The 141,571-nt window shown below is 44.0% G+C and overlaps 3 protein-coding genes and 2 non-coding genes across 12 annotated transcripts in view; 2 read left to right on the top strand and 3 right to left on the bottom strand.

Moving 5' to 3' along the window:
• ST5 (suppression of tumorigenicity 5) overlaps positions 1-15,378 on the top strand; it is a 109,510-nt gene extending 94,132 nt beyond the window's left edge. For 4 of the 5 annotated variants that reach the window (XM_029209600.1, XM_029209599.1, XM_029209602.1 and 1 more), the window contains 9 exons: positions 1,676-1,753; positions 2,300-2,440; positions 6,229-6,377; positions 10,476-10,653; positions 10,948-10,989; positions 11,970-12,081; positions 12,839-13,078; positions 13,971-14,057; positions 14,592-15,378. In XM_029209600.1, the coding sequence (XP_029065433.1) occupies positions 1,676-1,753; positions 2,300-2,440; positions 6,229-6,377; positions 10,476-10,653; positions 10,948-10,989; positions 11,970-12,081; positions 12,839-13,078; positions 13,971-14,057; positions 14,592-14,626 (1,062 nt within the window). In that variant the 3' untranslated portion in view covers positions 14,627-15,378. The remainder of the gene's footprint in view (positions 1-1,675; positions 1,754-2,299; positions 2,441-6,228; positions 6,378-10,475; positions 10,654-10,947; positions 10,990-11,969; positions 12,082-12,838; positions 13,079-13,970; positions 14,058-14,591) is intronic. The other variant, XM_029209601.1, reaches the window with a different exon arrangement.
• A 6,555-nt stretch (positions 15,379-21,933) lies between these two features.
• Positions 21,934-24,905, bottom strand: RPL27A (ribosomal protein L27a). Its single transcript, XM_029209596.1, has 5 exons — positions 24,856-24,905; positions 24,378-24,441; positions 23,867-23,942; positions 23,027-23,201; positions 21,934-22,105 (listed from the first exon to the last, which is right to left on the bottom strand). The coding sequence occupies exons 1-5, from the start codon at positions 24,856-24,858 to the stop codon at positions 21,977-21,979; spliced, it is 447 nt and encodes a 148-aa protein (XP_029065429.1). The 5' UTR covers positions 24,859-24,905; the 3' UTR covers positions 21,934-21,976.
• On the bottom strand, positions 22,214-22,342 carry LOC114887825. The gene has a single exon (XR_003791590.1). It is a non-coding gene; the product is annotated as a small nucleolar RNA SNORA3/SNORA45 family (small nucleolar RNA).
• On the bottom strand, positions 23,570-23,699 carry LOC114887826. Its single transcript, XR_003791591.1, has one exon. It is a non-coding gene; the product is annotated as a small nucleolar RNA SNORA3/SNORA45 family (small nucleolar RNA).
• Positions 24,906-25,086: 181 nt separating the features above from the next.
• TRIM66 (tripartite motif containing 66) lies at positions 25,087-81,190 on the top strand. 4 transcript variants are annotated; one of them, XM_029209711.1, is made up of 21 exons: positions 25,087-25,177; positions 27,534-27,675; positions 49,532-49,636; positions 51,094-51,241; positions 52,149-52,281; positions 52,586-52,702; positions 54,289-54,403; positions 54,943-55,089; positions 57,208-57,325; positions 58,720-59,594; positions 60,938-61,099; positions 74,043-74,546; positions 74,707-74,899; positions 76,352-76,412; positions 76,864-77,038; positions 77,364-77,653; positions 78,070-78,196; positions 78,480-78,554; positions 78,949-79,101; positions 79,515-79,733; positions 80,469-81,190. In XM_029209711.1, the coding sequence occupies exons 3-21, from the start codon at positions 49,628-49,630 to the stop codon at positions 80,526-80,528; spliced, it is 3,681 nt and encodes a 1,226-aa protein (XP_029065544.1). In that variant the 5' UTR covers positions 25,087-25,177; positions 27,534-27,675; positions 49,532-49,627; the 3' UTR covers positions 80,529-81,190. The 4 variants fall into 4 exon arrangements, with proteins under 4 accessions (XP_029065544.1, XP_029065548.1, XP_029065547.1 ...); XM_029209714.1 differs by lacking the exon at positions 25,087-25,177 and adding an exon at positions 25,304-25,362 and having other exon boundaries at positions 27,537-27,675; XM_029209713.1 differs by lacking the exon at positions 25,087-25,177 and adding an exon at positions 25,609-25,721 and having other exon boundaries at positions 27,537-27,675.
• The last annotated feature ends 60,381 nt before the right edge of the window (positions 81,191-141,571 follow it).

Below are 141,571 nucleotides of genomic sequence, written 5' to 3'. Positions count from 1 at the left end.
ACCAACTTTTTGGCCAACCCAGTATTATTATATACGTTCTTTAGATTAAGAAACCGAGACTCAGAGGTAGAATGACTTGCCTAGGGTCATACAGCCAATCAGGGCCAGAGCCAGGTTGACTCCAAGTCCTTTAACACCAAGTCTGGTATCCTGGATCACCCCAAAGGGTAGTCTGGGGAGAAGGAGTACTTGGAGATAGAATGCCTGGTGAGTGGGGCTAAGGGAAGCTAGAGCAGTACAGATGCCAGCTGGGGAGCCAGGCAGCTTCACCTGGGCCTGGGGGGGTAGCGTTCCAAAGGCTGCCTTTGCAGGAGCAGAGATGGAGCAGAGCTGCTCCTTTGCAGTGGGCCTGCTGCCCCCAGGGAAGAGCATGTTTGTCCTGGCGTGCTCAGAGAGGGCCTGGGCTGGGTCCCTGCCAAGGGGGCTGGCACTAGCTCGGCATTCCTGCAGATTGGACACAATGATTCTAACCCAAATCCCACATACTTGTTTTAATCACTTGGGGCTTTAGGGGAGGCGGGGGAGAGGGAAGAAGAGAGGAGTGAGTTTCAGGCCTAATATGGACAAAAACAGATTCTGCCTTCTCTTTAGATCTGTGACGTGTGGCCAGCAGGTTTGGAGACTGAAATAGCCCATCTGCATTTGCTTAGCAGCCTGCATGAGGGGCCAGCACCTGCTGCTCTGCTCCCTCCCTGCTCGGCCTTGCTGGGCACTCCAGGCCTCTGAGCCAGAGGCAGCCACAGAGCCCTGCCAGCCCCTGGCTGGAGAAGTCAACTCCTGTGGACTCACTCCAGCCTGCATTTGGGGGCTCCAGGCCTGGGGAGCTCTCAGTGCACATCTCCTTCAGCTGCCTACCTTTTAAATCCCCCTTTTACTTTGTTCTCCTCTGCTCTGTACATGCCTCTGCCCAGTCTCTTTGTGTTTCTTTCCCTTCCTTTCTGTCAGAAGGCAGCATACTTTAGAGGTAATACAGCAAATCAGAGGCAGAAACAGACTCCTGGTTCCATGACTTCTATACATGACCTTGGACAATGGCTTAATAATTTTGAACTCAGTTTCCTCATCAATAAAAGGGGGATAATAATGCCTATGTAACAAGTTTTTGGAAAGTTCCAAGCCCAGGACTCAGATACGGTAAATATTCAATAAATAGTAGTTTGCTTCTCTTATCTGGTGTCAGTTTGCTTTCCTAGAATGGGGATGGATCAAGGAAGGGAGAAAAGAGCAACTGAGAAAAGGAATGTTTTGCAGAATGTCCCCTCTGGGAGGCAGAAGACCGCCTGGCTTGCTCCTAAGGATGTACACAAGTCCCTCCCTTACCACTAGGGGCCTGGGGATTTAGGGATATAAATCCACACATCACCCTATAGCCCCTGCCCAACCGCTTTGTCCTTTGCCAGCCCCCATCAGTGTCTTCCTGGGGGGGAAGGGCGGAGCCTGTGTAGAGCTTGGCAGGAGTCTGGTACCTTGGGCTGGAAGGCCCAGCAGAGGCTGAAGCCTGCCCCCAAAGAGTGACAGCCCTTTCCTTGGGGGCCTGGTTGAGTAGAGGTTTAGAAGAGGCCCAGAGTCTTCACCAGAAGACTGGTGCTTAGCCCTCAGTTCCCAAGGAAAAGGAGTCAGACATAGTAACCATGCGTTCTCTGTGTCTGTCTCTCTCCTCCTTGTCCTGGCCCAGCCAAGTGGGAAAGGGCCTCGGTTGCCAGAGGTATACTGTGTCATCAGCCGTCTTGGCTGCTTCGGCTTGTTTTCCAAGGTAAGAGGGCTCTGGCTTACTCCCTCCCCCTTCCCCCAGCTGACAGATCCCAAGGAGCATCTGCGTGTGGCTTAGATGAGAAAACCACCTGTGTGTGTGTGTGCGTGTGAGAGGGTGAGAGAAGGCAAGAACGCAAGGGCAAGTGCAAGCGAGCTCTCCGACTCCCTCCCTGTATACCAGCTCCTGCACCGGCAGTGTCTGCTAATGTCACAGCTCACCCTGGGCCATGGGCAGAGCTGAGTCCTTGGGGACAGAGACCCTGCGGGAAGCCAAGTGCCCAGGAACCCAACCTCAAGTGGTTTTTCCTTTGCCCAGCTACTCAGATCTTGGAGTCTGAGGCAAGGACTAGTTAGGGAGCAGAGCCGACACCGAGTGGCCAGGGAGACGGGAAGGGTAGGGTATGAAGCTCCTGGCGAGATAGTCCATCATCTCCCAGCTTTCGGCCCGGGCTGGTCAGATGCCAGGCTGCCCTCTTCTCTGCCCAGGAGGTAGGGGAGGGTGGCACCCTGACACCCTTCCTCTTTGGGCTGCTGGCGGTGGGCACAGGTCCTAGATGAGGTGGAGCGCCGGCGTGGGATCTCCGCCGCTTTGGTCTATCCCTTCATGAGAAGTCTCATGGAATCACCCTTCCCTGCCCCAGGGAAGACCATCAAAGTGAAGACATTCCTGCCGGGGGCTGGCAATGAGGTAGGGATTTCTGCTGCCTCTTCTCTCAGACCATGGACTGGGGCTGGCGTGGGACCTGCTGGGCCAAGGCTCAGTCTCTGGGGGTGCCGAGCACGGCCTCTTCCTTGCTCAGCACATTTGTACACCTCACCAACAGGGGCTAAAAAGAGTGAATGGCAGAACTGTAATTGTTGCTCAGCTCTCTGCAGCTTCTAGGGGCCCTCCCTGACCTGTCTGGACTAAACTGCAGGCCGCCTTTGACTCATTCATCAAATGCTGACAGAGTATGTGCTCTCTCCCAGTCAGGGTTCCTGCAGACCTTGAGGCAGACTCATATAGTTAAAGAGGGGCACAGCTCGGTCCTTGTGGAGTTCATAGTCTAGTGGGAGAGACGGACACTAAATAAATACTTGTACATAGAAACAGATAACCCCTAAAAGTGTTAGGTGCCAAGTGAAAGCAGAGTGAGAGTGTGTAACAGGATGTGCTTTAGATTAGGGGCCAGGAAAGCCCTCCTCTGAGGAAGTGACATTTTACTGGGGACCCAAGGTGAGGAGAGTCAACCAGATGAAGTGGGAGGAGGGAGACTGAAAGAGAAGGGTATGGGCGGGAGAGGATTATTCCAGGTAGAGGGACAGCATGTAAAAGCAAAAGTTGGGAAAGTGTGGACGCTTGCCAAGGAACGGAAAAAAAGGCCAGGATGGTTGAAAAAGGGAGTGAGCAGGGTGGATAGACAGCAGGGCCAAATCACAAGGTACCTGTAGGCCAAGTTCAGGGTTTTGGAATGTCTCTAAAGCAGGGTTATAAGATCCGAGATATGATTTTAAAAGCTCACTCTGGCTGCTTGTAGATTATGGACTGGAGTGAAAACAGGGAGACCAGCTTGGATATGTTGCAGTAGTACAGGCAAGAGACGATCGGAGTTTGGATTAAGGTGTGGACGAAAAGATGAAGAGAATAGATGGACTGGAGATGTGCTTTAGAATTAGGGTCAATAGCACATTGTGTTTGATTGGAAATAGGGAATAGTGTTGGGGAGGTTTGAAGGCGAATTCCCAGTTTTCTGGCTTGAGCAACAGGTCAGCGGATGGAGCACCTGAGGGAGGAGGAGGCTTGTGAGGAGGAAGAGCTTGACTCCGTGCACGTTACGTTCACGATGCCTGCAAGACACCCCAGAGAAGATGTTTAGTAGCAAACAGTGTAGACAGGGAAGAGAAGGTAGTCCCGAGGGCCTCCAGCATTTAAAGGGCCTGCAGCAGAGGAGCAGCAGACCTGAAAACTAAGACAGGAGGAGTCCCAGGAAGCCAAGGAAGGGGAGGGCTCAGGCGAGGTCAGGATGAGGTGTGGCGGGACACCTTGAGTTTCAGAAACGGGGGCGGTCAGGGGGCCGAGAAGCTTGAGTAGAGAGAGTTGAAAAGTGAACGGGGTTGAGAAGGGGGAAGAGCCTGTAGAGACAGCTTTTAAGAGGCTTGGCTGTGGGGAGAAATGGGGAAGGGGCAGTGGTTGAAGGGTCACGTGGAGCCAGGGGAGAGTCTGTTGAAGGTGGCTGTGGGGGGAAATGGGGAAGGGGCAGTGGTTGAAGGGTCACGTGGAGCCAGGGGGGAGTCTGTTGAAGGTGGTTGTCTGGGTGCTGGTGGGAGTGGCCCATCGGAGGAAGAGGTTAAAGCAGCAGCAGAGGGAAGGGACAGTCAGACTGTCAGTGAGAAGGCAGGGCGGTGGGATCCAGGGAGAGACTGGCTTTTCAGGAGAGAAGGGTACTTCCTTGTGTAACAGCAAGGAAGGGCCATGGCTTGTAGATTCTGGATTCTCATCTGATGGCTTCAGTTTTCTCAAAATGGAAAAGAAGGTCATCCTCCAAGAGTGAGAGGTGGATGTTGGGTTTGAGGAGAGGGAAGAAGAAATAACTTAGTTGTTGCAGGGAGTGGAGAGGGTCTGACTAAAGAAACATTGGGTTTGCTGGGAGTGGCGAATGCCATTTAAGGCCTTTCTTGTAGCATCTTTTCTCCCACGCTCTTTTGGAGGGACTTTCTGCTTCATGCATGACCTGGGGGCAGGACCACCGACCCTACCCTGAGAGCCCAGTAGCATGCCTGGGAGTCAGTCCTTCAGGATGGGGCCCAGCCCGCGCACCAGCCTCGTCTCAACGCTCTGACTTGACTCGCTTACTGTCCCTGAACCCTGCTTCCTTTTGCCTAGTAGACACTTCCCTTCTTCTCTCCTTGGACAACCAAGTTAAGCATCTTGTGCTCTGAGCTTCTGCCCTGACCTCTCAGCCCTCTCAGCGCCCTGTGCAGATGTTAATGACGCCTTTCCCCTATCCTGACACGTAGCTGGTGGGCTGTGATGGTTTAGGCTCATTCAGCCTCACTGGACTGTCATCTCCTTGAGGGCAGGTGAATGAAGAGAGGCCCAGGTCCTGTGAGCTTCCTGTGTGAACTCTCACTCCCTGGAGGAGCCCAGACCCTCGGGGTAGTAGGAGTGGGGCGCTGACCGCATGCAGGCTCTCAGGAGGGAGGCTTGGGGGAGCTTCACGGTGACTTCTTCCAGGTGGGGCAAGGGCAGGAGGGGTGCAGAGGCCTCTGGCGTGATTGTGGTAAGGGATCCCTTCAGCACACATTCACTGAGCACTTTGGGTGTACCCCACATCCTGCTAATCACTGGGCCTTCTGGGGCTTCGCCATCCGGTGGGAGAGACAGTGTAAACAGAACCCTATAAAAGAGACACATCCTTAGGGCAACTTGTGCCCATGTTGCTGCTTTCCTTGGGCCCAGAGGGATGACTACTGAACTAGGAGTTAGAGCTTCACTTGTTTAGACTCTGAGGAACAAATGAGATAAGGCAGGGTAAAGCCTCTTGAGGAGGGCTCTGATACCATAGGGCTAAAAGAGGGCGTGCGTCTTCCCTCCTGGCTTTCAGGAGACCTACACATCTGTGCTGCCCACATACGCTGAGGAAGCAAGGGGAAGCCTAGGCAGGCCCGGGTGAGAGCTGCTTTGGCCTGGCCTGAGCGTCAGCACTTCCTGTTGCTCTCATTGCCAGGGTCAGTTGCCATCCTCCACCCTCATGACGGCCCCCAGGGAAGTGGTCCCTGCGCCACAGCACCAGCCTTCGGAGTGGCCTTGCAACCTCTCCGGAGGGAAGATTGCTAGGTCTGGCCCTGATAAAGAGAGTCCTGCTTCCTGGCAAGGTTGTGGAATAGCCAGCTTGTGTTTCCCTGTGTTTCCCTTGTCCCTGGCACAGGGATTAGACAAGCCAATAGAGATAGAGGCCAGGACAGAGCCTCTGGAAGGAAACTCTTCCTAGCAGGAAAGGGAGGGGGCATGGCAACAAGGACACTGGCACTGTCTGTCCAGAGATGGGTGAGCAGAGCCGCGCGGAGGGGCAGCGATCAGCTGTGGGGCTGGGCAGCGCGGAGCCAAGGCCTTTCCTTGGGGAGACGGGCAGGAGGGCAGGGAGGGCAGTGCAGATGAAGCTGTGTGGCTCCCTGCCTCCCTCATCTGTAAGAGCAGCCAGCTCTCCTCCCCCCTTTCCTGAGAGCCTGGCACATGGCTCTCCAGCTCCTTCCTTCCAGAGCCTCCCCCATGTTCAGTTAGCCCTGTTGCCCACAGGCTGGGCATCCGAGTACTGTGGGGGCAGAGCTGTGGTCTGAGTGGAGGAGGAGACTGGGTCATACTACACAGTGGGGTGGGTTAGAGGCCTTGGGAAAGCAGGTGGGAAGGGGAGCCAGCTTCCGGTTGCTTTGTGTACGACCCAGGAGTGGCACCCACCTGATCTGGCTTGCCCCACTTGCCCCACTGTTCTCCTGCAGGTGTTAGAGCTGCGGCGGCCCATGGATTCCCGGCTGGAGCATGTGGACTTCGAGTGCCTTTTTACCTGCCTCAGTGTGCGCCAGCTTATCCGAATCTTTGCCTCACTGCTGCTGGAGCGCCGCGTCATTTTTGTAGCAGATAAGCTCAGGTAGGGCCCAGCAGGTGAGGTGAAGAAGGGGGGGAGGCACATCCACTAATTGATCCAATGTGATTTACGAGCCCTAGTATATGCCAGCCAGTAGTATTTGTGCATGGAGTGTGTGTGTATGTGTATGTGTGCGTCTGTGTGTGGTGAGAGAAAGATCAAATGGAGAGGAAAGGTTAGCAAACCCGGGCAAAGAGGATGACTGAGGGAGCAGGGCTTGCGAGCACACAAGATGGCCGGGTTGAGAACCCAATGGAGGACTTGGCTGGAGGGAAAAAGACAGATGCTGCTGCTTTTGCAACGGCCAAGATTGTAGAGGTACAAATCTATTTATGTGGAGGAAGTAAGTAAGAAAGTAAGATTTCTAGCTGATGGCCACATTTCCTCTGGAGGGGGAGGCAAGGCCACCTCTGTGGGATGCTGAATTTTAAGAGAGTGATGAACTTTAGGAAGAGCCACAGTGAGGAAGGGGCAAGGGCACTGACTAGGGATAGTATGAGGAGTGCTGAGCCATCCAGTGAGGGGGCCAGTGAGGGTGTCACCTGGAGAAGGCAACTGAATGGAGTGACCCAGGGCCAGGCATGTGGGGATTTGCAGAGAAGGACCAGGTGAGGGTCTTGAGCGTGCTGGGGAGGAGAGTGGTTGTAGGGAGGTTGGCCAAACTAGGAAAGGGAGAAAGAAGCCCAGGGACTGGAGATGTCATTGAGGCAGGGGAGCTGGATTAAGAAGAATAAGAAAAGAGCTGAACAGATCACAAGTCTTAGTCTGAAATGTTGGCATTTATGATTTTAGAGGCAGAGGAGGTCCAGATGGTTGTGGCCATGGGAGGGGGCGGCAGAAATGTCACTGGACATGAGGTGTTCTGGAAGAGGCCGAGCTCTTCTAGGCAGCCAAGGTTTTTTTTTCCTCTTTAAAAGAGCGTCTTAGGGCTTCCCTGGTGGCGCAGTGGTTGAGAGTCCACCTGCCGATGCAGGGGACACGGGTTCGTGCCCCGGTCCGGGAAGATCCCACATGCCGCAGAGCGGCTGGGCCCGTGAGCCGTGGCCGCTGAGCCTGCGCGTCCGGAGCCTGTGCTCCGCAACGGGAGAGGCCACAACAGTGAGAGGCCCGCGTACTGCAAAAAAAAAAAAAAGAGCGTCTTAGTCCATTCAGGCTGCTATAACAAAATACCACAGACTGGGTAGCTTATAAACAACAGAAATTTATTTCTCACAGTTCTGGAGGCTGGAAGTCCAAGATCAGGGTGCCAGCCTGGTCACGTTCTGGTCAGGGCCTTCTTCCTAGTTCATAGCTGTCGGCGTCTCTCTGTGTCCTCACATGCTGGAAGGGGGGTTCTTTTTTTATAAGAACACTGATCCCATTCATGAGGTCTCTCATGACCTAAGCACCTCCCAAAGGCCCTATGTCCTAGTATCATCATATTTGGGGGTTAGGATTTCAACAAAGAATTTGAGGGGACACAAACATTCAGACCATAGCAAAGGGTGTATGTAGGGGATGGGACAGGCAGGGAAAGGATGAGATCTCGGCAACACATTGTATAATTTTTCGTCAAAGAACCCATCACGGGGGGCAATAGTTTCTTTAGAGTGGTGGAATTAATTTAGCCATTTAGACATTTATTAAGCTATGTGCCATAACGTACACTAGGCACTGATATGAGAGGCAGAAAAGAAGAATCCTCGTCCTGGTTTGTCCCCCAATAAGCCCAGGATCCCTGGGGTCTTTCTTTTGTGTGCATGAGAGGGTCATGAGGAAATGGACTCCCAAATGCCCTCACAGGGCATTGGCACAGGAGCTCAGGGCCACCCTCAGCCCAGAAGAAGTAAAGAGGAGGAAAACCCAGAGCTTCTGGCTTTTCCAGAGAGAGCCAGGTTTAGAAAAGAAGATTGCCCTCCACTTCCCGTCACAGCCTCAGTGCTTCTGTACACCACAGCACACCACAGTTCTGTGTGTGTCATGGGCCCATCAGGCCTTGTGAAGGGACCGAGCCGGCAACCGGAACTAGCCAGCCATGGCAGCTCCCCGGGGCCCCGTCTGTGCCTTTCTGCCATCCGTGTTCACTGTCTGCCAGCAAAGCCCCCGCTACCCAGCTGTGAGGCTCTGGTCTGGTCAGACCTTGATGCCCCTAGCAGAGCCTGGACCCCGAGGTTTCTTTTCTTGAAAGTTCCACTCCCTTACCCAGGACAGAGCCTCCTCTTGGCCACCCCCGTGGCCCTCAGCCTGGCTCCAACAGGGCTGTGAATACAGTGATTGTTTCCTGTGGCTTCAGCTGCCTCTGAACACACTCCTGGACCATCTGGGGAGGAAAATACCCCAGGGCCCTGGTCTGGCCTGGCTCAGCATTCAAGTCCTGCCAATCTTGGGTCTTAGAAAAGATGTCTTCCCTGCTTGGGGTCTGCCTCTGACTGAAAAGGGGCAGAATAGGCAGCCCAGTGAGGGCACACAGGCCTGGACTGGGGTCAAGGCTCAGTAAGTCCAGCCAGCTCTTGTTCCGTTGCTCACCTTTTAGGTTTTCCACAAGTCCTTGGTCCCTCTGGCCTAGGGAGGGAGGGAGGGAGGGAGGGAGGGTGTGTGTGTGTGTGTGTGTGTGTAGGTGCGTGCGCGTCCACGTGTGTGTGTGTGTGTAGGTGCGTGCGCGTCCACGTACGCATACACAGGCTCTGCAGTGATCAGCCCTAAGGGTTGTACAAGCCTTCTGCCTCCCAAGTCCCAGGCCCACTGTAAGGCATTGTGGAGCTGTGTTTCCTTTGACCCTGGACAGCCCCTTTCCAGATCTTTTTCAGATGGCTCTCCTTGGGGTGTGGGGAGCTGCTGTCCTTAGGGGAAGGGCTCTCAGGGCCAGGATACCTATGTCTCTGCCTCAAGGCCCAGCAGTATTTTAGTTGTCCATGGGGTGGTAGGACAGCCAAGCAAGGCACTGGCTGCCAAAACGCTTGTGAACGTCCCCCGAGGTCCTTCTGGAAAGGAGGGGTTGTTTCTGTCATGGATTGGAACCATGTTCTCTGACTGGTGGGCATTAGTCATGAAAGGGTGAGAATCCCTGTTGGAGCTGATCAAGTGGAGCCCAGGGCTTTCATAGCTAATAGGTGGGGCCGATAGATGCGGAGAGACAGGGCGGGAAAGGCAGGCTTGAGAATGAACTTGACTCTGGGCCTCTGTCTCCTCATATGTAATATGGCCCTTAGGGGAGTGCTTTCGACTCCTCTCCTGACGGGTGGATGGTTAAAGCCAGGTGTGTCTCCTGTGTTGACTGGTGACCCATACTATCCCTCAGCACTCACTTCTGTGCCTTCTAGTTAGCATCGGGGAGATTCTCCTTCCAGTCTCCCACTGGTCGTTCTGCTTGGCCACCCAGCCCTGTGGTGCTGGAGGCCTGGAGCCCCCCTCTAGGCCAAGAGAAGGATGACCCCACTGAGGCCTCTGGCTATGTTTTGGAGCATGAGAGGACAGATGGGAGTGGTTAAGAATGGTGCCAGCCTCACCTCAGTCAGTGGTCCTCAGTCAGACCACTTTTTCCAATTAGGAGAAGGAGGAATGGATAGAGAAGAAGAATGGTAGAAGTAACACTGGGCTGGGAGACAGGAGAACTGGTTGTGTCCCAGGTGTGCCACTTATGACCAGACTGACCCTGGGTATCAATGGCCTCAGCTGTAAAATGTGGACCTGATAAGATGACCTTCCAGCTGTAGGACCTTCCAGCTCTTACTATGAATTTGTGATCAACCCTTGCTCAGGTTACCTTTGTACTCCCTGGCCTGAGCTGATACTCCCACAGTAAGTCAGGCCCACCTGTGCATTTGGGTGGCTCTTGGGGGTGTGTATGTGTGTTCAAGTGTTGCTGTGTACCTTTTTGACTGTTCCTAGGTAGAGCCACCAAAGGGGGTAGCGCCATTGTCCCTGAGGTCCCGAGCAGTGGCAATGTGGGAGCTTTACCAGTCTGCAAGATCAGACCCAGGCCCAAGACTCCTTAGCATTTTTGTGGCACTGGGAGGTTTAACATGAAAGGATGTCCTGAGCCTGGCCCAGCAGGCTGTAACGCCCCTTCCCCGAAGGTGCTGGGCCTGGGCTCAGTGCTTTGTCTGTCTGTCTGTCTGCCAGTACCCTATCCAGCTGCTCCCATGCGGTGGTGGCCTTGCTCTACCCCTTCTCCTGGCAGCACACCTTCATTCCTGTCCTCCCGGCCTCCATGATTGACATCGTCTGCTGTCCCACCCCCTTCCTGGTTGGCCTGCTCTCCAGCTCCCTCCCCAAACTGAAGGAGCTGCCTGTGGAGGAGGTGGGCCACCTGGGGAGCGGGGGGGGGGGGGGGGGGCGGGGGGGGGGGGGTGGGTGTGGAGGAAGGAAGGGACAGAAACCCCCAGGAGGGGTGGGGGTGGGGGCCCGAGGCTGCTGGGATCTTCTCCTTTGTGTACCCAGCTCTTATCCTTTCTCCTTGGGAGGTCTTTCCCTGGCTGGAGTTATTCCTGTTATCTGACCCTGGGAATCCAGGAGGGCTGGAGGCCTGGAGGCCTGGGAAGGGCACTACAGGGATTCATATCGTGAATCACTGTCCCTCGTGACTCTTTCTCAGGCACTGATGGTGAATCTGGGGTCTGACCGATTCATCCGACAGGTAAGAGTGGGACGCTGCAGAGCATGGCCTGACCCAGGGTGGGTGCTTGTTTGATGCAGAGCACCCAACACTGTCACACACACGACTCCACCTTCACAGCCTGATTGTTGAGCCCTCTGGGTTCTACATTCACAGAACAGACAAGGGTAGAAAGAAGCTGGTCTGAGAAGTCTTGACCTCAGCAGGATCTGCTGTTCTGGTCGGCATCGTCAGCTTCTGGAAGGCAGTGTGAGTGTGTGAAGAACATGGCCTGGATCCAAAGGCTTGACCTCTGCCCCCTGCCCCCTCTGAGACACATGATCTTGAACAGGCCTCTGAACTTCTCTGAACCAGAATTCTCATCTCTAAAACACGCATGGTGATAACACCTGCCTTGAAATGTTGCTGGAGGATTATACATGACACACAGAATGCAGTGGAATGTAGAGGTTTGCAATCATTGTCAACTTCAAAAAGCCTCTGTTGGTGGTGGAAATCCTCCTGGCTCTCTATAAAGGAACACAACCCAATGCCGTAGCCTTTGGGAATGTAGTGTTACACACCACTGACAGAGCTACGACTCCTGGGTACGAACGTCACGATGCAGACACTGAACCAGAATACAGAGACAGGCACAACAGCCTCGCCTCACGCCTGAGACACAGGCTGGGCCAGAGTCTCCCCTCCCCCAGCCAACCGTGCTTTCCCCCTGGAGCCGAAGATGGAGGAACTGGGGAGACTTCATCGTGGTGCTGGGGTAGGAACCCCTGTTGGTCCTGGGCAGTGAATGCCACCTGCTCCACCACTTTTTATCTTTGTGACCCTGGCCAAGTTTCTTAACCTCTCTCTGAGCCTCAGCTTCTTATCTTAAAATGAGGTTGATAATAGTATCAGGGTTCTTGGGAGAATGAAATGAGATTATATATTCAGGCTCTTCAAACAGGGCTGGCACGAAGTTAAGTGCTCAGTCAGTGTCACTGTGCGGTTTCCTTCTCCTGCAGATGGATGACGAGGACACGTTGTTACCTAGGAAGTTGCAGGCGGCTCTGGAGCAGGCTCTAGAGAGGAAGAATGAACTGATCTCCCAGGACTCTGACAGCGACTCCGATGATGGTGAGTGAGGCTTGCCCCAGGCAGAATCAGTTCTGGTCCCAGACTCCCTCTGCTCTGGGCCTGGGCCTGGGCCTCATGGTGCTTGGACCCTGATTCTATGCACCAGACCCTTCTGGCTAGTGAAGCTCAGGTATAGGACCTTGGTCTCACTTTAGCCTAGAATTCTCTAGCCCCACTAGTGTGGCTCTAGGAGTTGTGGCTTGACTGGGTCTGAGGGGAGAGAAATAGTGTGGTATTTTATCAGAGGGAGTTCAGAAACTTAAACATTGGGGCTGCTTCTAGGGTGGCCCAGGCTACAGAGCTACCTCTTGCCTCTAATTCTCTACCTCAGGAAGTTTGGGGAGAAAAACCCTGAAGACAGTTGGCAACCGCAGAGACTCTTCTCGCTGACCGGACACTAGTTATTCCTCCCTCTCAGGCCCTGCTTCGAGCCACTGCAGGAGATGGAGGGAACTTCCTCTTCCTGTGAAGCCAGGGAAACCACCGAGGGTGAGGGTGTGTGGGGAGTGGCGCTCTGGTCCCTAATCTCCATCTTCATTCATCCAGCAAGTATTCCCCAGCTTCCGTGTTCAGAGCACAGTTTCCGACCTCCTGGCTCAGGAACAAGTTACAAGCCTGGGAGCACAAGAGCTAAGGTTTCAAGAACAGAGAAGTGGTTCTGGCTGGAGTTCCGTCGAGGAGAGGGAGACACCACCAGCTGGAGGCTGGGGATGCAGGCTCTTGACCTGAACCTCAAAGATTTTCTCTTCTCTTCCAGAATGTAATACCCTCAATGGGCTGGTGTCAGAGGTGTTTATCCGGTTCTTTGTGGAGACTGTTGGGCACTACTCCCTCTTCCTGACCCAGAGTGAGAAGGGGGAGCGGGCCTTTCAGCGAGAGGCCTTCCGCAAGTCTGTGGCCTCCAAAAGCATCCGCCGTTTTCTTGAAGTTTTTATGGAGTCTCAGATGTTTGCTGGCTTCATCCAAGACAGGGAGCTAAGAAAGTGTCGGGCAAAGGGTAAGGCCAGAAGAGCCTGGGATGGGGGGTTCTGGGGGGATGTCAGGAGTCCTCCAACTTTTCTGCTACCCGCAGGGCTGAGTAGCCAGGCACTGGTGAGCTTCCATCAGGAAGCTCTTGAGTTATTAGCCAGGGCAGGCCTCCTAACATCCCTTTTCTTCTGAGAGAGACTGCCAAGGGCACCTTCTCCTCCTGCCCCAGTACATGCATTCACAAGCCTGGGCACAGGCTGGAGCCACGCGGCAAGAGTGGGGCTTATGTCCACCTATCCCCGCAGCATTCACAGGTCCTTCCTTACTCAGAGAAAAAGACCAGACTGTGCAGTTTAGGGAGTCCTGAGAATCCAGGGTTGAGAAGGCCCTTGAAGAGAACTGAGCTAGCTCACTGTCTTAGGTTGGTGACAGTCTGCCCTCAGAGTACAAAGGTTATCTTATCTCTGTTATTTCATCAGCTCTGCTCACTCTAGGGCTTTTTCATCTCATCAAGACCTTTCTAACCTCAGGGTTATTATTTCTTCTGCCCACTAATACTGTCCATTTAGTGTAACAAACCTTTTGAAACAACATGGTAGTGTGGTCTAAAAGGAGCTGGAGAAGGTGTCCACTTGGGGGCAGCTCTGATACGAGGAGTGGCATCCTCACCATAATGCAGCTCAGGAACGTGCACTGGGAGGCAAGGGGCTCTTGCCATCAGCAGTGAACATGGGCCAGTCTGATGAGCCCAGTCTGAATGGATGAGCCAGTCTGAATTCTGGTAGGATGCTCTTATAATTGCAGACCTTTGGTTTCCCCCTTTTTGGGATCTGTGCCCTTTGGTCCCCCTCCAGGAGGCCTCCCCTTCCCTTCCTCCAATGACTGTTCTCTTCTCTGTTCCTGTTTCTCCTCTTCCCCAGGCCTCTTTGAGCAGCGAGTGGAGCAGTATTTAGAGGAACTGCCAGACACTGAGCAGAGTGGAATGAACAAGTTTCTCCGCGGTTTGGGTAAGTAGGTTTGTCACTAATGAGACATATTCAGCAAGAAGGGAGGGACTGGGGGAATCTGTACCCCAAACTACTCTAAACCCATGCCAGTGGGTATTTATATTGGGGCCGTAGACAGAACAGGAAGAGATCTCATAGAGCCTCACCTAGGTCAGGTCTTCCTGGGTGCACTCCTTCCTGAGTGAGCGCAAGGGCCATTAGGACCAGTGAGCTTTCCTCGAGGCTATAAGGGGTATAACTACAAAAGTGGCAGCACCAGAGTGCCCTTCAAAGAGCTGAGCCAACTAAATCACAGCATCATAGCATGTCTCACTTTAAAAGGAAAATTGAGACCGAAGAAGTTAAATGGCTTGCCCAAAGCCATACGTGATTAATACCAGTGCTCTAATTAGAGCTCTAGAGTGTTTTCACCATCCTGGATCATACCTAGCTGTAATCCAGTCTTTCTAATCCTTCTCTCCCACTGAGAGGGTTAGGGCTGTTGGAAGAGATGATACTGAAACATTCTCACTCTTGCCCTCCTCTGGCCCACAGGCAACAAAATGAAGTTCCTCCACAAGAAGAATTAAGCCCCCTTTCCCAGTAACAAGAGTCCAGTGCCTTGCAGAGCCTGGAGCCTGGGGAGGGGGCCCAGCCTTGGACCCTCTGGGCTGCTATGGCTGCTCTGCCCCCACAGACCCCACCCTCCAAGCCAGCCCACCTCTGCCTTCACAATATCCCAGGATACTGTTTGTAAATAATCTGCTGTAAGCTTTCTTATCTGTTTCTGTAACGAGCAGAGAATCCGGTAAATATTTGTGTATTCCCAAGAGGCCGGGTGCTTTCCTGCCCTGCCCAAGCACGGATGAAGTTTTGCTGGGTGCTGGCGACTGGCCAACTATGTGCAGCTGACTGTCTCAGCCGAACCACTGATCTTCCCCTGGAGGCTCCTGGCCTGCCTGCCTGCCTAAGGCCCCTGCTGCCAGTCTCGGGCCCTGGAGAGCACATGCTGTCTTGTTATGTACAGGACTATTTTTTTTTAATCTTAAGAGTTTCTATTTTTTTCTAGTAGTCCCCCTCCCCTAATCCTCTGTTTCTGAAAGGCAAAGGCCAATCAACCCCCGTTTGCAGCATGGTACCAGGCTCTTGGGCCTGGCCTTCTCCTATTCCTCCCACCTTTGTGATGGTCAGTGAGTCATGGGAAGCCCACCCCCCAGCTCTGCTAGTGTTCTCTGGGCCCGGCTCCCACTCAGTGGTGGCCATGATGCGGTACAGGGCATCCCTCCTTCCCATCATCTACGGGTGTTCTCAATAAACAGTGTATAGTTGTTAGGGCCCAGAGCCCCATGTGTTTCTTGGCTTTATTATCTAGAGTTCTCTCTCCAGGGGGATGGGCTGAGGCAGGCCCATCAGGGATGAAACACCTTCATGCAGGGAACTGAGTACTTAAGAGTTTAGCTTTAGTGTGGGTCACTGACCTCCCCTGAAATTGAGTTCTCTGGCCCGAGCTGTATGACTGCTCTTAGAAGATACCTAATCATTGCTCTAGCTCAGCTTCCCTCTCCAACAGCTAACTGTTCAGATCCTATGTGTTTCCAGTGATGGAAAGAATGTTCATTGCCCCTTGGCTCCACTATTAGGTGAATCTTGACATTTTCCTATTCAGTATGAAGCCCTTAAGACATCACTGGGTATCTTAACATTGGTGGAGTCAAGCCCAGCTAAAGCCAATCCAGGGCTGGCTTATAGCCCAGGCCCATTGTCTACGGCTCTTCCATGTCACTCTGTGAAGTTTTTTTTCCATTGGAAGTCTAGGTGTGCATATAGAAAATTCTGCTATATTCCTTGGAAAAGCAAGGAGAGAAGCAAGGTGGGGAATATGGGTGGCTTAGGCTTTCCACTCACCCAAGGCCTTCACAGAGCTGAGACCTTGAAAATTCCCAGGGTGAGGCATTAAGCTGGAAGTCTCTTCATTGGTATTGGCTTTGAGTCTGGTGGATTTGAATCATAGAGTGAAGTTTTCCTGTCCTTCTACCTTAGCCTGCTTGTTAAACAGGAGACGATCCCTTTCTGAATCCCCTTTCCTTCTTTTCCCCATCTCCACTGAGCCCTGCACAGGTCCCAACCTGTCCGTGGTTTGGGGTTGCTGTCTGCCCCATAAAGCAAAGTAGAGGGTTTGTCTTCTGGGAAGACAAATTCGTCTTCTCCTCTGAGAAAGCCTCTTACATAGTTGACTTTGGCATCTTCCAGGAATAGGAGGGCAGGGATTGAGGCCTCATGAGTCTGGGTTTTCAGCTGAGGTAGAGAGAGAAGACAGTGGTTATAACTGGAAAGTCCAGAGTAGGGTGTTGTTACCTCCAGAACTTGTCACTGTTAACTCAGCCTGGGCTTCATGAGTCATAGAAGTGGATTCCTTAATAAAATAATAGTTTACAAAAGGTGCTATTTCTTTCTCCTTTCCTCTCCCTCTCCTTTTTAATGTGGCTCCACAGAATCCTCAGACATGTGATCAGATCACAAGGTATATAGGTGTAAATTATTATTTTTAAAAATCTGTAACTTGTATGTAGCTTTAAAATACAGTGCATTTTAACCCTAGGGGTTCCCGCCTCCTCCCATGGCCACAGCTCTCATCCCAATCTAGAAAACCGATACTGGCACACAGTGGCTTGGAATGGGCTGCAAGGGCCCATACAGTGACTGCTCTGTGCCTCGCCCAGAAGTCTCATCTGGAAGGTAGAGGAGGGTGTGTCCAGGGGGCCTGGTTTGGGGTTGACAAAAAGTATTTAGGGCTTCTTTCCAAGTTCTGCTTTCACGTGATCTCTGGACACCTAAACTGATGATTCTTAATCCTAGCAGATGCAACACTCTTTCTCTATAGCAAATACTGTTAACTCTCCCTTTTACTATCCTGAAATGAAATTCATAGATAATGTAACCTACCTAAACACATCTTAACTGTAATATAGTCTTAACCATAATATAAAAGGGGAGAAATAAAAGGAAAAGTATTTTGTCATAAAATAACATGCTTGGGCACAACTGTATTATAAGATACAATTAAGTCAGATGCTTACGCCCCTGCACAGAATTACTGTGAATGCAACAGCTACGCATGCAGAAAAAGTGTGTCGAATTAGCAACTCAGATTCTACAAAGTGGGTGTTAACCACTTAGTAAGAGTTTTCTGAAATGAACAATTTTTGGCAATATTCTAAACAAAACACATTTTGAGCTTCCCCTGATTTAAACAATAGCTGGAATCCTGGAAAACTGAGAAGTATATGAAACCTGCAAAAAACAAAAACAAAACAAACACAAAAAACCAATAACACATCTTTTTGATTCTGATTGTGTGTAAAATGAAGGTAGGTTCTAAGCTAGGTTTTCCTTTGCTGTTTAGAGCAGCGGTCCCCAGCCTTTTTGGCACCAGGGACCAGTGTCGCGGAAGACAGTTCTTCCAGGTAAGGGGGTGGCTCGGGCAGTAACGTGAGCGATGGGGGGTGGCTCGGGCAGTAACGTGAGCGATGGGGAGCAGCAGAGGCGGCTTTGCTCACTTGCCCACTGCTCCCCTCCTGCTGTGTGGCCCAGTTCCTAACAGACCGCGGACCCCTGGTTTAGAATCAACCCATACATTGCAGGACATAAAGCATCTCTGGTTGCTTCCCTTCCATAATTGTGACCAAAAATGCTCCCGTACCTTTACAAAATGCGCCCCACCCCCCCGAGGATGGTGCCCACACTACCGAAAATAACGGTGCTTAGACAGTGCCTTTCTGGGAAATTGCTCAGGGGCAGCGCAATGCTGTCTCCTCTACCAGAAGTCCCAGTGCCTATGAACTGTCAGCCCTCCTCCATTCTGGAGTTAAGAAAGGCCCTGGGGTTTTCTCCAGTAATCGGTCTGGTAACTTTTAGAGCAGGGCAGGTTGTGCCATTACATCTTTCTAAATGCTCTTTTCAGTAAATTACCATGCTCTGGTAAACACAGTGTTGAAATGAGAAGTATGGGCTTTTTAAAGGCAATATTTTGGAATGCTCTTGGAAAGCAACTGTGGTTCACGCTGGATGGTATGTGGAATTAGGACCCCAAGAAAATTATTCTAATTATATCACAGATCAGTTTAAATTTTGTTAAAAATAATACCCTTTGTTTTGCAAATAAGACTGATAACTCACCTTGTACCCCAAAGGACTGATTTATAAGGATACATAAATTGGGGTTTGTTTTTTTTTTAAACCAACTTTAAGTGGAAATGAAAGTAAAACAAAAACTGGGCTGCAAAACAGAGCTAGAAATGAAACATACACTTAACCTATTCTTCCTAGGGGCGACACACAAAATTAGTTTCTAGAGCCACACAGTGTGGCGTTCCAAAACATCTTGAATTTACTTGCCTATGGGCTGTGGGGGTGGGTGTAATTTAAAAGGTCATGAAGTTCTAGAATAAGAGAAAATATTACTTTTCAGCACTGACAAGCTACCATAACTTGTAGTTAAAGTTGTCTATTTATATTGCTTTTTAACGTGAAAGTAATATGCATTTGGTTAAGGAAGAAACAAACTGTACCAAAGCATACATCATCTTCCTCACCTCCCAAAACTCATGAGGAAAAAATCCCTTCTGCATTGTTCTTCTAGAACCTTCCCATGCACGTACAAGTTTTTTTTTTTTTTTAATCCCAAAGTACCTCGAACACTCATTATCTTTTAACGGCAACGTAATCTGAGAGATATGGAAATTCCCATCTTGAAAGTGCATCAAAAGGCCACAGCTTCTCTTCTTCCGCGCAGCCAAAGCGGAAATTGAGTGCGGCGAGGCTGGCGACCTAGGCTGTGCGCCCACCACGCCGCACTTGGACACAGGCCGGGTTAAACCTCCCGCCTCGTCCGCGCGCCACGGGCCAGCCCCGCCCCCTGCCGGAAATGGCGGATCGGCGCCTATCATGCTTCCGGCCCTGGGGTGGGACAGAGATCAAAGTGACGCCGGAATCAGAACCTCACACCCTCGGGAAGTGGCTCAGCGGCAAGGGAGAGGAGAGCGGCTGTGCGGTGCGGACGGTTTGAGTGCGACAAGGACGTCGGGCGGTAGGGGCCAACGAGAGCGGCTGCTAGGGCGCCAGCCTCCACAGGGCTCTAGCCGCTGGCATCCCGGTAACCTCCCACCCCGCAGCGCAGGTACGCGAGCGCTGCCTGCCTCCGGCCGGTGGTGCACGCCTTTGGCTGCTTTTCATCCCGGGCTGGCTGCTACTGGGCTAGTTAGCCATCGCATAGTAATATTTATTTGAATTGAAAAGTTAAAATCCTATTTAGCTGGTTTTGACAATGAGGGCTTTTGCAAATTATGTGGCGGACATTTTCCATAAATTGGAAGTCACAGTGGCAGCTCCGAGGTTTGAATAACAATGTATTTAAAGCACATACATTAATTATTAGGCTAGAAATATACTTAGCAATTCAAGCTGATAGAAAATTTAGCCGTTAACCTGAGTTAGGGGGCACCTGTTAAGTTACGGGGCACCTGCTCCCCCTACATGGGAGAATCTCATCAACACCGTGCACTTGCCATCGGCCACTGAAGAGGCAGTGGCAGTATGGGTCTCTGTGCCTACCGGACAGGCTAATCAAAGCTCGACAGTCTAATGCGTCAACTTTTCCTATGCATCGGCTATATTTTGTATCTCAGCATTGGCACGTTTCACTCTCAGATATAAAACCAAAGCGTAAGGTTTGCCTTCGGTCCTATGAAAGATAAGCACTTGCTCTAGGTCCGTGTCCTCCATTATCTTGCACATGTTTGGCTTTTCACCAGTAACCCAGCTTCCTTTGGCAACAGTATTACCTGGGAGTAATCAGAACATCTGCCCAGTTATCACCTGTAGATAATGGTGAGTGAGCAAGCCAGAACATGGCAGCTCACACAGATCAGCAGCTATACTCCTGAGGCATCCTCCCTATTCAGAATGGCTGTACTAGTGACTTTCATATTTAGCATGCATGTCCAACAGCAGCACCTCCATATAGGATTGGGATGAGCATTATCCCATCCAGTTTCAGGATAGTTATACTGCAAGGTTCTAGCAATGAAACCTTGGAAGAAGCTAGCCATAAAGGGACTACTGACCACCTATCCTCCCCCTAAACCATATTTTGCTGCCAGCCCCACCCCAATTCAGTCACCAAGTCCTGTCTGTCCCTTATGTCTTCTGAATCCTGTCTTCCATCCTCATGGTCCCGCCTCCAGCCTTCCACTGTAGCCTTGTGCCCTTAAACTACAGCCGGGCCAGAGTAACTGTTCACTCCATGCTCATCTCCCATATAACACCTCCCAACTTGCCTAACCTTTCCAAACTGGGTTTCCTAAATGCACGTTTGCTCTTTCCTGTGTTTAGACCACTTTCCCATTAACTGAATCACACCAAGGTTAACTGACTTGTCTGCTCAGGTAATAATGGTTCACTTACATGCTGGTTACTAAGAGCGAAACACAAAAATTTAGTAAATGCTTTCCATCTTACTTAATCCACACAATCCTCAAGTAGGTGCGTTTACCTAAATTTAAAGACGAGAAAGCTGGACTAAGCCTGAGTCGCACAGCTATTCGGGTTAGAGATAAATTTCAAATCCGGCCTGGATCTCAAGACACTGTATTTACACATTCCTGTACCTTCAGTGCCTAGAAGGCTTCGAAGCTTCCCTATTAGAAGTCCTCCAAAAGACATTAAGGGAAACCCGATTTTTACCTTTCTCCACCAGTACCAACAGAAGATGTAAATGATCCAGTTATTAGCTTATCCAACTGAGTGCCTTCCTGACACCTTTAACTCTCCATTATACAAATCAATTACATTTCCTCCCGTCTTTCCTTACATTTGACCATCCCCAATATCTTCTGAAGGCTGTCATGACAAATTAGTCTCACAGAAAGTCATAGTTCCCAGCCCATTTATGATCCCACAACACAATACAGAAACCACCCTCTACCAAACTAAACATGTAAGTAGAGTTTTAGGAGGCTTAAGTAAGTGCCATCTTAACTATTCTTTGGTCAGGGTTCTAGACTGCAAGTTCTATTATGGGTCAAAAAACTTTCAAAATCTTGGAAAACTATACCAAATTATAATTTACCAGGATCTAAGAGGGTCCTATCTGCACACAAGCATTGCTCATCTTCTTGGTTTTGCAGGAGGCAACAAACCCTAGGAAACCTGATTCTGGTTTCTGGCCTTTAGCATTCCCCAAATTTCTCTATTAGATACATTTCACGCTGGAAGGAAAATCATTAGCATTTCATGACGTTATTTCTTTGAACATTAAGACTCCTATGCACAAGGACCCATAAATCCTGACAACTGCTTTCTAGAATCCAAACCACTCTGATGTGTAAAAGCCCTGGTGTGTTTAAAATTCAGACTGTTGGGCCCCATTCCAACATTTTGATTATGACCAGAATGGTTTGGTCTGAGATGAGGAAGCCAGGTGGAAGAACCTTAAACTGACAAAGTAAGTTCCAAAGAACCACTTCTATCCTACCACTGACCCATCTTTCCAACATGACTCATCAAAATCTTGTAAAGATCATGAGTTTTCCCCCCTTGACATGGAACAATTAAGGGCACATTGTCCCACTCATTTATAAATTCAGAGCATACAATGCCAATAGGCCTTTCAATGGTATGATGGCACCAACAGGTATCATTCTCACTTTGTAAGTGAGAAGCCTCAAATTAGGTAACCAGCCAAGGCCTTATTCTAAGTGTTGGTGCCATCTCTTCCATACTTTGAGGGGAGCTGGTGGAAGAGCCCAGGTCCTCACACCCTTACTCCTAGAACCTGTTAGGTGGGTTTCTGTACAGGTAGGGAGGTAGAAGTGCCAAAGAACCCTCACTCAGACCAGAAGAGAAAAGCACTTATCATTTAATGAATCTCCCACCACGTGGCTTCAAGCTACCAGGACACAAGCCCCACCGACACCCTTAATCTTCTCCTCAGCTCTTCTGCTGAAGAATTTGGCTTTCACGATGACAGGCTGCTTTGGGAGCTTTCCCTTCCCCAGAACTTTGTAGTAACCCTAGAAGAACAGAGAAAAGTGTTTATAATGCACCGTGGCAGTCACCAACTCTGTGATGGGTACGAAGAAAAATGCCTACCAATCCACTCCATCTAGGGGCCAGGGAGAGCATGTTTCTGATCTGGGCACTCCCGGGGGCACTGACTGCCCTCGCCAGTGAATCAAGACCAGCAGATTCTCTCCGAGGACTCTAGCACACCAGGACAAGAGCTGTCAGGATGTGACTCTAGTCTCGGGCAGAGCTCAAACGCTTTCTCCTATTCAATTACGACTTGATAAGCAAAAAAGGAAAATCACATTTCCAGCAATGCTTCAAGTCATGGTCATCAGAATTGCTCAAAGAAGAGGCTGAGAAAGGGAATTTTAAAACTTTACTGAAAGGCCCCTCAGGATTCCCACCACCTCCATACCCACAGTGGGTAAGACTGACACAAGGACCAGAACTCCTAATGATATACAAAAATACTTTTTTTTGGGGGGGGGAGCGGGGGTTCTCTTCAGATAATGTTGGGCCTTAAATAACAATTGAACATATTAGGATTTTATTCTGTAAGAAACATAAAGGGTCAAGGGCTGTGCCTCATGCAGTCTTGTGTAAAACAGACCAGAGCCAGCTGACCTAAATTACTACCAATAGTTCAGGTGAGAAATCCGTACAAATCAGGGCACTGACACTAGGAATAAGATAACCGATCGGAAAACGTTCAAGTGAAAAATGAAGTAAATGAACGAGGGAGTGGAAGAACTACTCTTCAAATGTTTTGCATGAATCACAATTGAACAAGAGTTCAATTTTGATCAGTAAGTACCCGTGGAAATGCTACGGAAAGTGGAACTGTCTAGTAGGTATCTGGGTATAGACTTTAGGTGCAAGTATATTATCCAGAATTTTGAAAGGCAAAAAATATTCAATTCACTCACCGATCGCACCACATCAATGATAGGAGCAGCTCCAGTCTTGTTCTTGGCAGCATTTACCCGTGTCTGCTCACTGACCAAGGTCCACAATTTATCAAGGTTGACAGTTGGGCAGAAGCTCTGGTTCCTCTTTAAGTGGTAATGCCTCATACCAACTTTCCCAAAGTATCCTGGGTGACTGGGAAAAGAAGGCAACCATTTCCATTACCTCACTCCAACTAAAAAGCTATGTTTACCATCTCCACCCCATTACAGTGTAAGTTGTGCACTCATGCAGAAGAGTGACAAAGCAGGTACTCCACTTCTTGAATAAAACAAATCTTTAAAAAGCCACCAAAGACTATCAGGTGGAAAAGACTAGCCTTATTTCACGGAGCCAGAGTAAGTCACTGAGAAAGTCAGAGGCAGTGCCAAGACTAGGATTCAGGTCACTTGACAGCTTCCCCACACTCCTATAACACAGGTCTCCTAAACAAATAGTTAAAACACAACCCCGCTAATTTGTGGGCGTTAAACGGATCTAACAGTTGTGTAAGTCAATCTGATGCATGTCACAAACCCGGTGACTGACTATGCCACGAGGGCCACAGCCAGTGAATAAGGTCAGCAGTTTCTCTTCGAGGACTCTAGCACACTAAGGCAATAGCCGATACCCAAGCGTGACTCTAGCCTCGGTGACAAGTTCTCAGTTCACATCAAATATTAACCTGACGAAACCCAGCCACAGGCAAGGTTTCTGAGTGGTAAGAGCCTTGCTTCCCGTTGAAGATGTTCTTAACTACCCTCTACCCCTAAATCCAAAGCTGTCAGTGTCAGTAAAGGCAGAGTCCGAAAAACACTCACTATTTGTCGAAGTTGATCCTGTGGTGATGCATGCCACCAGCATTACCGCGGCCTCCCGGGTGCTTCCGGTGTTTGCCTGCAGAAACACAAAGCTACATGGCTAAAATAGCCTTCTCCAACTCCTCGATATTACTTCTCGCAAAAGCACTTCCCCATACCTCTGTGCCTTTGCTTAATACCCCTCTTCCAGCAATGCTGTTCCTTCAAGACTCTGGGATAATCATCACTTTGCAGTGTTCCACCTCACAACACTAACACAGTACTCCATACCTTCAACCAATTCAATACTGGACCCCGCTCAATTTCCAACCCCCCAACTGACGTGAAATTCTCTAAAACTGGAGTACTAGAGAATTCTCAAAGATAAAGCCAACAGCTAATGATCAAATTCAATCCGACTCGACCGCCAAGAGCTCTAACTAACCCACTTCTCTAAGTTACCTACTTCCTGACAAGCTAGCACCATGCAGAGATAGCCCAAGGCCGACCAGGATGTGGAGACAGTACTTACCGATGCGGCCGTGGCCGTGGCTCACGTGCCCCCTAAGTTTCCGGGTCTTCCTTAGTCTGGATGGCTGTGTGGGAAAAGGTGCTTGGTGATAAGGCCTAAGGGAAGAGGGGCAGGGGGCGAAGCTTGCCAGTCTGTGAGAGGCCTATAGGCCTGGGGGGGGGGGGGGGGGGCAAGGATCTGCTTTGTTGCACCTTCAGCAAAGTCGAGGTTACGGCTTGGCCCGGGGCCGTGCGGCCTCATCAGGGAGGCGCCCGGGAACCCCGGACCGCGTGTCTCGAGAAACCGAACCGCAGAATGAACACGCGGCCCCAGGCTCCCCGCCCCGCCCCGGACCCACGCCGGCTACCCCGCCCTGCGGCTGGCCATGAGCGGCCTGGAGGACCGGGCCAAGCTCGGGAGTACGTGGCTGGGGTGCAAGGTGAGTAAAGATCGCGGCCTAGGCCAGCAACTATGCGGACGCATCAGAAAAATCACCTACCATGTCAGCGACCGAGACGAAAAAGGAAGGGCCCTGCAAAGTCTCGCGATCTATCGAGCTCGGGGGCGGAGCCAAGGCCTCACTTCCGGTCCGGAGGCCGGGCCGCGGGCGGAGCTTTTTTGGCGTCGCGGGTCTTGAGCTGCTGCGGGTTTTTGCTGTTTCCACTTCCTGTGGGGTGAACTCTCCGTCATAGAGTTGTTCCGGAGGCTGCGGGGGCCTAGCGCCTTCTCCGTGCTGTCACGCGTGCGCTCGGGCTCAGAGGCGGAGCGCTGGCGCGGAAGGCGGGGCTTGGGACGCTGTAGTGCACGCAGCTGGGGTCCAGGTGGGCCGGGCGCTTTTCCCAGGGACACGGCCCAGGAACCTGCTGGGCCCACTGTATTTCTCTGCTGCTCACCAACCGCCCCATCCTGAGCAGCCCCATGCGTCTCGCTGTGTTTTTGGTGGTCGGCTCGGCTCGGGCGGTAGCGGTTGCTTGCTTGTCCCCTGGCCGCAGTGAGAAACCGCAAGGTCCTGTTTGACCCTGTGTGCCCACCCGATGTCTCTTCCTGCTCCCTTTATTCCTGCTCCCTTTAAAGTCTTTCTAGATGTCTCTACCACCCTCCGGGACCTTCTCGCCCACACTACTGAGTGGGCTCAAGGTCTTCCTTTCTCCTTTGCCCATGTGCTATCGTCCCGGTCGTCCTCAGTTGGAACAACCTGAGTTCAGGGACCTCTACGCCTGGTCGCTTTAGGGTTCTTTATTCTCCAGACCCTGTAAATCTTCTACCCGCCACATTTTAATTTTCACTGCAACCTACTTGGCATGCCCGTGACCCCCTCCTCTCCTGGACCAGAGAACCCCTGCTCAATCTGGACCCTATGCAAAGGTCTCCTCTTGTAATACTTCCTCTGACCCATTCAGCCATAGTTGCTCACCTCCCCCCACTGTGCCACCTCAAAATCTAGTACAGAGCTCTTATGTAATTGTTGATCCACATTTGTCTTTCCTACTAGACAAAATTTCTTAAAGACTGGAGGATTATTTTCTTTTATCCATGGACTCCTAGCTCCTGGCATGTAGTACATGTTCAACAAATGATCGTTAAGTGAATGAATGCACCTACCCTCACCTCCCTTTCTAAACTAAAGTGCAAGAGACATCCTTTCCGTCTTAAATCTCAGCCAATGTTCAAGATCACATTCCCTCAGTCACTCAGTGTGTGTTTGGGTGTATTTTCTGTGCCTTGTTCCCTTCAGCTAAAATACATTTTAGCTAAAATATCCTAAATTCTCCCTGTTTCTATTTATTATCCTTACTCTTTCCTTTTCAGCCAAGCTCCCCAAAAGAATAGTCAACAAATCCTGTCCATTTGCTAGTTTCCCATTCATTGTTTAATCCACTGCAGTCTAGCTCTCAGCCCCATTATTTCAATGAAATTGCTCTTATGGAGGTCATCAATTAACCAAACACTGAACTGAATGTACTCTTCCTCATACCACTTATTCTTTGTTGTACTTTACCCATTTGACTTCTTTTTCTAACTAATCTCTTGCCTTCCTCCTATCTTTCTGGCTACTTCTCTGTCTTCCTTTTAGGTTCTTCTATATTTGTCCACCATTTAAGTATTGGTGTCTTCAGCCTTCTGTCCTTGCCTCTCTTAACTTTTCATAGTACACAGTGTTCTTGGGTGAACTCATCTTGGGTGGCTTCAACTCACATCTCTGTTGCTGAGCTCCAGACTCATATATTCACTTAATTTCTGGTTAGTATCCCTTGGACATTCTAAGACATCCTAGATAGACATATCCAAATACTTTGATCTTCCTGGTTCTCTGGTGTCTTCTTTATTCTGTAGCTTGGTGAGCAGCCTTGTCCACCCAGATAGTGATGTCAGGGAGACTTGAAAATTGTCCCCAAGCATTCTTTTCCTCTAATACGCTGTCACCGTTGTCTTTTTTTCTATACCTGTCTCTCAAATCTGCTTTCTCCTTTTTAGCCCTCGTGCCATGGCCTTCATTAAGGCCCTCATCTTCTGTCTTATCTGGAGTTCGGCACCCTCCTGTGATCACCCTGCCTGTATTCTAACCCTCCTCCAATCCGCCCATCCTTCACACCTCTATCAGTTTGATCTTCCTAAAACATGACTCTCATCCTTTCACTTACTTGATCAAAAAGTGTGATAGCTCCCTATTACCAGCAGAATACAGCCCACTTGCCTTTCCAAACTAACCTCGGCTTCTTCCCTGCACAAGCTTTCTACTGCAGCCAAACTTGGTACATCCCTTCTACCTTTTTTCCTGTGCTAGTGCCATTTCTCATGCCTGGAGTACTCATCTTCTTTCTGCCCAGATGTCCTGAAGCTTCCTCAACCTTTAAGCCCTACCTTACATTCTGCTCTTCCCAGAACACTCCAGCCCACAGTGAGAATAACCAAATACACCTTGCAGTTTACAAAATGTGTCTGCCTGAGAGGTCAACTCTACTAGTCCCATTTTATGAATGAGAGAGTTGAGGCACAGAAGGTTGACTGACTTGCCAGAGGCTATAGAGCTGCTAAGATATAGAGCCTGGGCCTAGCCTTTAGTCTTTTTTCTCCAAATCTCCTGCTTTTACCTTAGCATCTCCTCCCTCTCTGACCTCACAGCATTATGGGCTTCATCACTCTTTCAGTCCTTAATCACATACTGTCTGTTACCAGCAGAAAGAGAGGCCTTGAGAGTTGGCGGCAAGGCCTAAGAAGAGATCGTCCTCTATTTGACATCAAAACTGGCCAGTAAGTGCACAAGTGATGAGCTGAGCTACCTAGAAACTACCCTTGGGAAGATGGTCTGTGAATGGAGGTAAGCTGGGCAGAGTTTTGGGAATGAAAGGTTACCTTCAGGTGTCTAGTAAATAGGGACTGAAGTAAGGACCAAGACTGCCCAGGGCATGGAGGTAGAGTCTGGTTGATGGGACACTGCTTCTGGATAGTTTTGTCAGGTTCCTTGGTTACAGAGGGGCTGCATCCTATCCTTCAGGACATCCTTCTGAATGGAAGGCCTCCCTGAGCAGACTAGTACTCTGTGTTGGGTTCTGTGCTCACCTAACATTCTCCTCATTGGTGGTTTGATCTCCAGGGTAGGGGGAGTGCCCTGGACAGTTGTCTGGTTTTGGTTTTCTAGCCAGCTCCCTCTTCTTCCCAAGGAAATCATGTAGCTTTAACATAAGGCTCCTGTGGGATTTGTCATTGTGGGTCGGCCAGCTCTGAGAGAGCAAACAAAGCTGAATTCTGTATATACAAAGTTAAATAGCAGCCAGACATGAGGCACTAGGTGACTGTCCCTCCTCACCAGGCACACGGGGCATGATGGTGGACATGACCCATAAGAGGCCTCTTTCTCTGTGGCATCTCTTCTGAAGTAAAACATGGCCTTATGACATCTCAGACATCTGGGCTCCCCCAGAGGGTCAGGGCCTCAGAAAATGCCTGTGAAATGAGCAGAAGGGAGAGGATGCCAGGCAGCAGCCTGGTGAGGCAGGTGTATGCAGTGCTGACCTTTTTGCTCCCTCAGCCCTCTCTCCAGGTGGCCTTGTAAACATACTGCCACCCTGAAGAGGGCCCTGTGGTCCCTCTCTCTTCCTCTCCTCTCTGGGTGCCTGATTTCATCAGCAGTCCTTCAGACAGCAACAACAGCATGGGTGCATCCAGCCTTGTTTTCTTGCTCTCCACCTTTAGACTTGGACATTTGGAAATATTATGTTGCTTTCCTTTTTCAAGTAGAAGATTGTTAATTTAAGATGGGAAGAGTCAGGATGTCGTTTCTAAGTGAGAATTTGAGAAAAACTCAGAAATCCAAATTTACTTCAGAAAGAATTTTAAAACTTATATGTAATAGAAAAGACAGTAAAACATGAAAGAAAATTTTGAAAAAAAAAAGTGTAAACATCTCAAATTATAATACCTTACGGTGCTGTTTTCATGTCTGACTATTACCTTTCAGTTTTTATTTACATCTGGACATAGCTGTCTGCAAAGCTGATGATCATAGTATGCGAATCCTTTTGTCTTCTGCTTCTCGTTTAATACTATTACATTTTTTCTGTATCACTACCCAGCATCCATGATTATTATTTTTAACAGCTGAAGAGTAATTTATCTTCAGCACATACTATAATTTACTAAGCCATTTTCTCATGTATTTTGTTTTCTTGTTCTCATTGTGTTTTTTGCTATTGGAGAAAATGATGCAGTGAACATTTGTGTATATGTGGCTTTTTTCTTCTTCTGTTGAATAACTTGTCTAGGATAAATTCCCAGGAGCGAGATTGCTGTATTATAGGATATAAACATTTTTATGATTCATTTTATGTTGCTATATGTGTGTATATATATATATATATATATATATATATATATATTTTTTTTTTTTTCCAAATGGATTGTACCTGTACGAATTTATGCACCAGCAGCATGTATAGTTTCCAATTTAAACTACACCAGGTTCAGGGTTTTTGTTTGTTTTGTTTTGTTTTTGCTTTTATCAGTAGTTTTTGATATACGGCAATATGGCATTTAGGGGAAAATTCATAGGACCACACAAGGTTTTCTTCATTACAAAGTAAAAATAAATATAACTCGAGGACTAAGAGTCCTTCCTTTCTGTGCTGGATAGATTTTCAAAAGTCTCATTATACTACGTGGCAAATGCTTTCCTAACAGCTTTCTTGGAAGCTAGGATGGAAAACCCCGCTGCCATTAAACTCAGAATAGCAGAATGTGAAGGGAGGAATGCCAGCATCTTTGAGGGCAGTTCGTCCAATAGCACAACAAATTCAACTGCTCCTCGGTTTTAATTTAATTTTAGATGATAAGATTCATGGAAAGAACACAAAAATTTTGGTTCATTTCCTACCTCTGTTTTCACTAGCTGAATGATTTTGAACAAGTAGCATATTCTCTTTGAGTCTTAGTTTTCTTGTCTGTATAGTGAAAAAATACTGAGATTCATTTGTTCATTTTAGAAATATTTATTGAGTGTGTGCTATGTTCAGGCACTATATATAGGTGCCAGGCAAAGAGGGGAGGGTACCATGGTGAGCAAGAAAGACAAAGTCCTGCCCTAGGACTGTGTCTAAAACAAACAGTGAACAAGTAAACAAACAAATAAATAATATATCACATTCAACACAGTCTCGCATTAGAGTAGGTGCTCTCTCATTACTTGGTGTTTCTCCCTCCCATTTTTTCCTGTAAAATGTATACTATTTTGATGATAATTTGTTCTGTACTACCCATGCAAACAATCTTTGAAATTCTAACTCCCAATGTGGCATGCAATGACCTGCTCTGTTATTCCTTGGCAAGGTTACAGAAACCCAGTTAATATCTCCTTTCTCTCACATCTGGGTGTGGGATATTAAAGGAGGTGGTTTGTAAACAAGGTAATATAGGTGTGGTTTCCTGTGCGTCCTTCCAGTCTTTTACCTGATGTTTCATTTAGTTCAGGTCTCTTCGTGACTTAAAGCAGAGCTGATTGCTGGTATATTTTGTTTGACTCACGCTGTTTTCTTATGTTTTTTTAAAATTTAATTGGTTGCCAACGTTTAGAAATTTAAATAAAAATCCGGATTTCTGGTGTTTTGAAAAAACTAAGATTTGGCAACACTGAACCCACAGTCTTTATATGGCTGGCCCCTGGAGGCATTTGAATTGGCTACTCCTGGCTTAAGTACATTCTGCCAAACTATCCCCTTCGCTTTCCCAGGTCAGGGGAGATAGATAGGAAGGAGAGGGAAGAGGTAAGTTATGGTGAGAAGGAGGAAGGGGATAAAAAAGAGATCATTTGACCTTCCGCCCTTCTCCTTAAGTCAGAGACCCATTGCTGTGCCTTTAATTTAACGTTTACCCTCATAGAGTTAATTCAATTGCTCTTCTAAGACAGAAATGAAATACTTATTTCTTTATATTCTTACCCTGGGTAGTGCCCACTGGTTTGGAAAGCTATGCCATGCCCCCAAATGCCCAGAATTGTTTTTCAGAGTCTAGTGCAGCAGTTCTCAAAGTGTGGTCTAAAGGCCCATCAGGGGTCCCTGAGACCCTTTCAGGGGTTCCACAAGGTCAAACAATTTTCATAGTAATACTAAGATGTTATTTGCCCTTTTCACTGGGTTGACATTTGCACTGATGGTGCCAAAGCCAAAGCCAAAGATGAGTCAGTGTGTTCTTCACTGCCAGGCATTTGCTTGTAAAGAAAAGAAAAGAAAAAGAAAAGAGCCAGTTTCACTGAAGAATGTCCATTTTTATTAAATTTCAATTCTTGAATACAAGTCTTTTTAATATTCTATGTGAAGAAATTAGAAGTATGCAAAAAGCACCTCTGCTACTTAGTGAGGAACTAAGTAGGAACTTAAGTGAGGAACTGCACTTGTGCTACTATTTGAGTTGCACGCTGCACTAGCCTTATTATTATTATTATATTATTATTGTTATTATTGTAGAACAATAGTTTTTATTTGAAAGAACAGCTGACAGACAAACTGTGATTATTCAGGCTTGAGAATTTGGCAGATATTTTCTCAAAGAATGAAGTGAGCCTGTCACTTCAAGGAAGAAAACTGACAGTATTTGTTGCCAATGATAAAATCTGAGTTTGCAAGCAAAAATTAGAATTCGGGTAAAGTTATAGCTGCCTCCATGAGTTTGACAACTTCATAATAGTTACAGAATTTTCTGATGCAATTAGAGGTGATATTAAAGAGTGTGATTTTTTTCTATAATGAAACATGTCAATATTTGGAGCATCTGTGTAAATCATTGAACCAATATTTTCCAAATCGCCAATGCTTGGTGTTATAAAAATTATGCCTGAGTAAAAGAGCAGTTCAAAGTGTAAGACAGACCAGTGGATGTTAATATAACAGAGTAAGAAAAGTTCATTGATGTAGTTTCAGATTCCACATTACGACTAACCTTTAAGAAACTACCGCTTGTTAAATTTTGCAGTAGTATCAAAGAATATCCACAATTATCTGATAAGGCTACTAAAATACTCCTATCTTGTCCAACTGTATAGCTGTGTGAGGCTGGATTTTCTTCATATACTGTAAACAAAACAACATGTAACTGCAGAAGCAGGTATGGAAAGCCAGCTTCTATTAAGTCTTCTGTTAAGCCAGACATTAATGCAATTTGCAAAAAGGGAAAAACAATGTCACTCTTCTCACTAGATTTATTTGAAAGTAGTTAATTTTTCCTGAAAAGTATGTTATTCATGTTGACTTGTAATAGGTTTATTGTTTTTTAATGAATTAATATTTTAAAATTATCTCAGTTTTACTTTATAATACGGTAAATGGCAGTAGCTATAACCACATAAACAAAATCTCTTTGGGGTGCTCAATAATTAAAATATGTAAAGCAGTTCTAAGACTAAAAGGTCTGGTATTCTCAAAGTCTAATGAAATAAACTCTACCACATTTAAACCTTCTAAGAGAGATTGCCCTCACCTCGCCTACTATGGCTGCTGTCTGGGGAATAACTGCCCTTAGAGCCTCAGAATGGACTAGAGGGGAGAGCACCCCCCATTGCTTTATTTAGTGGCATCTTGCTGGGCCCGCAAGAAGCCTGGTCTCCCCCAACCCCGTCGTCCTTTGTCCTTAATGGGCTTGGCTCTGAAAGACTGTGGATTGAAGTGAAAGTTCTCTCAAATTTGCATAATTACAGAGCTCTGGATTTGAATTAAATGATCTTTGGTTTTTTTCTTAAATAAGTACAAATATAAAGCTAGGTGCACTCTTTCTGCTCTTATACAATTACAAAACCTAATACAGGTTATAAATTATAAGAAACCAAAACAATCAAATCGACAATGTTAGCTTCATTCACAGATGATGTGCTGCTAAAGGAAGCTGTCACGACAGGTTAAGCGAGCGCACCCTGATGTGGCTAAGTTTGGCAAACTTGTGCCCCAGTGATGGTGCCCCACTTTCCCCCCCACCTTTGTCTATTCCAGGTACCGTGAAACTTTCATCATTGCGTGCCATAATCTCATTTTAGCTTCATGTGGCAGGAGGGCATCATTTACATATTGTCTGCTCCTTTCTCTTCTCATTAGCCTGAGACAAAGTAATACTGCTTGGTAAGAACTAGATCCTAACTCTTAACACTGCCTCTAAAATCTCATCATGATAAATATATAGATGATCCAGAATATTTATACTTTAAAAAACTCATCAGAATGAAACACTAATTTAAAAATGTTGGTGGAGAGAGCTCCTGAGGACATGTGTGTGGACCTCAGCTTGAGAAACATTTCAGTTAAGAGTATGGAGTCTGAAATCAGAATGACCTGGATTTGAATTTGAATTCTGCTGTTTACTGCCTGTTTTTGTGCAATTACCCAACCTCTCTGAACCTCAGTTTCCTCATCCTGTCTCTGATGGTTTTATTTAATTTTTAAAAATATCATAGTCCCTATCTCCAAGGGTAATTGTGAGGATGGAGATAAAGTATATAAAGTACCTGGTATAAACTTGGCATTTAATACATTTCCTTCTCTTTTCCAAAATGAACTCTTGGATCCAGCTTGTCCACTAATAAAGAGAGGCACAGGTAGATCTGGGACACTTGAAGGCAAATAAACCCTGTAATAAACACACAACCTGGCAGACCCTTCCAGGCTTTGTTTTCCACAGCAGAGATGCTGGACTGTCTTTTGGGCCCAAGTGAGAGGTTGAGTCTGTGCCCTGTTGTAGGGCATGAGCCTCCAGTTCTGGAGAGGGACATAGCCTGGACTTCTGAGGCCTTGGTCTCTGAGTCCCTTCTGGCCTGTCCAGGAGTATCTGCCTCCCCAAAGAAGCAAATCACTCTGCTTTGTGCTTCACTTACAGGTAGTGGAGCTTGCTCGCTCTACACACTGCTTCACGCTTGAGGATATTAATGGAAAATCCCCGGTTCTGGGCACGTGCATGGGCATGGATATAGGTGTGAGCTTTATGGGGCGACCTCTAGTTGACCAGAAACACGGAAGTGGACAGATAGAGGCGGTACTGATCTGCTCATTATGCCGGCAGGACGTGCAAGATATAGGTGCCTGGCTCCTACCCTGTCAGCATTTGCTCTGTAAGGACTGCTTCCAGGGCTTGATCCAGGAGCTAGGGCAGGTTGCTGGGCTTCATGGGACTGTCCCAGATGGCAAGTACAAAAATACCACAGGTTCACCTCCTTCTATATAACAGGTCTCTTCCCATTTCGTAGGTACTGAATTTCAGGTGTAGAAAGAATCAGAATGTAAGAGCCCAAGGGATACTCATTGCTGAAAGCAACTCTTTGGGGAATCTGTGAGACAAAGCAAATCCTCTTGATGCTTAATATATGTTTTGTAAGCTGGGATTTTTCATGTTTGGGATTTCCTTAAATTTGTGGCAGGCTAAGAAACCTGGGAAGATTTTGATTCAAGGTTTGGCTGACTCCCCAGAAGGAGAGGACATGTCCTGACCCACTGAACTTCCAAGGCAGGGGGAGAATGGCTGGGCTCCTAGGGTCAGTCAGGAACAGATTTTGAACAGACTCGCACTGACTAATGAACCATTCACCATCTAAGCTGCTCCCTCCTCCAGCAGGGAGGAGCTTCTGTCTTTCTTCTGAAGGTCAGGTTTCCTAGGAAACAATCTCATTGAGAACTGTGAAGTCCTTGGAGACAAGAGCCAAGTCCCTTCATTTCAGTATTCTAGCACAGGGCATGTAACAGAGATGCAGTGAGCGTCTGCTGAATGAACTCGTGGGATGAAAAAGCCAAATAAGTTGACAGCATTTAGAAACATCATCATTGTTGTTTGTTTTGTTGTCTGCAGTTTTTTCAAAGTGATTTGTAACACAAGTCTAGGCTATCTTTGAGGCATTATAGCATTGCAGTTGTCTTTAGATCTGAATTTCGAGGCCTCTAAACCCTTGGGCAAGCTACCTAAGCTCTCTGAGCCTCTGTTGAGAGTTCAGAGTAGAGAAAAGGTATTGTATACTTTGATTTTTTAAATTAATACATGATTTTTAAACTTACTACTTAGACTTTGTTCTTCCTTAAGCTTTTAATTTTAACTTACAAATCTTGTTCTATTTATAAATATAGCAAATTTAACAATCACTTTTAAAGGGCCTTTCATTAATATTTAAACATATTTACGGTTAATATTGGCTTTTATAAACTAAATTTTTAAAAATAATTCAATTGTCCAGCAAATAAGCATTCTAAATTACTTAAAGGACTCTTGGAAATACAGTAAGTTAAATGTATAAATAAGGTGAATCTTAAATATGTCTTAAAAGTTCCAGCACTGTTGGGTTATTATCCAGAATATGTAAAGAACTCTTACAACTCAAGAATAAAAACAAACAAACAACCCAAATAAAAACTGGGCAAAGAACTTGGAATAGACATTTCTCCAAACAAGATATCCAAATGCCCAGCAAGCACATGAAAAAATGGTTACTATCACTAATATTCAGGGAAATACAAATCAAAACCATAATGAGGTACCACCTCACATCTGTTAGGATGGCTAGTATTAAAAAAAAGAACAGAAAATAAGTGTTTGCGAGGATGTGGAGAAATTGGAATCCTGTGCACTGTTGGTGGGAATATAAAATGGTGCAGACTCCACGGAGAACAGTAAAGTGATTCCTCAAAAATTTTAAGTATACAATTACCAGCAATTCCACTTCTGGATATATACCCAAAGTAATTAAAAGCAGGGACTAGAAGAGATATTTTTATGCCTGTGTTCATAGCAGCCTTATTTGCAATAGCCAAAAGGTAGAAGGAACCTAAGAGTCCATGGAAAGATGAATGGATAAATAATTGTGGTATACACATATAATGAAATATTATTCAGCCTTAATAAGGAAGGAAATTCTGACACATGCTACAACATGAATGACCTTTGAGAACAGTATGTTAACTGAAATAAACCAGCCATAAAAAGACAAATACTCTATGATTCTACTTACATGAGGTACCTAAAGTAGCCAGATTTATAGAGATAGAAAGTAGAACGGTGGTTGCCAAGGGGTGGGGGAAGGAGGGAACGGGGAGTTGTTTAATGATATAGAGTTTCAGTTTTGCCTTTTTTTTAATTTTAATTTTTCTGTTGGAGTATGGTTGATTTACAGTGTTGTTAGTTTCAAGTTTTTCCCATTTTTTAATCAGGTTTTTGTTGTTGCTGTTGTTGTTGAGTTCTTTATGTATTCTCAATACTAGACCCTTATCAGATAAATGATTTGCAAATATTTTCTCCCATTCCATGGGTTGCCTTTTGTTTTGTTGATAGTGTCCTGTTAACATAGTGAAAGTTTTAAATCTTAAAGAAGTCCAACGTACCTATTTTTTCCAAAAGCCTGTGCTTTTGGTGTCATATCCAGGAAATTATTGCCAAATCCATTGTCATAAAGCTTTTCCCCTACGTTTTCTTCTAAGAGTTTTATAGTTTTGACTCTTATGTTTAGGTCTTTGATCTCATTTAAGATTTTTTTTTAATGTTTTTAAATTTTATTTATTTATTTATTTATTTATTTATTTTTGGCTGTGTTGGGTCTTCGTTTCTGTGCGTGGGCTTTCTCTAGTTGCGGCGAGCGGGGGCCACTCTTCATTGCGGTGCATGGGCCTCTCACTGTCGCGGCCTCTCTTGTTGCGGAGCACAAGCTCCAGACGCGCAGGCTCAGTAGTTGTGGCTCACGGGCCTAGTTGCTCCCCGGCATGTGGGATCTTCCCAGACCAGGGCTCGAACCCGTGTCCCCTGCATTGGCAGGCAGATTCTCAACCACTGCACCACCAGGGAAGCCCCTCACTTAAGATTTTTAACATGAACTAGGGACTTCCCTGGTGGTCCAGTGGGTAAGACTCGGTGCTCCCAATGCAGGGGGCCCGAGTTCGATCCCTGGTCCGGGAACTAGATCCCGCATGCATGCCGCAACTAAGACCTGGTGCAGCCTAAACAAATAAATAAACAAAATACATTTAAAAAAACACAACAGAATGCCTTTAAAAAATAAAAGATTTTTAACATGAGCTAATTATGCATGTTTCAAGGATATGTTTGACTCTAAAGTCAGAAATCTAAATTCATACTAGTGACAATTATTAGAATCATAGTGTTTGTTGCCAGGTTATTCTAAGCGCAAGGGATAATGAAAACATAAGCTTTGGTGTCAGTATATCTGGGCATCTGAGTGTGAGTCCTAATCTACCTGCCACTTACTACAGTAGTTGTATAGCTTGGTAAGTTTTCCTCCCTGTAAAATGGGGATGATGATGGTAGTAATTAACTTATAGGATTCTTATGAAGATTAAATGAGAACAGACACATGAAACATTCTGTACTGTGCCTAGGATATAGTAAGAGACCAAGAAATGTGAAAAAATACCATTATTTAGAACTTGTGAGACTGAAGTGGAAAAAAATCTGTTAGATGCAAACATGCTTGACTTGGAACCAGAGAGGCAATTTCTTGAATATGTGGCATCTTACATTATTTAGTATGTCCTGCAGTCTGGCCAGGCTATTGTTACCTTCCATATTTGCATTTGTGGATCAGAGTGGAATAAGCTTCCTCTGCTACCTGGAGGTTTTAGGATTCTATGCTGTGTGGTATTTGTTGGTTTGTATGTCAGTCTCCTTCACAGGTAGTTATTGACTTTTATGTACCAGGCCCTGTGGCATTTAGGGTGCAGAGATGAGAAGACAGGGCCCTTGCCTTCAAGGAACTCATATTTTATTGAAGGGCAGATAACTAAACAGATGATAATAATACAGTGTGGTAAGAATGTGAAGAGAAGACTGTTTAAAGTTTAGGCAAAGGAGCAATACCTCTGGGAGATTTTCCATGCACAAGGACTGGTGGATATCAGTTGCTCACTGAATGTTTTCTGAAGGACTAAAAGAATGGCACTCAAATGAGCTGACTGATGAAAAGCAGAGATGTCACCTATCTCTGGGAAGTCCAGTGAGATACCCGATACCTGAACTTAGATTCCTGTTGTAATTTGAGAAGCCATGCTTTGGGAGTTTGGTTCTTTGGAAAGAGCTTTTAGCACTGCCACTTTATCCAGCAGAGTAGGAGTACAGACTTGCTAAAAGGCTTATCCTATTTCTGCCAATCTGGGGCTTTCAAAAGTTAAATATGGGAATAGGTAGAGGGTTGGCAGGGGAGATGGATAGAGACTGACAAATTAAATAGGTCCTTAGCATCAACGCTTCCAGCCAGTTGCGGCCACATTGCATGGGGATGAGTCCATTTCCATAAATCTATTCCTGCTGGTTGCTGGGCAGAACTGAGAAGTTGCTGAGTTGAATGGAAGAGGGGCTGTGCCTGGGCCCAGTGTCTGTCCAGCTGGTTTTCAACTCTGATCCCTCAGTGGAGCCTCACCAGGCCTGCATGTTTGCAGTGGGGCTCAGCACTGGGGGAGGGAGTGAGGTGGGCATCTCATTCACCTGGGCTGTGTCTTTCATCTCTACAATGCCACAGCCATAGAACCTGACACAGGACGAGGGCCTAAGTGAATATTTATTGAACAAATGATTTAATCAGTGGACCCACAAAGATCTCCCATGGCTCTTGCCTGGAAGGAAAACTTTTTTCACTTATGACACTGCCCCTTTCTAGTCCTCAAGTTGTGAGGTGCAAAACACATTTATCAAGCGCCTTCTGGCTGGCAGATGCTGTACCGAGCGCTTATGCCTGTATTACCTTTTCTAAACTTCACAACAACCCTGTAAGGTAGCTGATGATGGGGACCAAAGCAAAGGCAGTAGTATGCTGAGCACACAATGTCTTAGCTGTGCTGTGGGATGACTGGAGTGGAAGGCTCCAGAAAGGCTGGATATTGGAAACGGATCTACTCAGCCAATGAGAATATCTTCTTGGGACTGTTTGCTTTTAAGCCTATTTGAAAATGGTCCCAGGTCAAATTCTACGTGGAAAGTTGGCCATTGAGTCCCCAAGTGATACTTTAAATAAGTGTAGCAAGCTCTGAAGGAAGCTGGCATGCCTGAAACTGTTTACTATGTGCTGGATCTGTCTTCAGAATTCTCAGGGCTCCTATGGTTTTATGTGTTGTTTTAGGGGAGGAAGGCCATTACTTGAATATTTCCTTCCCCATGTGAATAAAAGGAACATTATTCTTTCTCTTCAAATCTACTAAAAGACATATCCTAGATGGGAGACCTTGATTCTGAGGTCCAGATTCCAGAATCTCTTTGTTTAGTATCTTAATTTTCCCAGTCTCAGTGTGGATGATGCAGTCTACATATGGGCAGAGCCCTGGTCTGGAAGTCATGGGCCCTGGAGCTCGGTCTGGACTCTAGCACTAACTGACTAGGTGATCCTGGGTATTCTCTGGGACTGGACTTGAAGAGCTCTAAGAACACCAAATAACCACCATAGCCTCCTGCTTCCTGAAGCTAGTGGTGGGTAACAGCATATCCCTTGAGAACTACAAATGCTGAAAGGGAGAGCAATCTCTGTTCCTCAGTGGGCAGGCCTTGGGGATTTGGGAAGATCCAAAGAGAGGGACCTGATGCAAGATGTTACAACCTCAGAGTCAGAGAGGGAAATGATACTTATCTTAATGAGCAGCTCAGCTGGAGGGGCTCTAATGGCCTGGGGTGAGAGTGGGAGGTAGAGGGGATGAGAGCCCAGCACCAGGAGCTTGGCAGGCGAGGTGACTGCTATTTGCTCACTTCAGGTGGTGAACAGTGTGTGCAACTATTGTGGGATCTGTTGTGGGCAGTGACCCAAGTTTCCCAGGTGGAGGGCAGGTTGCTGAGCTGGGCTGAGCTGGGTGTGCAGCAGGTGCAGAAGCTGGAGCTCCAGAGCCTATCAGCAGGGTGGTTTTTCAGTTCATGAACAGTTTCCCCACCTTAATTGGCTCTCTAGGGCCCTGGGAGTAGCACTGGTACCTCAGAGCCGTTACTGGGAGAGCAATTCCCCTGGTGACGGGAAGGAGGCAGGCAGTGTTTTGGGGGATGTGCTTGCTGCTGCTGGCACTACTTGGAAAGCTATAGCTAGGGAGGGAGTTCAAGGTAGATGTGATTGATGGACAGGGTCTTGGAGGGGCCTCTTGTCTGCGGGAACTCTCACTCAAGAGGGACCAGTCATTGGTTAACTGCTATGATGGCTGGAGAGCAGGAAAGGCCCTTAGAGTATATCTCTAACCCCTCATTGAATAAATGGGACATCAGGATTCCAGAAATTTCTAGAATTCTGCTGAATGTCACGTAATTGGTCACTTACAGAGAGCCAGAAAAAAAACCCGGCTCCCTTGCCTGCCAATCTGGAGCTTGTCTGGGCTTCAGGGACAGTAGGAACCACAGACCTAGAGTAGGGTGCTGCCCTTGGTTCCCCCACTGGTCCTCTGTCCAGGCCCAGTTGGAAATGGAGACAGTGGCTTTGCATGGAGTATGTCAGTGCATCAGCCCTTGGGTTGACTCTTGAGATAGGAAGTGAAAAGAGATAAAGGTGCCACTCTATCAGAAGAGATGAATCCAGGGTCATCCTACCCATACCTTCTGCATTCCACTATGGGTACTTTCTTGACACAGAAAGCTTACTTCACAGTCAGGTGGTTCCTAGGAGCATGGACTCTGAAGGCTGTGGATCATCCATCTCCAGCTTCAATCTGTCACCTGGCTCTTATGCCCAGATTCTGACTCTTGGCTTAGATCTGCTACCTGTTCCTGCCGCACAGTCCCTGGATCCCCCTGCCTGACCTTACTTCACCTATTGCCTTTGTGGATTATGCTCCCAAATCCTCTAGCTTCAACTCTGATCACTCTCTCCTATCCTGAGCTTGAATTTCTAGCTACCTAAAGGGCTCCTAATTGCTTGCAGTTCAGAACAGAAGCTTAGCATGGCCTTTAAGGCTCTTCCCAGTCTGACCCCATGCTAATTTTAGAGCCTCACCTGTCATTCCTCTGCATGGGCTAGCTTTATCACTCATTCCCTGAGGGGCCTCGTATTTTGTCATCTGTAATCCTCTGTTTATGGTGTTCCCCCCTTCTGAAATGTCCTTTCCTTGTTTGTTACATCCTACCCCAAACTGAAGTTCTAGCTCAAATGTGAACCAGTTAGCAGAACTAGAGCACACAGGGATGGGAGTTGACTTGGGAATAAGCAGGATCCCCATTACCAGAATGGAACCTCAAAGGGAGAGACTAAACAAAGTAGCTGTTGCTTTAGTTCGGGGGTCAGCAAACCTTTTCTGTAAAGGACTAGATAGAAAGTATTTGGGGCTCTGCAGGTCATAGAGGCTCTGTTACAACTACTCAACTCTGCCACTGCGGCACAAAAGCAGTCATAGACAGTATGGAAATGAATGCGCATGACTGTGTTCTAATAAAAGTTTATTTACAAAAACAGGTGAGCTGTAGTTTTCTGACCCCTGTTTTAGGCTCTGCCTGGGGAAATTGGGTGGATTTGAACTTGTGGGTGGCATCAAGTAGGAATAGCTGTGTAGGAGCCAGGCAGGGCCAGAAAAATATGAAAGGGAATCACAGGTAGGGGATAGTGTTAGCATGAGGCACAGGGAGGAGAGGGCAGGAGGAACAGAAGGGCGTTAACTTTGGTTGGAATATAGGATTGCTTGAAGGAGAGAAGTAGGAACTCTGTTTGGAAAGGAAATTTAGAGCCAAATTTCCTTTCCAAACAGAAGGGTCTTGACCAATTTAGGCTACTCAGTAGACAGTGGGGAGCCACTGAAAGTTTTGGGTCAGTGGAATGTAATCAAATCTGTATTTCTGAAAAGTCTTTCTGGTTTCCTGAGAAGAATGAATGGAGGAGACAAGACTGGATGCAGTAAGACCTGCTAGGAAGCTACTGTAGTTGTCCAGGCCACTGGTTCCTGATTACTGGTCCTTGAACCAGTGCTGGTGTGGATGCCTAAGAATTATTTGGGAAACTTGCTAAAAACATAGATTCCTGGTCCTGTACCCACACCCAAGAGATTTGGATTTGGTAGATTTGGGATTTCTAACAAACCTTACAGATTTGTGAATCATTGGTCCAGCAAGGCAGAATGAGGCCTGATCCTTTTAAGAAGGAATGGATGCCAGAGAAAGTAGGATACAGGTACGATAAGATTTGGCAACTGCCCTCTTCCTCCTCCTGTTACCTATCTCTGTTCATGGCAGCCCATCCATGTGACCCTTTTTCCTTCACACACCACCACTCCCTTCAGCATCCTACTTTGGTCATGTCCTCTTGGTTCTCTTTGAAACAACTCTTCTGTCCCTTTTTTTTCCACTTCTACCCTCATTCAGGATCCCATTAATCCTTAACTGGACAAGCCTTCTCCCTGCCCCACCCCCACCCCCAATCTCCAGTCCATCAAGATAGTCATAAAGCCAGAACCTTTTTGGGTGGCCTTTGCTTTTAGGATAAATGTCAAGCCTCTTGGCTTAGAATCCAGGGCTCTTCAGGCACTTACTCTACTGCCAGTCTTTCCAAGTTCATTCCCTGTCGCTTCCCCTCTGTGCTCTTGAAATTTGCCTGTACTCTGGGCTTTAGCAATTATCCTGGACTCGTAGTCTTGCCCCATCCTAATATCTTTCCTCTAACCTGACCCTGTTTTTCCTTCCTCTTTCTCTCCCAGCTTGTGTGTGACTGTGTCTCCCTGGGGGGAGGGGTAGAGTTAGCTGCCGAGGGACACCTCTCAGGACCGCTGTGCATTATAAATGTGTGTCTTCTCCATCTGAAGTCCTAATCCTCCGCTGTGACGGACAATTGGTCACTATGGCAACTGACTGTGACATCACAGGATAAGGACTTCAGGTGAAGTGGCAGGAGCAGGTGAGTGTGTAGGAGACAGACTTTAATGTCTGTCGAAGCCCCCTCACCCCCACCCTCCTTTAGCGCCGGGGGCATGGAGGGCTCTCTCGGGCTCCTGCTGATTTTTAAAATGCTGTGGTGAGAGTGTGTGCCTGGCATCTGCGTGCTGCAGTAGTGTGGGGCTGACAGAGTGTGTCAAGTTGAGCTCTGGCTGTGCAGGCACCGCTGCTGCGTGAGCCTGTTATTCCATTCTGGATTGCTATTTTGATACCCAGATTGCATCATTCTTCCTACGTATAAACAGGGGGTCCCCAGGGCCCTGCAGCTACTCACTTCTCTACCAACACTGTTGTTGTGATGAGCTCTATTTAAATGAGCTGCCGGATCGGGGCAGGTTCCAGCCACACGTGAGCACTGTCATTTTGGGGAACATGGAGGGCTGAAGGATTTTTGGATCGAGTCCTAAAAGGCTGAGAGTGATGGCCTCCTGAGCTATGCAGAGGGCGACAGAGCTAGTTCCTGAAAGTTGAAAATCTCGTTTTCTTCCTTCTGAGCTTCTGTTCCAAGGCACCCAGAGGATTAGGAAGGAGATGCAGCTAGGAAGAGTCGCCTCTTTGAGGTCTCCCTCTCGCTGTTCAGTTTGGGAAAAATACTGCAGAGCCTTCGAGATAAACAGGAACAGGAGGAGTCAACCAAGCCCTTTCTTGCAGAAGCGTCTCAGGTGAGCTGGAGAAGTGCAGCCCTGGCTGAGGTTGCATCAGGGACAGGAGGAGAGGACCCAGGCTGCTCCCCCTTCCCCACCCCGCACCCAGCTCCCTGAGGCTTAGGCCCTGCAGCCCAGCTGGCTGCAGAGTGCAGGGTGGGCGTTCCTGGGCGCTTGGTAAGCACCATCCTCTGGGACCTGTGGTGGTCTCACCTGTCGCTCTTCTGACTTCTCCCCCAGGTGTTGCTCTAATCACAGGGCAGCAGGCCCCACAGGTAAGCCTGCTGGCAGCCAGGGGCAGGAGTAGAATCACCTTAGGATCGAAATCTGTCTTTCTAGCAGGGTCTGGGCATCTGGGGAGTGGGTGCAACGTGTTTCTCAAAGGCGGTGCTGCTCTGAGCTATGGGCTAGAGGAAGGCTTCGGGGGCTTGTGTGGTGGGGGCCTTAGCTGATGCCCCGTACCCTGGGGTTGCCTTGGGTGGGAGGGCAGGAATGGTTAGTGAGGATGGCCAGCCTGCCAGAGAATATAACTGGAGTGTTTTTTCTCCTTGCATAGTGTCTGATAGAGGCATACCCCTGACAGAGGTAATCAGGGACTGCTCAGTGTTTCAAGGTGCCACCTGTGATTTACAAGGATCTGTGGTTTTTAGCTATGTCCCTCCCTCTTTCTGGGCCTCTGTGTCACCATCTTTCTGATGAGGGAACTGGGTAGATGAACAGTGGAAAAAGCTAGGTCTGGAAGCTGGGTTTGTCCAGCTTTGGTTCTACAGGTGAGAGCTGGCAGTGGAGCATCAGTCTTCTCCAGATGATGCCACTGCTCTACTGGAGTCAGAGCTTGGGCCCCAGCGGCAAAGTTTCACGGAGCCCTGGACAAGAGCTCTAGAATGAAGGGCTTTTTAACCCTCAGAGTGTTGCTTAGCACTGAGCTCGGGCTTATGTGCATGTGTCCCGACCTGGTGTGCTGAGCTGACCCATGCTAGTTTTCTGAGACCTCCTTGGGATTTCTCTCCCACCCCAGCCCCATGCCCAGGTTGTCTTGGCGCTGCCTTTCATGTCTAAGGGTGGACTACCTAGTCTTGACCCACCTCCCTTGCTGCCTCACTAAGTCCTGGGCTCAGCACACTCTCTAGGCCCCAGCAGCAGTCGTTGTAGTGCCAAACCTCAGGCTGCACCCTAAGCCTGCTCATGGGTCCTTCAGTGAAGCTGGGAGTTAGGGGACGCAAAAGGTGTCCTCCAATTCCCCACCAACCCCCAGGGTACCTAGGTATCAGGACACCCTTCTGTCTGTTGGGCATCTGCCCTTTTCTCTTCTCTGCCAGAGGGGAAATACATGACGGCTGCATTCAGAGTCTTCCTTAACTTGTTGGAGCCTCTTTGAAACTGGGTGAGCTTGCCTTTCTCAGCTGCATGATACAGGGGGCAGGTCTATCCGGCTCAGCCACAGGGGAAAGGGGTACTCTCTCTTTGGCACTGGTCCTCAAACTTGGTTGTACATTGTAATCACCTGGGGAATTTTTTAAAATAAATTTATTTATTTATTTATTTATGGCTGCGTTGGGTCCTCATTGCTGGGCATGGGCTTTCTCTAGTGGCAGAGAACAGGTACGGGGGCCCCTCACTGTGGTGGCTTCTCTTGTAAAGCCTGGGCTCTACGCGTGCGGGCTCAGCAGCTGTGGCGCGTGGGCTCAGCCGCTCCGCAGCAAGTGGGGTACTCCCGGGCCAGGGCCCGAACCCGTGTCCCCTGCACCGGCAGGCGGACTCTCAACCACTGCGCCACCAGGGAGTCCCCTCACCTGGGGAATTTTAAAAAATACTGATGCCTGGCTCCTACCTCCTGAAACTCTGATTTAATTGATATGGGGTGTGGACTGGACATCAGGATGTTTAAAAGTACCTCATATGATTCAAATATGTAACAAAGTTTGAGAACCACTGATCTGTAGAATGAAACTGCCCCCAGATTTATTTTTTCTAGGCAGAAAAACTCTGCTTCATTTGCCTTTTCTCAAAGATCATATTTCTTAAAACTTTAAGCATAGCTGGGGCTGGCTTCCAGCTCCTTCTCGATTCCAAGTTCAAAGCTGGGTCCAGGTCATCATTAGAGTCTGATCATTATTATGGAACATTTTACTTAAAATCAAATCATTTAGTTAATTAAAATAAAATTACCTTGTTTATTTACACTTGAATTAGAGAAGAGTATAGCATAGTGGACAGGGCTGAGTTTTAGAGGTGGACAGACTTGGGCTCCAGTTGTAGCTCTGCCTCTGCTTTCTATGATCTTTGGTAGGTGACAACTTCTTGGAGCCTCAGTCTATCCAACTATGAAATGGGGACAATGCCTACCTCTAAGAGATGGTTTGACGATTATATAAGACATGTAAAGTGCCTAATATAGGGAGTGGTGGTAAAAGAATAATTTGTCCCATACCTCCCAGGGACCAGAAGTGCTCACTCTTGTGACAGATGGATTGAACATCTTCAGTTTTCAGAGAACCTCTGGTGCCTGTGTGTTCTTCATTCTGGAAGCAGAAGCCCACCCGCTTTGGGGATGGTTGTGTGGCCCCTGGGCCCTGGTCCTGCATTTCTCAGAATTGATGTTCTTCTGTATGAAATAAAAGCTCAATGCTGTTGCTTGAATAATTCAAGTAGAAAGAAAAAAGCAATATATCTAAATAATATTTTATGTAATATGTGATTTAAATATGTATTAAAAACTAAATTAATGTTAAATATTGTAAGCTGATGTTAGGTCATTTTATGTATATCCACAGCCCTAAGAGTTCATGTATTCCAATTGTCTAAAAAAAACTTTGTTTTGGTATCCTCATTGAAAAATGGGGAATCCTCTTTAAAAAACAAAGAGCTCAAGGTTGACACAGCTCTATGGGGGTTAGGGACCTTCTGAGGGAACATAAGAATTTCTGGGCAAAAGTTGTGACACAAAGAGAGCCCACGTCCTCTGTGTCCACTCTGGTCCCCACAGTCGCCCTGGTACCTGTGTGTATCACCGCCACGGTTCTCCAGCCCTGCTGTCTGCTGCAGCAGCCCCTGTTCAGACTGGAGGAGGTCTTAGATCCAGGCCCCCCTCAGCCACAAGCCTGTCCCTGACTTGCTGACAAGGGTGGCTGTCTGTCCCTTCCCATCTTGCCCAGGGAAATATTTCTGAAGCCTGGTTGCAGTAGGCAGAGGAGGAGGGTTGGATAATCCATACTTCCCTTCTATTCCCATTCCCCTCATTTAAGGGTGTAGAAAGTACAGTTCAGAGAAAAGGGGTCGCTTACCTAAGGTTGCACAGTTAGTGACAGTCCTGGGCCTGGAACCCACATCTCCCAGTTCACAGCCTTTCCCAAGCCCCACACCTCTGCTCTGGATCAGACCTGATTCCTTTATTTTCCTGGGCTGGTTTTTTCCACCACCCCGAAAACTTCCAAATGGCTTTTGACTACTTTCATTGGCTGTGACTGCAAGGAACACACTTGGAATACTCAAACCCACAAGAAACATAAAAATCATGCAATATCTTTTAGTCTCAAATTGTGGATTATTTTTGTATGTAGACATATGAACAGATAGTTAAAAGGCAATGTGATATTTGTTGTACTAGAAGGATGTTCAGGATGCTGTGGGAACCCTGAAGAGGGAATAATTAACTCTTCCTAAGGGAAATCAACACTGCTTCTCAAAGGTAGAACATTTGAACAAGCTTGGAAGGTTGAATAGGAGTTTATCTGAAAAGGAGTGGGGCAGCAAGAAAGAGTGTTTTAGGGAGAGGGAACATTCACTTTCACAAACATAGAGTTATGCAAAGGTTTGGTGCATTTAGGGATAGCAGAGGTATTTGGCATGGCAAGGACATAGGGTGTGTGGCAGGTGAAGCTAGAGATGAGACTAGAGAGAGTTAAGGCCAACTCAGAAAGGGCCTTGAGTGACAAGCTGAGGATTTCGGTCTTTAAGGCCAGGGGAGGTACAGGATGTGTGATGAGGCCTTGTCTGATCTATTCAGTTATTTCTCTCTTTCTCATGCTGATAATGAGGCTGTATGACTATGACAAATGTTTGAGCATCTGGTACCAGGGAGTCGGAAACCTTGTGGAAATTATTTCCAACAATTAGAAAAGCATTTCTGACCTGGGAGTAGATGAGGAGGATCTTCCCTGGGCAGCCAGGTGGTAGGGAGGGACAGTCACGTGATTCCCCTGGATGATGCCACCTGTAGAGAGCATCCTTCTCCACCACGGGCCACTGTTCTTGACAGGCAGGAGAGTATCTAGGAGATTGCAGATCCAGTTCTGTCATTAAAGTCCATGGCTCTGTGGAGGCTAGGGGAGGGGTTTTTTGCGGGGCAGGGGAGCGGAGTGGTAGGTGGGGGAAAGAAGAGTATTAAAATATTATTTTGCATGATTTTGTAGATTTTGATTTTTCCAGAATATATCAGTTATCTTTTGCTGCATAAAAAACCACTCCAAAACTTAGTGGTTAAAACAACAACCAAGCTTTATTTATGATTCTACAGGTTGAGGGTTTGGGCTGGGATGCTCTTGGTAGTTCTTCTGGGCTGGGCTTGGCTTGGCTAATCTCTGCTGTGCTTACCCATGTCTGTGTTCAGCTGGTGGGTCAGTTGGGGCTACCTGGTTTGTGACGGCTGCAGGTGGGATACCTGAGACAACTGAGGCCTCTCTCCACATGGTTTCTCATCTTCCAGCAGTCTAACCTGGGGTTGTTCATGTGGCAGTCTTAGAGTTCTGAGAGCGAGAGCAGAGTCATATAAAGCCACTTGAGGTCTGGGCTTAGAACTTAGTGTCATTTTTGCTGCATTCTGTTGGCCAAAACGGGTCATGAGGGCAGCCTAGCTTCAAAGGATAGAGAAGACTCCACTTTTAATGGATAGGATTGCAAGGCATGGACACAGGGAGGAGGAGAATTTGTGACCACTTTTTCAATCTCCCTCTCAGACTATCTGACTTCATCACCTGGGAGAGTTGATAATTGAGGTTATTGCCCTACCATGAATGGGATATGAGAAATCTTTTGAATTCAAAGTCAACATTCATGGAAGATCATGTGAATTCTCAAGTATTGTTTAATTCAGTCCTCATAGCCACTCCTGTTTTTCCTTTCTATTTTACATATGAAGAAACTGGGGCACGGAGGAGTTAAGTGAGACTAAGTGACTTGCCCAACCAAGGTCGCTGAGTGGTAGACCTAGTGTTTGGGCTTAAGTCTGTGTGCCTGCAAGTCTAGAGCAACTGCCATTGTATCATTTTGGTGATATGGGGCAGAGAAGACTGTGGTGGTATTGCTGCATGCACTGGCATAGCCAGCCGCTTTTCAGGTTGTCCTCATCCCTGGGCGCAGGCACCTGGCCCTTCTCAGGAAGCTCATCTCCTTGTACCCAGTGGGCTGAGTGCCAGTGGGGTGGACCTGAAGTACTACAATCTCCAGGGTGGCAGTGTCATGCTGCTTATATAGTTCAGGAGTCCACCATGCTGATGAATGTGTTGGAGACTGCTGCATTCCTCTGGGGAGAGGGGAGTAGGACAAGATGTTCATGTTCACGGGTGAAACACACATATATGTGGCGCACCCAACATGGACTGGGTGGAGAAGGCCCAGCAAAACCTCTTTGAGCCCCAGAGGCAGACCAATTGGTATTGGTTGTAACAAGAGAAGAATACCTCCTAGATGAGCAGGCACGGGAGTCCTTGCCTTTCTCTGGCTAGAACCTTCTTGGAAGCTCTAGCTTTGAGATCTTTAAAGTGATTCTACTACACAGTAATGTAAATGGCTGGAGCTGTGCCCTGGGCTAAACTGACCCCTTTGAACTTAGCCAGTAGTGGGAACTAGGCTCTCAGGGCTGTGGAATGCAGAGTGGGAGCAGCAGGAAGGCACCTGATTATCAGAAGTGGAGCAGGGTTGGGCCTCTAGTAACATGGCTTGTAGGGAGGAAAGGAATGTAGGACCAGGCAAAGATGAGGATGTGGGAAGTTCTGTAGGGCAGGCCGCTAATTGGATGGTCATGTCCAGAGCACCTAGATGGTAAGTGCAGGCTATGGCGTCAAACATATTTCATTTTGGCACAAGTGGTATTGGTACATACCTTGGTGTTGTGTATTAGAAAGCCTTGTGTCTAGGTCCTATGTTATGTATAATCTGCAATGTTGCCCTGACTTTGCTATCTTTCCCACCTTCTCCCAGAGCTCATCTCCTGTCCTGGGTGTAAGCGAGAATACCTTACCAGGGATGTAACTGAACATTTTTTTGCTGCAGTGCTTTTCTTCTGAGCAATCCAAGATGGCCAGGGTAAGTCAGGACAAGCAAAGAAACAGCTGATCCTGTTCAGAAATCTATGGGACCCCTGTCCATAAGTCTGTCTGTCCACCCATCACTCCATCTGACTTGTTACCCTTCCACCAGTTTGCCTACTCATCCATCCATCCATCCATCCATCCACCTATCCATCCATCCATCTATCCATCCATCCATACTTCTATCCAGAAGAGAACCAAAATGTTTCAGTTGGGGAAGCAAAATTGGGGTGTTTTCTCTCTCTTATAGCTCTTACTGAAAACTATGGGTACTAAGCTTTTATTCCCCACCCTCCACCCACCCCGGCGCACTGAGTTGAAGCTCATGCACCAGCCTGGGTTAAATGGGTTCATCAATTATGCTTATATTTAACAACTAATGCCTGAGTTTCTGAAATTTCACAGCACTTACTGACTGGTGTCCCTTCTGTTCCTTTCTCCACTGGGGTATCCTTGCCCACTACATTTTATTCATTTGCCGTTTTACTTACTTGCACCTGTATTAAATTCTTACTGAATGTCTGATATGCCAGGGCCTGGGTGCTAGGAAGACAGAGACCCATGTCTCTACCCTCAAAGAATTCATAGTTTGGTCAGTAAAACTTGTATTTCTCCTCTTTTTTCTTTTTCTTGCTGTGGGTTTGTCAGATCCCAGTGTGAGGACAGAGCTGTCAGGATCCACATCAGTTTGGTGGCCTGTATTATTCAGGCACAGACAGACTAATTTTTCTTCTTCTCCACCTTTTATATCAGCCCTGCATGATATTTGCTGACCAAATGAATGAACGTTTGTACTAGAAGAAGGCTAGGGATTCTTGGTCCTGGCAAGCCGCAGCAGTGGAAACACAGCTCTGAGAGTTGGTCCGTCTCACTTTTTCCCGGCTGTGTATGATCATCTTTTTGTGTACTCATACAGCTGCGGCTTCTTCCTCTCCATAGGCACATTGCAGTTTTCCCTTTCGCCTGTGCTTTCCATTTTCCTCCCTTGTCTGCCTGGTGAACTTCTACTTGTCATTCAGTATCCAACTCAAATGTCACCTCTTTATGGAACCTTTCCTGGCTGCTTCTGGATGGAACTCCTGGAAACCTCTCTTTGCTTCCTTAGCACTCGGTGCATCCTTTCATCACAGCATTACCCACCGAATGTCTGCCATCCCGTCCAGGCTGTGTGTACCTTGAGAGCAGATCCTTGCCTTGTTCATCTGCGGATCCTCAGCTGCAGCCCAGGACTTGTGTGAATAGCTCCTGAGGGCAGTACTCTTAGTCACAAAGGGCGCTTTCCCTCACACGCCCCTGCACGTCACTCCCAGGCAGCTCTCCAGAATTGACTGCACTCCAAAATAGTGGAGGAACAGCCCTGCAGGACCCCAGTGCCTAGAGTATTTACCACTCATAAAAGCAGGCCCAAGTGATGAAGATACTGTCAGTAATTCCAGAACTCTCTACCTCTAGAACTGCTCCGAGTGCAAGGAGAAGAGGGCGGCACACATCCTCTGTACCTACTGCAACCGCTGGCTGTGCAGCTCCTGCACGGAGGAGCACCGGCATGGCCCTGCCCCTGGGGGCCCACTCTTTCCCCGGACCCAGAAGGGATCTCCAGGTATCACTCCTCACCCTCTCCACTAGCTCACATGCACTTAAGTAGTAGCAAACCATAGAATCTTTGGAGAATAGCTCTCTGACCTCGTTTCCCTGCTGGGGGTGAGAGTAGGGGTGGTCTCAGAGCCTTTCCTGAAGGAAAGCTGTCCCCTGCAGAGTCACATCACAGTGTAAACTCACTCTAGGCTCTCCCTGCTGGGGGGGCAGCGGGGGCGTGGGTGAGGGTGGGTGAGGCAGTGCAGGGAGGAATAGTCTCGAATTACCACGGAAGGTAATTGAGTTCCCTATCTTTCACCTCTGTTTCAAGCAAACGGCCCTCACTTCTGTTTAGTTACTTGATTAATTCAGCAGCCTGTATCAGGGTTTGTCCATTTATCCATCCAGCACCATCTGTTTTAAGTGACAGTCTTCTTGAAAGTCTTTTCTCAAGGCCCTCGAACTGTGAGAAGGGTTTTACCTTCGTCAGACAGGAACCAAAGTTCATGACCCATGTGATCTGGTCTGGAGCCTGGCAAGGTTGGGTAGCTTGTTTCAGCCTCACCATAACAGAATCCTGGTTAATGAGGAGATTTAGGTTGAGTTTTAGAGGACTCACTATTCTGCAGGAGATCCATGTGCAGCAGGTAGCAAGCCCCTTCCTCAGGCTCACCAGGTGGTGGGATGCCTGGGGCTTGATGGCCAGTTATTTCTGGACAGATGGGCAAATCCAGCCAGTCTAAGCCTGCCTTCCTCCTTGTGTTTCTGGAACCTCACTGGCCCAGAGAGAGGCCTCCCTTACTTGGTACCACCTTCCCTCCAAGCTCTGTGTCTTCCCTGTGTCCATAGAGGGCTGAGGGTTGCTCAGTGGAACTTAAACTAAGAGGTCTTCCTGAGCAAGAGAAGCCCACTTTCTCCATCTTCTCTGGCAGGAGTGAATGGTGGTTCTGGAGACTTCGCCTTGTACTGTCCTCTACACACACAGGAAGTGCTCAAGCTATTCTGCGAGACCTGTGATGTGCTCACATGCCATAGCTGCCTCATGGTGGAGCACAAAGAGCACAGGTGGGGCCCAAAGGGGACCTGGGAGGGCTCTGGACTCTACCTATGAGAGCGCTGGGCTCCCAGTACTTCAGAATCCTCTCCCTGCTCAAGCCAACCTTCAGCCCCTGGGCTGAAGTTTTTCCCTGTTCCTGTTGTGGGCTTTCTCTGGAGAAGGCCTGAAGGGCCAGGAGTCTCTGACTCACTACATGTAACCCCAGCCTCCATGGACCTGGCTGAGACAATGCACTGTGGGGATTCTCACTTGGCTGGCGTGCTCAGAATAAGACTCAGTCCTCCTCAGCTTTTTCTCTGCCTCCTACTCTAGGTGTAGACATCTTGAAGAAGTTTTGCAAAACCAGAGGATGCTTCTGGAAAGTGTGACTACACAGGTGGCGCATAAGAAATCTAGTCTACAGACATCTGCAAAGCAAATTGAGGACAGGTAACATCGGCTAGCCCCTTGCCAGCACTGGAAATGCTCTGTTCCCTCTCATCCTGGGTCACAGTACTAGGATGGAGTACTTATAAGGAAGACATGCGGACATTGGCATACCTGACCTTAGAGGTCTCAGTGCCAGGGAGGGAGTTTTGGGTCATCACTTGGTGAATGGGGCCAAGCTAGGTCAGGATGATCACAGTGAGCCTGGGCTAAAGTACATGCCTTCCGAAAGTGGCCATGAACTAGCCAAAGGTAGGTGCTTAAGAACAAGGGCACAGAGTAGATATTGGGGAAGAGAGTGCTGCTTATCATGTGGGTACAAGTCAGTGGCAATCTACCCTTTATCACCCCTTTCCCAGTGTTTTCCATATAAACCTACGCATGACATGAAATCATCTGTATTTTCTGTGGAAAGAGAAATAAGTATGTACTGAGAGATCATCACGACAGGCACTGGGTTGGGCATCATGCATGCATCATTTTGATCAATTCTTATAATTCTTTGAGTTGGGGTTATCTCCATTCTACTGATGAGGAGGCTAAGGTTCAGAGAGGTTAGGTGACTTGTCTGAGATCACACAGCTAGTCAGAGACTGAGCTGGGTTTAGAAGCTAGGTCTATGTGGCTTCAAAGCCCATGTTTGTTTTTTTTTAATGGCTTTTTTAAATGGCTTTAATGACTTTATGTATAATTTATATACCATAAAATTGCCCTTTTAAAATGTACAATTCAGTGAGTTTTTTTGCATATTCATAGAGTTATACAACCATTATTACTGTCTATGTTTTTTTTAAATATATAAATATATTTATTTTTAGCTGTGTTGGGTCTTCATTGCTGCGCATGGGCTTTCTCCAGTTGCAGCAAGCGGGAGCTACTCTGTTGTGGTGTGTGGGCTTCTCATTGTGGTGGCTTCTCTTGTTGCAGAGCACAGGCTCTAGGCGCACGGGCTCAGTAGTTGTGGCGCACGGGCTTAGTTGCTCCGCGGCATGTGGGATCTTCCCGGGCCAGGACTCAAACCCTTGTCCCCTGCATTGGCAGGTGGATTCTTAACCACTGGACCACCAGGGAAGTCCCCTACTGTCTACTTTTGAAAGACCCTTTTTATCACCCTAAAAAGAAACCCCATACACATTAGTAGTCACTCCCCATTCGCTGTGCAACATCCCCAGCACTTGGCAACCATTAGTCTACTTTCTGTCTCTACCTACGCTCATTTTACTGCATGACGCTGTTTAGTGACGCTGTTTACATGAAGTCATATCTGTACTCACTCTCTCTGTCCTGCCTCTAGTGCTTTGCGAACTGGTGAGCTACTGGGTTGACCTGGGCGTGGCCCTGCAGTTTACCTAGAGAAAACTGCGACGAACTTTGGGCCATTGTCCCATTTAGATCAAGTGGGCTGGGTTGTACAAAGAGTGGGATGGGTGGTGGAGGAAGGTTCTTGTTTCTTTACATTTGGTACCTGGTGGGCCCTGATCTCAGTATGCGGCCTCCACACTGTAGGCTCTTAACATTTGCTGTCTGTAGGCCCTCATAGGCCTGGGGGGAAGGGCTCACCATGCTCTGTCTCATCCTGTTGTTCACAGGATTTTTGAGGTGAAGCATCAGCACAGGAAGGTGGAAAACCAGATCAAAATGGCCAAGATGGCTCTGATGAACGAGCTGAACAAACAGGCCAATGGGCTCATAGAGGAGCTGGAGGTATATGTGAGCAGATGGATGGGTTCTGTTCTCTCCCTGGGGCAGAAACCAGGCACATATCAACCTTGTCTCAGGGCTCAGAGATGCCTGGGCTAGAATTCAGATGTGTAGTTTCCATAGCTCTCTGCTGCTCCCTGTATCTTACAATGTCCAGTCTAATTTTGGGAAGTTGGCTCATTAAGGGCTAGAGAATCAGATCAAACTCCCATTAATGCTGTGGCAGTAAGGCAACTGCCTTCCTGGACTATGCAGGGTTGTAGCCTTGAAAGAGACATGAAACAAGCTATGCCCAAGAGATGCAGACACCCATTCATTTTCTCATTCATTTATTAGCCATTCCATGTTTGTACCATAAAGCCTACCTACCCTGTCTCCCTCCCTCCCTCCATCCCTCAGCAGCCCATGTCCTCCTCTCAGTGCAGTTTCATCTGATTCCATCTGTGTTTACACTGATACACACAGACCACCAGACTTCCCAAGCATGTGGCCTGCAGTCCAAGAACAGGATCAGGGACTCTGTCTTCTCCCTTCGTAACCAGGGCATTACTAATGAAAGGAAGCGGAAGCTGGAGCAGCAGTTGCAGAGCATCATGGTTCTCAACCGTCAATTTGAGCATGTGCAGAATTTCATTAATTGGGCTGTCTGCAGCAAAACCAGCATCCCTTTCCTTTTCAGCAAAGAGCTGGTAAGAAGAACTCCCACTCCTCAATCACTGACTTTGGGTTAGTAAGTGAAAACCATCTTTGACCAAACCCCACAGTGCAAAGGACCCAGGTGCTGGAATAGACCTGCCTTCCTCCAAGCAACTCAGCTGGGAAGTTCTGTAGTTCTGTCTTAGGTCATGGATCCAGGCATTAATACTAGCAGTGTGCTGAACATTCCATAGGAAGTTATTTGGGTTTAAATGGGACCTAAGAGGAAAGGAGGAGTTGAGGATGACATTGAAGTGTTGGGCTTGGGAGGGTGGTGATCCCCAGGAAAAGAAGCAAGAATTTTGAAGGATGTTGATGGGGTTTATGTTTGGATATGTTGAAGCGAAGGTGCCTATAGGGCATCTAAAGGGAGCTGTCCCAAATCTGCTTTGATAGATGGGTCCAGAAGTCAGAAGAAAAGTCAGGGTTAGAGAGAGAGAGATGTGGGAGTCACTGGGATATCAGTGATATTGGAAGAGTGTGTGAAGGAAGAAGAGAAGAACAAATCTGGAGCCCAGGGAAATGCCGTCATTTTCACATAGACAGAGGAAGAAGATGAGTGAAAGAGGTGAGAAGCAAGCATCAGAGGTGAGAGGAGAAATAGGAGAGTGTGGTGCACAGAAATTAACAGAGTTTCACATTTTAAGTAATCAATGTTATCATTGCTACATAGGTGAAGGGACATGAGTAGTGAAGCGAAGCCTTGAGGTCTGGGAATCAGGAGGTCCCTGGTAATCTTTTGGAAGACATTCCCACAAAGTAGAAGGGTCAAAAGCTAGAATGAGGAAGCTGAGGATGGGAGGTGAGGAAGTAGAGACAGAAGTGAAAAGAAGGGAAATAAGAAGGTAGCTTGAGAAGGAGACAGGGTTGGAATACTTTTTTAAAGTAAGGAAGACATTTGCACATCTTTATTTGGGAGAAGTTGTTGAAGGTAGAAGAGATGTGTGGTAGAGGAAGCATACTGGAAGGGCAGAAAGAAGTGGGATCTAGAGTGAACTGGTTGACCTTAAACAAGAGGCACTCCTTTCCTCTGAGATCAGAGGACAGGAAGGTGTCAATATAATGTAGTTAAGTTTGGAGATAGGAGGGATACAAGTTTGAGGGAAATTGTCTTTTATGGGTTTTTTCACCCTCTGTGAAGTAGGAGGTGATAATGAGAGGGTTAGGCATTGGGTAAATGACATTGAGGAGAGAAGTAAAGAAAGACTGAAGAGTACCCCTGAGGGTAATCATCAGTGTGGCGACCCCAGATAACATGGCTTTGGGATGGCTGGATTGACCCAAGGCCAGACATTGGGGATGGGAAGGGAACTAGGGCACTAGTGACATTGTTACTGAAAATGATGGAAAGCTGGGACGACCCTATGGACTGAGGGAGCAGGGCTTGGGGAGTCCAATGAGGCTGAAGAGCATGCTCAGAAAGAGTGAGAGCTGGTTATGATCAGGGGGTAGGTTGTTGGAGTTTAAGGCCTCATAGGTAGAATGGTTCTAGATGATGAAAATGGTCTAGATATGGTGAGTGAACTGAAAAGAGAGGTGAAGGTGATTTACATTAAAGAGATCAAGGAAGTAAGAGGCCAAGATGCTGCTTAGGACAGATGTTGTCAGGGCAGCTGGATACTTGCCAAAGTCCTAGATAAGTGGGAGAGTTAGCGATAGGAGATAGGTGAAAGGGATGAGGGAGGAAGAGGGCAGTTGACTAGGATGTAATGGAGTTTTACAAGTGGATGGAAGGACAGCTATGGGGAACTCAGAGAACGTCTGACCCCATTGGCTTTTCACGTGAGATTATGGTAGAATGAAAGGAACACTCTTGAGAGGCTTCCAGGCAAGTGATATTCTGAGGGAGAATTAAAATCATTTGAGGCCTGGAAGAGATAAGAATGTAGGCTTTCCATAAGCCTCAGTAAGAAGAAGGGGATCAGTAGGGGTGGGGGAAAGCGGAGGAATGTGAAGATACTAAGGTGTAAGGAAATAAGCAAGCATATGGGGGAGGACCACAGGCTAAACAGCCAGGACTTTGGCCTTCAACTTGTCCAAAGAGCGAGGGAGAGGGTGTTGTCATTCAGGCACAAGATGCCCAAAGAAATGACCTTTGGTGCTGTTGTCAGATTGTGTTTCAGATGCAGCGATTGCTGGAGACCAATTGTAACACAGACTCTGGTTCCCCTTGGAGTATTAGATTCACCTGGGAGCCTAACTTCTGGACCAAGCAGCTGGCTTCCCTTGGTGAGCCCAGGGCCTACTCTGTGGGCCTGTGCATGATTGCCAAGAACACATATAGACCATCTGCTTAGCTTACTGGGTAGATCAGCATATGCCCAAGAGAAAGCACTCCCTGAGACTGCCAGAGCAAACCTGAATGACTGGGGGTGATGAGGGTAGGGTTGGGGTGGGGGTGGCGAGAGTTGATAGCATAAATAGCAATGGCAATACAGGACTTTTGTAACAGGACCAGCTGAGATCTGAGCTTCCTATTCTGCATGAATGTCCCTCTTCCCTTGTTTTCATTGCTAGAAGAGGAGACAAGACAGTGGCCCTACTCTCCAGAATGCCGTATGGCAGTACACATGTGTGTGGGCACAAACAGAGATATTTCAGCGACACAGAGAGGAGACAGACAGTGTCACACATGTCCTTTGGAGTTGAGATATAAGCAGATAATTCATGACCTTGTGCATTTTTCTTCCCTGCTGCAATAACTTGCTGGCATTCAGTCTTAAGGCAGAATGTAGACAACTTGAAGTTGTGCCTGTGTTGACAACCTAATGGTAGGTTTGTTAAACTAATGGCCAACTGCTACCTTCATCCGGGCTGTTATTCTCAGTGAAAGTGTTTTGAACTTAACAGAGCGATAAATGATATATTTAGGTTTATTTTTTGCTTCCCTTACCCTTTTGATTTAATTCAACAGACCTTTGGTGAGCACCTGCTCTGAGTCAGGCCCCACCCTGGCCACCAAGTGACCAAAGGTGAATAAAACACACCTCCTGCCCTCAAGACACTTGGTCTTCCCCAAATAAGCCTCAGATGAGCTGAAGGAGCCGTTAGCCTGAAACAGCAATGGATATCATCTACTCATGTATGAGGGCCCAGGGGCCTCAGTCCGCAGCACTGGCGCCTGGCATTGACGCTGGTGTTAGAGCTTCCCCACTCTCTTCCATCCTACTTGCCCAACACACAGTTCCCCAGAACCATATTTGAAGACTTGCTCATTTGTCCTGGGGATGAATCTCCTTTGCCACTTTCCAACACACTCCTTCTTCTCCCCCAGTGTTGATTTTTTTTGGTCTGAGTCTCTCTTGGGCTATTCTGTTAAAAAAGAAGTAGGTGCTCTTTGAGGGAGCCCGTGGTTTCTCTAGTGAGATACAGAGTCAGGACTGAGCATCTGGTAAAAGCTGAGCTAACTTCTAAGTGTCCCAGGCCCCAAAAGCAGGTCCATATAGGTCCAATTGCTGGAAGCATTCTAGACTGAGTCTTGGGGATCAGGGGTTGAATTTCTTAATCTCTGCATCTGGTACAAGTTTTTTTGAATGCTATCCTTCGGTCCCAGGAGTGGGAGGTAGCAGAGGGGGAACAACTGCAGATTACCTTTGGAAACACTCTCTATTTTGAATTCTTAGGCTGTATAACTACTGAGGGTGGACAACTGTCCCCGGCAGATACTCCTGCGTATGGAAGCTTACAGGGACCGTCATCTTTTTATCAAAGCCACCAGTCCCCAGGGGCTCAGCAGGAGACTCTCAGCCATCCCTCACGCAAGTTCCAGCCTCCAGCACTGTGTTCCTCCTCTGTGTGCTGCTCCCACTGCTCCCCAGTCTCGCCCTCCCTCAAAGGCCAGGTCCCGCCGCCCAGCATACACCCAGCCCACAGCTTTAGGCAGCCCTCCGAGACGGTGCCCCAACAGCTGAGGTCACTGCAGTGCTCCCCGCTGCTGCCCAGGGAAAAAGAACTGCCCTGCCGTCCTCATCCACCAAAGCTACTTCAACCCTGGCTGGAAACCCAGCCCCCTGCGGAGCAAGAGAGCACATCCCAGCGGCCGGGGCAGCAGCTGACTTCCCAGCCCGTGTGCATCGTCCCCCCGCAGGATGTTCAGCAAGGAGCCCACGCCCCGCCCACCTTTCAGACACCGTCTGTCCAGGTGCAGCTGGGCCACCACCAGAAGCTGAAGCTCAGCCACTTTCAGCAGCAGCCACCGCCTCCGCCCCAACAGCAGCCACGCCCACCTGTCCCTCCATCCCAGCATCTGGCTTCCAGTCAGCACGAGAGCCCTCCTGGGCCTGCCTGTTCCCAGAATGTGGACATAATGCACCACAAGTTTGAGCTGGAGGAAATGCAGAAGGACCTGGAGCTTCTGCTTCAGGCTCAACAGCCCAGCCTGCAGCTGGGTCAGGCCAAAGCGCCTCAGCATCTTCAGCAGACCATCGTGGGGCAGATCAACCACATCGTGAGGCAGCCGGCACCTGTCCAGCCCCAGAGCCAGGAGGACACAGAGCAGGTGAGCCTCAGGGTGGCGCGAACACGTGTTCTCCCTAGGACAGTGCAGGAATCACAGGGTGCCACAAGAGCACAGTTTCTTCATTTTAGGGTGGCCTTGAGCTCAGCCCTCACAATTCAAGACTGCGCCGGGCTCCACCTCCCATCTCAGGAAAGCTCCAGAGAACGGAGTACTTAGCCCCAACATAGATCTGGGCTTGATACTGTCCAGAGTGGCCTGGCTTAGCCCTGTCCTCCTGAGTGACACTAGGGACCTTGTCCATGAATGGAACTTCCCGAGCTGTGCTGGATTCTAGCTAGTGCCAGGGCAGAAGGGAGGCTGTCTCTTACCTTTGTAACCTCACTTGCCTTGCTGTAACTTGTGTATCACAGACGGGGGGAAGGGCAGTGAGGGCGTGCCCTACATGCTAGTAGGCAGCAACTTCATAACACTTCATAACACTAAGACAGAGACTTAGAGTTTATTCCAAGCCTACTAAGCTAGGCATGTTTTATATACACTATGCCATTTGTCCTATCAACAGTGTTGTTATGTAGGCATTACCATCTGTTTTTCTAGGTGCAGAAGTGGAGGTCAGAGAGGGCAAGCAGTTTGCCTAGAGATCCTAAAACGTTGAGTGGTAGAGCCAAGACTTGGATCCAGGCCTGCTGACTCTGAAATGCCACAGAGGAGGCCTTGTTCTCTCCCTAGGGGGATTATGAAGGCTGCTCCTCTCTTTTCTCAGCTAAGAGACAATTGAAGAGGCGCAGTTTGTGCCTCTGGGATTTTTGCAGCACTCCACGTCTTCATCCTTAACTCTTGCTTTTCTTTGTCCCCAGAGCTTCCTGTTCCAGCCCCTTCCTCCTCCCCCCTCACTTTTTTCATAGTGGTGTCTCCTTTAAACATGTAACCACATTTATATCTTCAAAGCAGCTCTACAGACTTTTACTTTATTACAGAATATAAGGCCTCACATTTATGCTTCAGCACGGGCAGCTTCAGATCATGCTTCAGATGTCTTCCTCTGAGGCTCAGTTCCTTTGAGGGGATATGGAATAATCCTTGTGATGGCAGAGAAGGGTCTAGGGTTTATAGAAGACCATAAACTCTTTAAATGTAAGTCAAAACTGTTATGATTGCTAAGGTGAATATGACAGAGTTAGCTCATAATTCTTGGTTTGGATTCTCCTAAGATTGTCATATTAGGAAGAATTTAGATAAGACTATCTTTCTTTCTGAAAAAATTTCAAGCAGTTCACAATGTGTAGGTGGTAACAACGGGCAGTGCAGGGTGGGAATTAGCCTTTGCTGCTGCTGCTACTCTTTGCGGTAAAACCCACCCAAGTTCTTATTTTCTTCTCCAGGCTACAGATGAGTCCCCAGCATCTGAAGGCCCAAAGCCAACTCTCCCTCTTGACAAGAATACTACTGCTAACTTGCCCCAGGCATCTGGGGAAGAAACTCCTCACAGTGTTCCCCCACTGGACAGCGCCATCCAGCACTCCTCTCCGAATGTGGTGAGAAAGGTACTAACAGAGCCTGCTTTCGCTGACCATACGGGACCCACTGCCAGTCAAGACCCCCAGGACCTGGATGAGGATGATTGGGTGGGGGGAGGAGTGTCCCTGTTCCATCCCTGGATGTTACACAACCCTGACTCATGCCTTCTGTCCTAATGAGTCTGCAAGGTCCTCCTCTACCCCATTTCCACCCACATACACTAAAAATGGGAGCAACTGAGCTTCATTTAGAGAGGAAGGGGAAAGGGAAAGAAAGCCAACTTATTGAACACTCACTCTGTACCTAGAACTGTGCATGGTGCTTCACAGGGTGATTTCACTTAACCTTCCCAACAGTACTGTGAGGTGGGCACCCCAATTTTATGGCTAAGGAAACTGAGATCCAGGGTCCTACAGCTAGTACATAAGAGGGCTAAGGTTTGTTTTAAATGAGAATCCAAAGCCTGAACTTTATTCTATCTGCAATGAATGAAAATGGGGAAAATGTTTTATGTGGTCCCACAATCCAAAGTTCGTTGGCCTTAGAATTTGGATTAATGGAATTTATTGGGTGAGTGCTCTACAGGGATATCCTGCAGAGGTAGCTGAGCATCTAGGGGCACTGGGATCTCTTGGAGATAAGCTATTGGAGCCCTTCCTGTCCATCTACCTACCTGCTGGTGGAAGCGTTCATGGCAGTAACCCAAAATCCCACGACTCCTCAGGTGTCCTACTCTAACCCCTGCCCTTCATCCCTACCCTGGTCATCCTCCTAGCTGGAACCTCAGTGCTGTGCCGTGCCTTCCCATCAGCCCTACATGTGTTCCTTGGCCCTGTTCCACTTATCCAATTGCCTTTTCTGGTCTAGTCCCCTCAACCTTCCTGGTACTTCCACTCAGTCCTGTACCTGAAGCTCTGTCAGCTATTCTGTGTCCTTCCAGCCTGCACCCTTGGTCCTGCAGCATCCCTTAGGCTATACAACTCCAGTTCCACTAGTTGTTCTGTGTACCTACCCTTCATCATGTTTCTCCCAGTAGCACCACTGCCATATATGTCTTAGATCAGTCTAACTCAGTGATACTTGAGAAGAGAATTTTAAAAAGTAAGAGATGGCAAAAATGAAGTGTTACCTTGGAAATCCCTTGAAGTCTGGGCAGGCCTCTAGTACTAATGGCTTTTTGTCTATGCCCATCCTGCCCTATCCTTTTGAAAATTGTCTGGCCTAGAGGCCATAGAGATGCTGTAAATTGGTCCTTTGTGGCTCTTAGTGGTTTACATTCTTACACCTGGGGTAGATACCTATCCATCCAGCCATCCATCTATCCACCCATTTATGTATTCACTCAATGTTCAAAAAATATATGTTAATCTCCTATTATATGCCAAATATTTTTCTAGGTGTCAGGCACGCATTGGTGAATAAGAGTTTCACACTGGAGCTTATATTCTAGTGGGAGAGATAGTTAAACAAGCAACAACAATAAAGTATGATAAAGTGCCGTGATAGTCATTGGGATGTATAGAAGGAGCACCTAACTCTGGGAGAAGAGACTGTTCACAGACTTCCTAGAGGACATGATTTTAAGCTGAGATTTGAAGGAGGAGAAGTTAGGCTGGTGAAGGAGTGACGGGGGAAAGGATAGAATAAATAGTCAAAGGGAATGGCAAGTAGGAAGGTCCAGAAGTGAGAGAAAGCCTGGGGTACTTAGGGGGTTTCAGATGATTTGACTCGGTAGGAACATGAGATATACTGGAGAATGGGAGTGATTGGAACCAGAGTGGTTGGAAGGCCTTGTAAATTATGCTCTGGAGTTGGGATTCAGTCTTGGGGGTTGTGAGGCGTGAATGAAGGATTTCTAGCAAGGAGGGACATGGTTTGAATTAAATTTTGAATTAAATTTTAGAAAGGTCACTTTAGTTGTAGTAAGAGAGACCAAAATAGTGCAGAGGAGAAATAGGAGAAGTTGAATGAAATCAGGTAATGATGGGAATGATGAGGCAGCAAGGACTTCAAGAGATCAGATCACAGGAGCTTTTGGGCTTGGAGTCTGACTGGCAATGGGAAGTGAGGGAAAGACAGTCCAAGGTGTGTCTCAGCTCACTGAGTTGCCATTCACCTGAGATGGGAGCATGGGAAGAAAAGCATATTTGGGGGGGAGGAAAACGTTAAGTTTTGAATTGTTGGTGCTCTCCTGTGGAAGTTACATTATAAGATGAATATAAGATGAATGGAAGGCAGCTAGCTTTAGAGGTCAGTAGTAAGCATGGGCATTGCCAGCGCTCAGCTGGTAGTGGGAGCCGTGCTAAAAATGCTTCTGCTTATTTAATGAGTCTCAGTTCTGCTCCTCCACCCAGTACAGAGGAAAGGAGGTGAGCCACACGCAAGCATGGAGTCTGTGCTGCCTGTGTGGGTGGCCCACAGGGCGCTCTGAGCAGTGAGGGGAGGGATGCTGCCCTCCTGTGTGGCTGCAGGGTGGCAGTGGGGTTAAAGAAGATCCTAAGAACTCTAACTTCTCGTTTTGAGCTGCCCCTGGCCGTTAACCTGGGTTCATGCAGAGGTGTGGAGGGGCAAGTGGCCTGACATTTTTCAGATGTGGCTTCTTTGTGGCTTGGACTCCCAGAAAAAGGAACCTCAAGGTTGCCATCCTGGCCCAGAGGAACCTTTGGGTCTACTTGACTGAGAGAGGTACTGCTTATACCCAAAGCTCCTGAAATAAGAAGAAGGGCTTTCTTTTTGAGGGAATTCATTGCCTTGAATCTGGGATCGGGCAGGTTGGGGGTATGAAGGTCAAGGTTACCAAACAACATTTTGAGCATCTTATCATTGATTGATAATACTTTGTATAGCATTTTCTACTTTTTTCATAGGTTTTTACAAGGATTATTCCATTTTATCTCTTTGTTTATCCTAGCAGTACTATGAGGAAGCCACTTTCTTACTCCCCTTTGGAAGATGTGGAAACTGAGACACAGAGAGGTTCATTGATCACCTAAGAGTTACACAGCCAACTATTGGCAGTGTTAGGACCAGAGCACAGGTTCCTGCCTCAGCCCTGTGTTCAATGATTAGGTTAAATTGCCTCTCTCTGTGCACTGCAGTGGGAGAAGTAGGACTCCATGTGGCCTCTCACCTGCTGGATTTTCCTATCTTTATACTCTCTGAAGTAGCCTGAGGCCTTGCTGGGGAGAGGTCTTAGGACCCAGCCTAGTTTGGTCTTGGCTATCTTTATCTGGTAAAGGCATTTAGCCCCCAGCCCACTCCTCAGCCTGTACTGGGCTGTGAGTGCCGGGGGACATCAGAAGTCTATCTGAGGCCACAGATGAGAGGAACCTGTGGCTCCAGGCACCACTCTGTGTGTTCCACAGGGACCTAGTCATGCTCGGAGCTGCTTTGTGTCACCACATGGAGGACTTCTGTTACAGCTGAGCAGCTGTGCACAAGTACCTAGGAGCTAGTACTAAATAAGCTGATGGTGAAAACAGATTGCTGCTGAAAATGAGAAGTGAAAGTTCTAGAATGGGTTTTCTAGCGGCTTGAGCTCTGCAGTCTCGGGAACATTTTATCCCACCACCTTCCCTGCCTCCAGCAGGATGTTTTTGTATGAACTTGGACATTTGTTTGGCACTAGCTGTTACCTAAGCTTCCTAATCTTGGTTCAGCCACTCTGAAGAAAGACAACTCTGCAACAGAACCCCTTTAAATCCCAAGTGAAACTGGAAGCCGTTCCGATGGCTTCATTTCAAACTTAACTAGTCAACTGCTGAAAAATCCACACATTCCTTTCCTCAAAACACTCATGGAGTCAAGGCTGTACACGTCACAGAGAGCCCTATCTGAACCCCAGTTCACTTGCAAGAGGGACCTCTTTTCTGCTCATAATGTGGCCCCAGATCTTCAATAAAGGACTTTGAGGCCACCAAGATGCTGCTCAAGGCTTGAGAGGAGTCTTTGATGTATTTTCAGCAAATGATACAGAAGTAGTAGGCATTCCTGTGGTCCAGATTATTAAGAGTGATGCAGAAGAGTCAAGGATACTGACTCAGATGAATAGCGTTTATGCCATTATCAAAGCATTTTGATGCCTGAGCTCTTGATTTGATTCTTAAAACTCAGTGAGATTTACATTAACCTCTAGAGGAGGAAATTAAAGCCCAGAGATGGAAAATGATTTGCTTAAATACATACTCTAAACCTTGACATAAGTGAATACTAGGCATCCCGCCTTCGCAGTCTCCAAATACACTACTACGGACCAGGTCGTGGGTTCTCAGCCTTAGCAACCTTCTTTTCCTCATAGTCTGCCACTGACAGCAGCGTTTCTCAGAATGTTCCCAGGGCCTGGTGTGGCTTTCTTAGGGCATAGCCTGTGTCCAGTTAACATGTGCAGAACTGTACAGAGATGTGCTCTGTCCAACAGAGCTAACACTCCCCAGGTCTGGCTCCCTGAATTTTGTACTCTCTAGGAAGCCTGTCTCCTTCATTCTAACCTGATTTTATTCACAGACCAAACCCAAGATCTTTGTCTAGGTCTCTTGGTTCATGTGAAAACAGGTTCTTGTTCCTAGGCCTTAAATTTCCTTAACCCAGCCTGGGAAAAATACCTCTGGCCTAATTTTTCCTAGTCTCCAAAATTTGGGTTTTGACGATTCTACTCATTCTGGCTTTTACTTCAGATTTACTGGAATCCACTTATTCTTTTCCTCTTCCTTCCACCTCAGACTCTGGGATCCTCTTTGCTTTTTCCATCTTCTTGTATCATCAGGGCACTGGGCAGTCTTCATGTCTTCTCTCTTCACCAGCCATGATTGTTTTCCCATTTGACTTTGGTCAGTTAGCAGATATCAACATAGTTACATCTATAGCAATAGCCTTACTTCATACAAGAGTATTTTGTTGAGCTGGAGGGGCACTCACCATCAGCAAGAGCAACTTTCCTATTAAAAATCAACTTGTGAAACCACTTGCAAGAAAAGTTAGCTCCCCCCTCAGCTGTCTGATTCAGCTGTGTCAAGATCTCCTGCTGTTAAACCAGTCTACTTTATCTGAAGCTGTTGAAATTCTCAAATATCTCAAGGATTTAATTCACAATTCGATTTACCTCCATCCTTGTCTCCTTATCTGTTTCTTCAGCCAGGGTGAAGGCCTTCAGTATGTTTCCAAAACATGACACATTGGTCTCTTCTTCTACTGTACATTTACATGGTGATGAGTTTTTGACAAGTTTAACTTCTAGAACAAAAACCTGAAAGCAGAAGTGAGCAGGCAAAGCTTCAGAGCAGCAACAAGAACAGATGTCACAAACCTCACTCATTATATTCTATATGCGACTATAAGCCTGATCTAGTCAGCATTCTTTTTTCTTTCTTTTTTTTTTGGCGGTTCGCGGGCCTCTCACTGTTGTGGCCTCTCCCATTGCGGAGCACAGGCTCCAGACACACAGGCTCAGCGGCCATGGCTCACGGACCCAGCCGCTCTGCGGCATGTGGGATCTTCCCGGACCGGGGCACGAACCTGCGTCCCCTGCATCGGCAGGCGGACTCTCAACCACTGTGCCACCAGGGAAGGGAAGCCCCCTAGTCATCATTCTTGATCTAGCAAGCTTAGTTATATGGTTTTCTTTGGAAATTTTTAGTTTTCCTATATTATAGCAGTAAGCAGAGTAAAAGCAGGAAGGCAGAACTTCTATAATGGCAGCTAACAACAGGGGAGAAGACAAGAAACTTCACCTGGAAATGTGCCACGATGTGAAGTCATTCACTGAAAGGACAAGCTAAGCCCTACATTCCTAGAAGTTCCCTAAAGCACCAATGAACTGCAGAACACCCCAGCAATAGAGGTTCATCAAAGTTCTTTTACATCACTAAGAATTGGTCTCATTAGGCATCATGTGCTCTGTTTAGTAAGACAGGGTAGGGTGCAAAGCATTTGAAAAATACTCCCCTTCAAAAGAATATTTTAAAGCTAACAGCATTTTGTTATTGAAAGAGATATGTTTCAGATATCTGGAAAATTGACTTCTGTGGAACACCACCCTATCTGTGCCACTTTATCCTCAGCAATATTATCTTTCTGTAACAACCTGAAATTTGTATTAAACTCAGGGTATGTGCACCAAGTGTCTGTTTATTGACTTCTTAATCACATCATACTAGGGCACTAGCTTTCTACCTAATGGCACAAAATCAAGACCAGCCAGCGGATTTCTAAGGCTGGGCCCAGTCTTGGATTCCTTTATAAGCTTGGAAAATTTGGGTAATCACTCTGTGTCTCAATTTCCCTTCCTGTTAAAATGGAAGAACATGTTTTCTCTGAATTTTGACAACATCTTGTGGCAGTCATTAGAATGGCAATATAGGCACATTAAACTCCAGAAAAAGATCTGGGTGGTGAGAATGGGGAGAGGAAAGGCAGCAGGTAACAGAGCACAGATCAACAGGATTAGATGGGTAAAGGACTACATAGGTGACTAGGAGAAGAGGTTGAAAGTCATACAATTCAGACAGGTCACAGGTCAGGCAGGTGGCAAACAGAGATAAAGAGACAGAGATAAAGAGATAAGAGACAAGGAGAACAAAGGGACAGGGACATACAATTTGGGAGGAGAGAAAATTAGGGGCAAGTAAGGAGATACTAGGTCATGGAGGTAAAAGGGAGCTCCCTTCATACGTCAAAGATGACCTGAGCTGATGACCAGAGTATGTTTTTTGCATTTTGGACTTTTCTTCCTCCCTGAACTAGAAAATAATTTATTTTTACTTGCAAACCTCAAAATACTTATTTTCCCTCATGAAATCTGAAGGTTTTATATGTGAAGATGAAGTCAAGGTGCCAGTTAAGCTTGGCGGTGTCAGTGATTGCCCTATACAGACTTTCCAGCTGGCCATACGCTTTCACATTCTCTCATTTGACCTCTGAACAATCCTGGGTGTTGGAGAGGGCAGGTGGCATCATCTCCATTGACATATGAGCTCCTCCTGTGTGTGAGGCACCAAATGTCAGACAACTTGGTCACATTCCCAAGTCCTTCTCCAACCCTAGTATGTTCTCAAGAAGACTCTTCCTTACAGGCCCTAGAGACTCAGCCTGCTTTCCTGGCCCTGAAAGTTGGCCCTCCCCTTGCCCCTACTCACCTTGTAGCAGGGTAGGATGGAGGGTCTCAACTCCTCTCTTTCTTCCTGTACATGAAATAAGGACCTTTTGTTTTAGTATTTTGTAGCTCTTCACTCCAGAGAGCCAGATGAAGTATCAAAAATAACTAACACACAGCATAATGGGTTCCAGAAATGCCACTGTATTTGCATAGCCTATAGATATGGGACTGGGGCCGGCTTCCTCATAGCACTCTCTCTGAGTCCCTTCTCAGAATTTCCCTATAGATGTTTCCCAGGTTCTTGTTACTGTTACCAGAGCTTTCTTTACACCACTTACTGATAGCCTTGGCCTCCTTGAGATTGGCTGTAGATACGGACAGGAAAGAGACCAGTCTAGTCTTCAGTATCTTAGGACATGTTACTGACCTCATGCTGTCTGCTAGGTGTTGTGGGAGCAGGTCCAGCAGGCACAGCTCAAAATAAGCTGCAACAGAGTTTCTATAATTCTTCCATGGCTCAGTCTGCATGCCCTCTCTTCTCTATCATTATATTAACTCACATTTCATGATGTGCAATAAGTGATCAGGAAAGGGGAGTCGGTATCATACAAATGTGATCTCTACCCCTAATCTGGAAAGTTTTGTGTTTGGGGATTTAATCTTGTGCATGTCTTGTGACATACAGCACCTGACTGTTATTACTCAGAATGGCCCCAGAGGGATTTTGGTGCTCTTAATGCTTGGCACCAAGGACCTCACTGAGAGTCATCTATGTAGATGAGATAACTGCATTAAATATACATGTCAGATAGGGAAAAGGTGAAAGAGTCCAGCTCAAAGGATTAGACAGTCATATATTACAAAAGGGAATACAATGATCATTGGTTATTCTTATTCAAAGATAAGGAAATACAGCATATTAGAGAGCTATGTTAGTGCATTACCAAGACAACAAGAGGACGCCAAGGGATGCAGGCCAGGGCATGTTTGAGATGGCCCTTGGCCTCTGGCCTCAGTCCCTTAAGCTGGGCTCTATGCCTACTTTATTCCAGTTGGTTTGAGCATTCCCCCCCATTGCTTTTTCTCCTCACCTTTCTTATCTTGGGACTTAGACTATACAGCAAATTGAAGGCTTTTTATTGAAGACCATTGAAATACCAAGAAACATATAAAAAGCAAACTTTTCTTTGGAGAAATAAAGGGTATTTAGCTCATCTACTTTTAAAACTAAAAATTAAGAATAGAAAATATAAGCTTTACTAAAGCAGTTAAACAAATAATAAGGGAAAAGCGTTGGGGGAGAAGAAAAAGAGATGAGAAGAAAGGAAAAGAGAGGAGAAGAAGAGAGAAAAGGTCAAGAGAGACAAAGGGCAGGTGAAGGAAGGACAAAGAGATGGAAGAACAGAATGTGGGAGAGATCAGGGAAGGGGGTGAGCACAGAGAGGGGCAGAGGCAAGCAGACCAGAATGAAGAGTGTGGCTTTGGTGCCAGAGATCTGGATTCTAAATCTATAAAAATCCTATGTCAAATATCGTACTTAGTGGTGAATAGTGAAAGGATCCCCCTGAGATGAGGAATGAGAGTAGGATGGCTACTGTCACTACTTCTATTCAACCTCATACTGGAAGTCTTAGCTAGTGGAGTAAGGCAAGAAAACCAAATGTAAGCAAAGGGAGAAATAAAACTCAGTAGTCATAGGCGACATGATTTATATGCACAGAAAATCCCAAAGTGACTTTAGTAAGGTCCCTGGATGCAAGTTCATGAACACAAACAAAGAGAAATGGAGATTTATAAAATTATGTTTTCAATAGCATGAAAAACTGCAGATGCCCTTCTGAGCTTCATTTTTTCTCAGGTGTAAAATTAGGGCTACGACAATAATAACAATAACAATAATAGCAGCAGCAGCTGGGATTTATTGCGTACCTACTGCCAGACATTGCTCTAAATGTTTACATGGATTGTTTCTTTTAACCTTCACAACCCTTTAATGTTTGTTGTGAGGATTAAGTGAGGAAGTATATGTAAAACACTTAGCAAATTGCCTTGTGTATAATAAATTCTCAATAAATTTTAGCTATATAAAAATAGGCAGGTACTTCCCTGGTGGCGCAGTGGTTGGGAGTCCGCCTGCCAATGCAGGGGACACAGGTTCCAGCCCTGGTCCCGGAGGACCACACATGCCACGGAGCAGCTGACCCTGTGCGCTACAACTACTGAGCCTGTGTTCTAGAGCCTGCGCGCCACAACTACTGAAGCCCACGTGCCTAGAGCCCGTGCTCTGCAACAAGAGAAGCCACTGCAATGAGAAGCCCGCGCACCACAACAAAGAGTAGCCCCCACTCGCTGCAACTAGAGAAAGCCCGTGCGCAGCAACAAAGACCCAACACAGCCAAAAATAATAAATAAATAAATAAATAATTTTAAAAATAGGCATTATTTTAGAGAAACTTATAGACTTAGTTGTTAGTAGAACTAAGCTGCTATTCATTTGGCTTACAATTTGTGGAATAAACAGTCATGCATTGTTGTTGTTTTAAAAAAATTGTGAATAGCTCATTTTTTTTTTAACATCTTTATTGGAGTATAATTGCTTTACAATGGTGTGTTAGTTTCTGCTTTATAACAAAGTGAATCAGTTATACGTATGTTCCCATATCTCTTCCCTCTTGCGTCTCCTTCCCTCCCACCCTCCCTATTCCACCCCTCTAGGTGGTCACAAAGCACCAAGCTGAGCTCCCTGTGCTATGCGGCTGCTTCCCACTAGCTATCTACCTTACGTTTGGTAGTGTATATATGTCCATGCCTCTCTCTTGCTTTGTCACAGCTTACCCTTCCCCCTCCCCATATCCTCAAGTCCATGCTCTAGTAGGTCTGTGTCTTTATTCCCGTCTTACCCCTAGGTTCTTCATGACATTTTTTTTTCTTAGATCCCATGTATATGTGTTAGCATACGGTATTTGTCTTTCTCTTTCTGACTTACTTCACTCTGTATGACAGACTCTAGGTCCATCCACCTCACTACAAATAACCCAATTTTGTTTCTTTTTATGGCTGAGTAATATTCCATTGTATATATGTGCCACATCTTCTTTATCCATTCATCCGATGATGGACACTTAGGTTTCTTCCATCTCCTGGCCATTGTAAATAGAGCTGCAATGAACATTTTGGTACATGACTCTTTTTCAATTATGGTTTTCTCAGGGTATATGCCCAGCAGTGGGATTGCCGGGTCATATGGTAGTTCTATTTTTAGTTTTTTAAGGAACCTCCATACTGTCCTCCATAGTGGCTGTACCAATTTACATTCCCACCAGCAGTGCAAGAGGGTTCCCTTTTCTCCACACCCTCTCCAGCATTTACTGTTTCTAGATTTTTTGATGATGGCCGTTCTGACCGGTGTGAGATGATGCCTCATTGCAGTTTTGATTTGCATTTCTCTAATGATTAGTGATGTTGAGCATCCTTTCATGTGTTTGTTGGCAATCTGTATATCTTCTTTGGAGAAATGTCTATTTAGGTCTTCTGCCCATTTTTGGACTGGATTGTTTGTTTTTTTGTTATTGAGCTGCATGAGCCGCTTGTAAATTTTGGAGATTAATCCTTTGTCAGTTGCTTCATTTACAGATATTTTCTCCCATTCTGAGGGTTGTCTTTTCGTCTTGTTTATGGTTTCCTTTGCTGTGCAAAAGCTTTGAAGTTTCATTAGGTCCCATTTGTTTATTTTTGTTTTTATTTCCATTACTCTAGGAGGTGGGTCAAAAAGGATCTTGCTGTGATTTATGTCATAGAGTGTTCTGCCTGTGTTTTCCTCTAAGAGTTTGATAGTGCCTGGCCTTACATTTAGGTCTTTAATCCATTTTGAGCTTAGTGAATAGCTCATTAATTCATTTATTCAGCCAAGCACTGCTCTTGCGTCTAGAAATACAGTGGATAAACAAAACAGACAAAGTCCACACTCTAATAGAGTTTCCAGTTTAGTAGGAGAAATAGATATTAACCAAATGGTGTCACAGATTGGGCTATGAGAATAAGGTCCAGGAGTTATGAGAGCATAAAAGGGGGGAGCTGGTCTGGGTTAGAGCGAAAATTCACGGGTGAGCTGAATTCAGAAGGTAAGTGGAACAGGGGCAGGGCTAGGAGAATGTTCCATGCAGAAGAAGCAGTCTGTCTGAAGAGAGAGGTTGCATGTTTCAGGACCTGAAAAATTGTCTGAGTGGCTGGAGTTCAGAGAATGAGGAGGGAGCTGTTGTATGGACTGTGGCTGCAAAGCAGGACAGGGACGAGGTCATCAAGGCCTTAGGAGCCTTGTTGAGCATCTTCTCAGTGGAGCGCAGTACAGCTTTATGCAGAGGACTGATGTGCTCAGATTTGTGTTTTGAAACTATTTCTCCACTGAGGAGACCACTCCTGCAGCCTGGAAAAATATGAATGTGTAACCCAGGCTAGGACACCAGCAGCGGAGAGGAATAGCGGGAATATTTGAGAGATGTTTAAGGGGTGGAATTGATGAGGTCTGGTATTAGCTTGGGTGAGGGAGGAAGGATGCTCCACTGTTGTCTTCCTCCTAGGATTCAGCTTGAAGAACTGGGTGACTAGGGTGACATTCACTGAGGTGAGGACAGTCTTTTCTTCACTGTTAATTAGCTTTACTAACTTAATATGGAAACTTGAGAGGGTATTTGAAGTATTTCTTTTCCTGTGGAAATCTGAATGTCTTATTCATGGGAAAAAGAATGACAGGTTTATAACACTGATTTTGGAAACTTAGAGATATTTACTCCTTGTTTCCCCTTCGATTTTCAAAAGATGTCAAATTATTATATCTTTTGTCTTAAAAGAAGGCAAGGATATCAAACGTTTAAATTCCTGAAGGTTGCATTTAGAACAGGTCTTCCCACCGTCTCCCCTCCATCAGATCTCTTTCTCCAACATGAAAAACTGAAATGGATTCAGTGCAGTATCTATGTCTTTAACTTCTTTTTATCAAGCTTTTAAGTCTCTTCTGCCTAGGTCACCAAGCAGTTAGAAACGAGAAAGGGATTATGGGAGTTGGAATATTATTGCCTCATCCAGTGATTGTCCAGATTGTCCATATTAAGATTTAGCTGCTCTGATGTTCTCTGCCTCTGGCTTAGAATGTCTTTGGCAGGTATAGCAGGGCTAGAAAAGACCTTCACATCTCTTGGTCAAAGTCTTCAATCTGATGCTGGTGGTGCTGGAGTTGATCTGAACAAGGCTGTGAGAAGGCTCTGGAGTTTGACCCAGGTTACCCAGGACTGACTGGGGCTCCCCAAACCTTGGCACTATCTCAGAGAATGTCTGCAGCAGATCAGGGTTTGAGCCTTCTGAACTTCCTCCCATTTTTATGTAGCAGAAACTATCCTGTAGGACCCCCAGAAGGGAAGAGAGGCCACTAGTGCTGTAGTCAGAGGGGAATGTGAAGTGGGAGGGTAGTCCTACAGTCTGACCCTTTGCTTGGGTACTGGAAAGGGGGTGAAGGATGTGGCTGATTGTGTGTGTGTGTGTGTGTGTGAGTGTGTACCACCCTCAGGTCAGGTGGCAGGCTGTCCCTCTCTCTCTCCCTCTCTTCGTCTGTCAGTCTGTCTGTCTCTCTCTCACACACACACACACACACGCACACGCATGCACACTAGTGTCCTCAGCCGTGCCTGCCTCTGTGTCATAGCCCACCAGCCCCCTTGGTGTAGGGCAATGGAAATAGGACTTCTTGTGCTGTCTGAGTTCCCTGCAGCTACGAGACTCTGAGGCAGAGTGAGATCTGAGCATGGAACTCTTGTGGGCTGCATCTGTCCTCTCCCTCCCACCATCCTAGATAACAGCCTGACTGTCCCCTGTCTTCGCTCCTGCAGCACTCCACTTCTGTGAGCATCACGGGCTTTTCCAACACACTGGAGATGGAACTGTCATCTACCAGGCTGGCGAGGACCTTAGAGCCACAGATCCAGAGTGCGAGCAGCCTGACAGCTGCCCCACCCCAGGTGGTACCAAGCCTGCTGAGTGGCCCCTCACCAACCGTGTCCAGCCTGGTGGGCGGTCAGAACCAGGCTATGCCCAGCCTGACAGCCAGTCACCTGCCGACCATGCCCAGCCTTGTGTGTGGCACACCCCACTCCATGCCCAACCTGATGAGTGATCCCTCCCAGGCCATCACAAGCCTGGCAAGTGATCATTCTCAGACTGGTCCCACCCACACTGTACCAAGCCTGGCAACTTGTCCTCTGCAGAGCGTGCCTCCGGCTTCTAACATGCAGTCGGAAACCGGATCCAGCTGCAGTCCTGGCTCTGGCCGAACTGCAGGGAGCCTGTGCCCTGGGGATGGGGCTGACCCCTCCCTGGGGAATGCCTTGTGTAAGGTAGGTCTTGGGGAAATGCCATTCAACTTCCTCTGCTCATCGCTGGGCAAAAGGGTGGCCCCTGAAGGCTTTATTCTGGCCTTAGCTTAACAGCTCTGTGACCACCGACAGGAAAAACGTCTGATTTCTTTGATTCTTGTTGGCCTTTCACTTTTGAAAGATGGAAAGTGAGGATTCTACCCGCTTCACTGACTCTCTGGGACAAGGCCCCACAGCCCCTGGTCCGGACACTACCAAGGATTTGGCTATCCCCTCAGAACTGGAGGAGCCAATTAACCTCTCTGTGAAAAAACCTGCACTGGTCCCAGTGGTCAACAAATCCGTGGCCCTGCAGCAGTACCGGAGCCCAAAAGGTGAGACTCAGCAGCCTGTCTTTCGTGCTGACCACACACTTGAGCAGATGGGCTCAGCACTGCCGTGAGACAGAGGTCAGCAGAGCTGCTCTGAGCCTGAGGGAGCAGTGTTTCTCTCGGGCTAAATTCACTTCTCCCCCCAGAACTGACTTATTGATGTCTGTTCTGTTTCCCTCACTGTGGCCATGACTGATCCAGGCATGGCCAGAAATCAGCCTCCTTGTAAAATTCCCCATGCAGAATTTCGGGGGTCTGGGTTATAGGTAAGGGGAAGCAGGAAGAGCACATTCCAGAAGGGCTAGCCTTGGCAAAATATTTTAGGGGAAAGAGCATGTCTGACTTTGGAGTGTGATAGATCTAAGTTAGCAGACCTGCTCTATCTCTTTATGTTTGAACCTGGGCAAGATACCTAACCTTTCTGAGTTAGTTTCTTTCTCTGTAAATGGGGCTAACCATAGCTACTTCATAGGCTGTTGGGACAAATAACTACAGTGAAATCATTTGATGACTTACTCTGTAGTAACAAGAATTTGCCTTGCACCTGGCATTAATGTAGATTTGTGCCTCACAGTAAAGGGAATTTGGACTGGTGGAGGTTGGCTCTGATTCTCTTCTGAGCTACCCACACCCCTTCTCAAATGCGGCTAGGCTAAGGCTCCTTCCTTCTGGAGAAAGTGAGGGAGTTGGGAAGTTAGCAACTGCCTAGTGAGCGTTGGGGGCCTTCTCATTTCAGTGTATGATTCATGAATGTTTAGTGTGTAATGATCAGCCTATTTCCTACATACTTAATAGATGAAAATGAAACAATCTTTCTATTTTTTTCCTCACACTGGTTCTTCTTAACTACACAATAATGTAACCCCGAATTTTAAGCACTTAAATTTTTGAACCCTGCTTGCCCATGGAAAGTGCTCAGGACAGTGCCTGGTGCCGAGTGGGCGCTCAGTAAATGCTAGTGTCCTCCTCTTTCCCCACACTGCTCCCTGCCCATCTGCACAGACTGCACTTCTCAGGGGAGGGTTCCTGGGAGCCTCTTGCCCCTGGAGGGTGAGCTGGATTCTCAGGCTGTGCTGAAATCCCAGCACTTGGCTGAAAAGGCAGGGGTTGGACAGAATGACTCCTTAGAGCAGGTGACACCAGTGTATGTATGGGGAACAAGTGATTCCTGAGCTCATTTTGAAGGTGAGAAGCTGGCCCCTTGGCACCTGACCGAGCCCTCACCCCCAGGCAGCCTCTGAGTGTTACCTGTGTTTATCTTTTTAAAAGAAAGTGGCCTTCCCCCCCCCCTCAGGAAGGGGAGATATGGTAGGATTGTCACCACTATGAGTGATTATAGTGTTGGTAACAATGGTGTGACAGGTGTGTGGCCAAAGCATGAGTAGCAGATATGAGTAGAAGGTGTGGGTGACAGGGTGTGTTATCATAAGTGTATTTGTTTGTCTTTTGCCTTAGAGTGTGAGAATTTTGAACAAGGAGCCCTAGGCCTGGGTACAAAAGGGAACCAGAGCACCAGGTAACAGACGCTGGGCCCACGCTCCCTCTCTCACCCTCCAACCTCATGTCCTGGGAGGTTGGCACAGGAAGTGAGCATCCTTGATGACTTAACTAGAAGCAGACATTTGCCTGCAGCTGTCTTCTTCAACCCCCAGACCCTGGGGTCGGGTGTGTGGTTGGGCGTCTGGGATGGTTGTGGGAGGATGTCCTGGCTCCTGCGCCGTGAAGCATACAGTCTGTGTGCAGTCCTCCCTCTTCGGGGACCCCCCTTCTTTGATCAGAGGGCTCCCAGAGGTTGACAGGACCCGGCCAGGCAGAGCTGGTAGCAGGGTGGAATAGGGGCCTGTAGACGGTTGGACTGAGGAGATCTTGAGCAGCAATTCAGTTGTGGGATCATGGATGAGCCTGACTTAGAGGTTGGGGCCAGAGGAGGCTCCCACCGAGACCCAGGGATGTCGTTCTTGCCCTAGACCCTTCAATAGTGAGCCCAAGATTCCCTATGTGCGACTGGAGCGGCTCAAGATCTGTGCTGCCTCCTCAGGAGAGATGCCTGTGTTCAAGCTGAAGCCACAGAAGAATGAGCAGGATGGGAGCTTCCTGCTGATCATTGAATGTGGTACTGAGTCCTCCAGCATTTCCATTAAGGTACCACTTTTCTCTGCCTTCTCCTTGAACCTTGGCCCAGCCTAGGAGCCTCTCTTTCCTCTCTGCTACTGGGAGAATTCTGGCTCTGGCATTGTTCTGAGTCTCTGAATGGGGCTGTAGCTTGGCCAGACCTTGGCCAGACCTTGTACCCTGCTACAAGTGGCCTGTGAGCTGCACACTAGGAGTGAGCTGTCCTGGTGTTCCTGGGGCTTGGCTGTCTTGGGGTCCTGGAATGAGTCGGTGCCCAGGGCTTGTCATCTTTCCTCTCCCTCCCTCCACAACTTGGTGCCGTGCCCTGACTGCTCAGACTCACTTCTTCCCCAAGGTCAGCCAGGACCACCTGTCTGATGCCATCCAGGCCCCAAACCTGGGGGGTAGAAAGGTCACTGTCACATCTCTGGCTGGGCAGCGGCCACCAGAAGTGGAGAGTGCATCTCCTGAAGAACACAGGCTCATTCCTCGAACCCCTGGAGCCAAGAAGGGACCCCCAGTACCAATAGAGAATGAGGATTTCTGTGCTGTGTGCCTCAACGGGGGAGAGTTGCTGTGCTGTGACCGCTGCCCCAAAGTGTACCACCTTTCCTGCCACTTGCCAGCCTTGCTCAGCTTCCCAGGGTGAGTCATGCCAACCGCAGGCCAGGCCCACAGAGCTCCCTCAGGTGGGCTTCCTCCCCTCTCTGGGCCTGCATGAATTACAGGTCTGTGACTTCGTGGCGCTATAGCTGTGTGTCTTCTGCACACAGACAGGTGGATGCTTCCCTTCCTCCTCTGTTCCCAGCTTCCTCCTGTCCAGATTTGTCCCTCTACCCCTCTCCCAGCCCCTTGCTAACTCCTAGTTTTCTGGATTCACTAAATCCTGAGTTACTAAATTTCTTTCAAGCTTGTGGCTAGGAAGCCGTTCTCTACAGGGCAGGGCTAGGGACTCAGTTTCTCATGTCACCACCCCCCAAGCTTGTCTTGGGGTAGTGGGACAAGGGAGGGGGCTCTGGGCGATGTGCTGAGGGCTAACTTGGCCTCACTTGCCTCTTCAGGGGAGATTGGGTGTGTACCTTGTGCCGCAGCCTGACCCAGCCTGAGATGGAGTACGACTGCGAGAACGCCCGCTATAACCAGCCTGGAGTGCGGGCCCCTCCTGGCCTGAGCGCGTATGACCAGAAGGTAGGGAGGGGTCTCTGGGGCAGCCTGCCTGTGCCCATGGGAGCTGAGTCTTTTCTGAGGGGGTGAGAGGCCTCTCTGGATACCTCTCTTTTGGGCTATGCCTATGGGGGTTCACTACAATTCTTCTTCTGCCAGCTGTTTTCCTCTGGCCTGGGAGGCTGAACTGTGCCTTAGTATAGCGACTCGTACCCTGTGGGACAGAGCCATCAGGGTCGCTATCGTTAGTCCTTACTGAGGGGGGCCCAGAACAAGGTAACACGGTTGCCAACTCTGCTTTCTGCAGAAGTGTGAGAAGCTGGTACTGTCCTTGTGCTGCAACAGCCTCAGCCTGCCCTTCCACGAGCCTGTCAGCCCGCTGGTAAGGAAAGCCTCACTGCTTCTGCCGGCTACCGGACTTGCTGCTCAGAGCGCCCTCGGCCTGGAGCAGATCATGGCGGTGCCCAGGGTGGGCTCAGAGCGTGGCCACTGGAAGCAGGAGTAATTTGTGCATGGCGTAGGGGACCCGGGGGCCATGGCCACTACAGCCCCCCAACCAACAGCTGCTGCTGCGTCAGACCTGACTTGACATGTAGACCACTCCTCCTTTTCCCTCTCTCTTTGTCTTTTCCCTCCACGCGTTTCTTCTTGCTGCCTTTGTCTTATGTTCTATTATTTCCATTCCAACTCATTCTCTATCTCTCCTTCCTTCTTATCCTTTGCTTTTTCCTCTACTTCTCTCTTCCTATTTGCTTCCCCTTCTCTCCTCCCGCAAGGCCCGGCATTACTACCAGATTATCAAGAGACCCATGGACCTGTCAATCATCCGGAGGAAGCTGCAAAAGAAGGACCCAGCTCACTACACCACCCCGGAGGAGGTGGTATCAGACGTCCGCCTCATGTTCTGGAACTGTGCTAAGTTCAATTATGTATGTCTTCCCTGTTTTCCCTCTCCCCTATTTCCAGTGACCCCAAGACGGCCATGGCTGGACAGAAGTGTCTGGTTCAGGCCTGGGCTGCCAGGAGGAGCTGGGAGCAGACCTCCTGGGGCCTACTGCAGTGAATGTTTATAAGCTCTTTCCCACATCTGGGCCTCAGCGTGGACTCAGGAGGAATATGGGGGCTGCTAGTGACTGGCCATCTGTGGGTAACTGTCAGGGTCACGTCTGCTTTAAGAGCTGATATTAAACTGGTTATCCTGGGCCCTGAGGAGAAAATGTAAAGTTCCAGACATCCCGGAGACCCAGCCAGGCTTTGCGCTCTCTGTATAGCTCTTGAGGGGCCTGCAAGAGATGGGCTGGTGGAAGGGGGCCAGACCATCACTGCTCTCCTCCCCCTTCAGCCCGACTCAGAGGTTGCAGAGGCAGGCCGCTGCCTGGAAGTGTTCTTTGAGGGCTGGTTGAAGGAGATCTACCCGGAGAAGCGGTTTGCTCAGCCAAGGCAGGAGGACTCAGACTCTGAAGAGGTGTCTAGTGAGAGTGGGTATTCCACTCCCCAGGGCTTTCCATGGCCCCACTGCACGCAGGAGGGCATCCAGCCCAAGAGGCGGCGGCGACATATGGTAAGGAGGTGCCGGCAGCTGGCAGGCAGGTGGGTGGGTGGTTGGGCTGGCAGGGGGCACCCACGCAGCATGTACAGAGTAACCTGAAGTGAAGCTGCTCGGGTGGTACAAGAGAGTGGTGACAGTGAGCCCTCACTTCCAGCCCCTTAGCCTCAGACAAAGGCAAGGCAGTGCAGGGCTCATCAGCTCCAAGGACCACTGAGGCTCAGAACCCTGAGACGTGGGTGTACCTGGCCAGGGTCACCCAGAAAATTAGCAGCAGGACCAGGCCTCCTGACTCCCAGCTCAGTGCTGGTTCCTCCACACTGATGCCCATAAGAAGAGAAGGACCTGGTCTCAGTGCCTGATCTCAACTTGGGTTTGAGGGAAAGGGAGAGTCTTTTCAGCCCCTTGGTGTAGAGAAGGAAGGAGAGGTTTTGCTTGCAGGAAAGACATCTAATCTGACCTTTTGTCTGGTCTCACCTGTGCAGACCTGAAACATCAATTCAGTGCAATTTAATTCTGCTGAAATGTTTTGCCTGCCCACCGTGTGCCAGGATCTGACTAGCCATCCCCGGTGGTTTGCAGCTCTTGGTACACAGTGTTTAGTGGCTTCAGTGAGTTTTGCTGTTGCATTCCTGGGGTGGAATAAAACACTTTGGCTCTGGGGAATCCCAGTCTGGACAGTTGGCCTTTTCACATTGATAAACCCTACACTGGGCCATTCTGATGCCAAATATGTTTTTCTTCTTTCAGGAGAATGAAAGAGCAAAAAGAGTGTCGTTCCGCCTGGCCAACAGCATCTCCCAGGTGTGAGGGCTGGAAGGAGACCAAGTACTCCGGCAGCTGGCGCCCCGTCCTGTTGACCACTCCTCCCCACCTTTCAGCTCATTCTCTTTGGATTGTGGATGTGAGACAAGTCTTGCTGAGCTTGTAGTGCCCTTCTTTGCCGTTTGCATCTTACAGCATTTATTTGGGAGCCATAGTGCATCCACTACAGAGAGTAAACAGCAAAGAGGGGGGTGTTCCCTATTACCAGAACGATCAGTTGTGTAGGGTCCACTTGACAAGACCAAGCCCAGTTAGGCTCGGAAGGACCAAACTTCCTTGGTGAATTCTTTCTGCTGAGGAAGGCCGACATTTCTCACCTTTCAGTGTGCAGGGCTCAGGAGCAATGTATATATCTGAACCCCTTCTGGGCCCAGAAGAGGGTAAAAGAAGGGAGAGAGGTTCGGACATATGGCAGGCCTGTGATCCCTGGCCCAGCACAGCCAAAGACTGTCACTGTTTGCCTTTGTTTGGCCTGCTCGGACAGAGGCACCTGCCCTGCACAGGGCAATGAGGCTTCTAGAGGCCATAGGTCTCAACTGGTGCCTATTCGGGTTCTAATGGTTTTCAGGGTATTTGTTTTTCATGCCCCCTTTCCTGATGCTGACTTAGGTGGCCGCTGTGAAGCTCTGGATGGTATGGCATTCTTGATGGGGCCGGGTGGCTGTGCAGAGGCCACTTACATCCTTAGGCTCTGATTTCACTGGCAGGCTTAAGAAGATGTTAACTTCAGAGCCTGCCATCTGTGCCACTGCTTTGGTGTCAGAACCTGCTTCTTAGAAGTGATTGTTGGCGGCCACCCCTTCATTATGTCCATTCAGAGGTCCAGACCCTGAGTTCTGCTTGGGAAAACTATGAGGAAGCTGCTGTCTGCTTCACATACAGAGGTTCCAGGCCAAGGAGAATGACCCACAACCAGCTCACTCTGCTGGGTCTCTCCTCCTGCTTAGAGATCTTAATTCTCAGCTTCTCCACTTCACAGAGCCAAAGATCAGAAGTGAGTCCTCTGACTCGCCTGCCCTCAGGCTGTCCACAGCCCAGAAAAAGCCAAGACTCTGCTGGCAGCCCTTTTTTTGCTGGAGGTTGGAGAAGGCCAGAGGGACCAGCAGGAGCTAGACCTAAGCATTCGTGGAAGTTCTATCTGGCGTGGAAAAGGGGAAAACTGAGAGGCGAGAAGCCTCTTTGGTGTCCTTTGGTGACCCTGAAGCAACTTCAGGACTTTATTTCTCCTAGAATGCAGAGAGAAGTGTTCTGGAGGTCACAGGCATGGGAGCGGAGCTCCAGGCTGCATCTCGGATGGATTGTTGTGGTCTGTGCAAGGTGTTTGGGAGGAAAAGGCATAGGCAGGTGCTGGGGGTCAGGCCACTTCACGAGCAAGGGCTTGGTTGAGAGGGAACCTGTTGCTGGTGTTGGCTTGGCCTGGGGACGGCTCTCCCTGGTCCTGTCATGTCTTAGCTAATTTCAAGGGAGCCGTAGGTCATGGCTTTACTTTTGCTAAGAGATGCAGTTTATTTGTAGGGCCCTTGTTAATGGGATAATTTTGATCAGAGAAAACATTTCTTCTCTCCTTGTGAGTGGATGGAACTGCTCGTTTCTTTTCCACCCAGGCTGAGAGAGCATCTTCACTTCAAAGCAGACTGTGCCCACTGACTTGCCATTCTTTCACCAGCACATGCCAAGCTCTCCTAAGCAGATGAACTTCCATAATCCTGTTTTCTAGTTTGGGGTAACTAAGTCTTGAATAATCCAGTAGCCAGGCGATCTTTGCATGTAACCCTCTACTCTTTGGAGCTCACATGACTTTACGGTTTGGGCTCTGACCACTTCCCTTTCAATTTTCAAATCTTTTTCTCTGTTCAGTTGGCTTGGCAAGGTTCTCTCTGTAATTACCTCATTAATTCCTCCTCTTGGTCATTTTTCCTTTGTGTGGCCCACCTTCACACCTTCTCTGAATGAGCTTCACCAGTGTTTTGTGTTGGGCAGCTGGGTGAGGGCTATGACAGGCTCAAACCCAACTGACATCTTTCCGCAAGGCCAGCTAGAAACCACAAATATGAAGGAAAATACCTAGTTAAGTGCTTGGCTTCACTTCTATCAGTGAAGTTCCCAGCTTGAGTGTAGCCTGCTGGGCCAGGGGACCTTAGTAATGTGGTAGAGAGTCACATATTCCCTTCCCACTGCAGAGACCCTGCATGCTGAGAAGCTCCCTTTAGGCACCTGAGCAGTGGGGGAGGGGTGGGAGGTAGGGTGTCCTTTCCTCCAAGGGTGCGAAGCCCCGGCCCACCATCCCTACGTTGGTTACCCCACAACAGTGCCCTCTCCCTGGCTTTTCCTGTGTACTTAGCACCAGTGTTTTAACTGCTGGTTTTGTTTTGTTTTTGCATGCAGAAAACAACATGATGTTTCAGAAGTTGAACAAAAGGCTACTAGCTGAGTGACTGACTTCACTGGCTCTTTGCTAACATTTGAGCTAATCCTGTTTTTGACTTATTCCCATAATGGCCCCATTGTGGAGTCAGTTAAGTCCTTTGGTCATTGACAAAGTCATGAAATGGAAATACAATGAATTCTGGATTCTTATGGTACAGAATGCAGTCCTAGAAGAGAAATTGGGTTTCTTGGGTATACTGAGAAACAGAAGAATGGAGTGGCTTCGGTTGATGCAAAGGAGATTTTAGTGCACTCTTCTAGAAAATGGGTAGGTTGGCCTTGCCTAACTTCCAGCAATTGCCAACTACACACCCTGCCTGTCTTTGCAGGTACCCCCTCCCTAGCAGCGCCACCAGATCCTCTGTAGGCTCTGCTCCACAGAAGACCCTACCATCAACCCTGGCGAACTCTGGCTCTCTGTACCCATTTCTGGCAACAGGTCTTTGCCTTGCCTCTAAGACCTACACCTCTCCTTGTTTGTTCCTGGGCTCTGCTCTGCTTTCTGTCTCACTCCATGGTGTCACCTATAGTCTTCTCTTCTGAACTCCTGAACTGAGACTTTGCTCTTTTTGGATTACCATCCCCTATGCTTCCTCTTCTCCCACTCCTCCACTGCTATTAAATAAACTGCTTGCTCCTTTAGCCCAGTTCCAAGGCCTTAGCTTTCTGTTCTCCCAGTCTTTCAGCTTTCTCCTGGACTTCTTCCTCTCCTGAGCCTAAACCCATGGCCCAGGACACACTGATGGTTTTGTCAGCATCCTGAACTTCCTCATCTCCTCCAACTCTTGCTGAAACTATCAACCATTCTCCATTTTCTGCATCAACCTATTTTTTGCTCCCTTTTTCTGGGCTCCTAAGCATGAAACATTCAGAGTTGACAGTCTCAGTTGGGCTCTCAGTATTGATTGGTGTGTCTGTGACTTGTTACTACTCTGCTTTCTATCCATGCCCTTCATCTTTGCTGTCAGCAAATGCCTGGCCTCATTAACCGCTTCACAGAAGAGAGGCCCTAAAGCAAAAACTTTGCTGCCCGTGTGCTCCTCTCCCCCTCCCATCCCTCTGTGTCTGTATCCCTCCTCAGCGCCTCTCCAGTTGCTCCTGTTTGGTGCTCTATTCTTGAATCCTACTCTATGTCTTCCAAGACTTTGCTCCATTGCATATCCCACTGCTCCCATTTTCCAGGGTCTTCAACCTCCCTCTCCATTGGTTACCTCCACATAGCTTACGAACAAACAAAGTTCTCCCCAAGATTAAAACAGAATTTCTTAGAGTCTGTTGCACTTACAGTTTTTTCCTCAATAGCCAAGTTTCTTTAAAAAAAATCTGTTCATTGATTTCTTCTTCATCACTTTCCAATCCTCTATAGATTTTCGTAAAAGTCACCAGTGACCACCCCGTTGCCAAATCAAGCGAATGCCTTTCTGTCCTCAGCTGTCTTGAACTCTCTACAGCACTTCACATCATCTACCACTTCCTGTTTGAAAAGCCCTCTTCACTTGGCTTTCACGACTCCACAATTCTCTGGATTCCTCTTACCTTTCAGCCACACAGGCTGAGCCTTCCTTGAAATACTGACAGGGGGACACATCTGCAGCTTTCTGTGGTCTCTCCTCTTCAGGAGTAGGATAGGCAGGAGGGAGCACAGCTGCCCCTGCTCCCTGCCCTCTGTGTCTGCCTGTTCTCTTTGAGTTCATTTCTTCTCCTGGACTCAGTTCTCCTCATGCCAAGCATGTGTATGAGCTCTGCTGGGAGGACACCATCTGTGATTCTTTCTGTCTGTCTCTCCCAGTGCAGCACAGAGACAGATTTTAGCCATGTTTGCTAAGAGGCCCTATATAAATCAGCCCAAGAATGTGGATTGGATCTTACCAGGAAGGAATTCGGTAAGCTGGATTACCCAGCTGGTGGGCAGCTCATCACCAGGATCCTCATACCAGTTAGAGCCTGCCTTGGTCGGTAAGGTCTTGGAATCTTGGTAAGCATGTTTCCATGCATGGTTCAGTTTTGCTAGCCAGGAGGAGAATCCTGGCAGGGGTGGGTGTCTGCCACTGATAACATTCTGACGGAGGGAAACTGGGCAGTGCTGTGATTCATCACTTGCTTGGGGTTCAGTGGGGTCAGCCTGGCCCCTTTAGCCGGGTCTTTCCCATCTGTTCTGGTCACCACCACCTGCTTGCTCCAGTTGTTCCTGGAGCTAGAGGCAGATGCCGGTTGTTTTCTTGGAGGCAGGAGGGTATGGTAGAAAGATATCTGATTTGAGATGCTGAACATCAAAATTTTGGCTCTGCCAGTTGTGAACTGTGTGACCTTGGGTACAGTTTCTCCATCTATAAAGTTGTGGGGAGGAAGGATGGTGAAAACAGTGCTCTCTCAGAGGCTCTACAGCTCTAAAGATGGTAATGGTGATTCTAATTCTAAAGCTCAGGCCACACAGGGAACAAGGGAACACTGGAGCAGTTCACAGCTAGGGAGTCTTGACCAAGGCAGGGCAAAGGGACTCACAGGCCAAAATGAGCTGCTTTGAGGAAAGTCTTTAGTAGCTGGTGCTGCTTCTGGAGCCATATACCCATTTCTCAAACTGCACCCCTTCGTTGGCTATGTAGGGTGAGTTCCTCCTAGGCCTTTTCTAGAAGTGGCCATTGGATCCAAAGTGGTTGGGGGCATGAGGGAGGAACATGATAAGGGGAAGTGTCATTGATCTTAATAGGACCTACACATTCTAGAACAAATTAAAAGATAGCACTTTTCTTTACCAGTAATTGTGTCCTGGAGTGTTTTTTGAGTGGAGATGGTTGAACATGCTTCATGGTCTTCTCACCCCCAGACTCCAACATCGTTAAGACACAAGGTGGGGAAGAGTAGATTGGGGAGCTTTCTCTCTAGGGAAGAACTCAGCTCTCTGCTTCTTATTGCATGAACACATCCTGTTCTTTAAAATACAGGCAGCAAGTCTGAAGGAGAGTTAGGGGGAAAAGCATCTTAAGAATGCTGTGGCTGATAGCTTAATCCTTGTCCAACTGGGTGGTGAGCAATGCTCTTTGTTCTTCTTTGTTTGCAAGGGGAAGTATCTCTTTCAGAAGTTTTCAAGCTAATAATGGAAGGGTTGGTAAACTGGAATATCACCATTTTCCAACCCCCAGTGAATGAATGGATCTAGGCAGTGACCATCCAAGGTTACCCATATCACAGAGACATCCAGACATTACATGTCTCCTGATACACAACATCATCTATGAAGTGTTTCCAAACAACTAGAATCTGAATCTAATCAAGTTTCTAGATTTAACTACCAATTTACAGATGTAGTTCCCAATTGAGAGGAAAAGCAAAGAACAGAGGAACATTTAAAATGACATCACAAGGATACAATCAGTAAAATCCAGTCTGTGAGCAATGACAGAACAAATGACCTGGTTTCTTCAACAAATGTATTGCAAGGAAAAAAAAAAAAGAGATGGGGGGGGAAACCTACAGACTAAAGGGACTTAAAAAAGCATATAAAACAATTGCAAAGTATGGAACTTATTTGCATCCTGGTTTAAAGAATATTATGAGGTGACTGGGAAAAGATGAAAACTCAGGATATTTGATGATATTAGGATTTATTATTTTTAGTGTTATTATTACTTTTTATCTTTAATTTTTATGTTACTTTTTAGGTGTGATCAAGATTTGTAATAGTAGAATATTAGAAACAATGAAAAGCCTATAGAAGATGGTTAAATAATTAATATGATATAATTAAAAATGATATTTAAAGAGTCTATAGGCATACTTGAACCGAGACAAAGACTCTCAAAGCCTTTGTTGGAATTAGGAATCCAACAGAGTCAGAAGATTCATAAAGGGAGAAAGAAGTTCTAAACTTCTTCTGGCTTGAGAAACCTCTCAGGTATTTCAGAAAGCAGAGATATCAGTTAAAATAATTATCGAGCTCATTTGAAAAGACATTATTGGGACAAGTGGGGAGATTTTAATATGGGCTGATAATTTGTATTAATATTAAGCTTCCTGAGAGCGATACTTTGAGCTGTGGTTACAGAGGAAAAAGGCCTTGTTTTTAGGTGGTATGTGCTAAAGTGTTTAGGGACAAAGGATCATGATGTCTGCAACTAACTCTCAGGAGTAGAAAAACTACATATTACATTATTAGAGAGAAGTAAAACAGATGTGGCAAAAAGTTAACAATTGGTAAATCTAGATGAAGGGGACATGGATGTTTATTGAACTGTTCTTGGGAGGGAAAAAGGGCAAATAATTTTAACAAATGGAATATGAGACATGCAATGTTTGCATCTAGAATGACAACATGGAAAATAATTAGGAGATGATGCTAAATTGAAAAAAGCAAAACAGAATTATATGTAAAATAAAAGAAAAAAGATACAAATATATAAAATGTTATTATCCTAAAATATATTAGGGTGGTAGCATTATGCATAATTTTTCTGTCTTTTTCCCAAACTTTGGCGTTAAAATGCTGTACTGCTTTTATACTTATACAAATACTTTTATATGTATTTTTAAACTTTTATCATGGTATATTTCAAATATCATCTTTTATGTCTTAGCCAAAACCCCTCTTCTGAGAGTTTTTCCTAACTACCCAATCTAAAGTGGACCCCAGGCACTCGCTCTCACAATCTTGTTTTATTGTCAGCATAGCACTCACTACTATGTGTATTTATCCATTTCCTTAATTTGTTTTCTTACATTGTCTAGGTCACCCCTCATATGGTGTAAGCTCCCTGAAAGCAGAAATCTTGCCCAGATCCTAGAACAGTGCCTGTAGTTGCTCAACAAATATTTGTTGAATGAATGAATGAAATCAGGTCTTTGTCATCCAACTTCCCATTTTACTGGGAACACTGAAGTCTTGAGAAGGGGAAGGACTTGTCCCAGTTTCCTCATGAGTTGGTGGCGATGTCAGAGCTAGAACTCAAGCCTTGTGACTCAAGTCTCAAAAAGCTCTTCTTTCAAAATGTCTAAGGCCAAAAAAGCTCCTGGGCACCAGACAAGTGTCAGGAGTGAGGGAGGATCCACAGCCCATTCCCTTTGTTGCAGTGTGCCAGAAGCCCCATAGGTGGCGCCAGCGGTGCTCATTTAGCTCTCTGGCAAAGTCAGGAAAGTGTGCTAGGGAGACATTTTGATGAGGAGCGGGATATTTGCACAGCCTTAAATTGCCTTTCTACCGATGGCTCATTAGTTGTGAGGGAGAAAAAAATGCACAGTAATTAAACAGAGGAGAAATAAGACAACTCCTTGACTGTGTGATCAAAATAACGTCACCAGTGAGGCACAGGTGGACACGTGCATCCGGAAGTGATACCCTGAGAAGGACACAACATCACCCATCCAATATCGCAGCCTAGAATGCATACTCTGAACCTAATTATGGAGAAACGTCAGACAAACCCAAAATGAGGAACGTTATGTTAAAGTCAGGGGATAGGGGGCTGGATTTTAAAAAAATGTCTATGTCACTAAGACAAAGAAAAGCTATGAAAATGTTCCACATTAAAAAAGGCTAAAGACACATGACAACTAAACGCAATATCCAGGACTAAACTGGGTCCTGTAGTGGAAGGGGGGAAATGCTTAAAGGACATCATTGGGTCAACTGACAAAATTGGAATATGGACAGTAGATTACAGTATTGTATCAATGCTAAATATACTACAGTTGATAACTGTGCTGTGGTTATATAATAAATTACCCTTTTTTAAGGGAATATGCACTGGAGTATTTAGGAGTAAAAGGCCATAGTGTATGTAACTTACATTCAAATGGTGCAAAAAATATTTTTTTTATAATTTAAAGATGTAAAAATATATTTTAATATAATTTATCTATATTGTATTTTTTCAACATATTTATATATTTAATTAGAAAAATATCTAATTAGAAAAAATAGAAAAAATATATACAGGATACAAATAAAGCAAATGGGGTAAAATATTAATAGGTGAATCTGGGTTTAGAGGGTATATGGGTATTCTTTCTATTTTTATTTTCACAACTTTTCTGTAAGTTTGAAATTTTTACCAAATGAAAATTTAAGAAGAGAAAAAAATGAATTAAAGGATGGTGATTCCAGGCACCTCCTCTGCCCACCCATTCCTCTTTCCATCACGCAACAGTTCAGAGCTGGTACCCTGCCTTATTTGGGTGTGTCTTCTGTTGTCCTCTTTGCTTCTGTCTTTTCTCTACTGAAAGGATTGTGTTTGGCTTCCGGACTCTGAGGCCGAGGCCTAAGCTGGAGGAGGTGAAATTACTTCATGGCTGGAAAATGCTACTGCTAGCCTCTGTAAGGGGATGTGGAGTGGCAGTGAAGGGCATTGAGTTTAGTCTCCATCCTCACTCTGGCCTCCAGGAACTGAGTGTGTCTGTGGGGTCAGCTTGTTGGAAGCAATCTGGCTTCGGCTAGGTTTCCCCAGTCATCTTAAAGAGGCATCTGGTATCCAAGGGGCTCAGCTGGGTTGGGTGTGGCAAGAGCCTTGGCAGAATGGGGACAGGGAGGGCTTAGCTATCCTTTCTTTCTGCCTATAGTTTCTTGGAAGTGATACAATCCATTTTCTCTCCTGAGCCTGGAATGCTATACACCCTTGAATCCTCAGGAGTCCTTCCAATCTTCCAACGATTGACTTTGCAGTAAATCAGCAAGGTTGGATGTCAGGTAATAGGGAGGTGGAATATTTGCCTCAGGTTTGATCCTGCACTTCTTCCTGAGATGGCTTCTGGTGGTGTTTCCTCTGGCTCCACATCCTTCGCGCATGAGTTAGAGACTTCATCCCTCCATCCCCGTGCTGGGACCTGGTCTGCCCTGTCCCTTCCCCAGTCAGGCTCATAGGAGAAGGAGGTCAGTCTCTGCAGTCAGCTGGGAAAAATGAGGAGGGTCTGGACTAAAGCTCCAGCTCCCTTTACTCACCTTGTAAGTCAAGCAGGAAGCGGTTACTCCCTCTTATCTGAGCTCTGTAAATGAAGTTCCAGGCTGTGAACTCCCTTAGACATAGCCAAAAGATGTTTGAATGAACCAGTCAAACTTCAAAATGAATGGTGTTTTTAATCACTGAACCACTGCAAGACTCATTATTAGCTTTCGTTACTCTTTTGGCCAACTTTGGTAGGAATCCTTGAAGACCGTTGACAGCAATGGCTGTCTTGCACTCACAGGTAAGTGAGGCAGTGAAGCCTAACGGTTAGGAGCACAGACTCTGGACCAGAACAGCCTGAATGGGACTCACACGAACCAGCTGTGTGATCTTGGACAAATCACTCCAGCACACTGTACTTTTGTTTCTTTGTCTGTAAAATAAGGATAATAACAGTACTTATCTCATGGAGCTGTTGTGAGGGTTGAATAAGTTAAAATACAGAAAGCATTTGGAACAGTGCCTGGAACAGAGTTGATGATATTAGGTGAGTGAATATCACCTGTATTTTGTGAAAACTAAGACACCAAGATGCTGGCACTTTCTTGGTCCTTCAGGAAGACTTTTACACGTCAGGACTGCTACCTGGCTGACAGCAATAGTAATATGTAATCAAGTATGCAACCCAATTTCAAAGAAGTTTAAAAAGTGAAAACAATGTAGGTTTTAGGATCCATGAAATGTAAAGTATTATTTAGTTTTTTTTACTTTACTCTTTAAGTTGAGACATAATTCATATACCTAATATTCACTTTTTAAAAGTGTAAAATTCAATGGTTTTTAGTATATTCACAAGGTTGTTCAACCATCACCACTGTCTAATTTTAGAACATTTTTATCACCTCCAAAAGAAATTCTATACCTGTTAACAGTCTTTCCCCATTCCCTCTTCCCAGTCCCTGGCAACCACTAATTTACTTTTTCTCTATACAGACTTGCCTATTTGGGACATTTCATATAAATGGAATCATACAAGATATGGCTTTTTGCATCTGGCTTCTTTCACTTAGCATAATGTTTTCAAGGTTTATCCATGTTGTAGCATGTATCAGTACTTCATTCCTGTTTGTAACCAAATACAATTCCATTGTTTGGATATACCATTTTTTGTTTATCTATTCATAATTTAATGGCCATTTTGGGTTGTTTCCATTTTTGGCTATTATGAATAATGCTTCTATGAACATTTGTATATAAGTTTTTTGTGTGGACTTGTAATTCCAATTCTCTTGGGTAGTGGTCATATGGTAACTCTATGATTAATTTTTTTTTAAATTTTATTATTATTTATTTTTGGCTGCATTGGGTCTTTTTTGCTGTGCGTGGGCTTCCTCTAGTTGCGGTGAGCGGGGGCTACTCTTCATTGTGGTGCGCGGGCTTCTCTTTGCGGTGGCTTCTCTTGTTGCAGAGTACGGGCTTCAGGCGCCGGGCTTCAGGAGTTGTGGCACATGGGCTCTGGAGCGCAGGCTCAGTAGTTGTGGCACACAGGCTTAGTTGCTCTGCAGCATGTGGGGTCTTCCCGGACCAGGGCTCGAACCCGTGTCCCCTGCATTGGCAGGCGGATTCTTAACCACTGCGCCACAAGGGAAACCCTATGCTTAATTGTTTAATAAACTGCCAGACTATTTTCCAAAGCAGCTCTACCATTTTATATTCCCACCAGCAATGTATGAAGGTTCCAATTGTTCCACATCATCACCAGCTTATATTATTGTCTGTCTTTTTGATTCTAGCCATCCTAGTGGGTATTAATTGGTACCCCATTATGGTTTTGATTTGCATTTCCCCAATGACAAATGATATTGAGCATCTTTTTATGTGCTTATTGGCTTTATGTATATCTTCTTTGGAAAAATGTCTTCAAATTCTCTGCCCACTTTTACATTGAGTTGTTTTTTTTACTGTTGAGTTGTAGCAATTCTTAATATATTTTAGATACTAGACTCTTGTCACTTATAAGACTTGCACATATTTTTCTCCCATTTTGTGGGTGTCTTTTATTTTCTCGATAGTCTTTTGAAGCACAAGTTTTAATTTGATGAAGTCCAATTTATCTATTTTTTCTTTGGTTGCTTTTGCTTTAGATGCCATATCTAAGAAACCGTTGCCTAATCCAAGGCCTTGAAGACTTATAACTGTGTTTTTTCTAAGAGTTTTATTGTTTTAGCTCCTATGTTTAGGTCTTTGATCCATTTTGAGTTAACTTTTGTATATGGTGTGAGGTACAGGTTCAAATATACTCTCTTGCAGTTTTCCTAGCATCATTTTTTGAAGATTATCCTGTCACCCATTGAATTGCCATGGCACCCTTGTCAGTTGTTCAATGATGCATGGATTTGTTTCTGGACTCTCAATTCTATTCTGTTGTTTTATATGTCTATCCTTATGCCAATATGACAGTCTTGATTACTAAAGCTTTGTAGTAAGTTTTGAAATCAGGAAGTGTGAGTCCTCCAACTTTGTTCTTCTTTTTAACATTGTTTTGCCTCCTCTGAGTTTCTTGCATCTCCATATGAATTTTAGGATCAGATGGTGAATTTCTACAAAAAAGGCAGTTGAAATTTAGATAAGGATTGCATTGAATTTGTAGATCAATGTGGGGAGTATTTCCATCTAAACAATATCAAGTCTTCCACTCTATGAACCATTAATTTAGTTTTGGCATGTACTAACCTGAACTCTATTAGTTTTATCTGAAAAGGGGGCTGGGTCAGACATCCACAGTTGATCAGAAAAACTGAGTTAATTGCTAAATGTTTATTTCCTTTTGAGCTGTGGGGATAAGGTACAGTTTTACTTTTGTCAACGTAGGAGAAGAGAAAGGTGGAAAGACTTTGTATAAATTGGTAGAGCCTACCAATAATCAAAGAGCTATCATTAGGATAAAGTTACATTTTGCATTATACACTTTTCAAAGACATGTCCCCCAATTTAAGAAATCTTAATATAACACATAATGATTTAAAAATATCATAACTTATCTTATAGAACAGAAAAAATATGGAGTGATGTTTTTGTGATATAGAGTCTTTTAAAAGTCTTTTGAATAACAGAGATAAATTGTAATTAACGTGTAAATCAACTGCTTCTTGACTTATGAAAACTGAAGTCCATCTCTTCCCTCCAAGACTTTGGTATTTTTACTAACAGCGTCAACAAACCCTGGAACAAACTATCTAATTGCTTCTATGTTTTGTTATATTGACAAACTTCGATTCTGATCTCTCTTAAATGTCAAGCAATTTGATATTGCATTGTAACAATGACGTTACCATAGAGTGTTTAAGTAAACAGCATATAACACTTGTTGCCAGTGGTGACGTTGATAATTACTGGACTAGAATGAGAGCCGATTGCTGTGCAGTAATGAGCCCTGGAATAGACTGAGCTCCCTTGGCAGTGTCAAGAGTTTGTTGTTGTTAGGGGTCATGGTGTTGCAATCCATCACCTCACTGAGAACTGATGACTTCAAACATGGTAACAAGCCGGGATATTTAAGGTAGCTGCCCTGAGCCACTGGAAAACTTCAAGAAACTTTCTGTCTAAGGCATTTACATAAAGGGTTCCCCAAGAAAACCCAGTAGCTCTATGAACATATTGTAGGGAGTTATGTTTTACTTCCTTGTGTAGTTTCTCTGATTCTTCCCTATAAATATTGGTGACATTTGCACATCAGAAATGAATATTTGTGTATCTGTCAGCCTATCTACCTATTTATCTATCCATCTGTATATCAACATGTTCTACAAAGTCTCTTCTTTCCTTCTTGCTGCCCTTCCTTTATTCATTCTTTCATTTACTAATGCCATGGTTTTTAACTAAATAGCTACTAACTGCCAGCCACTGTGCCAGGTACTGGGAGCAAAAGCAATAAACAAAGAGGCTGGGTCCCTACTGTCCTGAAGCTTAACTTCCAGTGAGGGAAGAAAGAAAATAAATCAGATTGTCTTAGATGGTGTTCAGTGCTCTAGGACAACAAAGTAAAGTAATGTGATATACTGTGGGAGGGACCACTTTAGATAGGGGGATCAGGGAAGGCTTCTCTGAGGAGGTGGCATGTGAGCTGAGATATAGATGATGAAAAGGAACCAGCCTTGTGGAGGTGTGGGGGCAGAGCCTTATAGGCAGAGGAAACAACAAGTCAAAATATCTGAAGCAGCTTAAAATAATACAGTCAATACAATGAAGAAAAAAGGTAGAAATGAGGGAAGAGAGAAAGAACAGAAGAAAGTTGTAACACTGATATGCAAGCAGTAGAATTTGACAAAATTATTAATGTTGAGCTGCAAATTTGGTTCCTGTCTTCCTAGAAGCGAAGGTGAAAAGGGAAAAGTGATCAATTTCATGGTTTTCTTTCTTTATAAGGAAATCAGCTTTTCAAGGAGAAAAAGATTTTTTTCCCTGACACTCAGGACTGAAATACATTAAGGCATAGAGTGATTGTATGTTAGTGTGGATCCACCCCCACATTTCCCCCAGATGTCCATGTCCCAATTCCTGGAGGCTGTGAATGTTACTTTCTGTGCAAAAAGCACTTTGCAGAGGTGATTAAGCTAAGGACCTTGGGATGGGGAGATTATTCTGGAATTTCTGGGTGGACCCAATCTAAATCATTTGGGTCCTTAAAAGCTAAGAACCTTCCTAGCTAGAATCAGAGGGAGATGTAACCTCAGAAGCACGGTCTGAAAGATGCAATATTGCTGCCTTTGAAGATGGAGGAAAAGGGCCATGAACCCAAGGGATGTAGGTAACCTCTAGAAACTGGAAAAGGCAAGGAAACAGATTCTCCTCTACTGACACTGATTTTAGTCCAGTGAGTCCTGTGTCAGACTTCTGACTTATAGAACTGCCAGATAATACACTTACATTGTTTAATCACCAAGTTTGTGGTAATTTGTTACAAAAGCCGTATAAAACCAATATAATTAGATTCATCTTGGTTGCAATAACAGAAACAACCATTTGAACCAGCATAAGCAAAAGAGTGCATCTTATTGTAAAGATTTGGAATATTACATGGAATTCAAAGGCAGGAATGCAGCTCATTTCAAGAAATAAAATGATCAGGGATGGAAAGCTGTCACAACACTTTTGGTCTCTTCTCTCCTCTTTGTGAATCTCTTTCATCCTTCCTGTTCTTTTCACATTTTTCCTGCAACTTGGTTTTCTGCATTTCTCCAGGCCACATGATGGGAAGGCATGTCTGTGGATAGCTTCTGACTTTCAATATTACAGCATTCTATGTTTCTATGTTAGCTACCTAGATTTAGAAAAACTAAAATCTCTCAGTCCTAATTCCAAATTCCTGGGAGAAAGATGTGATTGGGTTGGCTCTGGTACTGCTATTGGAGCAATAGACTGTGGACAGGTGGCCTAGTTTGTCTGAGGATTAGGGCTAGTTTCCAGAAAAAGATATCTGGCTATACTGCTGATTTTATATTTTTATTTTAATTTTTTAGATTTTTTTTTTTGATGTGGACCATTTTTAAAGTCTTTATTGACTTTGTTACAATATTGTTTCTGTTTTATGTTTTGGTTTTTTTGGCCGCGAGGCATGTGGGATCTTACCTCCCCGACCAGGGAGCAAACCCGCACCCCCTGCACTGGAAGGTGAAGTCTTAACCACTGGACCGCCAGGGAAGTCCCTATACTGCTGATTTTAAAATGCAATTTGCAACTCATCTAGGGGTCAATAAATCATTTAACGGGTGGAAGCCAGCATTAAAAAGTGATAAAATGCATGTGGAATGGGTAATATTTTATAAGACTTGTTTTAGTTATTAAATGTGTAGGTACCTGTGTACTGGGTGATAATGTAAAACATATTTCTTTTGGTGGATTATCGTCCAAAAAACTTGAAAAACCCTGGGCTGGGCAATATGGTAGGATTCTGCTACTGGGATGTAAAAAACATCATTCTTAAAATAATCCCTCCAGTAAATTCAGAGGTGTCATGCGTATCTTTTTTTAATAGCATCTCAATATAAGCAGATGGCATAAGGGTAAAGCATGACTTGGTAGAGACAATTTTGTAAGGGTGAAAAAAAGTGGTACAAACAGCTTTTTGATGGTCTGGCTTAATTCAGGATAAAACATAGCCCAGTGGTTCCCAATCTAGCTTTGTATCAAGCTCATATGAAGATCTTTTAAAAATGGTTTCATGAGATTTACTTAATCAGAATTTCTGGAAGCGTGTCCTGTGAATCTGTATTTAAACACAAAGCAAAACAAATAGAACTCCCCGATGTCTCTGATATGTAGCAGGTTTGGAACTCAGTTGACCCAGAGACTATGTAGAGGAGGGGGTCATCTGCATGCCTTTCAAACAATTCTCCGGAACTGTAGTTTCTCTCCACCAGGCTTTTCACAGGCATGAGAAAGTGGACAGTTCAGAGTTATTTCTTGGTAAGGCTGTGGAGTGTAAGACTACATAGCTGCTGACTAAAGGCAGATCCACACACTTCACAGCTCAATGAAGCAGATGGTAGAGTTTATCTTCTTTTGTTGGACATTGTGGCACTAACACTCATGCTTGGATAGAGGCAGAGTTGGGGGAGAGAGACAGAGAAAATTCTTGCAGGCTATTCCGGACGCTTGTTAGACAACAGTTCTGTACTTCTTCAAAACAAAGTCTGGCCAATCCCCCAAAGTTCTAGAGTACAGGACGTGGTGGGGATTATTTTTGTGTTCGGAAAATTTGCAAAACTAGAGTTACCGGTTGCTTAGCACGGCCATTATGAGTTTTCAGATGAAGCTGACAGGAGGAACCCGTTGCCAAAGGTGGACTTCTACCTCTAAGCAATAAAATGAATCGACCTGCTGTACCAAGTTCTTGGCTATTAATCAAATAAATTTTAGAGGACATCTGCCTGAATAATTAGGCTAGTATCTGGAGAGTTGAGCCCACCCCTCGTCCCCCCACCCCCGCGGCAGCTGCTAGAGAGCAAGACCCGTGTCCACAGAAGCCATTCCTAGTTCAGGTCAGAAATACATTAGCATACAGCTGGAGCCCGCATTTCTAGCCTCTATTGCGGGGGGGGGGCACGCATTCAGATGGTTCCACAGAGATTTGTGGCTAAAACATATTCCTGGTAATTGTCATTTGATCTCTCAAGCCTTCTCAGCGCCTCCGTGGGGACAAACACCCTGCACTCCGGGGGCCTTCCCCCCAGCACTGATACTCATTTCCCTTACTAAAGGCCAGCTCGGAACCCAACGCAGTGCGAGGCTTACAGCCCCAGCTCCAACCAGCTGGACCACGAGGCCTTGGGCCTGAGCGAGAATACTAGCCTGGACATCACCTCAGTAGTGTGATATGACTGTTATAAAGTGTAACAGGTCTGCTTCTCTGTCCCCGAGACAGGCTTCTCAGGTCCATCGCTAAGAGGAGCTGCTCGCGGGAACGCCTCCGAACGCACCTGGGAGAACCCTCCTCGCCAGCCCCGCCGCGGGGAGAAGGGCTTCGCGCCAAGCCGACGCGCTTTGTCCCAACGCGGCCCCCGTCCACCTCCCTAAGGCTGCCCCGCCGGCCGAAAAGTTTCTCCAGGTGCGGAATTCCGGACTTGGCGACCACCGGCGCGGAGTGTGCGCGCCAGTTGGGAGCCAGCCCGCCCGAAGGCCTGGGTGAGTGGCCCCCGGCGTTGCGGCGCAGGGCGGACACCGCGGAAGTGGGCGGGAGGCTCCGGGGTAAAGCCGACCTGGCCGTTGCTATGGCAACGCGCAGGCAAACGGGCAGCTGGGCCTCCGTTGACCAGTCGGCCAGTGGCCCCCGCCGTCCCTTCCTAGTGTTTCCCGGGGCCCAGACGTTGGGACCTCATTTCCCCCTGAGTCGGTGTTTGGGGTGGTCCCTGGCTGCCCGGTTCATCTCCACCTTCTCACCTCGACCCCACCTTGGGACGTGAACCTTTTTGAAATTTAAAGCGAATTTACTCTAGGGTAAGTGTAACACATCCTTAAAAGTTCTGAAGTTGCGTTTTTTTTTGTTTTTCCTTTCTCTCTTTTTAATTTCCTAGAGCCTGGCACCTAGTAGGACCTCATTATTTGGTAGTTCTTACAGCACTTAGTGTTGTTGCTTGCACACAGTGGATGGCACATTTGAGGAGGTAGTATGGCATAAGAGCAGCCTCTGTGTAGACAGGTAATTTAAGCGCTCCACCTCAGTTTCCTCATCCGTAAATGCAGACCACATTTTCTCACCAAGTGTTGTGGGCTCCAAGGAGCCTGTATGTGAGACTGCTTTGTGAACAGTAAATATCAAGCACTTGGGGTTTAGTTGTAACGGGTGTTTACATGCTGCACGTGGTTTGATTCCTCCTGTCCCATATCACCAGGCAAGGGGGACCTTCTCTTTTGTCTAACCACCAAACAGCTCCAGTATTCAACCAGAAAATGGGGTCATGCATCGGAAGAGGGCTCTGCCATTGGAGATAAACATCAGCAAGTTTTGAACCTAAACTTTTCTTGTTTTAGACACTCTTACAGGCTCCCCCGCTTCAAATTACAGCTGCTATGCAGATGCCTCACATATTTAAATTTTTAGCTCATGTAAATCTCTAGTGAATCATAACACCATCCATTTAGTTTGCAAGCCAGAAGTCTTGGACACTCTTTCTGTGTGGAAATCATCATCAAGTTCTGTTTATTTTACGTTCAAACCAAACTCAATTCCATCCACTTCTTTCTATCTCTACCACTGTCACCCTGGACCAAGCTGCCATTGTCTCTTGCCTGGTCTCCTGTTGTAGCCTCCAAACTGGTCTAAAGGTATTCACCCTATCCTTTCAGTATTCTTGTCTGTTCTTTGCCCTGTAGCAAGACTAATCTTTTGAAAATTAAAATTTCATTACGATACCCTTCTTCTGCCCCCCTGCTGCTTAAAATCCATCAGGATTTCTTATCGCTCTTAGGATAAAAGTACGACTCTTTAATGTGGCCGATAAATTGGATGGCCATATATTTTATCATATAGACCAGGATACCTTTGAGAGTAAAAGAGAGTGCTATTATTTACACTGGGACTGTTCCTAAGGCAAACTGGGGCAAATGGTTACTCCACCTATAAGGTCCTGTAGCATCTACCTCCTCTCTAGCCTTATCTTACACTAGGCTCTCCTGGTTCTCTGTGTTCCAGTTACACTGACTCTGAATCCTTTGTCTCCATTTTCCCTCCTACTACAGGGCCTTTGCGCATGCTCTTCTCCTTCCAGGTATGCTCTTTCCTCTTCTCGTTAACTCTTGCTCATTCTTCACTTCTCAGATCAGATGGTTCCTCAGGAAAACTGCCACTGACCAGTCTGTCTAGGACAAGCCCCCTTAGGGTATAGGCTCTTCTGGCACCAGTTATCTGTCCTTAGTAGCATTGTCCCAATTTTAATTTTGTCTGTGTGTCTGACACATAGTATGTAGTTAATAAATACTTAAATATTTTAATTATAAGAATTTCCCCATGCCATTAAACAGGCTCTCAAAATAACCATGGTGGTTAAGAGCACAGACTCCAGAGCCAAGCAGATGCATAGATTTGAATTTCAGCTCTGCCACAATTCCTTATATGAAACTCGCGGGGCTATCTGGTACTTTAAAATTCAGAATTTTTCAGATTATAGAAAGACAACATGGTGTATAAACTGCATCCCTTCTAGTGCGGTCTGGGGCAGCACTCTGTAATCAAATGCATTAAGTTTTCTTTAGCAAGATAACTTCACTCAAAGTGGGGTAAGTAAAGACTATACATACTTTTGCTTCAGTTCAGGTCAGGTTTTGCCAACAAATGAATTTGCCACAAATTTATGAGAACACGTGGTGTTCAGAGCTTTTTGCATTTTAGAATTTCAGAAAAGGGTATGTGAGTCTGTGCCGGTGTAACCTTGAACCAATTACATAACTTCTCTGTGCCTCTGATTTCTCAACTGTGAAATGGAGATGATACTAACACCTACATACCTCACAGTTTCCATTTATGTTGTTGGAGGAGTGAATGACTGAATACATGTTAACTGCTTAGGACTGCCAGTGGTCCTTAATCAGTGCTATAGAATAGTCAGCTCTTACTATATCATTTTTATTGGCTCCATAATCACACTGTGGACAAAGCATAATTTATTTGCAGTTTACTTACTGTTGGATAGTTACATTTCACGTACAAAAATGTAGAGATGAATATCTTTATACTTAAATCTTTTGACTAGATTTTTGATTACTGAAGATCAATTCCTAAAAATGACATTGCAGGGTCAAAGGGCAGAGGAATGCTCTTCACACATGCTGCCACCATTAGAAAGAGTATACCAGTTTACCATCCTGCTATCAGTTATATGACACCTGTGTTAGCATTATTATTTTTTAAAAAATCTTTGCAAATTTCACAGATTAAAAATAATACCTCATTTTAACTCACATCTTCCATTATTAATGTGTTAAAGCATTAAAAATCTTATTAGATTGCCTGCGCAAGCTCTTTGATGATTTTTATATTGGAGTCTCAGTTTTTTTCTTAATTGTTTAATTGTTTTGATTTCTGCTTCCCTAGCGCAGGCAGAAGCCAGTATGTTGGGCTTTGGCTGGAATTAGTTGGATAAGGTATCCCTGGAGCCTGGGGTGAGTTGTTACTTGCCTGCAGGTTACAGAGCAATGTAGAAAGCAGTGTTTCAGAGGCTGGATCTTGGGGAAAATCTGAAATCAAGATCAGGCTGTTTATCTGAATCTCCTGGCTAACAGGGCTGAGAAGAAAAAGGGCATCCGGGTAGGAGGCAAAGGACTAAGGCAGAAGAAAGGCACAGTGATCCTGAAAGCTGGGAGAAAGAAACTGTAACCTCTTTTTTTTTGTAGGGACCTAGCAATTTCTTGTATGGATGAGGAGGGGAATGCGGGACAGGGTAGGGGGCGCTTGTCTTGGCCAGACGCTGATTTGTGTGAACTTTTTATAGAGTAAGGATATTATCCCTTGCTTGTCATATTGGGGCATTTCTCCTACAGTTGCCTTTTCTTTTAATTTATGATGGCTTTTCATTTATAGAAATTAAAACAATTTTATGTTGTTTACTTGTTAACCTTTTCTTTTTTGATTCATTGCTTTTTATGCTTAGAAAGTCTTTTTCATGCAGAGACCAGTTAACAAACTACATTTTCTTTAAAAATGTTATTTTGTGATGTCAGCAAATCAAGGAAGAGTTAATGAAAGTGAGAGAGAATTGAGTAGTGTGATTTCCAATAAAAAGCCTAAAAGATGATGATGTAAAGGGTGATACTCATGTCATCTTTATGTCTCCTTGAAGATAGAAGAAAAGAGCTTATACTGCTGTAAAAGAAACTGACGAAGACTTTTCCTGACAGTCTGTCATAGATCGTGAACTTGTAGAATGGTATCCTTAGAGACTTTCAGAAGTGTCCTGAAAGAGGAAAAGATGTGATCTCTGAAGAGATTTTCTACTTCTTTTACCCATCTGATGATTCTATATAGTATTTCAAGCACCCACAGTTGTTAGATTCCGAGAAATTATTTCCCTGTTTTTAAAAGAGGCTTAAAAAAGGGAAAATGTAATGTAGAATTAATTGCTGGCCTTCTAGGCATTGGTAAGTTAGTGTGCTTTGCTTTAATATGTGCTTCAGAAAGAATTTCCCTTCCTACTGAGCTCCAATAGGGATCAACGAGGTGAATTGTGTTTTGCTTGATCTGTCTTAGGGTTCCAGAATGTGAAGAGTAAACAACTTATTATTAAACTGTATCAGTATATCTTTTTCTTAGTTTATTAACTAAAATAAATCTTAGGGTGCATGAAAGATTAACCACCTCACAAATTTCTGCAGTTTTATTAACCCAAAGTTGTTTTATTTCAGGAAGGTTTGTGATGAGAGGCAGTAACTTTTAGAATTAATCAGAATATCCTTTCTACTTATGGTAGACTAATTATCTTTCTTAATAACCATTGACTTTTCAGTTTCACTCTCAATAAGGGTGTGGTATAACATCAGGAATAAAGCAAGAAAAAAACTTTATTAATGAAGATAAGTTGATTTAGAAATACTGCTACTGTTTGCCTTAGTATTTGATCTAAATTATGTAGTAGATATTATTAACTATATAAACGTTATTCAACAAGTATTTATTGGGTGCCTACGATGTTCCAGGCATAGTTCTAGAATATTGTCTTATGTTTTTACTTTTACATTGTATGTGTACAAAGTTTGCTTGTGATTCAATATTCTTGACATGAACTGTGTTCACCTGGAAAAACTGGTCGTTTGGACTCACACATTCATTCAGAGAATCTGAGAAAAGCCTTATGGAAGATGTTCATCCAGTCTCTAAGGTTGAGATGCTGGTAATTGAAAGTTCTACTCTGTTACTTTGTCGTTATCATGGTGGAATGCTTGTCTGCAGTGACAGAGCTTGCTGGGAGAGAATCCATTTACCATTTACCAAAGGCAGCGCGTCTGAGGCTCAGTTTCTTATACTTGAATTCTTTCAAGTCTGTTTGCTGTCAGCAAATCTAACATAGAGGCTCTTATATCTGCTCCAGGGAGCTCAGCTTACAACCAGCTGAGATATTGGGAAGAAAGCAAATATTTATCCTTGGACGTTCTTCATGGAATCAAATTAATCTTTCCTCTCAATCTTCTTTATGTTGGTGTGCAGTTTATGGCAAGAAAATGCAATACTTCTCATATTTGTTATTATGAAAGTAAACACCAATGTCCAGCAGTGATTTTCAAGTTAACTTAATTGCTTTTCTGTTTTATCTCTTTGATGGTACATGTTATAATGTGTGCACTTAGCTCATTTTTATACTTGCAGCTCACCTTTTTTTATTGAGATATAATTAACATACCATATAATTCATCCTTTTAAAGTGTAAAATTAAGTTTTCAGTAAATCACAAGGTTTTGCAATCATCACCACTATCTAATTGTAGAATGTTTCATCGCCCCAAAAAAAGAAACCCCACATCCGTTAGCAGTCATTCTTCATTCTCCCCTCCCCCAGCCCCTGGCAAACACTAATCTACTTTCTTTCCCTATGGATTTGCCTATTATTATGGACATTTTATATAAATGGAATCATACAGTATGGGCCCTTTTGCATTTGGCTTCTTTCACTTAGCATGATGTTTTCAAGAATCATTTCTGTTGTAGTATGTATTAGTCCTTCATTCCTTTCTGTAAACAAATAAAATTCTATCATATGGATATACCACATTGTTTTTATCCATTCCTCAGTAGATGGCAATTTTGGTTGTTTCTTTTTCTTTTTTGCTGTTATGAATGATGCTGCTATGAATATTTGTGTGTAAGTTTTTGTGTGAACATATCTTTTCATTTCTCTTGAGTATATATCTAGGAGTAGAATTGCTGGTCATACAGTAACTCTATGTGTGACTTTTTGAAGACTGCCAAACTGTTCTCCAAAGTGGTTGCACCATTCCCATCAGTAATGTATGAGGAGTCTTTCCATACCATCCCCAACCCTTTGTTATTGTCTATCATTTTGATTATAGCCATCTGAGTAGGTGTGAAGTGGTACCTCATTATACTTTTGATTTGCATTTTCCTGATGACTAATGATTTTGAACATCTTTGGCCATTTGTATATCTTCTTTGGAGAAGTATCTATTTAACTCCTATATTTTTAAAATTTGGATTCTCTTTTTATTCTTGAGTTGGAAGAGTTCTTTATATGTTCTGGATATTAGACCCTTATCAGACATATGATTTGCAGACATTTCCTCCCATTCTGTAGGTTGTCTTTTTGCTTGCTTGGTAGGGTCTTTTTTTTTTTTGGCCTCCTCGCCCTGTGGCACGTGGGATCTTAGTTTCCCGACCAGGGATTGAACCCATGCGCCTTGTAATGGAAGCACGGAGTCTTAACCACTAGACTGCTAGGAAAGTCCCTGGTAGTGTTCTTTGAGGAACAAAAGTTTTAATTTTATGAAGTTCAATATATCTGTTTTTACTTTGGTCGTTTGGCTTTAGATGACATATCTAAAAAACTATTGCCTAATTCAAGGTCAGATTTACTCGTATGTTTTTTTCCTAAGAGTTTTGTGGTTTTAGCTGTAGTATTTAGGCCTTGATCCATTTTGAGTTAATTTTTGTATATGTGTGATGTAGGTGTCCAAATTAATTCTTTTGCATGAGGATAACCAGTTGTCCCAGGACCATTTGTTGTACACCTCCCGTTATTTGTTTAAGTCAACTTGTGAGTCATGTTTTGGGGAAACAAAATTTGGCTGATTCCTTGTCACCTCAGTTAGATGCCACCATCCTACACAGAAGACATTCTAGGCAAAGAAATACCTGTATTGCTAGTTAGGACTTTGGTTACCATTTGTATGTAGGCTTATAACTTGGTGAATAGGCTTGTAGGGGATGTGTAAGCTTCAGGGCTGCTTCCCCCTCTAATCTAAGGCCTCTCAAGTAGACCCACATAGCTCTCTCCTTACCATCATTTCTCTGAATTATAACTTGATTGCCACTTGACCTGTTGGGGAACGGGAAGAGTAAAAGAGGCGTTGGAGAGGCCCTTTATAAGCTGGAGAGGTCCTACAATTTTCCTTCCAGACTCATGGGAGGAACATGGGAAGAGTTGTGAACCTTTCGACAAGGAAAAGAGGGGTATTCTCAAGGGAAGGTAGAGCTTTTTCACCTCTTCATACTTCCTATTGAAAGCTCTACCCTCTGGAATCATGACCTGATTGAGCCTTGGCTTGTTTCAGAACTCCTTTTCCTTGGAATGGAGTGATAGGGAAGGGAGAGTTGTGTTTCTCCCAGGGATTCATGTGTGCAGTGTGGGAAAAGATTAGGATTGGGGTCAGGCTCACCTGAGTTCAAATTTTGTCTCTGCATCTCTGTCTTTGGTTTCTTTATCTGTAAAATGGGGATTATAATCCTAATTTCCCAGGATTTTTTTTTCCCCCAGGATTATTATGAAAAACAAATCAAATATCATATATAAAGTGCCTAACAAATTTGTAGCTCCTCAATAAATGCTAGTTTCCCTTTTCTCTTTTCCAAATCTTCTGGGAAATTTGTATAAGTACAGTTTTTTAAAACTCCTTAGAATCTTAGCACTGGAAGGGACCTTCATACTCATGACTATATCACTTTGCTGAATCTGTCAAAGCTCTTTTCATGTTTATTCACTTGATTTATTCAGTTGGTTTTCATTGGTCACTTCGTGTGTTTCAGGCACTGTTCTCTGTATGTCTGTCATTAGTCAGTAGAGAAGAGATAAAAGACGTACATGAGACAAAGCCTGGCACATGATTGTCACCTTACTTATCCTACTTCCCTACATTTGATTCATTCACTTACTAAATTAAGAGCCAGACTATGCTAGCTTCTTGGAATATGAAGATACAGTCTTTGAGAGATTACAGTCTGTTTTGGAGGGAAGCAAACCAAGAAATGATCATATCCTATGGGAGGTGCTGGAAGAGACACATGAATTGGTGCTATCGGAGCTGGAGGAGAGTACTCCCTGGTCTGCTTGGGGCAGTCAGGGGAGGATGAGCAGAAGGGGAAAGGAATCTGAGGCCGGATGAACAGCAGGCCCAAAAGCCTGGAGGTGGGGAAGAGTGTATGTCTTTAAGGAAGCTGATATCCAGGGGAATAGTAGAAGACAATGACTGACAGGCCAGCAGTGCCCAGCTTTACAAAGAGCCTGTTATGCTGGGCTGAGATTTGAGGTCAGTTTGGATGGTGAAGACAGAAGCATAATTTGTAGTTAAGAATTAACAACTGTCTTGGCTTTATTCTTCTTATGTTAAGCCTAGCTTAAAAAATTCCTTTTCTTTGTCTTTTGTCTTTAGCATTTCCCCCAAGCATCTAATATTTTGTGCTTTTGCCATCCTGCTTCTCTTGTTATAGCATCCTGCCACTTTAATATCATCCTAGGTTACTTGCCTGTCTACTTTGGGATTATGCACTTATCCTCATGGAGAGCTCCCTCTGTGTCTATATACTCTCTGGAGGAGTCTCTGTCCTGTTTGCCCCAGGGCTTAGTCAGAAACAGGAAAGACCCATTAGGTTGGCTGAGACCTAGTGGAGAGAGCGCTATTGGAGAAAGGCCAGGTATAGGGGAAGGCCCCTGAACTGGAGGTGCTGTCCCCTGGTGTTTCTGATGTTGGCATAGTCATAGCCTCTCTTCTGATCTTCTTCCATAGTCACTTACTGATTGGCTCTGCTCCAGGGCTGTGTCTCTCAGGTCCCTCTTGCTTGCCTTATGCAGAGTAACTGAGGGGTTGAAGAGTGGGGCTCAAGAGGCTTCATCTTGTTGGGGGCAGCCTCCTCCCGATAGCCACTCATTTATCCCCTCAAGACAGTCTGAGCTGGCCTGTCAGACATGAAAGAACATGTCTGAATTTCCAGAGGTCACTTATATAGGACTTTGTTCTGAGATCCTCCCTATATTATAAGTCATTGAAGGAACTGGCCTTGGAAAGAAGATTGGTTAGGGCGGGAAGGGAGGGTATGACAGCTTCTTTCAAGTATTTGAAGGGTTGTTCAAGTATAGAAGACAAGGTACCAGATTTTGGTCTTTAATTTTGGTCCTCCTTCTTACTAGCATTTTTTTTTTCATCTAAATTCCTTTCAGCCTAAAATAATTCTGTGATTCAATAAATGAAGCAGGCAGTGACTATACTGATTAGATCAATAGATTCTGGAGGCAGATTGAGTGGCAGTGTTTTAGCTTTCTGAGCTCAGCCACTAGTGAATTGAAATGGTAATAGCTGTATTTATTATACTCAGAATTGAATGAGTAATTAATAAGCCATTCCTTAGCCCCATATTATCTCTGTTTTACAGACTAATTTTTTTCAATAGGATTTTCTTAATTGTATCAAATGTTTCATTCCTAGAATGCTTAACATGTCTGATTCGTATAATCTCCAGGGAAACTAAACAGTCTTAATTACATCCAGTATTTTGATTTCATTTGATTCTTTAGATGAGATTAAAAGTAATTTATTTTAAAGGCTATGACTATATATAACCATGCTTATTGCAAATTTAGGAAGTTTTGGTCATATTACTTTAGCATTACCAGTTCTCAGGTAATTTAGGTTGTGGACTAGCACATAGTGTGGTTTAATTTCTTTCAGAATGAATAGCTTGATGACACTCTATTTTAAACTCCCCCCCCCCACTTTTCTCATCACTGTTTTTGGATAGCATTGATTTATATTTTCTGTTTATCTAGCCATTTCCATTGTATACGTTAAGACTTGCTCCCTAGGAAGCAGAGGTTCTTTGGTTTGACTCTTTCCCAAATATCTATTTCCTAGTGAATAAATGTTGGTAATAATTTGTGGAGTATGATTTTTAGTTCTAGATGCCATTTTTTAATAGAGATACTGGCAAATTGAATTTCACCAAGAGGAGACTGAAGGGCCTGGGATGGTTAAGGGTCTTTAAATGATATGAAGGACAGCTTAGGGTATTGGGGATGTAGAAAAGATGCCTAGCCTCTAGGAAATATGACCAGGGGGAACATGTTCATTTCCTTCATATCTAGAACACAGAGACCTGTTAAAGATGGACTAGGAATATCTGTAAGAACAGACCAGGTACTACCTGACAGGAGGATTTATAGGGAGATAATTTTGGCTTGATATGAGGAGAAACATCCTGTCACTGGAGTCTGATGAAATGAGCTTCTTGGGGAAAGTAAAGAATGGGCTCCCTGTCATTGGAAAACTTATAACAGTGTCCATGTCAGCATCCATTAGATCTATGAAAGAAATTCCATGCTGTATCAGATGTCCTTTGATGTTCTTTCCAATTCCAGGATTCTGTGATTGCCTGATACTATGACATGGCTACTTCTCCATTCTAGGTTTTGCTTTAGTGATTTATATGATTGATTTTAGATTCATGATCATACCATAGCCAAGAAGACATGGTGGATAAAAGCTGCCTGACATTAAATTGCTTTTGTAGATAATTCACAAAGTGGATATATATCTCATGCACATGTATACTTATACACATATTCATACATCTGTTTTGTATAATTGAGTGTTACTATACTTTCATAGTTTTGTCCTCTGTTCCTACTGTTATAAAGCATATCAAGCTATATGCTGTAGAGACTTCTGAGTCTCATAAGAACATTTTGTTTTTTGAACATTTATTTATCAAACTGATTTAAAAAATACAGTTAAGTCTTCAAAATAAAGCCAAAGAAAAGAGCTTTTGTGGAAGTGGGAATTAAAAACTGGTGATTTTATTGTGAGAGTATTTGAGAAAGATCTATAAATAAAATAGTATGGACATTCAATTAGTGTCTTAGATATTTAAGAATAGGAAGTAGGAGCACTATCGTCATTTTGGAAAATTGTGTTTTCAGACTCCCTTACTGATTGGATTTTTGAGTGCAGTATTAGTGGTTTCAAATGGAATCACAATTCATTGCAATTCTGACCTGGGGTAATAGATATGGAGGTAAAATGAAATCCATCTTCCTGAAGAAATACTGGTTTTAGGAAATGATTAAACTGATTTTAAAATAAAACATTAAGTGCAAACCACTAAGATTTCAAAAAATACTTACAGGCCCTGTGAAAGAAGATTTAATGCATTTAGCTTTCAAACAGTTTGCTCATTGTGGATGAACTGCCATTAAATTGATGTGAGTTATCATGCCAATAAATTAATAAAAAAGGGGAAGTTACATATCTTCTCTTTGGAATGAGCTCAGCCTTCAGGGACAGATGGTTCTCTTTCGGAATAGACCTTCTTCTGAAGTGATAAGGCTCCATCTAAGTGTTGGGTTTCTTTTCCAAAGTCTTTAGAGAAGTCTGTTTTCTGGGCTGAACCTAAGCACAACGTGGATGCTGTTAAAGCTTTGATTTGGTGTTATGAAAAGAAAGTCACTGTGCTGGGAGAATTTCCCTGGTGGGAAAGCTACAAGTTTTATAGGACTTTTAGAATTCTTTTGTACTTTTCATTGCATATGTGATGGTAGCAGATTACATCTCTCTTCCACGAACTCTTACACAGCCCGGGCCATTGGTATTAGAGTGTATGGGGAATGTCTTTAAGTTTATTGGGGAGCGAGGTAAATTCTTGGCATCTTGGGGAATGAACAGATTGTCTGACTCTGTTAAAAGCAAATCTTCCACATGATAGTCTTTTCTTCTAACTCCAGCCTGCATACTGTGTAATGTAAATAGTGATATTTAATGTTGAAATAATGATTTTTCAAATATTTGAGTATCTGTTACAAACACTGAACAAATGAATTTTTCACTTCATGTTTGAACATTTTAGAGTCATGTCGCTAAGTGAAAATATGACAATGAATTTCTGTTGAGAATATCCAACATTTTTCTCTCCCCCAATAGTAAAACATCCTCATGCATCTTTCTCAAAATATTAATAATATTGGTCATGGACAACCATTTTTGAAATGTTTGAATCACTTTGACTTCTTAGACACCGAGTTGGGCATGGAACAATTTTTTTATTTTTCTCTTCCCATTTCTGCTCTTCCCCCCTCCTCTTCCTCCTTTTTTTTTGCGGGGGGGGGGGGGAGCTCTGTGCTTCTACATAGGCTACATAAAGAAGTCTACATGGAGCTCCTTACTCTGTAAGCTTTCTTGTAGACTGCCATTGGATGAGAATGAGTAGTCCTTATTTCTGTTGTTAATTAATATTAAAGTTCACTGAATTCTCTTCATGTTAACTTTTAGAAATTTAACTTCTTTCAGGCTTCTTTTCCTTTACATCTGTGGGAGTTCTCTACCACTTCAACTACTACCTTTTGACATACTTGAATAAATAGATTGCTCTTTCTCTCCCTTTCTCTTCCTTCCTTTTTCTCCTTTCCACAAACACCAAAAACCTACTATGTGCAGTGATAGCCTTAAAGATACAATGATGAATTAATGATACCACCTCTGTCTTCTTGAGAGTCCGTTGGAGGAGAGGTACTTAAGTAATACGATAGAGTGTGATAAAAGTAATACCAGAGCTGTGTATAAATTGCTACCAGGTACAGAGGATGGAGAAGCTTACTTTGTGTATGGCGGTGGGAAAAATAAGAGAATTGAAAATTGACTGTTAAGGTAGAGGTGAGATTGAATATTTATTAACTTTTTACTTGTCAGTGTGTTTAATCTGCATGGATTTTAGGCATTGATTTTTCAGTTCAGTGTGGTAGAACTTACAGTTGGCCAGGAGATTGAAGCATGTATTTTATATTTTTAAAAGATTTTCTATGATAGATTTTTTTTTTTTTTTGGTTTCCAGAGGCTTAGCAGGAGATGTATTGTTGCTCATGATTTCTTGCCTCTGTATTACTGGAAACTATTTCTACCTATATTCTTCAGAGAGGTCTCTTTTGCTGTTTCCCAAAGATTCTGACCTGGTCACTGGACAGTCATAATGATTAGATTCTATGTCATATTGAGTGTCTCTGTAAGACTTTCGACTTCTGTATTTATTAGTATTTTATTTACTTGATTTACTTTAGTTTAAAAAAATCCTTCCACTTAATGTTGTTTGCAAAATATTCATGAACCTGCTGAAGCCCCATTTGTGATATTAATTCATTCAACAGGTATTTAATGAAGCACCTGCCATGTGGCAGGCATTGTGGTGAGCATTGGGATAAAAAAAAGATGTGGTCTCTACCTTTGTACAGCTTATAGTTTGATGGGGGAATATAGATAAGCAAATAGGCAGTTGAGAAAAATGCTCTGATAGGGGAAGTATATGGTACTGCTTGAATCATAGGAAGGGCACCTAATCCAGATTTGGGGGCCAGGAGACGTGTTTTTTGGATGAAGCGGCATCTAAATTAAGACTGAAGGGTAGGTAACAATTATCCAGGTAAGAGGTAGAGTGATGGGGCATGGTGTTTCAAGCAGAGGACATAATATATCTAAAATCCTGGACCTGAGAGGTGTGGGACCTGAAAGAATTTTAGGAATGGAAAAAGTGATGACAGGAGCCTAGATGGTGGGGTGGGAAGGTAGATAAGAATGAAGCTTGAGACCATATCACACATATCATGTTGGGCTCTTTAAGCCACGTTAAAAAAAATCTAGACTTTAATTCAAAGTAACAGAGAGTGATTGAAGGGCTTTAAGTAGGAGAATGGCATACACATTTTAGAAAAATCATTTTGGCTGCAATTTGGAGAATATATTGGAGAGGGCTAGAGATAAAGAGATCAATTAATTGGAGGCTGGTATAGTAATCTAGGTAAGAGGTATTGCAGTTGTACAGTAGGGAAATAGCCATAGGCACAACATGACTAAAACTTTAAGTGGGATGGAGACTCAGATTGATTGGACATTGGACTATGTTTTGATTTTCTGTCTTGATGAAAAACTTTTGGATTTTACACCACTGTGGAACAAATATCTTATGACATTAAAAAAAAATGCGTCTGTTGGAAATAGTAGTGTATACTATAAAGTGTACCAGACATTATTCTAAGCACTTTATATTAATTCTTTTGCACTTTATAATGATCCTATGAGATAGCGACTAGTATTTTCTCAACTGGATAGATGAGAAAAATGAGACATAAGTTCAGTAATATGCCCAAGGTCAGAGAGCTGGTAAGTGCCTAAGCTGGGATTAGAACCATGCTATTTTGGTGCCTGGGTCAGACCTCTCAGTCACTGCTCTCCAGTCCTGGAAGTCTGGGGGACTAGGCATGGGCCCTCTTCTCCAGTTCTCTCTCTTCTCCTGCTCTACATCCATTCTGAAGAGAAGCGGATTCATTCTATAGATAGTTAGAGGTAGAAGCAGGATTGGTGGATTTAGGGAGAGGGAGGAGAGTAGCATCACTCTTAGATGTATGGTTTCCCATGTGGGTGACGGTGGGACAGTTCACTGAACTAGGGATCCCAGGAGGCGGAGGTGGAAGAGCAAGTCCAGGCAAGGGTTGAGGGTGGAGGAACGAGGCAAGGTAGTTACTGCCGTGAATATGTTACTGCTGTGAACATGTTGAATTTCAGGTGCTTGTAGGTCATCCTCGTAGATATAATCAGTGTGGGCCTAAGTTGTTTGCTATGGCAGTAGATAGAATTCAGAGACCTGGGGCTACCAGATCCAGGGAAGCTTCTGTGAACAAAGTCTTGGTTGGCATAGGTAAGAGCCTTCTAGGTAAGGGAAGAACAGTATGCTTGATGACGTCCTGGTAAGAGACACACTTCCTGTCAAGACTGTAGGTGAAATGAGTGCTGAAATGAGATCTGAAATCTAGGCATTTTTTTTTTCTTGTAAAGCATGTGGCCTTTGGCACGTCACTCCTCTTCTTCGGCTTTCATTTAATTAATTTATTATTTAAAAATCATTTAAATTCATATTTAATAGGTTACTCTTCAACTAAAAATGTTTATCTACAAAAGAGGAACAAAAATGCCTGCTCTGCTTGTTTCATAGTTGTTGAAAAATTAGAATGTCCTTTAATGGACCTTCTGTTTCCAAGATGCAATTCCAGGAATTGAGCTAAAGTGTTTGAAAACACTTTATAAACAGTAAAGTGGGAATACAGATATAAATTGATGGCATTTGGTATTTAGTAGAGTAGAGATTATATGGATATGTCTTATATAGTGGCAAATGTGCAGGGGCTTCTAACTGACTTTCTTATGAAATTCAAAGTCTTTAGCTAATACTTCAGTGTCTGGGCCAATCTCTAGTGGTTATACAATGGACATAAATGGTTGGATGCTGTATCTTTTTGAAAGAGGAACTAACAAAATTTGCTCACTGAGAATAAGAGAAAAAATGATTGATCATCTTTGTGACTTTCAAGTCTACAGTACCATTTAAATAGAACATTGAATAATAATAGTTTCCGGGAACTGTGCTAAGTGATTTATATACTTGATTTGCTCTGATTCTCACAGTACCTGTCATTACCCCCATTTTACAGATGAGGAAACTGGGGTTTGGAGAACTTGCCTAAAGTCACACACTAGTTAATGGTAGAGCTGGGACTAAAACTCAGGTCTTTTTATCTACAGAGCCTCTGCGTGTAACTACCACACTATATATTCTTTTAAAGTTTAATTATTTTTTGAATAGATAATAATTGTGTTTGGTACATAATTTAAAAATAGAAGGGTATATAGTGAAAAAGTCTTCCTTTTGTCCCTGTCCTCTTGACACTTATTTCCCTACAATGACTATCCTTTCAGAGATGTATGAGTCTGTATAAATTAAATATATAAAATATACATATATAATAACACGTAGTATATTATATATAAATACATTTAGTGTATAACATTTAATATATTATATATAAATATAATTTCACCCCTCTTTTATACCTTGATTTTTTTTGCCTAACAATATCTAGGAGATTGTTCCAGTTAAAAAAAAGTCTTTTCATTTTTCAATTGTTGCATAGTATTCCACTGTATGGATGTACCACCAGTGCTTTATCAAAGGGCATTTTAATGTTTCCAATATTTTGCTAGCAATGCTATAATAAATAACTTTGAATTTAGGTTATTTTGTACATGTGTGAGTCCACTGTGCCTGATAAACAAGAACCAAAGGGATTGCTCTGAATATGGTGAAATTCACTATAGGAAGAGCTCTATTTATTACTAATATGGAAGTTTTTAAAATTCGAAGTACAGGTGTATGATAAATCAACAAATATGTGAGTGCTTTTCCATCAGCAGGGCTCTACATCAAGCACTGCAATCATATATATGTAAAAGCTTGCAGATTTCAAAAGAAATGAGAAAAGAGAAGGTTATGGCATAGTTGACAGACTTAGAGTGAGAAACGTCTGCATGTGAGCAGTCATTTACTCAACAGAGTGAAACTTTGATTCCTAAAGAAAAGTGGCTCATTACTGCATGGAAAGACTTCCCTGGAGAAGCACTGATGCATTTGACTTTTATGATTATGGTAGGATTATGGTATGATTCTTGTTCAAGAAATTTGCCATATAAAAATGGCTGTAATGGGTCTGTTGCCATTGAGTGTATCCAGAAAATGGGCAAAAGGGAATTTTAAAGATCCGTATGTGAAATGAAGAGAACTAAAGTAAGCTTGTGTGGAAAGACCTGCAGAGCTGTCAGATGGAGAGGCGTGCGAGTGGAATACATACTCACATCTTCATAGCTTCTGCACTGGTAGAATAGAAAGTGACTAGGGGACTTCGCTGGTGGTGCAGTGGTTAAGAATCCGCCTGCCAATGTAGGGGACACCGGTTCAAGCCCTGGTCCAGGAAGATCCCACATGCTGCGGAGCAACTAAGCCAGTGCACTACAACTACTGAGCCTGTACTCTAGAGCCTGCAAGCCGCAACTACAGAGCCCGAGTGCCACAACAACTGAAGCCTGTGCACCTAGAGCCCGTGCTCTGCAACAAGAGCAGATGAGAAGCTCACGCACTGCAACAAAGAGTTGCGCACTGCAACCGCAATGAGAAGCTCGCGCACTGCAACAAAGAGTAGCCCCCGCTCGCCACAACTAGAGAAAGCCCGCGCGCAGCAACAAAGACCCAAAGCAGCCCCCCCTAAAAAAAGTGACTATGAAGATAAACAATAATATTACATAGTACTTTTATTTTTCTGTTACTGAGTAGGCAATTACTATTTTTCAGGAGTGGTACTAGATATTTTAAAATAATCATGAAGGGTATAGAAATATATTTATATGCCCAGATAAACAAGTTTAAGGAGGGTGACATGGTAGAATCAGGAAACATATCTAAGATTATTCTGCTTGTAGCGCATGATAAATAGTAAATAATAAATGAAGTTTGTGAAAAGTCATGTAGGCTTTTGAAATTAGAGGCAAGACTGAGTTTGATTTGCTCTGTAATATTCTAATTTATTAATTATGCATTGGAATATCTTTGTTGATTTTTCTTTCTGGCTGTTTTCTGTTTCTTAGCTATTAGCTCTAGAATCTATAGTTAATGAACTTTAGAATGCAGACTAAAGTCACTTTAATTGTTGAAAAAATTAAAATCTCTTATCCAGAAATATAACTTAGTTTATTTGTATTGTGTTTCATAGATAATTATTGCATGTAACAGAGTGATGCTATCATATTTTTGTAGTTGTATCATATAAGCTATTATAGTACTCTCTGTTAACTCTGTACTAGATTTTTTGGGCTCCTGTCCTCCTGCATTTTCTAAATGAATCTTCCTGTCCCACAGCCTCTGTTCTGACACATCTGAGTTCTTGGCATAATCAACTGTCCTCCCTGAAAGTGTGAATAGACCAGAGATGGCTAATTGATTTGATACTTAGGTTTTCCAGCAGTGTATGACCTGTGTTCCTTGGTATGTAAAGGTGAAACGATCAGATATGCTCATTTTTATAACACTTGACTGTCAATATCTAAGGACTTCTCTTATTTCCCACACTTTTTCAAAGTCTATCAATATTGGCTCTGAGGTTACACCTGCAGCTTTTCTTTAGCGTATAGTTCAGGGGGGCCTAGAGTGGCTATACCCTTTTTTTTATCTGTCTGCATCTTCACCTCTCACTTTGTATGTTCTGCACATTCTCTTTGCTAGAGAAGGAAGAAACAAAATAGGAATTAACAAATTTTATGATGTGATACAATATATCTTATTACTATTTCATTCTTTTATGGGTTGTGACACTTCTGTGGAATGCTTATATTTATATTTAGTCTGATATAACAAATGAATACATTTATAAAATAACCATTAAATCAGCTATTGTTATAAAGTTACTATGTCTCTGAGTCAGGCATTGGTTTTTAAATGTTCTAGTGATAATATTCAACTTCTCATGATGTTCATCCATGTATTTGGAGATAAAATGGAAAGCAGTAAGAGTTTGGGGTTCACTTTGGCACTTTTGGAAGTTTTGCTTGAGCAAGAACTGCTGGAATCTATTGGGTTGTGGTAGCTTAGATGCAGCATCTTACATTAAGCTTCAGCATCCCTGTTTATGAATTGGCAGCTATGATGATTCTCACTTTACAGCTCAGAAGATTGAGGTGCAGAGGTTAAGTAGCTTGCTCAGGAATACTGAATGTTCAGTAGCACAGTAGGAGTTGGATCTGAGTAATATTCCACCAATGGGATCATACTTCTCTGAGTCTCTCTGATTAAGTAGTTTCAGGTGATGCTACAGCAGTCTGTTCTTTTGTTCTTGGTCATTTATTGTTAATCAAGGAGTGGTAATGGATGATAGTGATTTGTATTATATAAAAATAGTTGATTAGTTATTTAAAGTTATCCTGCATGGTACATTCTGCTTTGATTGTTTCTCATAAATTTGCCAAAATGGTGTGGTAGGATTCTTTTTTTTTTTTCTTTTAAAGGAGATTCTAGGCTTATTTAATTTCTGTTTTTTTCCCAATAATTTTTTAAAAGGTGGAATTCGAGTCTTCTCACAACTAGGGCACCTACCAGGCACCAGTGGGGGACCACAGACACCTAAGGTGACGGGAGGAACCCCCAGCGACCAGGTAGGACATGGGGTGTGGGGGGAGTGAAGGGGGAGGAGAAGTGGAGGCGGACGGGACTGGCGCCCCTGAGGGGAGGCTGGGAGAGGGGAAGGGATCCCATGACCAAAGAGGGAAATTAGGGACCCTTGGGAGGGCAGAGGATCAAAGGGAGCGTGGCCAGGTTTCCCCTGCCCACTTGGACCCCCAGGAACCTATTGAGATGCCAGGCCTGATCCTCTGCCCACCTAGGCCCCTCCACCCAGGCGGGTCCTGAGGGAGTCAGAGGGAGGGAAGGGGAAGCAAAAGTAAAGTCCGGACCTCTGGGACGGCACCCCTGAGGGCCGGCTGGGGGAAGGGAGGAGTTCCTACACCCAGCGGGACACACCCATGGTTAGGGGTCCAGCAGCAACAGGTGAGACCCTGGGGGAGACAGGGCGAGGGGGGGCAGGGGCATGAAGGAATGGAAGGGAACGGGCCAGTGCTTTCCCCGTCCACTTAGGCACCAGGGAGCCTGTTGGGCTCCCAGGCCTAATCCTCTGCCCTCGGAGACTCCCTCCTGGCGTGCAGAGCCCAAGCCCCGCGCCCCCCCACCCCCCACCCAGGGCCCTACCTCTAAACTCTGGAACAAGTACTGCCTCTCCCCTTCCGGGCAGGTTGTAAACAGAGGTCCTGCCCCACTCTTGAATGTCGCCCTGGCTAGGCCCCACCCCACCCTCAAACGTCAGCCCCCACCTGCCTAGGTCCCACCCCACCCTAAACCCCACCCCTGCCTAAGTTCCACCCCCGCCTAAACCCTGCCCCCATAGCCAAGGCTTTATTTTATTTTTCTTTTTTCCTCTTTTAGATTGGGGTTCTGTTTTACGTTATTGATTCATTCTTGTTGATCCTTTTATATTTTTATTTTTCCTAATCTTTTACTTTCCTAATTTTATTTTATTTTTTAACATCTTTATTGGAGTATAATTGCTTTACAATGGTGTGTTAGTTTCTGCTTTTAACAAAGTGAATCAGCTATACATATACATACATCCCCATATCTCCTCCCTCTTGTGTTTCCCTCCCACCCTCCCTATCCCACCCCTCTAGGTGGTCACAAAGCACCCATCTAATTTTATTTTATTCTTTATACTTTGTTAGTGATCTCTCCTTTTGGCTTGTTGCCCCTCCCCCCCTTTTTTCTTTTTTCTGCTATGGTTTTATTTTACCTTGTTGCAGTTGTTTCAATTATAGTTTTATTTTTCCTAATATATTTTTTATCTTTCTAATTTTGTTTTTTATTCTTTAATATTGTACTGCTCCTTTCTTTTTTCTTTCTTTCTTTTTTTTTTTTTTTTTACCACTCCACGAAACATGTGGGATCTTGGTTCCCAGGCCAGAGGTTGGACCTGTGCTCCTGTGATGGGAGCTCTGAGTCCAAACCGCTGGACTAACAAAGAACCTCAGACCCTGGGGAATATCAACTGGAGTAAGCCTCCTGGAGGTCCTCATCTCAGCACCAAGACCCAGCTCTATCCAACTGCATGCAAACTCCAGGGCTGGACCATCCATCAAAAAAAAAAAAAAAATGAAATGACAAAAAAATATGTTACAGTTGAAGGAGCAAGGTAAAAACCTACAAGACCAAATAAATGAAGATGAAATAGGCAACCTACCTGAAAAAGAATTCAGAGTAACGATAGTAAAGATGATCCAAAATCTTGGAAACAGAATGGAGAAAATACAAGAAATATTTAACAAGGAGCTGGAAGAATCAAAGAGCAAACAAACAGTGATGAACAACACAATTACTGAAATTAAAAATACTCTAGAAGGAATCAATAACAGAATAACTGAGGCAGAAGAATGGATAAGTGAGCTGGAAGATAAAATGGTGGAAATAACTGCCAGGGAGCAGAATAAAGAAAAAAGAATGAAAAGAATTGAGGACAGTCTCACAGACCTCTGGGACAACGTTAAACACACCAACATTCAAACTGTAGGGGTCCCAGAAGAAGAATAGAAAAAGAAAGGTTCTGAGAAAATATTTGAAGAGATTATAGTCGAAAACTTCCCTAACATGGGAAAGGAAATAGTCAATCAAGTCCAGGAAGCACAGAGTACCATAAAGGATAAACCCAAAGAGAAACATGCTGAGACACATATTAATCAAACTATCAAAAATTAAATACAAAGAAAAAATATTAAAAGTAGCAAGGGAAAAGCAACAAATAACATACAAGGGAATCCCAATAAGGTTAACAGCTGATTTTTCAGCAGAAACTCTGCAAGCCAGAAGGGAGTGGCAGGACATATTTAAAGTGATGAAAGGGAAAAACCTACAACCAAGATTACTCTACGCAGCAAGGATCTCATTCAGATTCAATGGAGAAATTAAAACCTTTACAGACAAGCAAAAGCTAAGAGAATTCAGCACCACCAACCAGCTTTACAACAAATGCTAAAGGAACTTCTCTAGGCAGAAAACACAAGAGAAGAAAAAGACCTACAAAAACAAACCCAAAACAATTCAGAAAATGGTAATAGGAATATACATATTGGTAATTAACTTAAGTGTAAATGGATTAAATGCTCCAACCTAAAGACACAGACTGGCTGAATGGATGCAAAAACAAGACTCATACATATGCTGTCTACAAGAGACCCATTTCAGACCTAGGGACACGTACAGACTGAAAGTGAGGAGATGGAAAAACATATTCCATGCAAATGGAAATCAGAAGAAAGCTGGAGTAGCAATTCTCATATCATATAAAATAGACTTTAAAATAAAGACTATTACAAGAGACAAAGAAGGACACTACATAATGATCAAGGGGTCAATCCAAGAAGAAGATATAACAATTGTAAATATTTATGCACCCAACATAGGAGCACCTCAATACATAAGGCAAATGCTAACAGCCGTAAAAGGGGAAGTTGACAGTAACACAATAATAGTAGGGGAGTTTAACACCCCCTTTCACCAATGGACAGATCATCCAAAATGAAAATAAAGAAGGAAACAAAAGCTTTAAATGACACATTAAACAAGATGGACTTAATTGATATTTATGGGACATTCCATCCAAAAACAACAGAATACACTTTCTTCTCAAGTGCTCATGGAACATTCTCCAGGATAGATCATATCTTGGGTCACAAATCAAGCCTTGGCAAATTTAAGAAAACTGAAATCGTATCAAGTATCTTTTCCGACCACAATGCTATGAGACTAGATATCAATTACAGGAAAAAATCTGTAAAACAAACACGTGGAGGCTAAACAGTGCGCTGCTAAATAACCAAGAGATCACTGAAGAAATCAAAGAGGAAATCAAAAAATACCTTGAAACAAATGACAATGAAAACACGACGACCCAAAACCTGTGGGATGCAGCAAAAGCCGTTCTAAGAGGGAAGTTATAGCAAAACAATCATACCTCAAGAAACAAGAAAAATCTCAAATAAACAACCTAACCTTACACCTAAAGCAATTAGAGAAAGAACAAAAAATCCCCAAAGTTAGCAGAAGGAAAGAAATCATAAAGATCATATCAGAAATAAATGAAAAAGAAATGAAGGAAACAATAGCAAGGATCAATAAAACTGAAAGCTGGTTCTTTGAGAAGATAAACAAAATTGATAAACCATTAGCCAGACTCACCAAGAAAAAAAGGGAGAAGAATCAAATCAACAGAATTAGAAATGAAAAAGGAAAAGTAACAACTGACACTGCAGAAATACAAAGGATCATGAGAGATTACTACAAGCAACTATATTTCAATAAAATGGACAACCTGGAAGAGATGGACAAATTCTTAGAAAAGCACAACCTTCCAAGACTGAACCAGGAAGAAATAGAAAATATAAACAGACCAATCACAAGCACTGAAATTGAAACTGTGATTAAAAATTTTCCAAAAGGGCTTCCCTGGTGGCGCAGTGGTTGAGAGTCCGCCTGCCGATGCAGGGGACACGGGTTCGTGTCCCAGTCCAGGAGGATCCCACATGCCGCGGAGCAGCCGGGCCCATGAGCCATGGCCGCTGAGCCTGAGCATCCGGAGCCTGTGCTCCGCAATGGGAGAGGCCACAGCAGTGAGAGGCCCACGTACCGCAAAAAAAAAACAAAAAACAAAAAAAATCTTCCAACAAACAAAAGCCCAGGACCAGATGTCTTCACAGGCGAATTCTATCAAACATTTAGAGAAGGGCTAACACCTATCTTTCTCAAACTCTTCCAAAATGTAGCAGAGGGAGGAATATTCCCCATCTCATTTTACAAGGCCACCATCACCCTGATACCAAAACCAGACAAAGATGTCACAAAATCGAAAGCTATAGGCCAATATCTCTGATGAACATAGATGTGAAAATCCTCAACAAAATACTAGCAAACAGAATCCAACAGCACATTAAAAGGATCGTACATCATGATGAAGTGGGGTTTATCCCAGGGATGCAAGGATTCTTCAATATACGCAAATCAATGTGATACACCATATTAACAAATTGAAGGATAAAAACCATATGATCATCCCATTAGATGCATAAAAAGCTTTTGACAAAATTCAACACCGATTTATGATAAAAACTCTCCAGAGAGTAGGCGTAGAGGGGACCTACCTCAACATAATAAAGGCCATATATGACAAACCCACAGCCAACATCATTCTCAGTGGTGAAAAACTGAAACCATTTCCTCTAAGATCAGGAATAAGACAAGGTTGCCCACTCTCACCACTAGTACGCAACATAGTTTTGGAAGTTTTAGCCACAGCAATCAGAGAAGAAAAAGAAATAAAAGGAATCCAAATTGGAAAAAAAGAAGTAAAACTGTCACTGTTTGCAGATGACATGATACTATATGTAGGAAATCCTAAATATGCTACCAGAAAACTACTAGAGCTAATCAATGAATTTGGTAGAGTAGCAGGATACAAAATTAATGCACAGAAATCTCTTGCATTCCTATGCACTAATGAAGAAAAATCTGAAAGGGAAATTAAGGAAACACTCCCATTTACCATTGCAATGAAAAGAATAAAATACCTAGGAATAAACCTACCTAAGGAGACAAAAGACCTGAATGCAGAAAACTATAAGATACTGATGAAAGAAATTAAAGATGATACAAACAGATGGAGAGATATACTGTGATCTTGGATTGGAAGAGTCAACATTGTGAAAATGACTAAACTACCCAAAGCTATCTACAGATTCAGTGCAATCCCTATCAAACTACCAATGGCATTTTTCACAGAAGTAGAACAAAGAATTGCACAATTTGTATGGAAACACAAAAGACCCTGAATAGCCGAAACAGTCTTGGGAAGGAAAAATGGAGCTGGAGGAATCAGGCTCCTGGGCTTCCGACTATACTACAAAGCTACAGTAATCAAGACAGTATGGTACTGACACAAAAACAGAAATATAGATCAATGGAACAGGATAGAAAGCCCAGGGATAAACCCAGGCACATATGGTCACCTTATCTTTGATAAAGGAGGCAAGAGTATACAATGGAGAAAAGACATCCTCTTCAATAAGTGTTGCTGGGAAAACTGGACAGCTTACATGTAAAAGAATGAAATTAGAACACTTCCTAACACTATACACAAAAATAAACTCAAAATGGATTAAAGACCTAAATGTAAGGCCAGACAGTATAAAACTCTTAGAGGAAAACATAGGCAGAACACTCTATGACATAAATCACAGCAAGATCCTTTTTGACCCACCTCCTAGAGAAATGGAAATAAAAACAAAAATAAACAAATGGGACCTAATGAAACTTCAAAGCTTTTGCACAGCAAAGGAAACCATAAAAAAGGCGAAGAGACAACCCGCAGACTGGGAGCAAATATTTGCAAACGAATCAACTGACAAAGGACTAATCTCCAAAATATACAAGCAGCTCATGCAGGTCAATATCAAAAAAGAAACTACCCAATCCAAAAATGGGCAGAAGACCTAAATAGACATTTCTCCAAAGAAGATATACAGATTGCCAACAAACACATTAAAAGATGCTCAACATCACTAATCATTAGAGAAATGCAAATCAAATCTACAATGAGATATCACCTCACACCGGTCAGAATGGCCATCATCAAAAAATCTACAAACAGTAAATGCTGGAGAGGTTGTGGAGAAAAGGGAACCCTCTTGCACTGTTTGTGGGAATGTAAATTGATACAGCCACTATGGAGAACAGTATGGAGGTTCCTCAGAGAACTGAAAATAGAACTACCATATGACCCAGCAATCCCACTACTGGGCATATACCCTGAGAAAACCATAAATCAAAAAGAATCATGTACCACAGTGTTCATTGCAGCACTGTTTACAATAGCCAGGACATGGAAACAACCTAAGTGTCCATTGACAGGTGAATGGATAAAGAAGATGTGGCACATATATACAATGGAATATTACTCAGCCATAAAAAGAAACAAAATTGGGTTATTTGTAGTGAGGTGGATGGACCTAGAGTCTGTCATACAGAGTGAAGTAAGTCAGAAAGAGAAAGACAAATACCGTATGCTAACACATATACATGGGATCTAAAAAAAAAAAAAGGTTCTGATGAACCTAGGGGCAGGACAGGAATAAAGACACAGATGTAGAGAATGGACTTGAGGACACGGGGAGTGGGAAGGGTAAGCTGGGACGAAGTGAGAGAGTGGCACTGACATATATACACTACCAAATGTAAAATAGCTAGCTAGTGGGAAGCAGCTGCATGGCACAGGGAGATCAGCTCAGTGCTTTGCAACCACTAGAGGTGTGGGATAAGGAGGGTGGGAGGCAGACTCAAGAGGGAGGGGATATGGGGATATACTTATGCTTATAGCTGATTCATTTTGTTATACAGCAGAAACTATAACACAACACTGTAAAGCAATTATACTCCGATAAAGATGTTAAAAAAAAAGAATGTGGAATAATAGCTTTTACTTTTGAAAATTGGAAAACATTTTCACTTTAAAATTAAATTATCCTCTTTAATTTCTAGTTTCAAGGATGTATTCCCCCCAAAAAATGTATTATTAGCATTATTTAATTTCAAAATACAGGAAACTTGAAATTCTTGTTGCCACTATTTACTTAGTGCATTTGACTTGCTTACTTTTAACTGTATAAGTTTATTTTCTGAGTCCTGGTTTGAAAATGATGAAGGTTAAAGCACATTTACAGTTAGGTCACAATTTGAGATTACAGATGCCTCATATAAAAAATGCATATTTTCTAAACTTTTGGTCTATAAGCCTCAAAGTCTAATTTACTCTTTTTGATGGACATATATGTGGAATCTAGAAAAATGGTACAGATGAACCTGTTTGCAGGGCAGGAATAGAAAGGCAGATGTAGAGAATGGATGTGAGGATTAGTTCTTAAGTTAGATCAATGGATTAGTGCATGAAATTTGTTGAAAGCTGTTTCTTTGCAGTATTCTGTTGCTTCCTAAATATGTTTCTGACATTCACCTTGTATTTTTTAAAAATCTTTTTATTTTGAGATAACAGTAGGGTCATATGCAGCTGTAATAAATAATACAGAGATTCTTTTGGAGTCTTCACCCAGTTTCTCACAATGATTACATTTTTTAAAAAATTTATTTATTTTTGGCTGCGTCGGGTCTTTGTTGCTGTGCGCGGGCCTTCTCTAGTTGTGGCAAGCAGGGGCTACTCTTCGTTGCGGTGCACTGACTTCTCATTGCCATGGCTTCTTTTGTTGCAGAGCATGGGCTCTAGGCGCGCGGGCTTCAGTAGTTGTGGCACACGGGCTCAGTAGGTGTGGTTCGCAGGCTCTAGAGCACAGGCTCAGTAGTTGTGGCGCAGGCGCCTAGTTGCTCTGCGGCATGTGGGATTTTCCCAGACCAGGGCTCAAACCCGTGTCTCCTGCATTGGCAGGCGGATTGTTAACCTCTGTGCCACCAGGGAAGCCCAATGATAACATCTTGTATAATCATAGTACAGTGTTACAACTGGGAAATTGACATAAATACAATCTGTGTACCTTGTTCAGATTTCACCAGTTTTACGTATGTGTGTGTGTGTGTGTGTGTGTGTGTGTGTGTGTGTGTGTGAGTGAGATAGGATCCTTCATGCCACAACCTCCTCCCTCTCCCCTCACCCAACCCCTGGCAACCACTAATCTAGTCTCTATAATATTGTCACTTCAAGAATGTTATATACAAGTCCCTTATTATTTTTCTCCCTACATATGCATGATGTCTGAAAATAAGAACAGCTACAAGAAAAAGGGCAAAGGATTCTTAATGTTTGCTTCTACGTTGTTAGATGTTCTAAGGTTCTCTTTGATAGGAAAATAATCACTTTAATGTTTTCTAGGTAGATTACTTTCCCTGGGCATAAATTATAGTTTTCATATACTAAAATGCTGAGTTACTAAATCTGTGTAGTTGACACATTAAAAAATGCTTTTAATTCAGCTTTCCACTTAACTATCACCTTTTCAGAGAGACTATTTTGATTATTCAAACTAAAGTGGCCCCCAAGTTACTCTTGATCTCATTGTCCTCTTATTTTCATTTTATTGTTTACTTATTTGTCTTTCTCTCCCTTTTTACCCTCTTAAAATATAAGCTCCATGAGAGTAGGGACCTTATTTGTGTTTTCCACTTCATGTTTCCAGTGCCCAGAGTGGTACCTGTATATAAAATGCTGTTATGGTATGAAATGCATTTCATGAGTCTGAAAACATATATTCTAAGCCCATGTTTTGTTTTGTTTTTTTACTCTGATGATAAATTTTAATTTGTTCTGGTGCCCTGACTCTATTTTAATTTGTTCTGGTGCCCTGACTCTGCCTGAGTTTAGGTGTACATTGCTGAAATGTTTGAATCATTTTATGATAATTTAGTCACCAATGATTTGTTTGGAACATTAAATCTCAGGGAGGTAGAGCAGTTCTTTCAAATCCTATTCAGGGTTGTTTAAAGTCATCCAATAGTCTTTTGTGAATTGATAGAATTCTAGAACATCTAGCACTGGCTTCATTTTATCGAATTACTCTTAAGAGTTTGGTCTGGCGGCAGATTTCCTGGGATTGAAGCCTGTCTCTATCATTTATTAGCTCTGTGGCTTTGTGCAAATTACCTAACCTCTCTATATCTTGTTTTCATAATCTGTAAAATGGGAATAACATTAGAGCTTATTTTATAGAATTGTTATAAGAATTAAGTGAGACTGTGTTCCAAAAGTATTTAGACCAGTTCCCGTCACATAAGAGATGTTTAATAAATGTTAGCTATTATTATTCAGTATGAGAAAGTTAATATCTGTTTTATTCACATATCAAGCAGTTGAAATAACACCAATTTGTGGCATACATTTAGTCATATAGTAATGTATCATAAGAGTTTTATCTATAATTGGAAAATGGATTCCAGGTTTATTTCCTTTTGTAACATCAGATGGTTTCATGGACATCAAATAATTTGGAAAGTACTAAAAAAAAAAAAAAAAAGCTTAAAAGCCTAGGAACATACTTTCTTGATTGTTGCTTGTAATTCTTGCTTTGAATGAGAGAGATCAGTTCAGAATGTAGACTGTTCTTCTGTTGTCCATGCAGATCATGATCACTAGTATGAATTTGCCAGGCACTGGTTAAATGCCGATAGAGAATGAGAAGGATTAGGAAGGCACTGCTGTTTGTTTTTAGCTCCCCTTCAGTCCTCCTCTTGGAGCTCTCTCTTCAGCCTCTCTATCTCACATGTCTGGCTTCTGCTTGCTGCCCTCTGGTACACCATCCTACAAACGTTTTCTCCGCCGTCTGCAAATGTTGGTTTGTTACCGATTGGCTAACTCTTTAGATTGAGTTAGTCTCTGTAATATCTCCCTCCCATGTAATAGATTTATAGGAAGTTGCAAAGAAACGTACAGGGAGTTCCTATGCACTTTTTACCCATCCTTCTCCAATATTAACATCTTATAACTGTAGTGTAGTATCAATACCAGGAAATTTCTGTACATTTATTGGGTGTGTGTGTGTGTATGGTTCTGTAGACATTTTTGTCACATGGGTAGTTTTGTGTAACCATCACTACAGTCGAGATACTGAACTCTACCACCACCATAAGGCTCCCTTGTGCTACTCCTTTATAGCCATACCCACCTCTCCCGCTCTGTAACCCCTGACAACCACTGATTTGTTCTATAATTTTGTTATTTCAAGAATGTTATAAACATAGAATCATAAAGTATGTTACATTTTGAGATTGGCTTTTTTCACTCAGCATAATTCCCTTGAGGTTTGTTTCCTTTTTATTGCTGAGTTGTATTCCCTGGTATGGATGTTTAATGGTTCACCCACTGAAGGGCATTTGGGTGGTTTCCAGTTTTTGACTGGTACTAATAAAGCTGCTATGACCATTCATGTACAAGTTTCTATGTGAACATAATTTATCATTACTTTGGGATAAATGCCCAAGAGTTCAATTGCTGTGTTGTATGGTAAGTCCATTTTTAGTTTTTAAAAAAACTGCCAAGCTATATTCCAGAGTGGCTATATTAGTAGCCAGCACTGTATGAGTGGTCTAATTTTTCCACATTCTCGCCAGCATTTGGTATTGTCACTGTTTTTTATTTTAGCCATTCTGATTGGTGATATCTCATGATTTTAATTTGTATTTCCCTAACAGCTGATAATGTTGATCATCTTTTCATGTTCTTATTTGCCATTTGTGTACCTTCTTTGGTGAAATGTCTACTCGTGTTTTTCCTATTTTCTAGTTGGATTTTTTTTAATGTTGAGTTTTGAGAGCTCTTATGTATTCTAAACACAAGTCCTTGTCAGATATGTGATTTGCAAAAATAGTTTCTCCTAGTCTGTAATTTGTCTTTTTAATCCTTAACAGGGTCTTTCACAGAGCAAAATTTTAAAAATTTTGGTGAAGTTAATATATCAGTTTTTTCTTTTTATCTGTTTTATTTTGAAAAAGCTGACATTCAGTTTGGAGTTTGTTGAATTTCTTGGTTCTGTGGTGTATAGTTTTCATCATGTTTGGGAAAATTTCAGCAATTATTTTTCTGCCCTCCTTTTGATACTCCATTTATATGTATACTAGATGCTTGATATTGTCCCACAGATCACTGAAGCTTTGTTTTTTTGTGTTTTTTTGTGGCCTTTTTTTTTTTCCCTCTCTGTGCTTCATTTTGGATAGTTCCTTTTCTGTGTCTTCAAATTAACTGATTTTTCCTTTGTAAGTATCTAATCTGCTGTTAATCCTATCAACCCTATTTTTCATTTCTTGTATTTTTGTATCTGTAGAGATTCCATTTGGATCATTTAAACAGTATCTTCCATTTCTCTCTTAGTCATGTTCATGTATTTCTCTATCCTTTTAAACATGTGCAGCATATTTATAACAGTTATTTTAACATTCTTGTCTGCTAGTTCTATGATCTCTGCATTTTGGGGCCACATTTTCCTGAATCTTTGCATGCCTGCCAGTTTTTAATTGGATGGCAGACATTGTGACTTTCATGCTGTTGGTTGATGGATTTAGTTGACTTCCTTGCACAGTGTTGGATTTTGTTCTGGTATGCAGTTAAGTTGCTTGGAGTCAGCTGAAGCCTTTTGAGACTTGCGTTTAAGCTTAATTAGGGAAGTCCAGAGCAGCCTTTAGTGTAGGGCTGATTGGTCTCTATTACTAAGATGAGCCCCTTCTGAGAATTCTCTTTGCTGCTCTGTGTATTTTGAGGTCTCTCCATTCTGGCTGGGCTGGATGGGAACTGCTCCCAATCCCGTATGAACTCTGGGAGTTGTTCTGCTTTTTCTTCTCAAGGCTGCCTCTCCCCTCCATCCCCCAACCCCAGCCACTGCCTCAGCCTTGGGTAGGGTTTTTTAAAAATTAATTTTTTTTTTCTTTTGCGGAACGCGGGCCTCTCACTTCCGTGGCCTCTCCTGTTGCGGAGCACAGGCTCCAGACGCGCAGGCTCAGCGGCCACGGCTCACGGGCCCAGCCGCTCTGTGGCATGTGGGATCCTCCCGGACTGGGGCACGAACCCGTGTCCCCTGCATCGGCAGGCGGACCCTCAACCACTGCGCCACCAGGGAAGCCCTAAAAAATTAATTTTTTATTGTGGTAAAATACATATGACATAAAAGTTGTCATTTTAAGCATACAATTAAATGGCATTAATTATATTTATAACATTGTGCAACTGTCACTGCCATGTGGTTCCAAAACTTTATCACCCCAAAGAAACTCTGTAACTACTAAGCAATAACTTCCCATTTTCTCCTCCCCCAGTCTCTGCTAACCTCTAATCTACTTTCTGTCTCTATGAATTTGCCTGTTCTAGGTATTTCATGTAAGTAGAATCATACAATGTTTGTCCTTTTGTATCTGGTTTATTTCACATAGCATAAAGTCTTCCATCTTTATCTATATTGGGTAGTTTGGGTCTCACACATGTGCATGTCAGCTCTTAGCCAGAGACTCACATGCACCTTTCTGTAAATCTCTGGAGCTCTCTTTTTGTGAGTTTCCTCGTACAACTAAGTTGGACTGCTGGGCTTTTTTTTTTTTTTTTTTTTGGTTGGGGGGCAGTGGAGGTTCCTCCTCCTTGTACTGCATTCTGGAAACTGCTTCTAGGCAGTAAGCTGGTACAATTGTAGAACTCACTGTGTTTGTTTTCTTTCTCCCAGCTAACACAACCCTGTGTTGTCTGTTGTGTGATATCTGAAAACTGTTGTATCACATATTTTGTCCAGTTTTCTAGCAGTTTAAGGCAAAAGGGTAAATATGTCACCTGTTATTCCATCTTGACTGGAAGTAGAAATCTCCAGTGTGTGCATATGTGTGTGTGTATTTTTAACAGCTTTATTGATATATAAGTGACATACAATAAATTGTATGTGCTTAAAGTGTACAGTTTGATTAATTTTGATGTATGTGTACACCTGTGAAACCATCACCACAATCAAGATAATAAACATACCCATCACTCTCAAAAGTTCCCTCATGCCCCTTTTAACACCTTCTTCCTGCCTCTCTATGCCAAATCCCCGTTTCTAGGCAACCCCTGATCATTTTTTGTCACTAAAGATTAATTTGCATCTTCTAGAACTTTTTGTAATTGGAATCATATAGTATGCTTTTTGTGGGTCTGCCTTCTTTTGCTCAGTGTATTTACTTTGATATTCATCCATGTTGTTGTCTGTATCAATCATTTATTCCTTCTTATTGCTGGGCAGTATTCCATTGTATGGATGTACCACAATCTATTTACCCATTCACCTGTTGGTAGACATTTGGGTGTGTGCAGTCTTTGGCCATCACAAATAAAACTGCTGAGGACATATTTGTGTAAGGCTTTTTGTGGACATATGTTTTTATTTTTCTTTGGTGTATACCTAGGATGTACCAAATTGAATTTCTTGTTCATAGGCTAGATGTATGTTTAACTTTATAAGAAAGTGTCAAACTGTTTCCTAAAGTGATTGTACCATTTTATATTCTCAGCAGCAACATGAGAAGGTTATTGTTGTTCCACATCCTCCCCAGTATTTGGTTTTGTTAGTCTTTTTAATTTTAACTTTTCTGAAGGGTGTGTAGGAATATCTCATTGTGGTTTTCACTTTCATCCATCTAATGACTAATGATTTTGTGAATTTTTTCATATGCTTATTGGCCGTTCATATATCCTTTGTAAGGTATTGGTTTTTTGTCCATTTTTGTGATGGGTTATTTATGTTTTTTATAATTGAGTTGTAGGAGCTCTTTATAATTCTGGATATAAGTCCTTTGTTAAATATATGTGTTATAAATATTTTCTCCCAGTCCGTGGCTTGCGTGTTCATTTTCTTATTGGTGTTTTTTGAGGAGCAGAAGTTTTTAATTTTGATGAAGTCTAATTTATCAATTTTTCTTTTATTATTAATGTTTTCTATATTCTTTCTAAGAAATCTTTAACTTATCTGAAAGTCATGAAAACATTCTTTATTTTCTTCCAAAAGCTTTTTAGTTTCAACTTTCGCATTTATGCATATCATCCATTTCAAGTTAATGTTTGTATGTTGTGGAAGATAGGAATTGAAGTTAAAACTTTTTTTCATATGGATATGCAGTTGTTTCAGCACCATTTGTTGAAAAGATTTTTCTAATTCATTGAGTTACTTTGCCACCCTCGTTGAAAATTAGTTGACCTCTGTTCTGTTCCATCAGTTTGTCTATCCTTACCCCAATACCACAGTGTCTTGACTACTGTCGCTTTATATCAAGTCTTGAAGCCAGCTTTTTTCTTTTTCAAGATTGTTTTGACTTTTCTGGGACCTTTGTCTTTACAAATACATTCTGGAATCCGTTTGCCAATTTCTATAGAATGTGCAGCAAGGCTGAGACTCACAGAACAAACCTTGGTAAGTCTATGCCTTGTAATGTTTCTTAGAAGTCATCCTGTGGGCCTTCTCTAGAAAATATTCTTTAGGAGAACTGGGCTTTGTTCTATTTGAACTTTAAAATCTTTTAATTTCTAAAAAGGAAACTTATACTAATAAATACTTTTCTTTAGGTCTTTGGGTACATAGTTGCCTTGTGTGTTTTGGCATCTTTGGTAGAACTGTATTGTTACTGTTTCAGTCTTAAGAAATACAAGTGTTTTTCTTAGTACAAGAAAAATAAGACAACACAGCAGGCACATCGTTGATTAAGTATGTCTACAAAGGATATGTAAGAGAATGAGTTTTTTCCTCTGTAGTATCAGAATTGATCTTCCTTCTGCTACATTATATATTCTAGACAGGTATCAGGGACATATTCAGGGACACAATTTTTATGGCACTGTGCTTAGTGAAATATCAAATACTGTAATGGAGTAGCTTTATTGCTTTTATATTTCCAAATAAACTTGAATTTTCCAAAAACTTCAAACAGCCTATTTTTTGCAATTATCTTCAAATACTATATGCTTTAATAGTGTTACATTTCTTAGTGACTTTAAATTACAGAGAGAATTATATTACAGTAGGTGTGAAGTTTTCTAGAATTTACCTAACCATATTGTAGTATTCATTTTTGTAATTATTTCTGAGTTGCAGTTTTACATATATAAGACATTATCTGCAGTTTATTACTCCAATTACATACATTGGTCCTTTTTACTCGCTTGCAGTAAATACATGGAAATGTTATGAATAAGATCTTAGAGGAACTTTTATGTCATTTTAATGGGTTCATGTTTGTATTGAATAACTGAATTGCAACTTTTAATTTCAATTTGGAGTGTTCACAGAATTAAAAATTTGAATTAAATGAATTAGGGCACCTCAGGACAGTGATGGAAATAACTAAGAACTATATTGATTTTATTAGAGTGATCATATTGTTTTATGAGAAAAACAAGCCATTTTGCTCTGGATGACAATTATTTGTGGTAAAGAAGTACCTGGAAATTATAGATCATTTTTCAATTTTATGGGCATTATTTTCAGCTGAAAATAATTACTGATTTGGGCTTTCCTTGGAAAAAGAGGTGGAAATTATACTATTAACTTTGTAGGAAGTCACGTTTTAGTCGTTAATTAGATATGTTGTTCTAGATGCAGCGGAATATTATTTTTAAAAGTTAGAATTCTGTAATATATGCCCAATCAGTGAATAAACTGATTGTAGAAAAAGTGCTACATGTGTGACTCAGAGAATCTGAGACTAATGGTTAGTGTGCAGCAAGGTACTAATTGTATATGCTGTAGACATTAGGTACAAAAGGAGCCCAAAGCCTGAAAGATCCAGGTGGGCTGAAGCTGCAAGTGTTTTTGATTTAAAAGAGTATGTGGTATTCTTCCTCGTGTTTGCATTGGGACAACAAAAAAACTTCCCCGTATTTCCCACAAAATGTTATCCGCATACAGTTCACTTGCTTCTGAGTTCCCCCTGTGTTCTGTTATATACAGGCATAGCTCATGCATTTCTGCAAATGGGAGGACAAACTGAGCTGATGCTCTACTAGTATGTTACAGCCTAATCCCTAAAGAAGTGTGTTCCTACCAGGACTCTCACTTTTCTTCATATCCTCTGAAATTATGATTTGCCTCCAGCCATAATCCCTCCTATAATAGCTACAGATAATAATGACCAATAATTTTATATCACTTAACTTTGTAGCACAATGTTCTATATACTTTTCATATGTTGACTCCTTTACTCCTCATGTCAGCTCTATGAGGTAGGTAATATTATTTTTCGCATTTTACAGGTGAGGAAACTGAGACAAACATCACACAGCTAGAAAGTATCAGAGATGAGCTATGAACCAGTCTCTGCTTTTAGTCTATTCTATTCTGCATAGCTTGAATTGATTAATAAATCCCAAGTAAATTTTATTCAGTGTTTTAAACATCATTTAAATAATGTCATAATTTAGACAGCTGTAACTCTGTATTAGAGCTCTGTCAAAGAAGCATCTTCAGTAATTTCTTTACTTTCCACTAGAGGGCAGTCTATCACCTAGTTTTTTATGTATATTATCTATCAATACTTTCTGTTCTTGGAAGTACAAAATTTCAAGTATACTAAGTTAAAGAATTATACTGTGAAAGAGACTTGGGCGATAGAGTAATTTTTGAATTATAAATATAATCAAAGAGTCATCTTTGTAGTAGTAAAAGCATACATGACTATTACAAGACCCAGTATTGACTCAATAGATTGTATTTGCAGAATTTAATCAAGATGTCCTGTGAGATGATATCCAGCATAGAAAAGGCTAATAACCTTGACCTTTCTTTACTGCCTCTAAACTAACCACACATTAAACATTAAACCAAACTTGGGTTACTAGTACTCCAAATTCCTTTTCTTGATTCATTTAATTCAATCAAGGACTTAGACTATAACCTGAGAGTAATGAGATAGTGAAATTATTTAATGTTCCCTAATAGACACTCTCTGGTAATTTTAAAGCAATATAGGTCTAAGATTTTTTTTTTTAAGTAGCCTAGAGACTTTTGTTTCTCATCTTTCTAGTTTTCAAAATAGTTAAGGTATTGAGTTAAGTTGCAGAAACCAAGAGCCTTCATTTAGGAGCAACATTTTGTGGCAACTTCTGTGATTGTAAAAGGGGAGAGTCACATTTTGGAGGGATCAAATATAGTTATTTTGGGAGTTTAGTGTGGTCCTGCGTACAGAGTGATTTATCATTTAACTTACGCTGTAAGTTAATGGTTCTGGCCCCTGTAGGTTAAATAAAGCCTTTCAGGCAGCCTTCAAAGTAATGGAAACAATCTGACTTGACTTCAGATTTGTCACAGTGGAAATGAAAGGCAACATGCAGAAGAGGAGGCCGGGGAGGGAATACACAGCAGAGGTGAGTCAGCAGAGTTTATAGGTCTGGATAGGTAATAAGTTAAGTCCAGGGATTGTTGGTAGAGTGAGGGACAACAGAGTCCTGTAAATAGAGATAAATAGGCAGAAGCAGACAGGATATTGGGGTTCCAGGTAGACAAGTTGCATCTGAGACCAAAGACTTCTTCAAAGGCAGCAGAGAAGAACAAAAGAACATGGAGGTAAGGATTTATGATTTCTAATTCTAACAGTACCTTTCCCTTATTGTGCACTATTGTGTGTCAGATACTGTGCTAAGGCACTTTGTGTCTCATGTTCTGTTTATAATAATCTTATTATACAAACAAGATGGCTGAGGCTCAAAGAGTTTCAGTAACCTGCCCGGAGACATATAGCTTGTAAATAGTAGAACTGGGATTTGAACCCAGGGCTTTGTGACTCCAGCTATGAAACTCTGCCTCCTGATGCAGAAGGTATTTTTTTTTTCTGTCCCAGTTTTATGCTGCCTGCAGTGTAGGGATGCTCATAGGCTTACTTCCAGTGGGAAATTAACCCCACAGGTAAACCCCAATTACAACAAAAGTAGAGGGTTATAACTTCCAGGGAGATGGGGGTGGGGATATTTTTGTTAAAAATGTGAAGTTTTTTAACCTTTGCCTGTAAATCACAGTAAAACCTATATTCTTTATGTGGCAGTGATTAGATGGTGGAGAATCTATCCTTTGTACTTCTCACTACTTTGTTTTTTTTTTTTTCCCTCTCCTAAAATCCACTAATTATCTTACTAGGTGTTCTTTCTGTTGCCTTGGTTTTTCACAAATGACACTCCTGGAGGTGCCCTCTCAAGGACTTTCTAGAGTCTTAATAAGAAGAGTAGTGGGCCAACCTAAAAGGAAGTTTAGGGATCACTAATTTGGTCTGTCAGTATACTTTTGTCACTTTATTTTTACACCTGCAGGCAGCAGTGCTTCTGAGACCTTTTAGTCCTTTAAAGATAGCTTTGATCCTAGATCTCTTTCTGCTTGGGATATGTTTTTGAAGGGATGAGGACAGAATGTCAGCTTTCTTCTCCCAAAGGCACCGTTGCTGAATTTCCCCTATAATCTAGGGCTTTCATCATTTCCTCCATGTTGATGGTGGCACTAGACCTGGGGAATAGCATTTATCTTTTGTTTTTTGACCTAAGTGACTGGTAAATGGTGAAAGGACCATCAGCTAAGAATGCTTTTAATAAGGCCCTCTTTTCTTATGGTCTAGCCAGGGTCTGTCTATGGTCAACTGTAAAAGTATTTCCTAAGTTCTCTCACTTTTTTCATCTGAAGTTGCTTGAAGGTGATACTTAGGAAGAGTACCTCCACTTGCTGTACAAGGGCAAGCAAATGGAAAGTTCTTTTCTTTATATAGCTTTTAATCTCTTGGGTAAAACTTTGATTTATTTTGACAAAATAATACAGAATCCTTAACCTAGCAGTATAATGTAACACTAAATCCATAAGTGCCAGAATTCCCTTCTAAGCCTTTAGCAGAATTCTGTAAGGCCAGAGTGTCTGCTTTCTTCCAAGAGACTTTTGGGGTTGAATTTACTCATCCCTTGAATCCTATGAATGCCCAAAGTCAACTCTCTCTTCTACTTGCTATATCATAGAGAAGGAAGACATTTGATGGGAATTCCCTACAACTAAATCTATAAACCTACTTGCACCTGCACCCACCCATTCTTCCTCAGATAACTTCCCAACTGGCTTTCCTACTCGTTTCCACTCTTGTTCTCTTACATCCTACAACTAAAGTCATGTTTTACAAATACAAATCTGGTCATGTCACTCTTAAAGCTTAATTATTACCTCGCATTGCTCTTAGGATAAAGCCTCAAATACTTAAGGTAGATTACAAAGCCCTATAGGAGACAGCCCCTTGCCAACCTCACTATCTTTGGCTGTCAACAGCGTAGCCCTTCTTCACAGTCCAGCCATACTGACCCTCTTTAATTTCCTCAGATCTTCCAGGTTTCTTCCTGATCCTTCTTTTGGAATGTATTCTTTACAATGAGATAACTGCTCGTTGTTCTTCAGATCTCTGCTCAAGTGTCACTCTTTCAGAGAAATCCCAATGTAGTCAAATCTCTTTTAATTATTAAGTTAATTGCATTATTTTCTACATGCTTTTATTGCCAGAAAGGTCAGTATCTCCCTTTTGAGGACTCTCGCTTCACTTTGTGTGTTGTCTAAGAACCTAAAGGTTCATGTAACAGTTGGGGAGTGAACTGGAAATCTGGTAAGTGCAATATAGCTGTTGCTGAAAAAGACTGTTGATGTTGAAGATGGTCCTGCACAATTATCTACTGCACTGTGGTGACCTGCTCAGGTTGTAGAATGTATCATTAGTTTACATTCGTTTACCCATTGTTCCTCTGAGCATAATCTTGTATCATGGTGATTATAGGCTGGGCTAGAGTCACCTTTCCTCCATAAACCCTTGGGCTGGCTTGAGCTTGGGTCACCAACTCAGACAGCTCCTCCCTAGCAAGTACTCTTTTGGTGACATTTGCATCCCTTCTTGACAGAAGACTTTGGTAAGTGCCATGTCAGGTTTATCCCAACAGTTTTCCCTAACTTTGAATACCAAGGAATACTGCCAGAAGGCCAGTGGGTTTTGCACACCAAGAAAAAAGGTAGTTATTTTTAAGTTGGACCCCCCAAGAAAGGTCCTATTATACCCAGTTATAGGGTACGTCCTCATCTTGCAATCTGTCACTAAGGGAGGCAACTTACGTGACATCACAAAATAAAATTAGCCGCAAGGAGGCTTTTGACTCTCCCCATACTGAGAAGCAAGGCAGGAAGTTTCTTTCTTTCTTTCGTTTTTTAATATTTATTTATTTATTTATTTTTGGCTGCATTGGGTCTTAGTTGCGACACACGGGATCTTTCGTTGCAGCGTGCGGGCTTCTCTCTAGTCGTGGTGAGCGGGCTCCAGGGTGTGTGGGCTCTGTAGTTGCAGCACGTGGGCTTAGTTGCCCCACGGCATGTGGGATCTTAGTTCCCCTACCAGGGATCGAACCTGCATCCCCTGCATTGGAAGGTGGATTCTTGGCTTCTTTTTTTTTTTTTTATGATTTTTTTTTAACATCTTTATTGGAATATAATTGCTTTACAATGGTGTGTAAGTTTCTGCTGTATAACAAAGTGAATCAGCTATACATATACATATATCCCCATATCTCCTCCCTCTTGCGTCTCCCTCCCACCCTCCTTATCCCACCCCTCTAGGTGGTCACAGAGCACAAAGCTGATCTCCCTGTACTATGTGGCTGCTTCCCGCTAGCTATCTGTTACATTAGGTAGTGTATATATGTCCATGCCACTCTCTCACTTCGTCCCAGCTTACCCTTCCCCCTCCCCATGTCCTCAAGTCCATTCTCTACGTCTGCATCTTTATTCCTGACCTGCCTCTAGGTTCTTCAGAACCTTTTTTTTTGTTTTTTTTCAGATTCCATATATATGTGTTAGCATACAGTATTTGTTTTTCTCTTTCTGACTGACTTAACTCTGTATGACAGACTCTAGGTCCATCCACCTCACTACAGATAACTCAATTTTGTTTCTTTTTATGGCTGAGTAATATTCCATTGTATATATGTGCCACATCTTCTTTATCCATTCATCTGTTGGTGGGCACTTAGGTTGCTTCCATGTCCTGGCTGTTGTAAATAGAGCTGCAATGAACATGGTGATACATGACTCTTTTTGAATTATGGTTTTCTCAGGGTATATGCCCAGTAGTGGGATTGCTGGGTCATATGGTAATTCTATTTTCAGTTTTTTGAGGAACCTCCATACTGTTCTCCATAGTGACAGTATCAATTTACATTCCCACCAACAGTGCAAGAGGGTTCCCTTTTCTCCACACCCTCTCTAGCATTTATTGTTTGTAGATTTTTTGATGATGGCCATTCTGACTGGTGTGAGGTGATACCTCATGGTAGTTTTGATTTGCATTTCTCTAATGATTAGTGATGTTGAGCATCCTTTCATGTGTTTGTTGGCAATCTGTATATGGAAGGCGGATTCTTAACCACTGGACCACCAGGGAAGTCCTGGAGAATTTCTAGCTAAATAACTTAATCCATAACTCTTGGGCCCTCTATTTAATTCCTGCTTTAACAACCACCTTTTTACTCACTTATTGATCTATTACCCTTGTGATTATTTGTTTAGGTGTTTGTGTTCCTCGCTGTAACTATTTACAAGGAATAGTTACAGGGAAGAACTGTTTCTGCTTTCTTCATTGATGTATCTTTAGCGCCTCTCAAAGTGTCTTGCACATAGTTAACATTCCATGCATGTTTGATGAGTGAATGGATTGTAAAGTTTCCAAAGTAGAATTTTAATAGTAACTATTACTTCTACAAATTCAGAAAGTCAGTGGAGGGCCCTGAGTGCCCCATCCTTTGAGGTTTACACTTTGGGGCAGGCCATGTGAAAAATTGAAAATCCTCAAGGGAGCCACTTCCATATCTTAGAATAGAGGGAGAAATAAGGCGAAGGGAATGGTGCCCTTTTATACTTGACTTCTAAGGTATAATGAAGTGAGGGGGAAGAAATGACAGTGAGCTCTGTAGAAGTTGACCAGAATCAAATGAACAGAAATGAATAAGCAATAAATTAGCCAACCAAAGTTGGCTAAACTGCTTTTCTCTAAGCATACATTTCAGATTCAGAATTATTTTGGGAAACAGAAATTCTGGAAAAATACATTTATAGTCACTTAAATAATTTGAAGGGAACATAAGATTTTTAACAATTGGGATTAAGGAAAGCAGGGCAGCCACTCACTAGTGAGAATCATGGGATGTGAGACTTTGGAGCTGTTGGCCATGTTTCCTGCCTCGTGAAGGAAGCGAGTCTGTCTGTGGTGGTAAGAGCCAAGTTAACACGTAGAAGAAGAAATAAAAGCTGAGACACTCCTGGGTAGATAGATAGGCCTGGTGGTGGTGGTGTTCAAGTCTGTGGTTCTAGTTATCCCTGAGGGCCAGCTGCTCTTTGGAGTTATATGAGGTACTCTAGTGTCATTTCAGTATATTGCTTTTATTTAGGCTAGTTCAAGTTAATCTTCTCCCATAGGCTTGCAACTAAAATTTCTAATATAATACAGATAATAAACATAGGCAGAGAGGATCCAACATATGCATTATTGGTGTGCCTAATAAAGAAAGCAGAACAAATGGACAGAAAATATTTAGGTGTATAATGGAGGAAAAAAACTTTCAGAGATGAAGGAAATTTGTAATTTGTAGATCAAAAGGGCACACAGTTCCAAGAAAAACTGAGACAGGATGATCAATACCAAGTAAGTATATAATAGTAAAGTTAGTGTACTACAAGGTTAAGAAAAGGATATTATAGGCTTACAGGCAGAAAAAGCAAGTTACCCAAAAGGGGGAAAATCAGATTGGCCTCAGATATCATGGTAGCAGTTAAAGCCAGGAGGCAGTGGAGCAATGTCTCTAGAGCTTGGTGGGATACATGTGGGCAGACTTGATACCTAGTCAAGCAGTGGTTTATGTATAAAGGTAACAAATGATATTTTCAACCATTCAAGGATCTAGTTCCCAACAAACTGCCTCATGAATAAAATTAGTCTGTTAAGTGATAAATAAGGAAAAAGAACTTGGGAGTGGAGAAGCAGATCTATTAAAGGATTGGCAGGGTATGTGGAATCCATTTAAATATGGAACTTTAAATATGGAACTAAGTCAAATCTAAATAACTGCATATTATGAAAACAGAAGTAAATGTAAAGGCTGTACAATTATTAATGAAAAAAGGAATTAAATAATAAATATAAGGTGGGGAAGAAAGAAGAGGTAAAGGTATGTGTATGTGAACTCATTTTTCTTAGTGGAGAGACAGAGAAAATCAGTAGATATAGCTTAAAGTTGATGAATTTACTGGTCTGAGTTGAAATCTTGACACTGCCACATACCAGCTGTGTAACCTCAGATAAGTTTAAACCTCATCTGTAGTCACAGAACCTTCATCTGTATCATGATGGTAATGACACTACCCACCTGCTAAGCTTGTTGTGAGGGTTAAATGCTATAATGTATACGAAGTGCTTAGAACAGTGCCTGGCCCTGAGTAAGCATTCAATAAAAATCACTTATTAATTATTTTAAGGAGAAAATATGGGCAAAATAGTTTTATAATCTTAGGACAGAGGTCTTCTTAAGTATAACTCTAAACCCAGAGATGATTAAGGAAAAGATTAATAATTTGACTTCATAAAAAGTAAGGGCCTTTGCATGGCAAAATCACCATGATAAGAATCAATGAACAAATATACAAGTGGGGAAGAATAATTGCAAAATATTTGACAGAAGAAGGATTGATGTTGTTAATATTCAGGGATCACTGCTAAGTCAACAAGAAAATATGAGCAACCCCGTATAAAAGTGGGTAATCGATATGAACAAACATTTTACAGAAAAATAAAGATATTAAAAATTTGAGAAGGTACTTAGTCTCACTTATAATTAAAGAGGTAGAAATGAAAATGCGATGCCATTTTTCATTTATTGATTTGACAAAGGTGAAAAACTGAAAATATCTAGTGGTGAAAAGGATGTCATAAAATAGGCATTCTCATATCCTTTCTTGAAGACAATTGGGCATTTATCAAAATTATAAATGTTCATATATTTTATCTCTGCAGTTCTTCTTCTAAGAATATATTCTACAAATATATTTATCCTAGAGTACAAAGATATATGTAATAAGATGTTGTTTTACAGCATTGCTTATAATAGAAACAATGTGGGAACAATTTACTTGACTATTGATATGAGTTTGTTAAATAATTTTAGGTGCTTATATACCTTGGAATATTATATAGCCACTAAAACGAAAGTTGTATGTATATATTACTGATAATGGAAAAATGGCTGGGCTATAATATTTAGGGGAAAAGTAAGTTATATGAGAGTATAGTATGATCTTATTTGCTAAAAATAATATGTAATTCTTACATATATGCATAGAAAATTTCTAGAATATTACATGAGAACCATTAAAATTAGTTCTTTCTCAAGTGAGGAATGGAGATGCTGTGGACTTTTGGTACACTCTTGACTCTTCCAATTTTTTTTAACAGCAATTATCTTCTAATTTTATAGTAATTAAAAACAAACAAAAATAATCTTTGACTAGTGGTGACTGGTGACTATGTTGCTTTTGAAACTGGAATTTAATATTTTGGGACTAAAATTATTTTGGATAAATAGCAAAACAAATCAAGTAAGTTCAACTAACATTTATTTAATGAAAATTAAGTAAGCCCCTGATTTTTATAAAGCAGTGACCTGAGTGCTCTTGATGCTCACAAGCCTGTGGAATAGATAATGCTTTATAAATGCTGTAGGTAGAGGCTCAGACATTCCTCCTAGAGGTTGGGTTTTCCTGATTAAAACAAAGTGAAATGGTATCTGTTCACAGATACTATTTTCACTACATGACAATTGTTATGATACCAACCTAGAAACTAGCACCAGGGACAAGAACAGTGCTGTTGTTAAGGTTTGTGAACTATGCCAACGTGTTGGCTTTTGTGCCTTGGTTATCATAGTAGTGACTGCTGAAGGCCGAGAGAAAAACGTGAGAAGGTGTGCTAATGATAATAGTGATGATGACAGGAAAAGAAGATCCTAATTTCTGAGTAAAAACTAGATTTGATCAAATGCTCTATTTACCAGTGATGTTTAGATTTTATGTCACTATATACTTATTGCTTTAAAGGCAACGATTTTATGAAGAAGGTTGTACTTTCATGGAGCCAAGCAGACTCCAACGTTTTCTAGAGTTTGGCCATATGATTTATACAGATCTATTTAGGGATTGTGACTTTTTTCTATTAGAGACTCTGTGATTCTTCGAAATGTTGTGAGCTCAAGGCATTTGAGCA

Source organism: Monodon monoceros, unplaced genomic scaffold (assembly GCF_005190385.1).
Source record: "Monodon monoceros isolate NGI ecotype Baffin Bay Population unplaced genomic scaffold, NGI_Narwhal_1 Super_Scaffold_7, whole genome shotgun sequence".
Taxonomy (NCBI): Eukaryota; Metazoa; Chordata; class Mammalia; order Artiodactyla; family Monodontidae; genus Monodon; species Monodon monoceros.
This window is presented reverse-complemented; position numbering and strand designations above follow the sequence as displayed.

What these genes read in the sequence shown, in the direction of transcription:
- TRIM66 (XM_029209711.1), top strand. An exon ending in GACCCAGAAGGGATCTCCAG is followed by an intron (nt 51,242 to 52,148) that starts GTATCACTCCTC and finishes CTTCTCTGGCAG; the next exon opens with GAGTGAATGGTGGTTCTGGA. An exon ending in GCCTTGCTCAGCTTCCCAGG is followed by an intron (nt 77,654 to 78,069) that starts GTGAGTCATGCC and finishes TTGCCTCTTCAG; the next exon opens with GGGAGATTGGGTGTGTACCT.
- RPL27A (XM_029209596.1), bottom strand. An exon ending in CCACGGCCACGGCCGCATCG is followed by an intron (nt 23,943 to 24,377) that starts GTAAGTACTGTC and finishes GTGTTTCTGCAG; the next exon opens with GCAAACACCGGAAGCACCCG. An exon ending in TCATTGATGTGGTGCGATCG is followed by an intron (nt 22,106 to 23,026) that starts GTGAGTGAATTG and finishes CTGTTCTTCTAG; the next exon opens with GGTTACTACAAAGTTCTGGG.